The 143,071-nt window shown below is 43.9% G+C and overlaps 4 protein-coding genes across 5 annotated transcripts; 2 read left to right on the forward strand and 2 right to left on the reverse strand.

Annotated features, from left to right (window-relative positions):
- Positions 1 to 4,897: 4,897 nt before the first annotated feature.
- Positions 4,898 to 34,630, forward strand: POM121C (POM121 transmembrane nucleoporin C). The gene is made up of 13 exons (XM_036279584.1): positions 4,898 to 5,341; positions 6,278 to 6,493; positions 6,814 to 6,972; positions 8,818 to 8,898; positions 11,025 to 11,196; positions 25,348 to 25,439; positions 26,047 to 26,120; positions 26,597 to 26,721; positions 26,847 to 26,949; positions 27,187 to 27,360; positions 28,298 to 29,911; positions 32,574 to 32,696; positions 33,145 to 34,630. The coding sequence occupies exons 2-13, from the start codon at positions 6,429 to 6,431 to the stop codon at positions 33,240 to 33,242; spliced, it is 2,880 nt and encodes a 959-aa protein (XP_036135477.1). The 5' UTR covers positions 4,898 to 5,341; positions 6,278 to 6,428; the 3' UTR covers positions 33,243 to 34,630.
- A 96-nt stretch (positions 34,631 to 34,726) lies between these two features.
- Positions 34,727 to 43,503, reverse strand: NSUN5 (NOP2/Sun RNA methyltransferase 5). The gene is made up of 11 exons (XM_036279585.1): positions 43,383 to 43,503; positions 43,176 to 43,298; positions 42,507 to 42,681; positions 42,308 to 42,416; positions 37,206 to 37,344; positions 37,001 to 37,116; positions 36,496 to 36,674; positions 36,090 to 36,300; positions 35,875 to 36,015; positions 35,686 to 35,806; positions 34,727 to 35,544 (listed from the first exon to the last, which is right to left on the reverse strand). Exons 1-10 carry the CDS (start codon positions 43,473 to 43,475, stop codon positions 35,689 to 35,691), a joined length of 1,404 nt encoding a protein of 467 aa, XP_036135478.1. The 5' UTR covers positions 43,476 to 43,503; the 3' UTR covers positions 34,727 to 35,544; positions 35,686 to 35,688.
- A 13,169-nt stretch (positions 43,504 to 56,672) lies between these two features.
- TRIM50 (tripartite motif containing 50) lies at positions 56,673 to 65,078 on the reverse strand. 2 transcript variants are annotated; one of them, XM_036279862.1, is made up of 6 exons: positions 64,675 to 65,078; positions 61,044 to 61,139; positions 59,930 to 60,160; positions 59,787 to 59,806; positions 58,381 to 58,505; positions 56,673 to 57,461 (listed from the first exon to the last, which is right to left on the reverse strand). In XM_036279862.1, the coding sequence occupies exons 1-6, from the start codon at positions 65,071 to 65,073 to the stop codon at positions 56,872 to 56,874; spliced, it is 1,461 nt and encodes a 486-aa protein (XP_036135755.1). In that variant the 5' UTR covers positions 65,074 to 65,078; the 3' UTR covers positions 56,673 to 56,871. The 2 variants fall into 2 exon arrangements, with proteins under 2 accessions (XP_036135755.1, XP_036135753.1); XM_036279860.1 differs by having other exon boundaries at positions 59,787 to 59,809.
- Positions 65,079 to 70,873: 5,795 nt separating this feature from the next.
- On the forward strand, positions 70,874 to 99,207 carry FKBP6 (FKBP prolyl isomerase family member 6 (inactive)). The gene is made up of 9 exons (XM_036280483.1): positions 70,874 to 70,930; positions 71,016 to 71,133; positions 71,552 to 71,641; positions 72,825 to 73,027; positions 76,677 to 76,796; positions 80,795 to 80,989; positions 81,109 to 81,218; positions 83,027 to 83,119; positions 99,186 to 99,207. The coding sequence occupies exons 1-8, from the start codon at positions 70,874 to 70,876 to the stop codon at positions 83,115 to 83,117; spliced, it is 984 nt and encodes a 327-aa protein (XP_036136376.1). The 3' UTR covers positions 83,118 to 83,119; positions 99,186 to 99,207.
- The last annotated feature ends 43,864 nt before the right edge of the window (positions 99,208 to 143,071 follow it).

Raw genomic sequence — 143,071 nt, forward strand, 5'->3', positions numbered from 1 at the left:
CACACCGGCCAGGGCAAAAATACATGTATGACTAATTTTAATTGGCCCTCCACATACACAGATTCCTAACTGCAGGTCAAAAATACAATTGACACTTGAACAACTTGAGTTTGAACTGTACAGATCCACTTATATGCAGATTTTAAAATTTTATTTTCTACTTATCAGGCTTTAAGTTCACTGACTTTATTTTGCTATCTCCAATATGCTGTTAAGCCTATCCAGTGAATTTTTCTATTATAATTTTTTTAATGTTTGTTTCTAACTTATAATTTTCATTTCTCTGTAAGGATTCCTTATATATTCACTCATTAAAACCATGTTTTCCTGTAATTCTTTGGACATAGCTACAATCCTGGTTGGCTAAGTCTAACATTTGAATTCATTTCTATGCATTGCTCTTTTCTAGACTATGGATCTCATTTTCTTATTTGTTTGTTTGATGTCTAAATGACTTTTTATTGAATATTGTGCATTGTGAACAATAACCTGGATTCTGTTATCTCTCTATAAAGTAGATGGATTCTTAGGCAGTGTAATTACTTGCAAATGACCTTACCCTTATTTAGGCTTAGTTTTGTTTTTACAGATCAGTGGAGAGCCTAAATGGTTTCCCAAGCCCCAGTAACTCGGTAAGATCCAACCTCTAAATTATTTTCCTGTGGATCTTGTCATGGTTTGATTTTAGGTTTTATTAGGACCAACCTAGAGCAGGTCTTACTCTGCATTCTGGTCCTTAACCCAAGATGTAACCTTTCTGCTGTTTCAACTGGATGCCAAGGATGTTAAAGATGTGTTTACAAGATCGCTCTGCTTTGGCAGGGCCAGAATTTCCCTGGCTGTGCTCTTATCCCAGGACTGCTCTAACTATAGAATCTCTGTTCTAATCTCAAGCCCATATAGTACCTGCTTTCTGGTAAGCCTCAGGTGATCTCATACTGTGTATTTACAGCCTCACTGTATTATTCAGGATTCTCCAGAAAAACAGCTAATAGGATGGACACACACACCTGTATTTATTATTAATATCAGGAATTGACTCATGCAATTGTAGAGGCTGAGAAGTCCCAAGATCTGTAGTCAGCCAATGGGAAGCCAGGATAGCTGATAATGTAATTCCAGTCCAAGGCCAAAGGCATAAAAAACAGAAGAGCCAATAGTATGAGTTTCAATTCAAGTCCAAATCTGAAAGTAGTAGAAGACCAACGTCCCCAGCTCAGACAGTCAAGCAGAAAGAATTCTTACTCAGCATTTTTTATTCTATTCAGGCCTTCAACAGATTGGTAGAGACCCACCCACTATGGAAAGGGCCATCTTCTTTACTGAGTTTACTAATTCCAATGTCTTTCTCATCCAGAATCACTCTCATAGACATACCCACAAATAATGTTTAACTAAATATCTGGGCACCCCATGGCCCAGTCAAGTTGAGACATAAAATTAACCACCACATCAGCCTTCAGCCATGGATCTCAAGGGGACTCACACATAGACTTCTGGAACTCCCTGTCTGCATGGTATCCTCCTTTCCCTTGTTCTGCCCAAAGGTTTCCAGCCATTTCAGCTATCCCAAAGTCTGCTCTTGGCCTCCTCAGCCCAGTGGGACCACTCTGCTCAGCCTCTAGATCTCTGCACTACCATTAGAAAACTATCTGCAAGTAGAGGATGTCTGTGATTTGGGGGCTCATGTCATGAGTTTCCTCTCAGCAATCAGTCTTGTGCTTCCTGTAGTCCTCTGCCTAAAAGTAGTTGCCTCATAAATGCTGTATACTTTTATAGTTGTTATGGTAGGAAGAATAGTCTGGTAGCTATTAATTATGGCTGGAAAGATATGGTTTTCATTTGCTTTTATAGTATTTTATTATATGAATTATACCACTATTCATCCATTCTTGGATGAATAGATATTTGTGTGTTAGATATTTGTGTGTTTAAACAGTCACTAATATAAGTGATGCTTTAATGAGTATTTTTGTATCCAGAAATGGAATTGCAGGGTTATAAGATACATATTTCTTCAACCTTATTTGATACTGCCAAATTGTTCTCCAAATTATACTGTTCTACATACCCACAAACAAGCATATGAGTTCCATTTGTTCCACATCTTTGCCAAAATTTGATCTGTTGAACTATTAAATTTTTCTACTTATGCAAGTGAATGCAAAATTATCTTGTTACAGCAATAAACATTTCCCAGATTACTAGTGAGGTTAAACATATGTACGTATGTGTGTGTGTGTGTGTATATATATATATATACACACACACACACACATATACATGTATTATCGGCTATTTGGGTTTCCTAGTCAATAAATTGCTCACCCCCCACCCCCACAATTGTGTCATCTTTTTGTTACTGATTCTTAGAAATTCCTTATAAATTCTGGTTACTAATCCTTTTTTAGTTATGTGAATTATATTCCCCCCCTCAATCTGCCTATGTTTTCTTCCCATACAGAAGTGTTAAATGTATTTCTTTTTTTAAATCCTCATCCAAGGATATTTTTCTATTTATCTTCAAATAGAGTGAGTGGGAGGGAGAGAAGGAGGGAGGGAGAAGAGAGAAACATCAATATGAAAGAGACACGTCAACTGGTTGCTTTCTGCACGACCCCAACCAGGGCCGGGGATGAACCACATCCGAGGTACATGCCCTTGACCAGAATGGAACCAGTGACTGACTCATTAGTCCACCGGTCAATGCTCTAATGGCTGAGCCAAACCAGCCAGGGCCAGAAGTGTTCAATTTAATGTAGTCATATTTAGCTATGTTTTCCTAAATGATTTGTGCTTTTATATCCATTTCTTTGACCTCTAAACACAGGGGTGCCCCAGAGTTTAGGCCTCAAAACTATCTAACATTAATTCCCAAGTAATCTTACTTAGGCTTGTGGCATCTGTATACTTTTGGCTTTTACATCTAGCTCCTCTCAACTCCAGTAACATATGATAATTTAAAAGACCCTAGCTGAGCTAGGTATTATCTTTCTTCTTCCCTTATTATCCAAATAACTTGAATAGAAAGTCTGCGGTCACTGCCTCCATTTCCTCATCTTTGATTCACTGTTTAACCTGCTGCAGCTTGGCTTTTATCCCACTATTCCACTGATACTGATGATTTTTAATTAAGTAACACAGCCTTTTCAAAGCAGCAGCAGAATTGCCCTATCAATGTGTTGGGGAGAAGGAGAAATGCTTTTCTCACGTCTCCAAGTTGCTCCAGAGGCATTGTTATTGAGCCCTACTTTTCCAACATCTCTATTCCCCTAAACATCCTCATCTCCAGCCATACTGATCTATTTGGAGACTTTTGTATCAAAGTATTCCTTCCCATCTCTGTGCTTCTGCACAATGCTACTTCATTTGCCTTGAACCTACTTTAACCAGTTTTCTCAGCTCAAGTGGCAGCTCCCAGCCCATCTTACCCTTTATCATTCTCTTTTGTGCCTCTATTATTACCCCACACTGAATCTTAACTTTTTATTTACACATCTTTCCTACTCAACTGACGGCTTCTAGAAATCAGAGAACCTGGCCCTGGCCAGTTTGGCTCAGCGGTTAGAGCGTCGGCCTGCGGTCCGGAGAGACCCGGGTTTGGTTCCCGCTAAGGGCACGTACTTCGGTTGCAGTTTGTCCCCGGCCCTGGTTGGTCGTGCGGGTGGCAGCCACTCGATGTGTCCCTTCACGTCGATGTTTCTCTCTCTCTCTCCCTTCCTCTCTCTCCCTCCCACTCTATCTGTACAAAAAATGGAAAAATATCCTCGGGTGAGGATAAAAAAAAAAAAAAAAGAAATCAGAGAACCTGTCTTTTCTCCATTAATGTCTTTAATGTATATCAATGAATAAATAAATGAGTGAAAAGCTAAGGAAGCTGAGCTAGACCAAAGTCTGAATTGGCAGACTAAGTTAGTTTGTTTAACTGTTTTATTAAGATAAAATTCACAGATTTGTGAAGCATTCAGCATAATCTAATTCCAAAACATTTTGTTCCCCTAAAAAGAAAACTATCCCTTAGCAATCACTTTCCATTCCCTGACCCAGTACACACTCCCCAGGACTAGACAACCACTAATCTATTTTCTCACACCACCAAATTGAACATAGGTAAACCGATCACAGATCTTTAAAATCTATTCTGGACCATGTGAAATTTGGTGGATAACTGTCCCATTTTCCAACTTGTACTGCAAAACAAACTTATCTCGTAGCTCCAGGTTTGATCTGTAGTTTATCAGACTGATAGGGACTTCACTAAAACGACATCCACATTTAACAGTGGTGGTTGGTTTGGGTTTGTCTTGCTTCTTTCACTGTTTCTGTTGAAGTAAACCCTCTTAACCTGTTTATATTTCGGCAGAAAACAGGGTAACTGGACAAACCTCACAATGTCTGGTAGCAATTGTGAAAAGTGTCTGATAATATCTCTTCTGGAGAGTTTAGGGCCCCAGTAAGATACCATGAATTAAGCATTACGTGAATAGCCGCTTTCTGGAACTTTTATTTTTAACCCCATTCTTCACAGGCTCACCTCTGGAGGGGTGCTGTGCGGGTAGACCTGCAGGAGGCCTGTTGAATTCTCAGAACTCACTTTCCAGGGAAGACACGTTTTCGGAATTGGGCCGGGTCAGCTGGTTGCTAAGTAGCAGCTTTTTCCTTTGCGAATCGCGCAACAGAGTCGCATACGTAGTGATGCAACCGGCGCGCAGCAACGCGGCGCGCGGCGCGGCGCGGTGCACACTGGGATATTTAAGTCTTCTCCGCGGCGCGGAGCCGCGATGTCTCCGGCGGCTGCGGCGCCTGGAGGAGGCGAGCGGCGGCGGCCCATAGCGAGTGTCAGGGACGGTCGGGGCTGGGGCTGCGGTGGGGTGGCGCTCCTTGGTCTGTTGTTTGGCCTCGTGCTGTACCTGGTGCCGGCGGCGGCTGCGCTGGCCTGGCTGGCCGTGGGGGCTACCGCGGCCTGGTGGGGACTGAGCCGCGAGCCCCGAGGTTCGCGCACCTTCACCTCGCTAGTCCGGAACGCGCGGCGTCAGCGAACGCTGCTCGCCTCGCCTCCGGCCAAGTCTGCTGTAAACGGAAATCTCCTGGAGCCTCGGACCCTGCTGGAAGGACCCGACCCCGCCGAACTGCTCCTTGTGGGCAGTTACCAGGGCAAGCCCGGCCCCCCGCAACCTGCTGGCGTTCCGGAGGCCAGGGACCAGCGGGAGAGGCAGGGCCGTCGCCCACCCATCCGCACCACGCCACCGGCTCAGTCGGCCCATCGCGTTCACTACATTCATTCCTCTCACCCCTCTCACCCCATTCCTCTTTTCCGACCCTCCACGAGGCCTTCCCACAGGTAAGATACCCTGATCTTTCCCAGACCCTCCTCTCTATCGACTGGCTTCGAATTGAGGACTTGATTTTTAATCCCGATGTTCTTTCATTGAGTGCAAAGTGGATTCTGTGTCGTTTAACCTCTCTCAACATTTTGGTGCATGTCAACCGTCTCCTGCCCCCTCCCTTTAACCTTTGGAATGAGATGTGATGCGACAGTTGTTCCCTTCTTTCCAGTTATTAAAACTGTCTGAATTTTAGTACAGTATAGATTTAGCAGAATACTTGTTAACACTAAAACTTTGGATGAGAATATCTTTATCTTTGGAGTGTAGTCATAAAGTATTTGTATATATACATATATATGTATATGATCGATAAGAGAAATTTTATCAGTTTGAGCTCAAAGAGGTGTTTCCAGGAAACACTTATTCCATTGATAAAGTTGGATAAAGATGATCAAATTAAAGAGACTTTCACTTAGTCTTTAGTGGAGAGATAAGAGTACCCCCCCCCCAAAAAAAATGGTGAAAATAGTAGGTTCTTGATAAGTAAATTTAGTTGAGAAGATGACTATTTAGGTATTGAAAAATATTTGATTCTGGGTGTATATTACTGATGACTTACTGAAAAGATTGAAGGGTTCTTGAAAAGTTTCTCCCTGCATGTCCTAATGCACACTTTTCTTCCATTGTAGTTTTACTTGTATGGGCAAGGTTTTGAGTTTCCCTCTCAAATTGTTGAAGTCTGTTGTAGGGATGGCTGTTTAGCAGCTGCCACTTTCTGCCCTTAGATGAGATGGTATGGGAAGTTGTCTTAAAAATTCTGTGTTTCCTGTTGCTTAGAGGTTTAAGCTCTCTGGAAAATATCTGAACCCACATAGTTCTTTAGTTAGTTAAATTTTCTGACATTCTTTTAATCTTCTTTGGTTCCGTAATATGTCTCTTATTCTCCACAGGGACTGTGGGACTTTATCAAATCGGTTTTTAATAACACCTCGAAGACGATATCCAATTCAGCAGGCCCAATACTCCGTTCTGGGGGTACTTCCCACAGTGTCCTGGAATGGTTATCACAAGAAGACTGTGCTATCTCCTCATAATTCCAAAATGGTGTGCAGCCCAGTGACAGTGAGGATTGCTCCTCCTGATAGTAAATTGACTCGTTCTCCAATGTAAGTATTGTTTTTGGAATAATAGACTCCTTTTTGTGTCCACTTTATTCTTCCATGGTTGTTTCTTTGACAAGACAGCTCTAAAACAAGGACTTGTTTAAATGAGAAATCCCAAATTTCTGTTGTTGAACTGTCTCTTATTTTCTTGGTTTCATTTTTTGTTTTTGCCTTAGATTATAGCTTTAATTGCTAATGGCATTTTCTGTGAATGTATAAATTACGCTTTGCTTAATGGTAAGTTTCTGATTTTCAGTGGAGTCTATGCTATATGACATAGTAATTAAAACATCTTAGTGTTAGAATCTTATCTTTCATTGCAGACCAGAGCAGTTAATCAGCTCAACACTGTCATTACCATCAAATAATACTCCAGATCCATGCGCAAAGGAGACTGTACTGAGTGCCCTCAAAGAGAGGAAGAAAAGAACAGTGGAAGAGGAAGAACAAATATTTAGTGATGGCCAGGAAAACAAAAGAAGGTAACAGGCCCAGCAGAGTATTAAAAAGGCCTCCCACATGGACTCCTGTGATTTGAAATGCAGATTACTCCCCCAAAAGATACAGAGGCCAACTCCAGTGTGTGAGCCTTAGTAGGTCCCCTTCTTTGGCTTTCATGGAAGAGCTTAGTAGCAAGGGTTTTAACGCTGTTCGTTTCAAGTTTAGGCACAAGTTAGATAAATGTTATAATTTACCTTTTCCCTGAGTATTGGATAAGCCAACTATTAGTCATATTAGCCTCATACTTTTGATACAACTGTGTTAAATTCTGCTTTTGAGAGAGTGTTCAAAAACTTCCCCTTCCAATTTTGTATTTTTTAGTTATTTGGGTAACCACTAGTTTAAATGTTGTAATTGTGCTGAAGGGAATGCTTGGCAAAGAAAAGTGTAGGCTAGAGTATGGTAGATTTGTCAGTAATGAGAGTGAAACCAACTTCATTAATTGGTTTTTGATAACAATGAAAATGAAATGAATCTGTTTCTTGGGCATGGAAAGAAATGCCCAGCTGGTATGGCTCAGTGGATTCCCATGGACTGAGAGGTCCCAGTTCGATTCCCTTCAGGGCACATGCCCGGGTTATGGGCTTGATTCCCAGTAGAGGGCTGTGCAGGAGGCAGCTGATCAATGTTTCTCTCTCACATTGATGTTTCTCTCTGTCCCTCTCTCTAACAAAAAAAATCAAAACTTTTTTTTAAAAAAAATTGTTGAAGTCTAATTAGGATGCAGAATTGCTTGTGGCTTTCTAAGGAGTTAGTTAAGGATTCTACTCATTTTTTAATACAACAAATTAAGCAGCCACATGTGCCAGAGCCTATTCCAGGTACAGTGAACAAGACAAAGTCTTCATAGGACTTGTTGTAGGGAGAGAACCAAAAAGGAGGAAGATGTTAAAACAAGGTCTAGATTGCAGGTATTTAGAAATTTTTTTTAAAACCAGGGTGATAGAAATAAAAGACAGGTTGATATAACATGGTAATGAGAAGGAGGCTTCTTTGTATGAGGTAGTCAAGGAAGTGCTTTCTGAGGAGACAATGAATCCCACTCTTAAAAAAATATAATCGTTGTCCCTATTACCTAGACCAGATTGTTCATATCCTACAAGTTCAGGGTTTGCAATTTTTGATACATTAGATAACAAAATTAAGTAGGGAAGTATTAATCAATGTAAGTGTATTTATGTAACATAGGAAGATCGGATTATGATGACTAGAGATGTGATTTACAAGTGAGAATTTGAGCTAATGTCAGCTAGCTAAGCAGGCATGACAGGAGGCATAGGGGTGTGGAGGTGGGAGATGAAATTACTATTGTTATGGTCCCAGTAGGTTTTTCATGTTCTTTGGGATGGTAGTTTTACTTGACCCTAGTGAATCTATAACAGAATTCTGTATTATCTTACCCATAATTGGAATAAACAATGATTATGTGTACCACACATTAGACCCTTCTTGTACATGAGATGTAAAATTTTTCCCTAACAGACTTGCCGTATTAACCTGTAGATCACTATGGGTTGTGTGGATGGGTCCCACAAGTTTTTTTTATTTTTATTTGTGGATAGTAGGTTGTTAAATTTGTGATTGTAATAACACTGAATAGTTCAAAAGGTCTTGATGTAGAGTAAGTCTTCACTTAATGTTGTTGGTAGATTCTTGGACAATCTTAGAATACATTTAACTTTTGGAATCTTTGGGATTTGAAGCATCCTTTTTCTTGTCTAGCATGGAACCTGTATTCCATAGGGATTAGGTCCCAGGAATATGAGAATATACTTTAATGGGGAAAAAGTCATTTCATTTAATTGAAAGTTTTTGATTTATTACAGGCGCCATGATAGCAGTGGGAGTGGACATTCCGCATTTGAGCCCCTTTTGGCCAATGGAATCCCTGCTTCTTTTGTTCCTAAGTAAGTGAAAATCCATCTGGTTGAAATAGACACTATTTATAAAAAGGGCATTGTCAAAGTTATTGTCCTATTGATTTTCCTCTTTGCTTTTTGCATTGCTTTATTTGTTCAGGTTCAAATCTTTGAAATCAAAGAGGAACATTTGAGTAACTTGCCACAATAACTCTTATATAAAATTCCTTTTAATTTGGAGAAAATATGTTAAGAGTAAGAGGGTTTTTAAATATATTTAATAACCAACTATGTAAATAAAAAGATTACAAGGTTTGCACAATGGATAAAATGTAAAACTGAAATGTAAGATAAATGATAAGTTTCTGCATTTGAATTTAAATACATTTGAGAAAGAGCCCTGGCCGGTTTGGCTCAGCGGTTAGAGCGTCGGCCTGCGGTCTGGAGAGACCCGGGTTCGGTTCCCACTAAGGGCACGTACCTCGGTTGCAGTTTGTCCCCGGCCCTGGTTGGTCGTGCTGGTGGCAACCACTCGATGTGTTCCTTTCACATCGATGTTTCTCTCTCTCTCTGTTCCTCTCTCTCCCTCCCGCTCTACCTGAACAAAAAATGGAAAAATGTCCTCGGGTGAGGATAAAAAAAAAAATACATTTGAGAAAGAAATGGATCGTTGCCCTCGCCGGTTTGGCTCAGCAGTTAGAGCGTTGGCCCATGGACCAATGAGTTGCGGGTTCGATTCTGGTCAAGGGCACGTACCTTGGTGGCCATTTATCCCTAACCCTGGTTGGGGTCATGTGGGAGGCAGCCACTCGATGTGTCCCTTTCACATCGATGTTTCTCTCTCTTCCTCCCACTCTATCTGAACAAAAATGGAAAAATGTCCTCAGGTGAGGATAAAAAAAAGAAAGAAAGAAATGGATTGTCTGCCCGGTGTGGCTCAGTGGTTGAACGTCAGCCCATGCAGTAAGAGGTCACTGGTTCAATTCCCGGTCAGGACACATGCCCAGGTTGTGGGCCTGATCTCCAGTGGGGGTCATGCAGGAGGTGGCCAGTCGGTGTTCTCTCTCATCGATGTTTCTCTCTCTTTCTCACTTTCTCAAATCAATAAAAAAAAAAAAATGGATTGGAGGGAAAGTGGCTCAGAACTATGTATGAAAAGACTTGGGGTAACTTATATGCTTAATTTGAGCAGCAGTATAACATGGCTGCCAAAAAACCTAATGTACTCCTATTCTGTGCTGATAAAACAAAAACCAGAATGAGGCAGGTAAGAGGTAGTCCTGCTTTTCTTAGTTCTGCTCAGATTGTCCATGGAGTATTGTATTTGGTTCGTTGTGCTATACTATGAAAGAGGATATACACACACTGAAATTCATTTAGCAACTAATGTGTTAAAGGGTGATGGTGGTGGGTGAGGGGGTTTTGAAGGTCCTAAGTACTAGCCCAGAGGAGAAAAATCTCAACAGGAATAAGAAAATGAGGAAGGGAAAGATAATGGTCTCCAAAAAAACGGAAGGACTATCAAATGATAGAAAGAAAACAGCTTGCTCAGTGTGGCACCAAATAGGATCCATGGGTGAAAATTAGAGGAAATGTTTTTTTCACTCAATATAAGAATAAACAGGTCCACGTTTGACATTCATCACTCTAGGAGATAATGAGTTGTCTACATTGTAACAGAAGTTGGATGACTATTCTACAGGAAGGATGTACATAGAATTTCTATTTCATTGGGAAACTTAGAAAAAAAATGGTTAGTTCCTCTTAACTGATTTTTTTTAACAGCTTTATTGAGGGATAATTGATATGTAATAAACTGTATCTGTTTAAAGTGTACAGTTTGATAAGTTTTCACATGTATACACCTCTGAAACTATAACCACAGTCAAGATAATGAACATAACCATCACCTCCAATAAAAGTTTCCCAGTGTCCCTTAGTGATATCTCTCTCCAACCCTTTCCCCCTCCCCAGGCATTTAGTAATAATGCTTTCTGTCACTGGAGATTAGTGTGTATTTTCTAGAATATTATTTAAGTGGAATCATACATTTAATTTTCAAAATATTTTTTTTTTCCTTCTTGACTTTGTCAGATATATTTGTGACCATGGATGAAGCTTAAAAGAATGTTGTCTTCAATAGCACATCTAACTATCTTTTTCCCTTTTATTAGGCCTGGGTCTCTGAAAAGAGGTCTCAATTCCCAGAGCTCAGATGACCACTTGAATAAAAGATCCCGCACCTCTTCTATGAGCTCCATGACAAGCACGTACACAGGTGGCATTCCTAGCTCCAGCCGCAATGCCATTACCAGTTCTTACAGTTCTACTCGAGGTTTCTCTCAGGTACATTCTTCTCGTGGGTGGCATGGGAAGGTAAACCAGTATATATGTGGAAACCTAATACAAAACAGCCGTTATTGTACATAAATGGACAAAGGATGAATAATTCAATAAATGCTGTTAATTGGATTGAGAAGGTAGTCTGAGTTTGGGTTGCATTGTGTCATAAAAGAAATTTATCCTAGGTTGCGAATTTAGTGAAAGTTTGAATATAAGAAGGGGTTTAATTCTTTTTTAGAAGGAGGATGTTGTATAGCCTAGTGAATAGAGCAGGTTTTGGTCTCTAGGTTCTTTTATAATGCTACTTTTTCTCTTTTTTTCATGCTTTTGAAAAAACGATCATTTTGTCCTGTAGAATTTCCCCTATTGTGGATTTAGTTTGCATTGTTGCGGTCATTTTAACATGCTCTATCCCCTATTTTCCTTGTAAATTAGTAGTTGGATCCTGAAGCTTGGTTAAATTCAAGCTCAGTTATTTTGGCAAAATATTGTATAGGTGATGCTGTGATTTCCTATTGCATCACATCAAGAACACGTGAAGCCCAATTGCCTCCCTTTTGTGGTGTTAATGTTGATCATTGGGTTCAGGTGGTGTTTGTCTGATGCTTCCATTTTCATTTTTGTATGAGCTTTTCACCTGAAAATTTCAGCAGCCATTCATCATCTTAGTCTAGGTTCATTGTTGCAGAATGGTGATATTCTAACTCTTTATCTTTTCCTCTGCATTTATTTATTTATTTATTTATTTATTTTTTATTCTCACACGAGGACATTTTTCGACCTTTTGTTCAGATAGAGTGGGGGGGGGGGAGAGAAACATCGACGTGAAAGGGACACATCAAGTGGTTGCCACCCCCACAAGGGCCGGGGGCAAACTGCAACTGAGGTACATGCCCCTAGCAGGAACTGAACCCGGTCTCTCCGGACCGCAGGCCGGCCAGGGCTCCTCTGCATTTATTAATTGAAATTCTGTGTAGGAAAGACAGGATGATAACTACTGCCATAGCTACTCTAAAGGTGACTAGTGATGTTTTTGCTGTTGTTGATTATGAACTTCTGAATTTTTTTTTTTTTCTACATCCTCACCCGAGGACATTTGTTTCAATATTTTGTTCAGATAGAATGGGAGGGAGGGAGGGAGGGAGGGAGGGAGGGGGGGGGGAGAGAGAGAGAGAGAGAGAGAGAGAGAGAGAGAGAGAGAGAGAGAGAGAGAGAAACATCGACGTGAAAGAAACACCCGACGTGAAAGGGACACATCGAGTTGTTGCCACCCACACGACCCAACCAGGGCCGGGGACAAACTGCAACCGAGGTACGTGCCCTTAGTGGGAACCAAACCCGGGTCTCTCCAGACCACAGGCCAACGCTCTAACCACTGAGCAAAACCGGCCAGGGCTGAACTTCTGAATTTTAATAAACATTTTGTAATCCTCAATATATTGTAGTTATTCCTCTGGTGCACAAAATTTTCCAACTTTGACCAGTGGAAGCCTTTCATATTAGCTCTTGTATCCTTTTGTTTGAACCCGAGTAGTCTTTGCTTCATTGCTTTTTTGTTTTTTTAACCAAAAACAAATCCATCTTGTACATTTCCAACCCAGGTTGAAGTTGAAGTTGGCTATTCTTCAAGTAGTCTTAGTTTTAATATTTCAAATTCAGATTTAGGATTAAAGAATTATTTGGTTTAGTTTTTTTTTAATCCTCACCCAAGGATAATTTTCCATTTATCTTCAGATAGAGTGGGAGTGAGGGAGGGAGGGGTGGGGGGGAGAAAGAAGGAAGGGAGGAAGGGAGGAAGGAAAGGAAGGAAAGGAAACGAAACGAAACATCGACATGGGAGAGAGACATCGACTGGTTGCCTTCTGCACGACCTGACCAGGACCGGGGACCGAACTGCAACCAAGATATGTGTGTGCCCTTGACTGGAATCGAACCCAAGACTCTTAGGTCCACAGGTCAATGCTCTAACCATTGAGCAAACTGGCCAGGATGAGCAGCAGGTTTACTTATAGGAATTAATCCTACTCAAAGACATACAAAGACGTTGATTTTGGCATTATTTTAATACCAGAAGCTTGGAAACAATGTATATGCACCTTTTTAGGGGGCTGATTGTACTTCACAGTATTTCCATAAGTTTAAATACTATGTAACTATTAAAAAGAATAAGGCAGCCCAGCCCGTGTGGCTCAGTGGTTGAGCATCGACCCATGCACCAAGAGTTGTCTGGTTCAATTTCCGGTCAGGGCATATGCTCAGGTTATGGGCCAGATCCCCAGTGGAGAGCATGCAGGAGGCGGCCAATCGATGTTCTCTCATCAGTGTTTCTCGCTCTCTCTCCCTCTCCCTTCCTCTCTCTTTAAAATCAATAAAGAAAAAAAAATTTAAGAAAAAATAAGGCAGCTTAATATAGGCACTGATGTGAATGATCTCAAAAATATATTTTAAAAAACAAGGTGCAGAACTCTGATGATAGTGTCTTCTATCATTTTTGCTGCTGTTTCTTTAATCTTTCAGTGTGCATGGAATAATTCTGACAGATTGTTAGAAACTGGTAATAACTTACTGAGAGAGGAGGGAAACTTTTTACTATATATTCTATTTATTGAAATTTGTAACATGTTATACAAGTATTTTCCTGGTTTCAAAAAATGTTTTAGGCATAGATAACTGTTAAGTAAAAAGTAAAAATCCCCTGTCCTGGCTATTCCAGTCTTCATCCCATCTCCATGCCTATTATTAACATTCCTATTGTGTGTGCAAACACAGATAATACAGAGAATTTAAAGACTGTTTTACACAAATGGGATCATAGCATATGTGCTTTTTAGGATCTATTTAAATAATATATTATGTAAACTACATGTCATGTAATTCCTCACTTTTTTAATGGCCTTTTTTTATTAGAGTATAATGTGCAGAAAAATACCATGTACAGCTCTGTGTAACCACATCCTCATCAAGTAATCATTTTCTGCACCCAGAAGCCCCTTTCATACCTACTCCAAATCACTACTCCTTCCCTCCTTTCTTCCTGAGTATTATTAGTATTTATGTTTTTTCTGTTTTTGAACTTTATATAAAGAAAGCACAGAATATGCTTTTTTTGTGTGTTTGGCTTCTTTCACTCAATATTTTATTTGTGAGATTCATCTGTGTTGCATGTAGCAATAGGTCTTTCATTTTCATTGCTGTATACTGTTTCATTGGACATTTGGGTTTTCATTTTGGAGCTATAGTAATGCAGCTGTGGACATTATTGTAAAAGTCTTTTGGTGCACATAAATAAAGTATGTGTATGTTCAGTTTTAGTAGATGTTGAACAGTTTTTTAAAGTGATGTTTCAGTTGATACTTCTACCAGTGCAGTATGGGATTTTGTTCCTGTAGTTACACATCCTCACTAGTATTTGGTGTTGCTCTTTACTTACTCATTCTGGTGGGTGTAAAGTCATTTTTCATTGTGGTTTTAATTTTGTTTCCCTGGTTACTAATGAGATAGCGGTATGAACTGTTCTTTGGCCATTTGTACATCCTTTTTTATGAAGTGCCTGTTCAAGTTTCTTGGCTCTTTTCATTAGGTTGATTTTTTCTTATTTATATAAGTTCTTTATTTTCTAGATCCAAGCTTTCTGTGAATTATATGTGTTGCAACAAGTAAGTGTCCTATTCTGACTCACCATTTCCTTTCTTAGAGTCTTTTCACTTATGATTAGTGTATTTTATGTACTGTTTAGGACATTTTTGCCTTCCTTACAGTTGTGATATTCTCTTACGTACCTTCTAGGAGCTTTATTGTTTTTACATGATATTTATATCTATAAACTAGTTGAATTGACTTTTGTGTATATTGTAAGCTAGGTGTCAAAATTAGTGTTTTTCCCTATAAATATCCTTTTGACTTAGCAACATTTATTGAAAGGACCATCCTTTCTTGTTGCTCTGCAACACCACCTGTGTCATAATTTAAGTGTCCATATATACGTATTCATTTCTAGCTTCTGTTCTGTTCCATTGGTCTATTTTCCTACTCTGTGCCTGTTCTTCCCTCAGTCTGTGTTACACAGTCTCTAAGTTTTGATATCTAGTTAGAACAAGTCATCCAACTTTCTCATTTCTGTTCAGAATTATCTTGGATCTTGGCCCTTTGCAGTTCTATATAATTTTAGAATCAATTTCTACCAAAAATAAATACTTGCTGAGATATTGATTGGGATTGCCTTTAATCTACAAGTTATTTTGGAGAGAATTGACATTTTTACAATATTGAATCTTTTAGTTCATGAACTTGGTTTATCCTTCATTTATTCACATCATTTTTAACTTCTCTGTGTACTGGTTTTACATCTTTATTTATTTAATCCTTACCCGAGGATATATTTTTACATTTAAGTTCAGATAGAGTGGGAGGGAGAGAGGGGAGAAGAGAGGGAGAGAATCATCCATGTGAGAGAGACACATTGATTGGTTGCCACCTGCACGACTCCAACCGGGACTGGGAACGAACCACAACTGAGGTACGTGCCCTTGACCGGAACTGAACCCACAACTCATTGGTCCATGGGCCAATGCCCTAACTGGTGAGCCAAACCAGTCAGGGCTTTAGTTCTTTTTCTTGCTGGTTTTTAGTTTAATTATATTAGGTCACAGGATGATATATTCATATCAATCCTTGAAATGTTTTGAAGTTTGCTTTATGGCCCAGCACGTTTAGTTTGTGTGGTTTTTTTTTTCATGTTTAGTTTTGATAAGTGTTACAGCTTCACTTGAAAAGAAATTTTATTATGAAGTACTCAGTTGTAGTTTATTCTCCTTGAAGTTTATTCTTGTGGCTTGGTGTCTTTTGATAGTAAGTTTCAGGTGTACAATTTTATAATACATCTGTATATTCCATTGAGTGCTCACCATCCAAAGTCTAGTTCCCTTCCATGTATTTGACCCCTTTACCCTCTTCATCCTGCCCCCAGCTCCCCTTCCACTCAGGTAACCACTGTAGTCTGTGACTATGAATGTGTTTTGTTATTTTGTTGCTTTATGTTTTATATTCCAAAGAAAAGTGAAATCTTGTGGTTCTTGTCCTTTTCCATCTGATTTATTTCACTTAGCATGATACTCAAGATCTATCTAGCCCTGGCTGGATTGGATCAGCAGTTAGAGCGTCGACCTGCGGTCTGGAGAGACCCGGCTTCGGTTCCTGCTAAGGGCACGTATCTTGGTTGCAGTTTATCTCCTGCCCTGGTTGGGTCGTGCGGGAGGCAGCCACTCAGTGTATCCCTTTCACATTGATATTTCTCTCTCTCCTTCCCTCCCTCCCACTCCATCTGAACAAAAAATGGAAAAATGTCCTCAAAAAAAGATCTGTCAATATTGTCACAAATGGCAGTATTTCATCTTTTTCATGGATAAGTAGTATTTCTTTGTATATATGTAACATCTTTAGCTAATCATCAGTTGAAGGACATTAGGTTGTATCAGCAACTTGGCTATTGTGAATAACACTGCAAGGAACATATGGGTGCATGTAAGTGTTTTCAATTTTGGGGGGTAGATCTCCAGAAGAAGGATTGCTGGGTTATATGGTAGCTCTATTATTAATTTTTTGAGGAACCTCCATACTATTTTTCATAGAGTCTACACCAACTTACATTCCCACCAGCAGTGTACAGGGGTTCCCTTTTCTCCGTGTCTTCTTCAACCCTTGTTATTTTTGTCTTAATAAATAGCCATTCTGACAGGTGTGAAGTGGTTGCATTTCCCTTATAGCTAGTGAAGTTGAACATCTTTTTATCTATCTGTATATCTTGGGAAAGTGTCTGTTCAAGTCCTCTGCCCATTTTTCAAATTGGATTGTTTGTTTTTTTGTTGTTGAGTGTATGTGTTCTTTATGTATTTTGGGTATTGACCTCTTATTAGAGATAGTGTTTGCAAATATCTTCTCCCATTTGGTTGGTTGCCTTTTTGTTTTGTTGATGGTTTCTTTTGTTGTGCAGAAGCTTTTTGGTTTGATTCAGTTCCATTAATTTTTTTTTTCATGTATCAATAGATTTATTTATTTATTTTATTAATTTTTGTTACAGATGTTTCTCCTCAGTTCCATTAATTTATTTTTGCTTTTATTTAACCTGGTCAAGTTCACAGAAACCCCTCTGAGACCAAGGTCCATAAGCGTAATACCTATGTTTTCTTCTGTGTATTTTGTTTCCGGTCTTATATTCAAATCTTCAATACATTTTGAGTTAAATTTTGTGAATGGTGTCTTACACCAGTCTAGTTTTGTTCTTTTGCATGTGTCTTTCCAATTTTCCCAGCACCAGTTATTGAAGAGACTTTCCTTTCTTCATTGTATGTTTGTGTGTTTTGGGTTCCTTTGTCAAAAATAGGTTGTCCATATATGTATGGGTTTATTTCTAGGCTCTCAGTTCTATTCCATTGGTCTATGTGTCTGTTTTTCTGCTAATACCATATTGTTTTTATTATTGTAACGTAGTATAGTTTGAAGTCAGGGAGTGTGATACTTCTGGCATTTTTTTCTTTTTTTGGTCCTCAGGATTGCTTTGGCTATATGGGATCCTTTGTGGTTTCATACAAATCTGAGGATTTTTTGTCTTGTGCAAAATGCCATTGGGATTATATTAAATATAATCCCATAGAGATTGCATTAAATCTGTATATGCTTTAGGTAATACAGTCATTTACAAAGTTAATTCTTCCAATCCATGAACACAAAGTATCTTTCTATTACTTTGTGTCTTCACTTTCAACAATGTCTTGCAGTTTTTGATATATAGGTCCTTCAATTCCTTTGTTAAATTTATTCCTAGGTATTTTATTCTTTTTTTTTTTTTTGCAGTTATAAGTGGGATTGTTATCTTCATTTTTCTATTTCATTGTTAATATAGGAACACAGTAGGTTTTTGTATATTGATTTTGTATCTTGCAACTTCGCTGTATTTGTTTATTTCTGATAGTCTTTTGGTGGAATCTTTAGGGTTTTCTGTATATGGAACCCTGTCACCTGCAAATAGTGATGTTTTACTTCTTTATTCCCAACTTGAATGCTTTTTATTTCTCTCTTTCCTGATTGCTCTTTAGTACTGTGTTGAATAATAGTGGCGAGAGTGGGCATCCTTGTCTTGTTCTTGATCTTAGAGGAAAAGCTTTCAGTTATTTACCATTGAGTATACTAGCTGAAGGTTTGTTATAGATTGCTCTTATTATGTTAGGTATTTTCCTTCTGTACCCATTTTGTTGACTATTTTAATCATAAATGGATGTTGTATCCTGCCAAATAATTTTTGTGTCTATTGATTTGATCATGATTTGTTGTCGTTGTTGTTAATGGTCACTCAAGGAAATTTTTCCATTTCTTTTTAGATGGAGGGAGGGAGGGAAAGATGGAGAGAGACGGGAGAGCGAGAAAGAGAAAAAAAAGTCAATGTGAGAGAGAGACATCAGTTGGTTGCCTCCTGCACAAGCCTGACTGGGGCCGGGGATCAAACCTGCAGCCCAGGTACGTGCCCTTGACCAGAATCAAACCCACAACCCTTTGGTCTTCAGGCCAGGGCTGATCATATGATTTTTATCCTTCATTTTGTTAATGTGTGGCACATTGATTGATTTGCATATATTAAACTATCCTTGTGTCTGTGGAATGAACCCCACTTGATTGCAATGTATTTTCTTTTTTATTTATGGTTGTGTTTGATTTGCTAGTATTTTATTTAGGATTTTTGCATCTATGTTCATCAGATGTATTGGCCTGTTACTTTTTGTGTGTGTTAGCCTTACCTGGTTTTGGTATCAGGGTAATGTCGGCCTTGTCAAATGAGTTAGAAAGTATTCCCACTTCAATGTTTTGGAAGAGTTTGAGAAAAGTAGGTAATAATTTTCTTTAAATGTTTGTAGAATTTACTAGTGAAGCTGTCTGGTGTTGGACTTTTGTTTCTTGGGAGGTTTTTAATGGCTGTCTCAATTTTCTTACAGTTGATCAGTCTCTTTAGTTTTTCCAATTCTTTATGATTCAGTCTAGGAAAATTATATATTTCTAAGTAGTTGACCATTTCTTCTTGATTATCAAATTTGGTAGTGTATACCCTTTCATAGTATTCTTGTATAATCCTTTGTATTTCTGTGGTGTCTGTTTTAACTTCTCTTTCATTTCTGATTTTGTTTGAGTCTTTTTTCTTTTTTTCCTTAGGCTAGCCAAAGGTGTGTCAATTTCATTTATCTTTGTTTCATTGATTTGTTCTGTTGTCTTTTTGTTCTCTACTTCATTTAATTCTGTTTCAGTTTTTATTATTTCCTTCCATTTACTCTCTTTGGGCTTTGTTTGTTCTTCTTTTTCTAGTTATTTTAAGGTGTAATTGTAGATTGTAGATTGAGATTTTACTTATTTCTTGAGGTAGGCCTGTAATGCTATAAACTTTCCTCTTAGTATTCACTGCTTTTGGTACATCCCCAAAATTTTGATATGTGTATTGTCATTTTCATTTGTCTCTATGTATCTTTTGACTTCCTCTGTGTCTGCTTTGACACCATTGTTGTTCAGTAACATGTTGTTTAATCTTCATGTATCTGTGGTTTTCCTCTTATAGTTAATGTCCAGTTTTATATCATTGTGGTTGTCATTGTACTTGATGTGATTTCAGTCTTCTTAAATTTATTAAGACTTCTTTTGTGCCCCAACATACTGTCTGTCTTTGAGAATGTTATATGTGTACTTGAGAAGAATGTATATTTCATCATTTTGGCATGGAAAGCTCTGTAAATATTGTGTCCATTTGGTCTAATGTGCAATTTAGGACCAATATTTCCTTATTGATTTTCTGTTTGGATGATCTATCCATTGCTGTCGATGGGGTACTCAGGTTCCTTACTATAATAGTATTTTTGTCTGTTTCTCCCTTTAGGTTTATTAGTAATTGCTTTAGATATTTTAGTGCTCCCAGTTTGGGTACATAAATATTGATAAGTGTTATGTCTTCTTGATGGATTGTCCCCTTTTTCATTATAAAATGTCCATCTTTGTTTCTTGTTATCTTTTTTTTTGGTTAATCCTCACCCGAGGATATTTTTCCATTGATTTTTAGACAGAGGAAGGGAGGGAGGGAGGATGAGAGAGAGAGAAACATCAGTGTGAAAGAGACACATCGATTGGTTGATTCTCGCAACACCCCGACTGGGGCCAGTAATTGAACCTGCAACCCAGGTATGTGCCCTTGACTGGGAATTGAACCCACAGCCCTTTGGTCTGTGGGCCGACTCTCAAACTGCTAAACCAAACTGGCCAGGGCTCTTGTTACCTTTTTTTATCTTGAAATTTATATCGTCTTTCTTAATTATGGCTACACCTGCTTTTCTCTAAATGCCATTTGCTTGAAGTATCATCTTCCACCCCTTCACTTTGAGCCTACATTTGATGTAGGAGATGAGATGGATCTCCTGAAGACAACATATAGTTAGTTGGGTCTTGTTTTTTAATCCATTCCACTGCTCTGTGCCTTTGGTTGGTGAGTTCAGTTCATTTACATTTAGGGTAATTACTGATATATGAGGACTTACTATGGTCATTTTATCTTTTGTTTTCTGATTGCTCTGTATCTTCATTGTTTCTTTCCCCTTGGTTTGTCTGCTATTTTAGTTTGGTGGTTTTCTATGATTTTTTTTCTCTGTATTTTCTCTTTTGCTGCTGCTGCTGCTGCTGTTAAATGTCTTAGCTCTAGATTTTTATTTTGTGGTTACCATTAGGCTTATGTAAAAAAGTTTCAAACATACAATAGTCCTTATTCTTCTGATTGCATCTTAAATCTTCATTCACCTGTGCAAGTTCAGTCCTTTTCCCCCACCTTTATTATGTTTTTGATGTCACAAATTATTCCTCTTTATGTTGTATGTTAATTTTGAAATTGTAGAAGTTAGTCTTTTTTAAATGCTTTTTCCCCCTTTAATACCCTATTCTGAACACGAGTTAGCAGTTTCCTGCTTCTGTTTGTTTGCCTTAACTGTGGAAGATGCCCCATATTCCCTGAGGAGGTAGACATCCCTCTTCAATCATTTCAGGGTACCACTCCCATGGTAGAATGTGGCAAACAATGGGGCTCGGGCCTGTGAATTTCTGCCTCCTTGTAACCAGAAGTTGTCATCTGCTCTGTACTATCTGAGGTGTTCCAGCTGCCACAACGGGATTTTGCCCTGAGGGGTGGGGGAGGGGTGGACAGGAGGAAGAGTGTTCCTGGGCCTGTGGCTTTGCTTTCTCTGTGTTAATGGCAGCAGCCACACCCACTGTGCCCTATCTTTACGTCTGTCACTGGGTTTAGCCCCAGTGGGCACTGGCCACTCAGGCCAGAATGTTGCTTCTGCCCCCTCCAGCCCTCTGTGCTGCCATGTGAGGCCTGCTACACAACTCCTTCCCCTCTACCAAGTCAGCTGGGGCCTTGGTGAGGGTCAGACTGCATCTTTGGTTCCTGTCTCTGTCCTCCCTGCACCCTGCCCCCATCCTGCCTCCCTGCTCATTCTGTATGCCCAACTTCATATGTCTCAATGTGTGGATCTCTCAGACATGTTTGTGTATTAAGCAGGGAATCTTGTTGAATTATAGTTGTCCAACTTATAACTTCAGTGGGGGAAACTAAAAGGTATTCTCACTCTGCCATGATGCTGACATCACTGTACCTGAGGATCCATCCATTGCATTAAGTTCAGTAATTGTATATTTTTATAGTGACCATTTGTCTGCCAACATTCTTTATATTGTCATTTAAAGTCTTATAATAAATAGTTTTTTAAAGTCTTGTTTGATAATTTCAGTATTTGCATCCTGCTGTGTGTTTCTGATGTCTGCTTTTTTTCTATTTGGTTATACGTTATCTTCTTGTATATTTTTTTCTGTTTTGTTTCTCTATCAGACATTGGGGGTAGGGGGTAGAAGTGTAACTGTGACTTGAAGGTCTGAATGATGGTATCTTTCTCCAGAGAGGTTTTACTTTTGCCTCTGACAGGCAGCTAGAATAGAGGCAGATTACCTCCCTCCAGTTGGAATTAACGCTGAATTGGCTATCAGTTCTTATGAGGGCTGGGTGGGTGGGTGGCTGGGTGTGTGTGTGTGTGTGTGTGTGTGTGTGTGTGTTTCTGATTTGCCCTATATCCTAGTATGTAGCCTTTGGAATACCAACCAAAAGTCTGAGGTATTTATTAGGCCCCTCTATACTGGAAAGTCTTGAATTCCAGTTTTTGTTTTAGGCCAAAGAGACTGCCAGAAGCTTTTCTTAGCCTCTTAACAACAGCTTTTACTTTTGGAATTGGCATTCACTGTGAGGGAAAACATAGGCCCAGGTGTGGGTCTCACCTCTTGGCCTCTCTTCTTTGTCTTGTCTCTGCAATGTCTCACTGCCTTGGCAGCTCTTCATATTGCCATACCTTTATACAGATGTATTTCATATTTTCTTTAGCATTTTCTGCTTGACTTAAGCAAGAGATTTGGTCTAAAACAACATAGTCAGCTATTGCTTAAAACATGGTCAGATTTTGTTTTCAAGCACCCAGCTCCTGGGTGGATCCTGTGACCCCGTGCAAGAAAGATACTCACTAACACTAGTAGCTCTTAGGTGTTCTATTTTTTAAGTAGTTACCAATCCCCTGTTGTTGTATGATATTGGAATATATGGTAAGTTCTCAGAAGTAGATCTTAGGGGAGATTCAAGTAATATGAAAGTTCTTTATGTTGAAGCTTCTCTTTGAAAGAAATGTATGGTGAAGTAGTAAATATCTTCAGTACTTAATATAGATTTAATGCAAGTGTTAGTATAGATATATGACTTGTGTTTTTCCAGAGGAACACTAGTAAATACCTAAGTCTACAGCTACCCAAACTAGAGGTTGTAGCCTTGATATTAGAAAATCATTACAAATGTTAAGCTGTACCAGTTATAGAAAGTGAACTGTTCTCCTACCTCTTTGTGCATGGCACTGATGCCTCCATACCTCCATGTTTCTTACAAGACTTGTCATTTTCCAAAGTAGGCATTCAAAACTTGTACCCCTAGCTTGCATTTCTGACCCTGTCTTATTATTTCATTTATACCCTATATTTAAGCCAACCCAGAACATTTATTATCTTCTAATAGCGCCTATTTTTCTATTTCCTTCTGTTTCTTATTCTGTTCTCCATCCGGAATAAGTATGTTTTATCAAATTACAGGCCATCTCAAATGTCACCTTCTTCTTTTATTGATTCTTCTAACCAAACAGCATGCTCTCTTCTTGGGCTCCTTTTTAGAGACATCTTTAGAGGCTGTTAATAGTCATTTTATGTACTGTCCTATCTCTTTTCCACATAGCAAATTTCTTGATGGGAATGATCTTGCTTATCTTTGCATTTGTAAAGTATAAGGATGTAGGAACTTGTTAAATAAAAACTGAATTGCAAAGCAGAACCAAATTGACTGCTAGATACATATAGATCGACTATCTTTTTGTGATTTGCCTTGTTATGTCTTTTGCCCACTTATTATTTTCTATGTTCATTATATTTATATGGAATTGCAAGTCTTCCATTTTGACATGTTAAGGATATTAACTCCACTTAAATTGAAAATATTTGCCTTTTAGTTTGTTTATGGTTTTGTTTGGTATTTTTGTTTGTGTCCTGTCCACATAGATTTTATTTCTGGTTTATGGAAACATTAGTGTTGTTGAAAATACAAATGGAATAAAAGGTATACATATAGTAAAGTTTTCTTCCCACTTGGCAATATTTTTATGTAGTTTTTATGTAACTGTCAGTTTTCTTTCTTATGTTTCTGGCATAAAAGTCTTTTTTCTACCCCATGTTATTTAACAAATTTATTTTTTTTATAGTTCTTTTGTTACACTTTTTACATGTAATTGTTATTACTTCTGGATTATATGTGTATTTACAGTCTGTGAAGTAGAGATACATTTTTTCCCCTACGTGTTGAACCAGATTGTCTCTAACCCTGGCAAAACATTAGACTCACCTTTGGCACTTTGTTAAAAATGCAAAGTGTGTGAGGCCCAAGATTCTTTTTCCCCAAAATGACCTTTCTTATTCTTTACCTCACGGTAACATTTTTAAAAATATTATTGATTTCGGCATTTTTGTCAAGCTAATTCTGAATCTTGGGTTTCCTGATATTAGTCTTATGGAACTGTTCCACTGTTTTATCACCTGTCCTTGATTTTTAAATCCTTCTTTTCTTCTTTTGAACTTTTATTAAGCACTGTTTTCTCCCTTTTTGTGCTTGTAACTGTTACAAAGGAAGAAATCACTAGAATCTTCTCACTAGGAAAACGTGATCATTTAGTATCTTTGTAATTATGCCAAAGACTTATTTGCAGAGTGCTTGCAGAAATTAAAACAGACTATCTTTGTTATCAAGGGACTCCGCCTGGTAGCAGAGACAGATGTATGGATAATTATCATATAACAATAAGTAGCATAGGTATTATAAAAGTTATAAATTTCATGACTTTTTTTTTAATCCTCACGCAACGATACTTTTCCAGTGAAAGTGGGAGGGAGGGAGGGAGAGAAAAACATCGATGTGAGAGAGACACATTGACTGGTCACATCCTGCACAACCACAGCCAGACCCGGGGACAAACCATAACCTAGGTATGTGCCCTTGACTGGAATCGACCCTGTGACTCATTGGTCCACAGGCTGACACTCTATCCACTAAGCCAAACCGGCCAGGGTGACAGCATATTTTTTAAAATAAAATTAATAAAGTAAAACTGAAAATTTAATGAAAGCAATACTAAATTAGTTTATGGGTTTATCTTCACTAAAACAGTTTCCTAATTTACTCTGATCATTTACTTACACAGTGTAGAGTAAATGTATACACCATAGCTCTAAATCATTATTGAATGTAATGTTCTACTTTTTTAATGTATGCAAAAAGTACATTCATTCCTTCTACATTTATTAGTTAGCATCCATCACTTTTCAGACTTTTTTATCCCATAGTTAATAGCAATTGACTTACTTTTCAGGAGCCTTCACAAATAATATTTTTTAGTCACTGACAGGGAGACTTTATATGCAGTATGAATAGAACCACAAAATTATATTGAAGATTGAATGCTGAACTATCACCTACTGTCAGTCATGTTACTTTTGTTTGGCTTTTAGCTATGGAAGAGAAGTGGTCCCAGTTCATCACCCTTTTCCAGCCCAGCCTCATCCCGCTCCCAGACACCAGAGAGGCCAGCAAAGAAAATAAGGTAATCAGTGATTATTTGCTGTGTAGATTATTGATCAGGAAAGGAGCGAAATTTACTTGACTCTTAGGCTTTCTGTAACTCTTATTTGGGGAATCAAATAAATTGGTATCTAGATGGACAGTGAAGTACTCACCAGAATTGCTCTCATTTCTTACAGTTCTTTATGTACTGACTACAGGGGCCTCTGGTTCTCTTATGCTTCATGAGTGACTGGGTGTAAGAGTAGAATGGAGTGAACAGAGTTAATAATGTTAGCGGACAGAAGACTTCATGTTTTTTACTCCAGGTCTACCTACAGTCAACTAGAATGCCACTGTCTTAGGGATTAGATCTGTGCCTAGAACTCTCAGTAACATGGCAGGTTGTAAGGAAGGTTTGAAAAGAATTGTTTTAAGGGAGTGGTTTCTCCTGGGTTTCCATGAACTACCTCCCTTCATTTCTGTGAGAATTTTCTTTTGACTTCTTTTATTTTTTGTCCTGGCATACTGAGATCTCAAATCATGGTCATTCTAGACTTTGGCCAGTTGGGAGCTAGGAAGGTATAAGTTATTCAGTATTTATTGTCAGGTTGTCTTTCTAAAGTTAATTCTGTGTTTTTCTTTTACAGAGAGGAGGAACTTTCTCATCATTCTAGTCCTTCAACTCCATTAGTAACTGACAAGGAGTCCCAGGGAGAAAAGGGTAAGTTGATAAACACATAAGAGTTGCTTGTGGTGGTGGAAATGTTTATGGAGGGTGTATAAACTACTACTTATTTGAAACACATTTTCAGCTTGCTGTGTAGAGGGCCTGGTATATACAGAGACAGAAGTTCCTGTCTTTCAGGGGTTTGTAGTCTGGTAAGGGAGAAAAGTGACATAACAAATGCAGTATAACGCAGGGTAACTGTGGGATAGGGATAAGGTTAGGTTGAAGTATCTGAACAATCCAGGAGTTGTCCAGCAATTGTATGCATGCATCTGGAGTAATTCTCTCTTTATATCTTCTTGACTATTAGAAGTAATCTTGCAAACACCATCCAAGAGCCCAAACCATAGAAGATAAAATCTTTCAGAGATACACAGTGAATATTCATTGTTAAAAACCAGGTGGATAAATACACTTATCCATTTCTGGAAGAGGGGAGGAAGAAAACAAGATTGTATTTCTTTCTTTAGTTGTAGATACAACCACATGGAAGAAACAAAACTTGCAGAATTCCCCATCTACACCTGGCAGCTCTGGGCGGCGTAAACGGAAGATTCAGCTGCTACCCTCCAGGCGAGGGGACCAGCTGACCTTGGTATGGTCTTGTTCATCCACCCTTACCCACCCCAGCTTAGCTCTTCTAAGTCTTTGGAAGGCTAAATACAGGTTTCTTCCATTTTTTTTCTGATTGACTTGACTTCTCCTCTTTCCCTTGGGTAGCCTCCACCTCCCCAGCTTGGTTATTCAATTACTGCTGAGGACCTAGACTTGGAAAAGAAAGCTTCCTTACGATGGTTTAACAAGGTCTTGGAAGATAAGACTGGTAAGGAATAAAGAGCAAGGGAGGATTTGTTTTCTTTGTTTTTGTTTTGGTCTTTCTTATCTGAGAAATCCATTTGGGTCCTCAGTAGAATCTGGAGAACAGTGAATACTGAGGTTGAGGGGAAGCATTTCTAAATGAGTTATACTGAGTCATTGAGCATCCCTGTGCTCTGTGATATGTCACTGAAGAGAATTCTCAAACCAGGGAAGACAATTGAATCTTCTCTTTCTTCCTTAGATGCTGCCTCAAGCTCTGTCACTGAGAACCCACCTACCATTCAGCCTTTTACTTTTACCCTGCCTACTACTGGGACTGCTCCCTCCCCAACCTCTCTTCCAGTCCCAAGCACTAACCCACTGTTGGAGAGCTTAAAGAAGATGCAGAATTCCCCAGGCCTACCATCCTTCCCGGGTGAGTGGGAGAGCTTCCCTTCAAACATATAATGACATCATCTTTGTTGAGGTTGATGTAAAAGCATCATGCCTGTCAGTCACTGGAAATTGTAAGGATTAAACCTACTCTGGCGGACCAGAACTGAGCTGGTGCAAGCTTAAGAGCTTCAGGATTCTGTAATCAGGAAATTTTAGGGAAGGGGCTGGAACACTTAAGCTAGGAAAAGAAGCTTAGTTTTGGTAGTCAAATAGCTCTTGATTTGAAACCTAGTTCCTTAACTGCTCTGAGCCTTGCTGCCATCTGTAAAATGAGAAGAATGCTTACCTCATGAGGTATTGCTGAAATGTAAAATGTGATTATATGGTTAAGATGTCTTGTCTCATGGTTAGATCACAGACACAAGATGATATTAATTACTTTTTCCTCTAGGTTTCCAAGGATCTGTTGATTGATTCTTCCAGCCCCCTGCCTTCATGGCACTGCATATATACACATTCCTGTTATTGCACTTTATCATGCAGTGGTAGTATATGTTAGCTATCAGCCTGTCCCGGGGCTCAAAGGCAGAGACTTTCTCTTTCATAGTTATATGCTCTGCACTTAGCACATGGTAGGTAAATATAGTAAATCTTTGTTATATGAGTAAGGTATATGTAGGTTATTAACTGGACTTGAGTTCAGGTGATAGGATTTTCCTAAGTTTCCACACATTTAACCCCAATTAGGCCAAGTTTTATCCCCTTCTATTTTTCTTATGATCTCTGAAGAGTAGAAATAATGAACATTTAATTGATTTTTAAGTAATATTTTAAGGGCCAGTGGTGTAGATTTAGTCATATATATAGACTGACTGTTAAATCCCCAGCACTATGCTGGGCACAGGGAGGACACAAAAGCATTGAATATCATCATGCTTGAAGTATTTAGAATTCACTTTCTCTACTCTTCTTCCCAGATGATTCAGCTGGAGTGGCAACCACTGTGGCCCATTCGCCTCCGAAGACACCTGGCCTTTTAGGCCCTCTTGGCTCTTCACAGTCAGCACCCCTTCCAGGCACCTCCTCAGACTCCAAATCCACAGTTACTTTCTTGGGGCTGACCCCTACTTCTTCTACAATACCAGTCACTGACACCACCAAGTCACCTCTGTCGCCTCAGGCTGAGACATCTGCCACATCCCAATCCCTGTCTGCCCCATCCCCCACCCCCAAGCCAAGTCTTTTGTTTGGAATGCTGAGCACTCCACCTGCTAATCCTTCTGCCTCTGCAGCTCCTGCTGTGTCTTCAGCATCTCCCATGTTCAGACCCATTTTTGAGACCCCACCTAAAAGCGAGAATGAGGGCCCCTTGCCTTGTAGCCCTTCCAAGGTCACAACTGCAGCATCTTTTAGCTCTGCCCTCCCCACAGCTACCAGCACCTCACCCCTCACTTTCAAGCCTATTTTTGAAAACATGGGGCCACCTACATCTCTTCCCTTGTCAACTCCCTTCTTCAATCAAAAAACTACTTCAGCCACGACCACAGGCGCTCCTCTCTTCACTGGCCAGGCCAGTGCCACCTCAACAGTGGCTTCCATGACCACACCCAGCACCTCTGCAGACTCAGCTTCAAAGCCTGCCTTTGGCTTTGGTGTGAGCAATGTGACCAGCACCATGAATGGCATGACTAGCACCACCACTTCCACCGCCCAGCCTTTCCTCTTTGGGAATTCACCTTCCTCTGGTGCCAGCTTTAACCCAACCGTAGGCCCCATATTCCAGTTTGGCAAGCTCCCTGCCATGCCTTCTTCGACGACGACGACGACGACGACCACAGCTACCACCTTTGGCCAGTCCCAACCCACAACCGTGCAGACAGCCACCAGCAGCAGCAGCACCACCGGTTTTAGTGTTTTTGGCAGCACCCTTACAACCTCAACCCCGGTCACCACCAGCCAGCCTACCCTGACATTCAGTAGCACTACCACCCCAACATTCAACATTCCCTTTGGCTCAAGCACCAAGGCCCCTCTCCCATCATATTCGGGAGCCAACCCCCAGCCTTTTGGGGCCACTGATGGGCAGCAACAGGGGGCTACCAAGCCAATCCTCGTCCCCAGCTTTGGCAACTCTTTCACTTTTGGAAACTCTGCAGCCCCAGCTCCAACTGCAACTCCAGCACCAACCCCAACCCAGCCAGCCTTTGGTAGCACTGCACAGTCAGCTTTTGGTGGTTTGAAACCCACAGCATCTGCCTTTGGCACCCCTGCCAGCACCCAGCCAGCCTTTGGCAGCACTACAGCTGTTTTCTCCTTTGGTGCAGCCACCACTACTGGCTTTGGAGCTACAACCCAGACCACCAGCAGCGGGACCAGTAGCTCAGTATTTGGCAGCACAGCACCATCACCCTTCACATTTGGCGGCTCAGCAGCTCCGGCTGGCAGCGGGGGTTTTGGGATCAATGTGGCTACCCCAGGCACCAGCCCTTTTGGGGCAGGCTTGAGTCAGAACACGTTGGGTGCACCCAGCCAGAGCACACCCTTTGCCTTCAGTGTGACCAACACACCTGAGAGCAAGCCTGTGTTTGGAGGTGAGATGAGGAACTTATTTGGTCTGCTGAGCCAGGCACTGTTTTTAAAAAAGTTGGTTTTTGCCCTGGCCAGTTTGGCTCAGCGGTTAGAGCGTCGGCCTGCGGTCCTGAGAGACCCGGGTTCGGTTCCCGCTAAGGGTACGTACTTCGGTTGCATTTTGTCCCCGGCCCTGGTTGGTCGTGCGGGTGGCAGCCACTCGATGTGTCCCTTCACGTCGATGTTTCTCTCTCTCTCTCCTTCCTCTCTCTCCCTCCCACTCTATCTGTACAAAAAATGGAAAAATATCCTCGGGTGAGGATAAAAAAAAAGTTGGTTTTTTTCTTTATTAATTTTAGAGAGAGAGGAAGGAAGAGGGAGGGAGAGATAGAAACATTAATGAGAGAGAACATTGGCCTCCTTTTGCATGCCCCCCCACTGGGGATTTGGCCCACAACCTGGGCATGTGCCCTGACCAAGACTCTTGGTGCATGGGTTGACACTCAACCACTGAGCCACACAGGCTGGCATAGTCTCCACTCTGATGGAGCTTTATGTTAAGGTTGTGATGAGGCAGGTATTAAATATATAAATACAGCGATAAATGTCTTGACAAAGTATGTAATTACCTATTGTGGAGGAGCTATTTAGGTAGTCAAGGAAGGCCTTTCTGAGGAAATACATTTAAGTGAAGACTATATTTGTGACCAAAAGGGGTTGGGAGTATGGGTGTATAGGTGTGTATGAGAAAAAGCTTTGTAGGCACAAGAGATAGCTCAAAGACCTAAAGGTAGAAATAAGCCTGGTATGAACAGAGGTGCGGCTAAATATTTAAAAATGTAAATGGCCCTGGCCTGTGTAACTCAGTGGTTAGAATGTCAGCCCTTCCCCTCCCCCCCCCCACTAAAAATGAAAAAAATATCCTCAGGTAAGGATTAACAACAACAAAGTGTAAATGGTATAAAAAGAGGTTGAGAGACAGGCAGAGCTGAAGATCATCCATGACCAGGGTTAAATGTTTGGATTTTAAATACCAAGGGCAATCGTAGAATTTCAAGCAGAAGAGTGAAAAATCTTGCCACATGAATGATGAATTAGAAGTTTTCATCCAGATAACTTGTTTTCTTCATTAAATATGAGAGTGGATTAGGGTAAAAAGTGTACAAAGGAGAGCCTCTTAAAATAGTGTTTTTGGCCCTGGCCAGTTTGGCCCAGCGGTTAAAGCGTCAGCCCATGGACCGTAGAGTCCTGGTTTCCGCTAAGGGCATGTACCTCAGTTCCAGTTTGTCCCCAGCCCCAGTTGGTGGTGTGTGTGGGTGGCAACCACTTGATGTCTCTCTCACATTGATGTTTCTCTTCCTCCCTCTCTCTCCCTCTGGTTCTATCTGAAGATGAACGCAAAAAAAAAAAAAAATTAGTCTTTTTGCAGAGTGGAAAGGAACATAATGAGAAAGTGTTAATAGAACTGCCAGGCAATTTGAGGGCTGGAAAATTGTGAATTTAAAGTGAGGACAGTTAGCACAATTGTTTTCCCCCCAGCAACATTCATTTGAGGTGTAGACCAAAAATAAGTGGATAGCTGGTAAAACCCAATGTGTTTAAACTCAAGCAAGGAGCAGTGGACTTTGAGGTCTTGGTGAGATTAAGGAAATGCAAGATTACTAGAAAATGAGCTGGAAGAGTGGAGTAGTTGCAGTTAAGATTTGAGAGCTAGCTCTGGCCAGTGTGTCACAGTGGTTGGAGCGTCAACTAGGGAACCAAAAGGTCACAGGTTTTATTCCCAGCCATAGGGTATGTGCCTGGGTTATGGGTTTGATCTCTGGCCCCCGGTGGGGCGTGTGCAGAAGGCAGCCAATCAGTGTGTCTCTCTCACATTGATGTTTGTCTCTGTCCCCCTCCCCCCCACTCTAAGAAAAATCGATGGAAAAAATATCCTCAGGTGAGAAGTAACAACAACAACAAATTTGGGAGCTAGAGCAGTTCCTGGTGGTGACAAGGTGTGACCATAGGAGTGGGTGATAGAGGTTAGGTAGAGGAATAGATTGGGGTGGCAAGGTCCGGGCCTCAGGGAACCAGACAGACAAACTACATCAGGCTGAAACAAGTGCATATGAGAGAGAATGCAGCCTTCCGTGAAAGGAGTTATAGAGAAAGCAGCATCACTTCTGGGCATTAGGATTCAGTGAGGGCAAGGGAGTTTGCTGATGACTGAGTTCCACGGAGGCCCCATTGGCAGATTAGGGGACCTACAGGGTGGGTCGGAGTGGTGGAAGGCTCCAGTTTCTGGAGGAGAGGGGGCAGGTAAACAGAGAGACATAACATGATTGGTCCTGGTAGAAGAAGGGAGGTAACATGGTCAAGCTAGAAGGTGGGAGTCCACTGAATGTGAGTGCAGAGGCTCTATTACTAAGTGGTCAGAAGGCAACACTGAGGAGCTTTTTGTCTGCTGCAGGACAGTGGTTAGCAGACTGGGAGACAGGCTCACCTAGAGCACCAGGTGTTAAGACTTAATTATACTGCAATTCTTTTTGGGCAATAAACCAGAACAGTGTTCAGGGCTTAGGTGTCCTGTGGAGAGTGCCCCTACAAAGAACAGATCTCCCTGCAAGCTTCATCACTATCTGCTTTGATGTCCTCTGTTCACTGACCTAGTTTCTACAGTTCTCTGCTATCTCTTCATTCTAGGTACCTCCACACCCACCTTTGGTCAGAATACCCCTGCCCCTGGCGTGGGCACATCAGGCAGCAGCCTCTCCTTTGGGGCATCCTCAACACCCACCCAAGGCTTTGTTGGAGTTGGACCTTTCGGTAAGCTTGGAAAATCTCTCTGTTGCCACCGTGGCCTGCTTATTCCTCTCGAGAGGGAGTAGGGTGGGGTGGACTGGCAGGTTCCTGGCTTTCTGAGGCCCTCTCGGGAAGATCAAGCTCATAAGCATGAGAAAGATGTGGCCAGGCCGAGTCCAGCACAATCCAGTTTTAGAGTTGGCAGCAGAGAGCAGAGGAGCCTTTTTGGGCAGAACTTCTTAGATCACTGGAAAGCCTGGTTAAAATGCTTTCCTGGACTTCTCCCAGACTATCTGTGATTCTGGAGTTTTACATTTTCAATAAGCCCCACCCCCAAAGCAATTGATAACAGCTTGGGAACCTCTGTTCAAGCCCCCACAGTCCTTTGGCCTAACCATCTAGAGATTAGGGCACCCAAAGAAGCATTCTCAGGTAGCATCTGCCCTGATGAGATTTTGTTGAATCTTTCCAGGATCGGCGGCCCCTTCATTTTCCATTGGTGCAGGATCCAAGACCCCAGGGGCTCGACAGCGACTGCAGGCCCGAAGGCAGCACACCCGCAAGAAATAGCCTCTGTCCCTTACCTCCATCTTTCCCCCACCCCCACCCCATGCCCAAATCTGAACCTTGGCACCTGCTAGGAAGAGCCTGTAATCTATGTAGTTCCATAAAGCAAACCTACCCCAGACCTCTGGCTTCAGCCACCAGGGAGGTAATAGCAGCCCTGGGGACCATTTCCCTCTTGAGGGGAAGTAGAAGCCTCAGGCCTCTTGGTGGAGGTGGAGGCAAGATGTGGCAGGGCAGAAGCCTGATACCTTTACTTGAACAGATCTACTGGTGAGGCTGGAGAGAACTAAAGAAACATCTGTACATATTGTCTACTTATTTCCCTGACTTGTTAGTGTATAAGCTCAGTCAGGCAGCCTTCCTTCCCACCTTTTCCCCAGAAAGCCATCTTTGCTAGAGGGTAGCAGGCAGAACCCTGGCCACCTGTCTCTGGTATGCATTTGATGGGATTGGGGGAAATGGATTATTCCTAAAGCTTTACCTTGCTTGGCTTGGCTATAAAAATGGTTCTCTGGTCTCTTTAGGGGACTGTTTCTCCATTTCTTGCTGCTTTGTCCCTCAACTGGTTCCTTGCAGGATCTATTGTTTTTTAAATGATCTTGAATCAAGCTTTGCCTTGAAGACCCCAGTGGATGCTGCTCTTGCTGTTTCACTTCCTCTTGCCAAGTCTGAGTCAGTGTTTTGTCCCCAACCCAGTCTGCCAGTTTGACCCCTAAAAGCTTGGTGGCTCAAGACTGTTAGCCTGGCAGATCCAGGGGTGACCCCTCGCTCCAGGGAGGGAAACTCCTGGAGCAGACAGGATGCCCACCGCTGCTTTCAGCTGTTTCCTCTCCCACCATCCCTACTGGCCTCATTGGGCATGTCTGCCTCTCCGGGATTGTATGTTTAAAGCCTTGTCCTGTGTTATTTTGTCTGATGCTCATGTCTATTTCTCTTTGAATCGAGTTTGGAGGAAGAATTGAATTGTATGAGTGGCGGCATGTTGATAGTGCCGGACTTAACTGTTTCAAGTTTCTGGGACTTAGCTAATTGAATGTGGAAAGTAGCACCACCACTTTATGGCTACAAGTGCCAACTCCTAGATTTTCAAATGGTGTTTTGACTTTAAGGGCTGGCAGCCCAGGAGGATAGGGCCAAGGGGAAGCAAAGACCTCTTCCCTCTGCTGTTTCTCTACCTACCTACCTGACCTCACAGGCTAGATTACCCCAAGGATATGTTAGAAAACCTAAATTAATGAGCCACACTCTTAAATTCTTAGTTGTAGTCTCACCCCCCCCCCCTTCTCCCCAAATAGGGCCTCCCACCCATCTTTTCTTTGTTTCAAAACCACATACCCCCAGGCCTAAGAGCCTTGCTGCCATGCCCATCCTCTTTGGGAGAAGTATGAATGCGTGTGTCTAAATTAAAAGAAAAAATATTTAAACATTTTTTAACAAAATAAAAATTTATTTTTGTATTTAAGCTAAATTGCCTTTTAAATTCCTTCAAGCTTGGTTCATTGAGGTGGTTAAGTGTAAATGCTGTTGATTAGGAATTAGCTGTATAGTTAAGTTATGCCTGTGTGAAGAGGAGGCTCCAGTGCTGTCCCAGGCAGCTTTCCTGAGGGACTAGAGCTCCTTCTGGACACATTATGTAAAATGTAATTCTTATTTTATAAATAATGTGATGTAGATGTAACTAGTCCCCCTCACCCTTTTGTGACTGAGGTTGAATGTTTTGTGGCAGGGGAATGACTGTTCCTCCCCACCCCCAAGAAGAGCTCTGTTAATGCTTAACTGTCTGTGGAGCTGAGGAGGGAGCCTGAACCTCATGTCCCAAATTGAAGGGGTGGAATGGGGCACAGGCCTAGAAATCAAGCTTCTACCTATGCCATATGTAAGGTAGGCCCTCTTAGTTTTAGTACTCTAAGCTAGTTTACCTCAGTTCCACAGGCAGGACAGTTGGTCCAGGAACCCCCCTGAAGAGGGTGTCCTGGCATAGCCTGAGTGTGAGTGTGTGAGTGTATGTGTACATGTACGTGCACTGGACAGGAACGGGAGGCTGGGACTTTCCATTACAAATAAAGACTTAATTCCTGTGAGTCTAGTTGGAATTTTTAGTATGAATGTGAGATTTTTCTCCTTGCTTATGTCATTAAGAATTAAAAAAAAACAACTGTGACCTATTATAGACCATGTCCTGCCTTTTATTTTTGTGGGCTGTACTTCTCTCACCAGCAAGAACTTGGCTCGGGGAAGGGACCCAAAGGACAAGGAAATGCGCTCTGTCTTTCCAGCTAGAGAAACAGGATTATCAGTTTCCTTCCTATAGCAACAACAACAACAAAAAAAACAACTTTTAAGAAAAATAAAAAACTGCTGCCTGGGGCTGAGGGCCCAAGGCTAAGCTGAAGGAAGAAAAAATATCTTCCTTTCCTCCACCCAAGAAATCAAAAGCTTTGAGCACCTGCTATGAGCAAGGTAGCATGCTACTAGGAGCAGCTGCTGCTTTTCGCCGTCTCTTCTTTCTCTTTGGAACTGGGCTGGGCCTGAGTTCTGGTGCTGATGCTTCGGCCTGTGAGACTGAGCTAGAAGGAAAGTGTAAGTTAGATGTGTCCCAATCTTCCAGCATCTTCCCAGCAGGCCTCCTGCTCACCTTGGCACCTCTGCCCGTTCAAGTACAGCAATGAAGAAGCCACCAGTGAGTGTGGTCTCAGGGGAGGCCCGGAGGCAGTGTTCCGCCCCTGGAAAAGTGTTAAGGCCTCGGTGGGGCCAGGAGGGTAGGACAGGAGCTAATCTGTGGAGAAGAAATAACAGACTTCTAGGTAAAAGAGCAGTCCCCCTCCCAAGACCCTGGTGGAAACCTACTACCTGAAAGTTCCTGAGCTCTGCTGCAGGGCCTCCTGTACCACATCTTCATTCTCCTCTTGACAAAGGGAACATGTGGAGTAGACCAAGCGCTGCAAGGAGGGGAAATTGAGCGCATGGCAGAGAGCTCGCTGCTGGAACCCTGCCAGGGCACGCAAGCGTTCCTTGCTAGGTGTACCTGTGCCAGGCTCCTCGAGCTGTCTGGTCAACATACCTAGGGAAAAGAGGGCTTTAATTACAGAGTGCCTTATTTCATACTGAAATCCCCACTTTATAAATGAGAACATTTGCCTAGAGTCCCAAGATGATTTGAGTCAAAACTAAACCCAAGACCCAAACTGCTACCCCTTCCACTTTAAGCCTGCTCTGGATCTGTGGGATTCTGGGCCACGATTTCTCCCCATCTCACCAGAGCCACTACAAGAAGGATCCAGCAAAATGTACTGGACCTGACGATAACGCTGGTCTGAGGGTGAAACTGCCAGGAAGTCCTCTTCAGCTAGCTGGCAGCAAGATACTCCAGCCCGGGCCAGCAGAGTAGCCATAGAGGCCAACCGCTTGGCATCCAGGTCAAAGGCAAAGATCTTCCTATAGAAAAGGATAGAGTTGAGGTTAACTGACTTTATACAGTATCTAACAGACCACAACTCTGACATACAAACATAAATATTAACTTGGGACATGCAGAAGATAACATTCAAACAGCCCACAAGGACTAAGGAATTCATATTTCACACCTGCAACCCACTGGGAAGCTTAGCTCAGGGCTATACGGGGAACTGTCCTAGGTCCAGAAGGAAATATTTAAAGGAAAATCTTTCAGCCTTCAGACCTACTGGAAAAACAAGTTCCTTATTTCTTCTCATCAACTACAGGATCAGACCCCATTCCCTTCCTCTGACCATGGCACTCACCCTTGGTTCTTTAGAAGAGCAGCCAAGTGACTTGTCTTATTGCCCGGGGCAGCACATGCATCAATGACATGGGAACCCGGGGGTGGGGCCAGCAGCATGGCTGGGAGACAGCTAGCCTGGCAGGGCAGAGCACAGTGGCTGGGTGAACTGAGACTCTAAGCTGATTATTCCTACACATTCTTCCCTTTTCTATCCCCTTCACTACCTTGTCTTGTAAGATGAGGTGACCAGCTTGGTATAGTGGATGTTCATGCAGATCTGTTTGGGCAGGAAACACAAGCAGCTCTGGCAACAAAGGATCCAGAATAAAACACTTCCCTTTGAGGGCCCGTAGGTCCTCGAGGCTGCCAGGGAATAAGAACCACTCATTCAACATTTTCTGAATTACATGGCTGGGCATTTTACATGTTACCTGACATGTTAACTCTTCATTCATGCAACAAATGTTTAAGATTGCTATGAGGAAACAAATGGGGTGATAAGACAAAGTCTGGGTTCTCAGACCAGACTCTGGTTTCAGGACCCCACCTCAGCCATTTACTAGCAGTGGGAACATGAGCAAGTGCCTTTATCTCAGCCTGTTTGCACTTCTGGACAATCGTAGCTATGAGGATTAAATGAGTTAATACATGCAAAATACTTAGAAAAATATATGGCACAAATTAGGCACTCAATGTTAGCCATAACTGCTAAAACATAACCTCGAGGAGAGGTTACTTGGGAGAGGACTGAGTGATGAAGAGGGTGAAAGGGAGGTAAATATTGAGCTGACCTGACGGATGAGTTAGTAACAAGGAGCCGAGATGAAAACTACATTCACTACACTCTAAAGGAGCATTGTCCACTCCAGCTGACACACATAGAAACAGGCCTAGAGAATAGTGTCTCAGTTCAGAAAGTTATCAAGCAGCAGAGTTGAAATTCAAACCCATACACAGCCATTCTCTATTCTATCACCCTGGTTTCTAAGCAACATGCTCCAGGCAGAAGGGGGAACACCTAAAAAAAGGGGGGGGGAGCAAAGGCAGCCTCCCAGAGCTGTCAAAGAACAGAAGAAAGGAGTGAGTCCAGGGAAGAGGTGGGGAGGCATCAGAGGAGACAGCAGCAACCATTGTGGGAACATGGGCCTGGAGAGGAAGCAGAGGGCATAGCACAATGAAGAGCCAAGAGAGGGTTTTCAGCAAGGAAGTAACACATCAGATATGGTTTGACTTTTCCATAGCCAATCAAATTAGGATGAGTGCCTAAACTTAGGTAATGTCCAGGAGGACAAAAAGAAAGATTTGAGAAAGATGCTGAAGGCAGAGTAGTGAATGACAGGAAGGATGACTCAGTTTCTGGTTTGACCAAATGGGTGCATAATTATATCTGTTAGGTTAAAATAGGGAATGCAGAAGGTGCAAAGTTCAGGGATGCAAGGATGGTTCAAATTAATGTGATACTTCATATTAATAAAATAAAGGATAAAAATAACAGATGAAGCAAAAGGATTTGACAAAACTGAACATTTATGACAAAAACTCTAAACAAAGTTGGTATAGAAGGAACGTACTTCAATACAATAAAGGCCATAAAGGACAAGCCCACAGCTAATACAATCCTTAGTGGTGAAAAGCTAAAAGCTTTACCTCTAAGATCAGGAACAAGACAAGGCCACGTTTATTCAACAGAGTATTGGAAGTCCTAGCCAGAGTAATTAGGCAAGAAAAGAAATAAAGGTATCTAAATTGGAAAGGAAGAAGTAAAACTCACTATTTGCAATACACACACACACACACACACACGTATATGTGTGTGTATATATATACATGTAAAATCCTGAAGACTCCACCAAAAGACTAGAATTAGTAAACAAAATCAGTAAAGTTGCAGGATACAAAATTCAATATATAAAAATGTTGCATATCAATGCACTAATAATGAACTATCAGAAATTTTAAAATAAGCCCATTTACAATTGCATCAAAAAGAATAAAATACCTCAGAATGAATTTAACCAAGGAGGTGAAAGACCTGTACACTGAAAACTATATAAGATATTAATGAAAGAAACTGAAGACACAAATAAATGGAAAGATATTCCATGCTCATGGGTTGGAAAAAGATTTTTACAATGTCCATATTACCCAAAGCAATGTGCACATTCAATGCGATCCCCATCAAAATTCAAAAGGCATTTCTCACAGAACTAGAAAAAATAATCCTACAGTCTGTATAGGATCACAAAAGATCCAAATAGCCCTGGCCAGTTTTGCTCAGTGGTTAGTGCGTCGACCTGCGGTCCAGAGAGACCTGGGTTCGGTTCCCACTAAGGGCATGTACCTCAGTTGCAGTTTGTCCCCAGCCCTGGTTGGGTCGTGCGGATGGCAACCACTCGATGTGTCCCTTTCGCGTCGATGTTTCTCTCTCTTTCTCCCTCCCACCCTATCTGAACAACAACAACAAAAACACGAAAAAATGTCCTTGGGTGAGGGTAAAAAAAAAAAGACCCAAATAGCCAAAGCGATCTTCAGAAAGAACAAAGCTGGAAGCACAATGCTCCCCGATTTCACATGCTATTACAAGGCTATCGCAATCAAAACAGTATGGTATTGGCATAAAAAACAGACACATAGATCAATGAAACAGTACAGAGAACCCAGAAATAAACCCACACATACATGATCAATTTATGACAAAGGAGCCAAGACTATACAATGGGAAATATACCATTTCAATAAATGGTGTTGGGAAAACTGGACAGCCACATGCAAAAGAATGAATCTGGACTACTCCCTTATACCATATACAAAAATAAACTCAAAATAGATTCAAGACTTGAATGTAAGACCAGAAACCATATAACTCCTAGAGTAAAACATAGGTGGTAAGCTCCTTGATTGACATTAGTCTTGGTAATTTTTTGGATTTAACATCAGAAGCAAAAATAAACACGACCATATCAAATTAAAAAGCTTCTGCACAGCAAAGGAAACCATCAACAAAATGAAGAGGCAACCTACTGAATGACAGAAAATATGTGCAAATCATATATCTGATAAGGGGTTAATATCCAATTGTATAAAGAACTCATAAATCTCAATAGCAAAAAACAACAACAAACAATTCAATTAAAAAACAGGCAGAGGATAATAGACATTTCTCCAAAGAAGACATACAGATAGCTAACAGGTAGGTCAAAAGAGGCTCAACATCATTAATCATCAGGGAAATGCAAATCAAAATCACAGTAAGATATCACCTCATAACTGTTAGAATGGTTATTATAAAAAACACAAGAAATACCAAGTTTTGGCAAGGATATGGAGAAAAGGACACTTTTGTGCACTATTGGTGGGAATGTAAATCCTGTATGGGAAACAATATAGAGGTTCCTCAAAAATTTTAAAACAAAACTACCATATGATCCAGCAATTCCACTTCTGAATATTTACCTAAAGGAAAGCACTAATTTGAAAAGATATGCACCCCCATGTTCATTGCAGCATTATTTACAATGGCCAAGACGTGGAAACAACCTAAGTGCCTATCAATGGATGAATTAATAAAGAAAATGTGACACACACAGAGGAAATATTATTCAGTCATTAAAAAAACAACAACAATGAAATCTAGCGGTGTGACTTAGTGATTAAAGCATCAGCCTGCACACCAAAGGGTCAAGGGCACATACCTGGGTTGCAGTTTCGATACCCAGCCCCAGTTGGGGCAAATGCAGGAGGCAACCAGTTGATGTGTCTCTCTTATATCTCTCTCTTGCTCTCCCTCCTTGCCTTTCTCCCTTCTACTCTCTAAAAATCAATAGTAAAAATAAAATTGAAATCTTGCCATTTTCTTTCTTTCTTTTTTTAAATATGCTTTTATTGATTTCAGAGAGAGGAAGGGAGAGGGAGAGAAGAGATAGAACATTGGTGAGAGAGAAACATGGATTGGCTACCTCCTGCATGCTCCCTACTTGGGATCAAGCCTGCAATCCGGGCATGTACCCTAACTGGAAACTGAGCGTGACCTCCTGGTGCATGGGACTACACTCAACCAACTGAGCCACACTGGCCATGCTCTTTCTTTCTTTCCTTTTTCTTAAATGTAAGTTTCTATCTTGCCATTTTCGACAAGGATGGATGGACCTTAAAGGCAAAATCTGATAAAGATAAATATCATATGATTTCATTCATATGTGGAATCTTAAAACAAAAAAAACAGAGCTCACAGGTACAAAGAACATATCTGTTGTGCTGGTGGGGAAGAACAAAATGGGTGAAGGGAGTCAAAAGGTACAAATTTCCAATGAGTAAGTTATGAGGATGTAATGTACAGAGTGGTGACTATAGTTAATAATACTATACTGCATATCTGAAAGTTGCTAAGAGAATAGACCTTAGAAGTTCTCATTGCCCGGCCAATGTGGCTCAGTGGTTGAATGTCGACCCATGCACCAAGAGGCCAACGGTCTGATTCCCAGTCAGGGCACATGCCCAGGTTCTGGGCCCAATCCCCAGTGGGGGGCAAACAGGAGGTAGCCAATCGATGTTCTCTCTCATCAATGTTTCTATCTTTCTCTCCCTATCTCTTCCTCTTTCTCTAAAATCAATAAAGAAAAAAATAAACCAATAGACATAAGACAGATTAACAGGAGAAATACAAATTTAAAAAAAAAGTTCTCATCACAAGAAAAAAAAGTTTGTAACTAAGTATGATGGCGGTTGTCAACTAGACTTATTGTAGTGATCATTTTGCAATATATGCAAATATCAAATCATTTCACTGTACCCCTGAAACTAACATGTCATATGTCAATTATACCTCAATTTTTAAAAAGGAATGCTGCAAAATAATCCAATAACTTGTTCAAGCATATTTTTAGGAAGAATTACTTTTAAATCTTGAATTTTGAATAAATATGACTGAACAACAACAAAAAAGGTGCAAAGTTCAGAGGATAGATAAATTCTGTCTGACGCTGTGATTGTGGTGTTTGAAGCACTGATATGAACCTGAGGTTATGAATACAAGACAGAGGTCTAGACTGGGAGACAAGATTTATCAGGTGAGAATTAGGAGTTAGTGCTAGAGAAGAAAATGAGGGATAGCTACATTAGAAGAATGTCAATGGGTCTCCTAGAACAATCAATGTTTAAGAAGTGGAGGAAGACAGGCCTTTGAAAGGGAAGGAAAAACTTCTGTAAAAATAGGAAGAATCCCTCTGTGCAGTCACAACCACTCCACCTCTCTTTTCCCATCCATATTTCCCCAATGCCCCCAGGCACCTCCCTAGCTTATGGCAGCTGGTCAGGGTTCTATCCTCACCTGGAAGCCCGACCCTGGTAGGAGAAACCTTGTCTCTTGAAATAATCAACTGCATCATCGCAGCAGGTCTTGAGAGTGTTCACCCGCACAAACCGAGGAACCTGGGAGGCTAGGAAACAATCAGCCATCAGAGGACAGGAACATGGCCCTTTCCTTTGCGGGCCTGACGGCTATCCCCCACCCCCACAACTCAACTCACCTGGGCTAGGCCCGCTTCCCACTTCCAACAAGTCCTCATTCCGGCTCACACCCCGACGAACCTTCAGCCGGGCCAACTCAGCCTTCAGCCTTGCCTTGTGCCGGTCCAGAAGAGGCTTCCATCTGCCCCCACCCCCTCTAAAGCCTCTTCCCAGCAACAACTCATACACTAACACCTGTAGAAAGGAAAAAAAAAAACACAAAACCCTAAATATTAATGCCTTCCAGCTCCAGTGTTGGAACTGAAAAGGCTAAACAGACCACCTGTCCAGGCAGTAACAAGTAAAAGTGAGGTACCTTGTCCAAGATCACACAAAATTAATGGCAGATACAGGGTTCGAACCTGATGTCTTGCTTCCCTAGTCCTGAACGCTTTCCGTATGGCTGGGCGCCAGCAGAGCTCAAGATCTTAACCCTCCTCCTCGTCAACACCACTCTTGTTTTACCTAAAAGGTCCCTGCCATTGCTACTTTGTACTGTCGTTCTCGTTTAATCTTTTACACAAGCTTGAGATCAAAGCATTTTCATCCCACCTCAATTCCTAACTTAGCGGCGGGCTGCGCATCCTCATTTCAGAGGAGCGACTCACTCAGGTCACGCCGTGGACGGTACCCAGCTAGGACCAGGTTAGGAGGGACTCACTGCCCGACCTCGCCCACCCGCCGGTCACCTTGGCCAGGTGCGGCCGCAGCTGCTTTTCGGCGCGGAGGAGGCCGGCGCTGGCGATCACGCTGTCCAGCACGGCGGAGTAGCGTTGCGTCTCGCACACCAGCGCGTACAGCTGCTTCACGTTCTGCGCGGCCGAAGGGACACAAGCTCAGGCGTGGCCCCGGCCCAGACTAGCCCCCTACCCTGCCCCGCCCGACCCGAAGGGTACCTGGAAACTGCTAGCGTACACCAGCCCCTTGATGGAGCCCTGGCGGCTCTCAACGCCGGCCAGCACCGCCGCTGCCGCCGCGTACAGCGCCATGCACCTCGCCCGCGTGCCTTTACGGCTCTGTCGCGGCGCGCGCCCGACTTTGCGCCGCCGCCCGCCCACACTTCCGGGGTTTAAATGCACGGAGCTGCTGGACCCGGAAGCACCAACGCCCCTGGGAATCTCCCCAGGCGGTTGTCAGTTTGCACTTAGGTTAGAGTGGGGAGGCGAGGCTGGGAAGGCATTTCTCTACTTCTTGTTAGGGCTGCACGTTTTTCTTTCATTTTTTGCCGATCTGATAGGCTAACAATGGGATTTTACTGCTGTTTTATTAATTTAATATGTTATTGAGGTTGAATGTTTTATGTTTATCGGTTATTTGTATTTCTTCTGTTACAACATGTTGGTGTCTTTTGCTCACTCTTATGCTATCGTTCTCGTAGTGCCCTTTAGATAGTAACATTATATACTGTGAACGTAAAAACCATTCTAATCCATAGAGAATTTTTGTGACTTTATTTGAGCCAAACTGACAACATTTGCCGGGAAGCAAAGTCACAATGTATTGAGAAAATGCTCCAGAGAATGGCAGTTGTGTACCTTATTTTATACATTATAATCAAAAGAGGAGATATAAGTGGGTTGTATGAAATCCATCAGTGATAAATTAGGGAGACAGGAGAGTGCAAAACAGGGAACCCTCTGAGATTGGGTGAGAAGTAAAATGAGAGACACATCTTTTAAGTAAGTGGTTACAGGATAGTTAACAGTCAACAATGAACTCAGTAGCAGTGAGGGGATTTGTGGTTTCCACAGAGCAGTGCCTGTGCTTTGAGAGATCTGGAAAAAGAAAAATTACTTTGACATTCCAAAGATATGGTAAATGCAAAAAGACAACAGACAGGCTTAGTTAAAGTGAAAAATTGACTTTTGTCAGGGAAGATGCTGGCCTAGGACATGACTACCCACTACTTTTAGTTAAAAAGTTTTAATTTCAGACCATCCTTTGTGGTTATTTTAGGTCTCTGAGTGTGTAAGGCCGCCATGCAGGCCTCCCCTGAAGTTATCAGGTTTAGTATGTGGCCCCTTTTCATCCACAATACTCTTGCTTTAGATATTGTCATTTCCCCCATTGTTGCTTTTTTAATGTGGTTAATAGTTGCTTTGGACAGTGTGGTGTTTTCATTTTTTAAAAATCTTTAATGGTAATTGCCTTTGTTGTCATGTTTGGAATGACATACTCCTACAATATAGAAATCACTATGGCTTCATTTTTTTCATACATAAATCTTTAATCTGTTTAGAATTCAGTTTGGCACATGATGTGAGGAAGGGCTCTAACTTTGTTTCCAATGTTTAGCCTTTTATGTATTCATTGCAATGATTCATTTATAGGAGTGTTTCCCCAGCCTGACCCCTGGGAGAGCATGGGGTTGTGTAGTATTTGTCTCTGTGTCCCCAGCACCCATGTAATTACTGGTACTTAATGGGTTGATTGAATAAACCCATGTGTATCTCAAGCGTTCAAGTAGACAGGCCTCCATGGACCAGATAGAGCATTCCAGTCAATATAGTTTGTAAAGCTAACAGCACATTGTCAAGCATTTTGCAAGACGGTTGACTCCAGTCTACCTTAAAATTGGTGACTTATTTAAAGGTTTAACCAAGTCTTTCTGTAGCTCTAGGTTATTAATAAGTGATCTTTTGGTGAAACACCTCTTCACCCCCTCACATTGAATCACATCACCTGTTTTTTTTATTTTCTTCATAAAACCTATTACATATGTGATTGTAATTTATTCTCTGTCTCCCCAGCTTACTCTATGAGGACAACCCTGTTGTCTATCTTTACCTCCTAAACCAGTGTTTCTCACAACAAGGACCTAATAAATATATGTTGAGTGAGTGAAGGAATGAATGAATGAAGCACAAATTGATGTGGTGCTGTGCAACCAGCTGTGCTGGAGTTGACCCATTCTAAAACAATCCCCTCTCCTTCAGGTGAGTGGGTAACAGTGCCACCAATATTGATACAAGTCCATAATTTATCCAGATTTCCTAAGTTTTTACCCAATGTCTTTTTATTTTCTGTCCCAGAATCTCATCTAAGATACCACATTACATTCAATTGTCATGTCTCCTTAGGCTCCACCTGGCTGTGACAGTTTCTCAGACTTTGTTTTTGGTGACCTTGAAGGTTTGGAGGAGTCTTGGTCAGTGTTTTGTAAACTGTCCCTCTTTTGGAATTTATCTGATGTTTTTCTCATTGGATGAGGGTTATGGGTTTTGGGGAGAAAGACCACATGTAAAGTGCCATTCTTATCACCTCATATCAAGAGCACATAATATAAACATGACATCATTGTAGATGTTGACCTCGATCACCAAGCTGAGGTAGTGTTTGTCAAGTTTTTCTACTGTAAAGCTACTCTACCTTTGTTCTCCCTAGAAAAAAGTCACTATGCACAACCCACACTTATGGAGTCGTGGGGTTATGCTCCCCCCATTTTTAGGATGAACTAGCTACATAAATTATTTCGAATTCTGCACAGATTTGTCTCTTCTATTCCCTTTATTTAATTATTCTATCATTTTGTATATCAATATGGATTCATGGATATTTATTTATTTAATCCTCACCCAAGGACATCTTTGAATTTATCTTCAGATAGAGCAGGAAGGAGAGAGGGAGGAAGAGAAAGAGAGAAACATCGACATGAGAGAGACACATTGAGTGGCTGCTATCCATACAACCCCAACTGGGGCTGGGGACAAACTGCAACCAAGGTACGTGCCCTTAGCAGGAACCAAACCCAGGACTCTCTACTCCGTGGGCCGACGCTCTAACTGCTGAGCCAAACTGGCCAAGGCATGGATATTTATTTTATACTTTGGGTTCTAATCCAGTACTACTTTATTTTGTTGCTCAAATTGTTCCTTTTTTGGCCATTTGGAGTGCTTTCAGTTTGCTCCCATTTCCCTTTGACAGGCTCTTATTATTGTAGGTTTTTTGTTTGTTTTTGAGCACTACCTTGCCTTCTAGCACTACAAGATACTCAAAGCTCATCTTATGTATTTCTTTTATTTTAAATGTTGTTTTTAATAGATTTTTTTTAGAGAGAGAAACATCACTAAGCATAGATCATCTGCCTCCTACATGCTCCCTTGAGGATGGAGCCAGCAACCCAGTCATGTGCCCTGACTGAGAATCAAACCAGATACCTCGTGGTACATGGGACAATGCTCAATCCACTGAGCCAAACCAGCCGGGCCATCTTGTGTATTCTTTTTTTTTTTTTTTTTTAATTTTTTTCCTTTGTTGATTTTTCAGAGAGAGGAAGTGAGAGGGAGAGAAAGAGAGAAACATCCATGAGAGAGAACATCGATTGGCCACCTCCTGCATGCTCCCCACTGGGAATTTGGCCCACACCGTGGGCATGTGTCCTGACCAGGAATCGAACTGGCAACCTCTTGGTGCATGGGTCGACGCTCAACCACTGAGCCACAGCGGCCACACATCTTGTGTATTCTTTTTTTTTAAAAAATCTTTATTGTTGAATGTAGAATGTATTACAGATGTTCCTCATTTTTCCCCCATTGACCCCCCTCCACCCCACTCCTGCCCCCCTCCCGCCTTTTCCCACACTATTGTCTGTGTCCATTGGTTATGCATATAAGTTCTTCAGTTTATTTCTTCCCACCCCCCCCAACCCCTTTCCCTTTGAGGTTTGTCAGTCTAGCAATGAATTTGTACTTCTTAATCCCTTCAACTTTTTCACCCATTCCCCCAAGTCCCCTCCCATCTGGCAACCAACAAAATGTTCTCTGTATCTATGAGAATGTTTCTGTTCTGCCTGTTCATGTTGTTTGTAGATTCCATTGTTGATAGATATGTATTCATTGCCATTTTGTTTGTTCATATATTTTATCTTTTTCTTCAAAAAGACCCTTCAACATTTCATATAATAACGGTTTGGTGGTGATGAACTCCTTTAATTTTTTCTTGTCTGGGAAACTCTTTATATGGCCATCGATTCTAAATGACAGCTTTGCAGGATAGAGTAATCTTGGTTGTAGGTTCTTGCTTTTCATTACTCTGAATATTTCTTGCCACTCCCTCTGGCCTGCAAAGTTTCTTTTGAGAAATCAGCTGACAGCCTTATGGGAACTCCCTTGTAGGTAACTAGCTGCCTTTCTCTTGCTGCTTTTAAGATTCTCTCTTTGTCTTGAACCTTTTGCATTTTGATGATGATGATGTGTCTTGGTGTGGGCCTCTTGGGGTTTATCTTATTTGGGACTCTTTGTGCTTCCTGGACTTGTGTGTCTGTTTCCTTCACCAAGGTAGGAAAGTTTTCTGCCATTATTGTTTCAAACAGGTTTTTGACTTCTTGTTCTCGCTCTTCTCCTTCTGGCACCCCCAAGATGCGAATGTTGGCACGCTTGAAGTTGTCCCAGAGGCTCCTTACACTATCCTCATTTTTTTGGATTCTTTTTTCTTTTTGCTGTTCTGATTGGATGTTTTTTGCTTCCTTATATTCCAAATCGATGGTTTGCTTCTTGGATTTACATACTCTACTATTGACTCTGTGTAAATTATTCTTTATTTCAGTTAATGCCTTCTTCATTTCTGACTGTGCAGCCATCATTTCTGACTGGTCCTTTTTTATGCTCTTGAGGCCCTCACTAAGTTCACTGAGGTTCTCACTAAGTTCATTGAGCATCCTTATAAGCAGTATTTTGAACTCAGCATCTGTTAGGTTGCTTATCTCCATTTCGCTTAGTTCTTTTCTTGGGGTTTTGTTCTGTTCTTTCATTTGGGACCTGTTTCTTTGTCTCCTCATTTTGGCTGCCTCCCTGTGTTTGTTTCTGTGTATTACTTAATGAGTGGTATGGGGCTAGCTGAGACCAGATGCTGCTTATTCGAAAGAATTTAGGAAAACCTGAAGCAGGATCCAAGACAGGCCAATCCTAGGGTTAAGCAAGTGGCAACAGCTTGGGTGTACCTGAAAGTTGGGTGGGGCGGGGCGTGGCCTCAGGGAGTCACCAGGGCGGGGCTACCAGTGTGAGTCAGGTTGCTGGAGTCTCAGATATGGTGACTGTTTGCCGCCCCAGGGAAGGGCTCACCAAAGGAACAAAGGCCTTTGACAGCATGTTTGTCCCGGAGAAAGCCCACTCTCAGGTGCCACTCTCAGGTGCCAAACAGCTCAGTTCTTCCATGAATGTCTCTGGTGCCCTTCGAGCTGCCTCCCCTCTGAGCTTAGAGGGAGTGAGTTTGATAAGTCCGTGCCTGGGCCCTTTAAGGCCTGGGGCTCCAGCTGTGTCAGCCTCCCTGAGCCTCAATTCCTGCTGGTTTTTCCAGCCAGAAGTTATGAGGACTTCTCTTCCTGGCACTGGAACCCTGAGCGGGGCACCTGGTGTGGGACAGGGACCCCTCAGTCCTCAGGGAGGACCTTCCCAGCCGAGGTGTCCTCCTGATTTTTATCCGCCACGTGGGTGTGGGACCAGCCCATAGCGCCTCTGCCCCTCTGCCCCTCCGCCCCTCCTCCCAGTCTGGATGTGGCTGCTGCTTTGATTTCATAGTTGTAGGAGTTCCATTCAGCTTGATTTCAGGCGGTTTTGAATGATGGTTGTTCTATAGTTTAGTTGTAACTTTTTTTTTTTTTTATCCTCACCCGAGGGCATTTTTCCATTTTTTGTTCAGGTAGAGTGGGAGGGAGAGAGAGGAACAGAGAGAGAGAGAAACATCGACGTAAAAGAGACATATCGAGTGGTTGCCACCGACCAGGGCCGGGGACAAACTGCAACCGAGGTACGGGCCCTTAGCAGGAACCGAACCCGGGTCTCTCAGGACCGCAGGCCGACGCTCTAACCGCTGAACCAAACCGGCCAAGGCTGTGGTTTAGTTGTAAGTTTGATGTGGTTGTGGGAGGACGTGATACCGTTTACCTACGCCGCCATCTTGACCGAAGGTCATCTTGTGTATTCTTTTTTTTTTTTTTTTTTTTTATCCTCACCCGAGGACACTTTTCCATTTTTTTTGTTCAGGTAGAGTGGGAGGGAGAGAGAGGAACAGAGAGAGAGAGAGAAACATCGATGTGAAAGGAACACATCGAGTGGCTGCCACCCGCACAACCGACCAGGGCCGGGGACAAACTGCAACCGAGGTACGCGCCCTTAGCGGGAACCGAACCCGGGTCTCTCAGGACCGCAGGCCGACGCTCTAACCGCTGAACCAAACAGGCCAGGGCCATCTTGTGTATTCTTGATCTACTCCTAGGATCACCCATTTCTCCAAGGATCCATTGTTCCTTTTATTAGAGAATGATATTGGAAACCAAGATCTGGACATGAGGTGACCTGTTTAATTTTTTAATTGTGACAATTAGAAAATTTAAACTTGCATGTATGCCTCTTATATTTCTATTGGATAGCACTGTCCTACAGCGCTGTTTCAGCATCTTCTCTGTCCTAAAAATGCCTTCTTTTAATACCACCTTCTCTCAAACTTACGACCCACTCTCTTCTTCCCTTCACCATCAAAAAAATTTTTTAAATATGATTTTATTGACTTTTAGGGAGAGAGGAAGGGAGAAGAAGAGAAAGATAAAAACATCAATGAGAGAGAAACATCGACTGGCTGCCTCCTGCACATGCCCTACTGGGGATCGAGCCTGCAACTTGGGCATGTGCCCTGACTGGGAATTGAACCCATGACTTTTGGTCCATGGGTCAACACTCAACCACTAAGCCACACTGGCTGGGCACCATCCAAAATTTTTAAAGAAGAATAAGCAATTATTACCTTTACTTATTCATCACATGCTCTTACTTAACTCCCTGCAATATGTCTTCATCCCGCTCCACTGAGATGACTCTTCAAGGCCACCAAGAATTTACTGATATTCCTCTGGCCTTTCCTGCTGAGTCTGTGGTTTCACGGCACTGCTGTGTACACTGTCTTTATTATAAAGCTTTGCCTTCCAGGACCTCTCCTGTTGGCATACCCTCTCATTTCTCTGACCATTTCTGTTTCCTTCACAGTCTTCTCTAAGCTGCTCCTTTGGTTCTGGTATTCCATCTTCTGGCCTCTTTTCCATAATTCTGATATCTCCCCCACCCCTGGGCAGATTCACCCATCCCAACACTGTCACTACTACAGAACAAAGTTAATATACACTAATGTAGCATTGATGGCTCTTCCTGGTCCAGCCCCCACCTCCAGCTCCAGCTCCAGTTCGAGCATCCCTCTGCGGACCTAAACTCCAAAGGCGCTTCTCCTCTGCTTGCATTACACTTATTTATGCTTATATCCTAACTCCACATGAAGAATTAACTGCTTTTTCCTCTGCCTTCTCCATATTGGATGTGTATCAGTTAAGATCTTTTGGTTGCAGGTTTCTGGTTCAAGATGGTGCCATAGGAAGACCCTGAACTCACCTCCTCCCAGGAACACATCAAATTTACACTTAGAGACAGAGCAATTCCCTCTGAAGAAGAACTGAGAACTGACAACAGTGTCTGCACAACAAACAAGAGAGAGAGAGAGACCACACAGAAACAGGCCTCCCTGCTGCCTGTTCCAGCTGTAGCTTCCAGCCAAGTGACTTGCCCCTGGCCCTCAGCTTGCACTGCCCTAGCTACAGTTCCCACTGAGGTGTGGCTTGAAGCTATAGCCCCAGCAGCTTGCCTCTGGGAATCCCTACAGCTCACACCTGTTACAGCTTTGGCTCCTGGGACTACCCAAGGCCTGAGCCCACTCCAGCTACAGCTCCAGGCCCTGGTAAGCTTTGGCTCTCATACCCCCAACCCCCTAGGGACTCCCTGTGGCCCATGCACACTCCAGCTGGCCTGCCAAAGACACCTGGCACACACAATCTGCAAAGGGGAAGCTCCTACACAAGGCCACTCCTTCAAGACCGGGAGAGGTTGCTGTTTTGCCTAATTCATAGCAGCAAACAGAGAGAGCCAAAATGAGCAGACAGAAAAATTTGTTCCAAATGAAAGACCAGGACAAAACCCCAGAAAAAGAACTAAATGAAACAGAGACAAACAATCTGTCAGATAAAGAGTTTAAAACATTGATTATAAGGACGCTCAATGATCTCAGTGAGAACTTCAACAAAGAGATAGGAAACAGAAAAGAATCAACCAGAAATGAAGAATACAATAACTAAAATGAAGAATATATTATATGGAATCAATAGCAGATTAGATGAAGCAGAGGATCCAATCAGTGATTTAGAAGACAAGGTAGCAGAGAACTCCCAGTTGGAACAGCAAAAAGAAAAAAAAAATTTGAGGATTGTTTAAGGGTCCTCTGGAACAACATCAAGATAAAAAATGTTCAAATCATAGGGGTCCCAGAAGGAGAAAAGAGAGCAAAAGAGATAGAAAACCTATTTAAAGAAGTAATGGCAAAAATTCTCTCTCTCTCATACACACACACAAACACATCCCTGCACCTTCCCCCTTCCCCCAGGTGTGTTTTCCTTGCCTCTCTCTCTCCTAAGCACCAAGGGCCCTTCTTTTGCCTCTGTAACTTGTTTCCTGAGCCCATTTTTTTCTACGGCTCACTTCTTCTACCTCTGTGAGTTTCTAAATAAACTCTCTCTTACAGTCTGAGTCTTGGCTCTGAATTCTTTCTTAGCCAAAACATAAGTACCAAGGTTGCTGAACCAAGGTCCGGTCTGACTTCACTTCTCTAACACCTGGCACTGTTTCTCAGCCCACAGATGGTCCTGTATGGTGGTTAGGGTGTATGCCAGGAACTGAGACAATGTGCCTGAGAATAGAGCCAAACCAGGGATCATGAGACGGAACATGCAACACCAGGTGCGAACAAGGTATGGATTAGAGGGCCCTGTCCTGCTGCCTGCCAGCACCTCAAGCCCATCTGAATGACATTGTTGGAAGAGTTCACTGAAACCTGGCAGAAACATACCCTGAAGTAAATGAGGATTAAACTGCCTCCACTTGATACCCCAAAATTGGCTTGCTGCCCTCTGAAAAATAATTAATTTTTTAAAAAAAGTAATGGCTGGCCCAGCCAGCGTGGCTCAGTGGTTGAGCATCAACCCATGCACCAAGAGGTCGCTGGTTCAATTCCCGGTCAGGGCACATGCCCAGGTTGTGGGCCTGATCCCGGCAGGGGCCGGGGGGGGGGGGGAAATGCAGGAGGCAGCCAATCAGTTTTCTCTCTCATCGATGTTTCTTTCTCTCCCTCTCTCTTCCTCTCTTTCTAAAAATCAATAATAAAAAAAGAAGAAGTAATGGCTGGAAACTTCCCCAATCTGGCGAAGGAAACACACATCTGGGTTCAGGATGCATAGAGAGTCCCAAACAAGATGAGCTCAAAGAGGCCCACACCAAGACACATCATAATTAAAATGCCAAAAGTCAAATTAAGGATTTTTTTTTACTTCGAAACTGGAAAAAAACCAGAAACACCTAAATTTAACACTATACCAGATGGGTAACAACCATGTTAAAGAAAAATGGAAAAGAAAGAATCCCAATAACTTTTAGCTACAGTACTTTCACTCCTCAGTCTGAAGATAAAACACCAAAGAACTGCAAAGAAAACTTAAATCTGACTTAATAGGTTTATTGTTAATAGTGGTGTGGATGTAGTAATTCAGAAACAAGTTTATGTGTACTGTAGAACTGAGCAAAGGAATAAACATATGGATGTTGTTGGGAGCCAGGCTTCTCATGGTGAGAGAAAGGAGCCACAAATATAAAATGGTGAAAGGCAAGAATGATATGAAATGGCTATTTTCCCCATTCTGTCCACTGGAAGGACATGAGCAATGACACCTCAGTGGCAATGAGCACACCTAGCTTACAGATCTTGGGTTCTAATATCAATCCTCACTAAAAAGAATCAGGGGTCCTTAGCAAAATGGCCGAGTGCAAGGCTGGGGCTGGGAGAGTGAGCCTGGACCATCTTGTGCCAGAAGTAAGAGTGCGCCCCAAGAATGACGGGCACGGAAGCCAGCTTGAAGGAGCTCCCACCAGTCAAATCTAGGGCAATCTGAGCATCAAAATAATGATAGTAATGGATTATAACCCACTGAATAAAACTAGAATCCATGGACCCATATTGACATAAGTAAATAAATAAAGGAGAAGGAAAGGCCCTTACAATAATATTTTAAGTCTAATAAATGCAAAAGGAATGATTGAGTTTAAAAATCACTGTCTGGCAATTGTTATAGTAATATGATTCAAGCAAGAGCCATCAATTACTATAAGGAACAGGATGTTCACATAACTTCATATAATCTCCCCACAGGTTATTTAAAACAAAGGGGAGCCCTGGCTGGTGTGGCTCAGCTGGTTGAGTGTTGTCCTATGCACCAAGAAGTCACTTGTTCAATTCCTGGTCAGAGAACATGCCCGGGGTGCAGGCTTGATCCCCAGTGGGGAGCGTGTAGGAGGCAGCCAATCAATGTTCTCTCTCTCTCTCTCTCCCTCTCCCTTCCTCTCTCTCTAAATTCAATTAAAAAAAACATTAAAAAAATAAAACAAAGGAGAAAACAGTAACTTCACAGCAGAGAACCTTGGAGGACATGCCCAGGACGTGGTGATCAAAGTTAACATCACCAATATGGGAACAAGTCACAATCTCCCGCCTCCTGATAGGATCAATGAGAAGAACACAGAATCACTTCTGGGGTCGTCCTGCCTGAATCTAATGAAGGATAAACACCAATCAAGGGACATTCTACAAAATAACGGTCCCATCTCTTCAAAATGTCTAAGTTGAGAGGACAAAGAATGACTAAGACTGATCCAGGTGACAGAAGGCTGAAGAGGCATGACAACTGAAATGTAACAGGTGATCCTGGATTGGATCCTGGACCTGCAGTATTCTTACTGCAGAGGAAAAGTAAGACGAGTGAAATCTGAATAATGTCTGTGGGTTAGATAACAGTTTTATAAATGTTTCTTCCTGATTTTGACACATTTGCATTGTGGTTATATAAGAGGATGTTCTTGATTTTTAAAAACATTTTTTAATTTTCAAAAGAATAAAAGATCTTTTGGTTGCAAACACTAACCCTGGCTAGCCAAACATAATTTATGAAATGGGTGCGGATTGTGTCTGTCAGCGTCTGGCTGGAGGCAGAAAGGTGCATACAAAAGAGTAGTTGACATTTTATAGAGGGGCTGGTCAGAGTTAAGGAACTTCCAGGGGAAGGTGCAGTACTCAGGGCTAGCAGCAGCACTGTTCACCACCAGGCCTGAGGAACAAGGGAAGAGTAACAGGAGGGGGCCACCTGCCAGGAGTCTTAAGTAGAGGGAAGCTGCCAATCCATAGCCCAGCAGGCAAGAAACCAGGAAAATAAATATCTCAAACCCCCTCTCCTGCCCTTGGATCTCCTGCCAGTCCCTCCCATCAGCTGAGCCCAACAGGAAGCCAAAGAATTTTGCCTTCCATCAGGGCCAGCCTCCCAGGACACAGAGCAGGATGAAGAAGGGTGGAGAGTGGATATAGAAGGGTGACACTTGTCAGCCCAGTCCTGGGTTTGAAGGAATTGCTGCATAACCAAAAACCAGGTCTGAAAGCTGTCAAGCACACAGCAACCAAGGCCAAGGCCTGGCAGATTCAGCCAGCAAAGATACAAGCTCCATTTGATTCAGACAGTTTATTACTTACATAGACAGCAGAAGGAAGATTAGCCAAAGGTGGTAGCTCCACATGGTCCTGTTTGCACACACAAAAGGGATGATGTGGACATCAAAGGGCTGATGACTGCAACATGAGTTGTGGGATATGCTGTTGCAGAGAAGCCAGTTCTAGACACAGCTAAGCTGTTTTATAGTCTGCAGCTCTACTTGGAAGGAAGTGGAGCAGAAAGCCTTGTTCTTTATCAGAACCTAGGAGGTGATGTCTCTTGACAGTCTCCCATGGGGTAAGGAGGTGGGTGGACATAGCCTGGAGGTAGCACCTTACAAGCTTCCCATCCTCTCCTGTTCCTGGAGGGTCATTCAGGCAGTAAGGTCGGGGGGGGCCCCCCCCTCCGGGGAGTCACATGACCGGGGAGTCACATGACCGGGGAAATGGATGGCCAGAGTAGAAATCCAAACTAACTCGGGATGCTCCGCCTTACCCAGATGCGGCTGAGGCGACATTCCTGGTCACATCCCACCACCCTTTCCAGCCAATCAACATACGCCACACCCAAATCTCCCCAGCAGCTAGCCAGTCACCTGACGCCACCCCTAATCACCCCACCCAGGTCCCTAACATCCCTATAAATCTTCCCTGGGCGAAAACAGCAGCACGACTTCCCTGGCCTCCGCCACGTGGACCAGTGAACCTCGCCCCGGAACCCTTCGATAAAATTTTCTTGCCTGCTTTTGCAGCTCCGTTTCTTTCTTCCTCGGCCAGATACCTTACATGGAGCTCTTCCCCATGGAAGGCTCTCAGGTGGCTTCACAGACCTCTCAGTTGCACAAGGCTGGGAAGCTCTCTACAGCACCAGGTCTCAGGTGACTGGGCCCCAACCATTCTCTGTCTTCCAATTTTCAGATTCTTGGGAGAGAATTCAGCTGACCTAGCCTTAGTCTGTGGCGGACACCATCAGCTGTGGCCAGGCGCAGGCTCACCATGAACAGACATGGGCTCTGGCCACTCTCCACATGCATGGCAGCTTTCAGGGACAGGCGGCACCCCTGTCTGGTCCCTACTTGCTTCTGCTATAAAGTAGTGTCATTTCCATCTCATCTCACGGAGAGGGAAGTCAAGAGAGGTCTTTAAGGACAGAGCAGTGATGGAGTGAGTGATTGGTGTGACTCTAACCACAGGCCAATGGGCAGTGGTGGAAGTCAGCTCTGGTGCCACCAGAAGTTGGAGACCAGAGAATAAAGCAGTTCTGTACAGCAATTAATATTTAAATGATTTAAAATCATTTAAAGAGAAAGAAATAGGTAGGAGGGGGTGGGGGTAGGTGGAGGTGGGCAAAGGGTAGGGAAAAAGGTGATACCTATAAATGTATCAACATTTAAAAATATTTGATTTAAAATAATTAATTAAAATTAAAATAAAAAAAGAGAGAGAAATAATGTCAAATTTATTGTCTTTAAAGTTATTTGAAGTGCACAATGATAATGAAAAATTGTGTATGGGCATGTTTCCACCCTCAGTTGGAAGCGTAAGCAACAAGCCAGGTAGGAGGGACCAAGAAAAGCCCATGGACATCAAGGCCCATTCTACTGGTTAAGAAGCAGATTAACACCTGACAAGAGGTTAATCAACACACCCTTGGTTGATGGGAAAGGGGCTGTGGTCCTTTTCTTCTTATCACTAAATGTTTCTAGGGTCACACAGGCATGAAGACCTTCCCTAACAGTAAAGATGTAACCTCTGCTTGCTGGACCCAGCAGAACCCCTCGAGTCCCCATGCCCAGGTGGGAAGGGGCTGGGAGCAGGCCATGAGCACCCCTACAGCTTAGTAGGCTGTGGAGAGGTGAGGTGGCTGGGCCCACTGGGCAGGGGCAGCACCATGGGTAGTGAGTTGCTGCCCCTTTCATGCCAGCATGTGTCCAGGATGGGGTAGAGCTTGCCCTGGAAGTCAGCCTGGAATGTGTAGAGCGGCCGCAGGTCATCTGGACGGTCAGCATCAAAGAAGGTGAGCTCTCCCTGTTCATAATGCAAATAGACACCAATGCGGTGGGGGTGTCCGGCCACGGGCAGGGGCACCCTTGGGCAGCCAAAGGCCTCATACACCCGGCCCTCTTTCAGACCAATGAGCCACATGCCATGCTCTGGGGACTTGCTCAGCTTGCCCTTTCGACTGACTGTGCCCTTGATGACCCCTAAGCGCCAGTCGCTCTTGCTGCCCACCACCACCTCCCAGTAGTGGCGACCACAGGAGAAGCCCCGGCTGGCCAGGACACAAGTACTATAGTCGAAGCGCTCGGGCTGGCTGGCACGTCGCTGGGCCAGGAGCCCACACTGCACCACCGTGTTGCCCTTGGAGAGCTCCAGGAGGGGGTGGGCTGTGGCAGGATCCAGCTTGAGAGTCTCTGGGGCTAGGAAAGATCAGAGAAGACATGTTTTCCAGCCACACAGAAGGCAGCAGACCCTGCCCCAAGAGAGGCTGATTGGAGGCCCTGAGCTCCTCAGAAGAGGAACTGCATCTGTCTCATCTCTGTATCCTTGGGGCCTAGAAGGGACCAGGCACAGAGTAGACACCCTTAGGATGTTGGCTGAATGAATGGATGATGCCTGAAGGGTTGAAAACAAATAGCTGTGAGCCAAGGTGTTCGGTAAGGGACATGGTTGCAGGCCTGCCTAAGGCGAAGTGCTGATGGAAGGACCTGGAAGACAGCCTGTCATGTGTGCACTACAGTGAACTTTCCAGGTTTTCTGGAGACTCCATAACAACTGCAGTTGTTTTCTTTGATACCCTAGCAGCCTAACTCCCAACTGACAAACTCCCAACTGACCTCTTTGCTAGCTGCCAGCTGATCAGTTTACACCAAAAATGTGCAAACAACATTCACGGTTCAGAGATTGTGATTTTTTTCTCTCCCCCTTTTTCTATTATATAAACCCTGCTTTTGTCTTTGTTGGACGACATCCATCTATTGATGGAGCTCCCTATGTGCCAGTAATGAAGGAGTTAATTAGATGTCTTGGAGTATTTTTTGACAGAGTAACATCTACATTTACTAAGCATTAAACTAGACACACACACACACACACACACATTTATAAGCATGCAGACTAGCAAGGTAGGTGTTAATAGCTCCTCTTTACAGTTGAGGAAACAGGCTCAGAAATTATGCAATTTGCCTCGAGTAGTAGGAGATGGAGCTGAGCTTGACCCAAGCTATTTGGTGGAAGCCCGTTCCTGTGCTCTCCCCACGAGCCTATGCAAGCCTTCCTTTCAGCTCTCTGTACCTTGTACCGGCAGCCCTCAGGAATGAGGATGGATTGAGACCTCACCTGGCAGAATCTTGCGGAAGAGCCTTTTCCACACTGTCAGCTTGATGTCAGCCTGGTGGAGGCCTGGCTTGAAGGAGATGGGGCTGAATGTGCTCTCCAAAGGCCGGGCCTGCTGGAGCTCTGCTCTGGAGGCAACAGTGTGCAGCAGTGGCGGAGCCGCGTACCATGCCCCCACCCACAGGCAAGTCCCGTCAGACAATCCACAGCTCAGCAGACTGTGCACTCAAGATGCCCATCATTTCCTCCCCTCCACCCTCTCTCAGAGGACCTGCCTCCTTCCTGAAAGGGGAAGTAGTGTACATCAGTGGTCCTCAGATTGCAGGTCCTGGACCAGGAGCATCACCTGGAAGCTTGTTAGAAATGCAAACTTTCTTGGGTCCCACCCCAGACCTGCTGAATCAGAAACTGATTGCTGGGGCCCAGTGCTGGTGTGTTAATGAGACTTCCAGGTGATTCTGATGCGAGCTAACATTTCAGGACCACTTCTCTGTACTGGGTGACCCTGGTACAAAGCCAACCAGATTCTTTGTCCATTCATTTAAAACAATGCTCCCAATCAAATTGTCTCTGAAACTAAAGAAAATCTGAGGCCCTGGCCAGATAGCTCAGCTGGTCGAGTGTCATCCAGATACACCAAGATTGGGAGTTTGATTCCCAGTCAGGGCACACATAAGAATCAACCAATGAATGCATAAATAAGTGGAACAACAAATCAATGTTTTTTTCTCTCTCTCTCTCTCCCCTGCTTCCTCTCTCTCTAAAAATCAATCAATAAATAAATGTTGAAAAATAAGAAAATTTGAGAAAACAAGGAGACTCATAAACGGGGTCAGGAAGGCTCAAGAACAGCACAATTATTCACTTGTTGGGACTGGAACATGGATCCAATCCCTTCCCACAAGCCAAAGTGCAGGTGTCAGGCCCCTCATTCTGGCCATCACCCACTTCTACCTCATTTCCTGTGTCACCCTGTGTCATACTTCACAGCCCAGCAATACTGAACTTCTCATAATACTCCCAAGTCCACTTACCACTTTGTTCTTTCATGTTACTCTGCTTGCCTGGCAAACTCCTGTCCTCGCCCTTCTCAGCTACCCACCTATACACTGTCTTTGCCAATCTCCCCCCACAGTCACCACCTCCTCTGTGTTATTTCTGTAGCTTCTATTGTTCTAGGTACCCACAGTGATGTAATCACAGTTCTCTGTCTGCCTCCCACCAGTCTGCAAAACCCCTGACGGCAGGAACCTGACTTCACCTCTGTTTTCCCTGGCCCCAGTACAGAGCCAGAGGTGGGCAGTTTCTCCTGAGGCACTGGTGAAACTGAAGGGAGGAACTAGTAGAGAAGAGATGCCTGTGCCCACAGCCACCAGACCCATGCTGAGAGCTTCTTCCCAGGCTATTACCTGGAGGCCAAGGAGTGGTACTTCTGGAAGACAAGAGAGAGGTAGGTTAGGGCAAGGCAGAGGCTGTGAAAAATCCATTAGAAAAAGGAGACTGTTGAGGCCCTGGGGGCCTCAGAATGGGGGACACTCCCTTGTCCACTCACGAGGATGAACTCATGGTGATTCTCGTTACCAAACTGCTCCAGCACACTCTCAGCTTGGACCAGCCGCTCCCGTGTGCCCTGAGTCTGCTCCAGCTGCATGTCCAGGGAGGCCACGAGGCCGCGGGTGTGCCCTTCCACCCCTTCCAGGCAGCGGGCCTTCTCCTCGTCCACCAGGTGGTGCAGCTCCTGGAACTCACGGCGGATCACCCAGCTGAAGACATCGGACTCGTTCTAAGACAGGGAGGGCCTGTCACGGCAGGAGCCTCATCCAGGTGGTGATGACTGACCTCCCTGTCTCCAGAGCCTGGCAGCTGGGCCTTCCTGACCGGGCTGAGTCCTGCCCTGGTGTTCACACTGTGCCTGGCGGTCCCAAGGGGGACCATGGGAGTGGGCAAGAGTGGCAAAGTAGAGGCTGGGCCCCCAGTTCCCATTTCAAAGCAGCAGTTCCGCTTTCACCCATCTTAACTATTGTGTGCAAGTAAGATTTTGCTTCATCACTGGGTTCCACACGGAAAAAGTCCCAGTAGGCCCCAGGAGAGCAGCTTTGGAGTGAGATAGCTGGGATTCCTGTGTGACCTGAGTCCTGGCTCCACTGAGCAGGGCGATGCTGCCCCTCTCTCAAGGATGAGGGGTACTCTGGGGACACTGCTGCCACTCACAACCGCCTGCAGGGCCTGAGCTCCACACCCTCTCGGCCCCAGTGTGCCTCTCACTGAGGAAAAGCACACAGCTAAGGGGAACTTCAAGCCTCTCTATGTCTGTGCTGCAAGGTACTGAGCAGGCACAACACTGACCGTCAAGGTCGAGCAGACACAGGAGGCAAGGGGCAGGCGAGTCATGCCCACACTTCGAGCTGTTTACCTCTGGGACTTAGATTCTGGCTTATCTCCGTCCCAAGGACACAGGGAACACAAGCCAACTTAGAGACAGTCCTGACAACTGGGTTGAATTCCCCTGAGAAGATTTGCACCTTCCCCACCCTGCCCTGGAATGCTTTGAATTCTGGCTTCCTGTGGAAGGCATGGGTTCCCGTAAAGGACAAATCGGAACCGGGCTCTGTGGGGAAGGGAAGGTGGCTGGTTCCGGCGTAGGGGCAGAGGAAAGGGGCACTCACGACAATCCGGGTCCTGTTGTTCACCAGCTTGGCGATATGCTCATCCACCTTCTTCTGTTCCTGCTTCAGGTCAGAGATGAGGGCTGCAAGTTCCTCCTAGAGGCAACATGCCATGGCCCTGTGAGTGGCTGACGCTTTACCCTCTTAGCTCTGGGGGCCAGCCCTGGGCCTCCTGCTTCTAGGAAGCATCCCAATGACCACTGATACTCCCAGTGGACCCAGCACAGGCACCAGAACTCCCAGGTGCCCTTGGCCTCAAAATAGTTAAGATTATTCAAGAACATTCCACACTGATACTCGGAACTGCCAAGGAAGACGAGGAACTCCAAGTCACCCCACTCCAAAACATGCAGAGAGATGCTGAATGTTGTTACAACCACCTGGAAGTCACCACACAACATCCAAGAGAGGTGACTGCCAGTCTGAAGCCAATACCCCCTGCATGGAACACTGCCCGTAGGGTGCCAGCAAGTAAACTCTCCAGTCACCAGGAGGCCCAGAATTAGTGGGCATTTGATCAAGAGGCATTACAAAAGGGCTGTCCCCAAGTGAGGCCAGGTGCTTGTGGTGGCCCAGGTTATACCTGGTGAGTCCCCATACCCTATACAGACCTAAATCCATCCCTGGCAGGTTTGGTCCCAGCCCAGATGTAGGGGCTCTCAAGGACAAAATAAACATTTCTCTGGGCTGCTCTGGCCCCAAATATGACCTATCCTTGGGGGTCCAAGCAGGACCACCATCTGGCTGCACTACTTCACTGGGGCCCTGCGGGTTTAAGCCCATGGAGTGTACAAACTCTGGCTTCAAAAGTTCCCAAGGGAAGTCACCTGCAAGAGCCTTTCAGAAAGGGAGCTGAATAAAGAATAAATGGACAGAGTTCTTGCTCTGGATATGGAGCTCTCAAACCTCCCAGCATCCCGAGAAAGGGCATTCCAGTAGTAACCCTCGTGAGTCAGAGAGGGATGGGACTAGTCCTTTCTCAGTAACAGGACAGTGAGAGGAAACCTGACCGTGAAAATAAAGTATCTCACTATCTCAATCAGTAGGAGAAAACAGGAATGCATGACAGGGATATATATATAAACGAAACATAATTTAGTCACATCACACAGGAAAGTCTTGGGATCACAAAAACCCACATCCAAAACCAGGACTCAAGCTGGGCCCCAGCTTTTTGCTAGAAATGATGAGCAAGTTCCCAGATGTTTCCTTCTCTCCTGGTGGATGCCCTGTCTGCTAATAAAACGTGGGCTCACCCTGGCTGGTGTGGCTCCGTTTGTTGGAGTATTGTTCCATACACCGAAAGGTGGTGGGTTTAATTTCTAGTCAGGGCACATACCCAGGTTGCGGGTTCGATTTTCAGCCAGGGTACATATGGGAGGCAACCAATTGATGTCTCTCTCTCTCTCTCTCCCCCCTCCCAATAAAAAGCATATTCTTGGGTGAGGGGAAAATAAACAAAAATGTGGGCTTAATTCATTGTATTGCAATTGGGAGTCCTCCTTCCACAATCCCCTAAAACAACGCTTGCCAAGGTAATCAATTCTTATCGCTAACAGACTCCTTTGAATCCTCAGCAGATATTTCACACAAGTGATCTTGTTCTGGTTAAAATGCTCTGTTCCTCTGATTTCCAGGAGGCCATATGGAGCCAGCGTTCCTGTTCCCTCTGTTGATTCTTTCTGTCCCCTTTTCAGGATTCTCTCCCCCAAACCTTAAACCCGGGTGCTCCTTGGAGATCATCAGCATCTTCCTTTATCACTCTGCAGACTCTTATTCCCAATCTCTTATCCCTGGCCTCACTCTCCAATCTACCCCTTGTAGAGGGATGGAACTCCATCACAACTCTGCTTATAAACCTCCAGTGCCCACCCCCGCACCACCATGGTTCTCTGAATAAAACTACAAATCTCAACACGTATCACACAGGTCTTTCCATGGCCCGGCCCCTGCTTACCGCACCTGCCCCATCTGGCTGCCACCTCACTCCCTTGAGGTTAATGGAATGACTTACACATCCTCAAATGTGTGCCATGCTGTTTGCCCCTCGGTCTTTTGCACATTCAGTCTTTACACTTGGAATGCTTTTGTCCCCTTCTTTTCCTATCTAGTCCTCCATTGGTTCAAGTCTTGGCTTCTTAGTAGCCTACGTCCTCCAGGAGCCTTCCCTCACCACCTGAGACCATGCAGAATTCTCTCACTTGGCAACTATATTTAACTTTGACAGCAGCACCCAACATGCCAGACCCCCAGACTGTGAGCTCCCTCAGAGCAGGTTAAACCTCTTGCCCATTACTGTACCATGGGCACTAGCACATTGCCTAGCACAGATTAGATGCCCAGGAAATGTCTGTGGGTAGGAGGAGCTGGTGGATGCCCTGGCTGGCCCTGTGCATGTTTCCTGTTTCTCCCAGGGTTGAAGGAGCAAAGAAATGCTGCCCAGAGCACTCAGCCAGAAAACCCCTGGAACAGACCCTCTGCCTGCAAATCTCCATGTTCTTCCTTTTCCTGATCCCCTCACTTGTATTTTGTCATTCCTCACTTTTCTTGTTTGCTTTTTGGGGATTGTTGTTGTTGTTAATCCTTACCAGAGAATATCCCATATCTTTCCATTGATTTTTAGATAGAGTGGAAGGAAGGGGAGAGAGAGAGAGAGAGAGAGAGAGAGAGAAAGAGAGAGAGAGAGAGAGAAACATCATTGTGAGAGAGACACATCAACTGACTGTCTCCAGCATGTTCCTGACCAGGGCCAAGGATCTAACCCACAACCCAGGTACTGGCCTTGACCAGGAATCGAACCCATGACCCTTTGGTCTACAGGCCCACACTCTAAGGGCTGAGCCAAACCGACCAGGGTGTCATTCCCCCTTTTATGCTCCCTTCCCCTCAAATACCAGGCCATGTACACTATAATAATTCCCTTCCAAGTGTCCTTCCTGCCCTTTCTTGATGTGTTGGCAGTGGGAGAAAAACTGGCCCTGGTTTGAGTACTAGCTCTGCCACTGACAAGCTGTGTGACCTTGGGTAAGACCTCTGCCTTCTCTGAGCCTCAGTTTCCTCATTTGCAAAATACGATAACACTCTACCCTTCACAAATCTTAGATCAACATATTAACCTAAGATGGTATCATTGCTGTTATTATTATTATCATTATCATCTTAAATGATGATCTGTTAGACCTGAAGCAAAGGTCCAGGAGGGCAGGAATCTATTGATTCCACAAATACATTTTGAACATTTACTACACCAGGTCCGGCTCCAGGCACAAAAATACCCCAGGGAACAAAACAAAGTCTCTCTCTTCATACGACTGAGAGTGCAGTCCCAGGAACGTTCAAGAAACGAACAAGAGCTACGAAGATAAACAAACAGGGGAAGGGCTAGCACGTGACGCAGGGCGCTCTCCATCTCGCCTAAGCCCCAGCACCTGCTCAGAAGCCCCAGCACCTGCTCAGAACGCGCCGGAGGGTGAATGAATGCACGGAGTTCTGCTCCAGGACAGAGATGGAGAGAACTCGAGTCCTAGGACCCTTCTGTGCCGGGCGATGGCGCTAGAGAGCGCAGGGGGCTGGGTTCCATGGGCCCCCAGGGTGGGCGTGCCTCACGCCCCCCAGCAGCCTCGCTGCCCACCTTCATGCGACCGTAGACAGTGGAGACCGGCGTGACCCGGTGGTGCCGGTGGGAGCCCAGCAGGCCGCAGAGGCCGCAGATGAGCTCCTGGTCCTTCTCGCAGAAGAGGCTGAGCGGGTTCCCGTGGTGCGCGCAGATCTTAGGCTCTGGGTCCCGGGGGAGCCGCAGGGCTTCGATCACCCGCGCCAGGGAGAGGTTGGGTGAGGAGCTGCTGCCATCCACCTCCTGCCGGCACACAGGGCAACGCAGCTCGGAGTCCAGGTGGCAGGACAGCGACACCAGGCATTCTTTGCAATAGGAGTGGCCACATTGCAGCATTAGGGGCTCCTTGAAGACCTCAAGGCAGATGGGGCACTGAAGGCGGTCCTCCAGCTCGGTCATGCTCACCAGCCTCGCCATCCACAGTGTGGGCTGTAACACAGGGGCCTTCCTGAGCCGGGTCCCTCCACTCCCTCTACACACAATTCCCTGGGATGGGCCTCTGGAAACTAAAGGACCTTACAGACTCCAGTCCTGGATTCCAGTCCTGAACCTCTGTGACCTTGGACCTGTTTCCCATCTTTAAAACAAAGGGCTTAATGGAAAAAAAATGGTCACTTCGAGATATATGATTCTACCTTTTTAAAAAAAAAACACTCAGATTTGGAGGTAAACATGAAAGGAGCCATCTGCAGCGTCATTTGGAGTAACACAAACAGTGCAAGCTCCAGCCTCAGCTGGTATCCTGACCTAGAATTGGTCAGCAAAAACAAAGGTCCGTCCCACCTTCTACATAAGTGTTCAATCTGGTGAGCAACTGTTGGAATCATAGTTATAATAGAGACTCCTGAATCACCCCTTCACACATCTCCAGTAAGACCTGGCCATCTACATTTACAATACGCACTCCCCGATCACTCTAAAGCAGAGAGCTCTAGGACAGCTCTAGGTCTTAGGACAACATTGTTATGGAGAGCCCGGGACTTAGGAGAAATGTATCTTTTTTTTTTTTTTTAAATCCTCACCCGAGGACATTTTTGCATTTATCTTCTGATAGAACAGGAGGAAGGGGTGAGGGGGGGGGGGAGAGAAACATCGATGTGAGAGAGACACATCAACTGGTTGCCACCCACACAACCCCAACTGGGGCTGGGGACAAACTGCAACCAAGGTATATGCCCTTAGTGGGAACCAAACCCGGGACACCCTGGTCCGCGGGCCAACGCTCTAACTGCTGAGCAAACTGGCCAGGGCGGGGAGCTGTATCTTAATCTCCCACACCCTTCCCCTTTGGAAACTGATTGGCTCTGAGAGAGGAGAAGCACCGAGCTAGAAGTGGGCAGCAGACCCAGGAAGAGCCCCCAACGGAACAACCTGGCTTCTCAGACTCCACAGAACCTCCCACTGGGGCCTCAAACCAGAATTACTGACCTAGCTGACTTGGCCTCTTCTCCCCAGGATGGAATAGCAGGAGCAGAGACCTGAGGATTGCAGCTGGACGCCTGCTCCACCACCTAGTCACTGCCCCTTTTCTCCTCCCCTTTCCCGGCAACACCCCCATGTCCTCAAGGTCACCCAGAATCAGGTGGAAACTAGACCACATCATGGGACTGGGGAGGCAGCCTCTGCTGGGCTGGCTCTGATAACTGTAACATTCAGGTGCTTGCTTTGGCCAAGCAAGGGGAAGGGGTGGAGACAGAGAGGCTAGGTACCCATACATACCTTACAGACCCCACACGGGAACAGACTTGTGCTTCAGCACAACTGTCTAAATCTCTCTCTCTTTTTAAAATATATTTTTATTTACTTATTTAGATTTAATTGGGAGGATATCTTCTAAAAAGTACATAAATCTTAACCATACACTTAACGTACACTTTATATATACTCACTCTCAAGATCAAGATACAGAACATTTCCAGTACCTAGAAGCCTCCCTCATGCTGCCCCCTAGTCAGAACATCTAACAAGAAAAGCCACTTTCGTGCTCATATCATTGTAGATTAATGTGGCCTGGTTTTGAATTTCAAAAGAACAAAATCACATAGTATGTCCTCTTTCGTGGTAACTTCTTTATTTAATATTGCATTAAAAACTTTTTAATATGCAGACTTTCACAGGTTTAGAAGTTTAATGACATGTTATAGAGTTAATAATATACTATGTATGCTGGATATATGGTATACAGGTCATAGATACTATATATACCCCAGGGCTGTGGTGGGAAATTATTGACGGGAAAGGACAGGGTGGAGAGGCTCTCCAGCAGTGTTAAACAGAAGCTCTAGAGCTTCCCATAGCAGGGTCTGGGGAAGGGTGGCAGGCACCATTTCTGGCCTCAAAGGTGGCAAGAAGAAGCCCCTGAAGCAGCCCAAGAAGCAAACCGAGGAGATGGACGAGGAAGATAAGGCATTCAAGCAAAAGCAAAAACAAGAGCAGAAGAAACTCAAGAAACTGAAAGTAAAGGCTGTGGGGAAGGGCCCTCTGGCCACAAGTGGGATTAACAAATGGCAAAAAGCGAGCTGTTCCCTGTGCCTGGGGCAATGGTGATCCTTAATTCCATTCCTGTTCTAACATCTGGATGCCCTGTCATACCATCTGTTGCCTAGAGCTAGAATAAAGTGTTACCTAGAGCTAGAATGAAGTGTTGTCTTGGAGCCTGTGGTATATTTAAGAATTAACTTGTGTAAATAACAGTAATAATCCTGCAGTGGCTCATCTCTTTAGTTCTTCTCACTCAGCCATTTCAACTTGAGCTGTGGGGTCAGCGTAAACCCAGCCCAGATTCCTGCCAAAGTGTGTTCTTCGGTCTTTGTTCTATCCTGCATTCTGCACCCTGGAATTAAACCAACTCATTTGGAAAAGAAAGGAAAGGAGGGAGAGAGGCAGGGAGGGAGAGAGGGAGGGAGGAAAGGAGGGAGGGAGGGAGGAAGGAAGGAAGGAAGGAAGGAAGGAAGGAAGGAAGGAAGGAAGGAAGGAAGGAAAGAAGGAAGGGCGGGCTCTAGAACAGTAGACCACAACTCCCATAGGCCTAAGCACCCACGTCTGCCAGCAGGGGTGATCTCCACCCCAGTATTAAGCAAGACTAAGATCTGGTATAGGCAGGTAGAAAGCTGATTTTATTTATTAATTCAAGAAATATTTATTGAGAACATGCTATGTGTCAAGCAGTGTGCTGGGTATTATGAATATATTAAAGAACAAGACAGACAAAGTTTGTCCTTTTGGAGTTTATGATGTATGGAGGTAGGAGTGGTATAAAGTCATAAATATACAAGTTAATATAATAGTGTTAAATGCTATGCAGGAAGTAAACAGAATAGTGAGAAGGGAGAATGGGGTGACAGGTTGTGTGAGGTGCACTTGAGCAAGGGGCAGGACAGTGCACTTTGAGGAGGGATGGTTGAGCTGACACCTGAAGGATACACAGAAGCCAGCCACCTGAAAGGATTCAGGAGGATAGACCAGGCACTGGGTCAGCAAGGGAAAGGCCCTGAGGCTGGAAAGCACTAGCAAGGAGGCCTGGGTAGCTGAAGCATGGTAAGGGAGAGGAAACATCAGAAGATGAGGCCAGAGAGGTTGGCAAGGAGGGCTGTGTAGACCAGGGCAAAAGTTTGGATTTCATTTCAAGGGCAGTGGGAGCTATTGGAGGGTTTTAAGGCAAGGGAATATCACCTCGTTTATATTTTTTAAATATTCTGGCTGCTGTGTAGATAATGGATCACAATAGTGTGAGCACTTGGGTGGACGGATGAAGTCAAATGACTGATACAGAGAAGAATGACATGAACAAAATACAAGAGGAGTCCAGAGTTAGAAGCCTGAGGACATCCATGTGGAGAAACTGAGTGCCCAGCTGGTCTGCAGACTTCAGCAAATACTGGAATCACCTAGAGGGCTTGTCGAAACACAAATTTCCAGGCCCTCGCCGCAGAGTTCTGATTCAGGAGTACATGGATAGGCCCAAGTATTTGCACTTGTAACAAGCACTGATGCTGTTGGTCTGAGGACTGATTGATCTTTGAGAACCAGTGAAAAAGGCAACTGGACACAGGAACCTGGAGCTCTGGCACTTGGAAGGCTCTAGGGCCTTAGTAAGGCCCCTTTTCTCTGACTTCCCAGTGAGCTAAAGCAGCCTAACCTAGGCACTTCCGTTGCTTCTTCTATGCCCTTCCTTGTTTCACTGTCCCGAGTCTAGGCTAACCAGGTATATACCACCTGTTTATAGCACATATTTAAAACTGTGGGAATGGTTGGGATCTCTCTGGGATTGAAAAAGAGAAGGGTGCGGGGGTCCAAGGACAGCCCCCCGCTGAGGTTGCTAACTTTTAGAGGTCAGAAAGTGGAGGATGACTGAGAAGAGACAGCCAGTGAGGTAAGAGGACCACCAGGAGAGTGTGGTGACTAGGAAGCTGTGGAAGGCAGAATTCCTACCCCCAAACGATATCCATGCCCTAATTTCTAGACTCTGTGAATATGTTACCTTACATGGTGAAAGGGACTTTGAAGATGTAATCACAGTCATAGACCAGAATTATCCAGGTGGATTTGATTTAATCACATGACCCCTTACAGCACAGAACTTTCTCTGGCTGGAGTCAGAGATGCTACAGAAGAGGAAACAAGAGGATTCCAAACATGAGAAGGATTCAGCATGCTATTGCCGACTCAGCTGTTGGGGTCTATGTGCAAGGAAGGGAGAGAAGTTTCTATGGCTAAGGGTGACTCCAGGCTGACAGCCAGGTAGGACATAGGGACCTCAGACTTAGAGCTCAAAGGATCTGGATTTTCTAACAACCTGAATGAGTTTTGAAATGGATTCTTCCCCAAAGCCTCCAGTCAGGCTGATGCGCTGATTTGAGCCCAGTGAGACCGATGTCAGACTTCTAACCTACAGAACTGTGAGAGAATAAACAGGCATTGCTTTAAACAGCTTGGTTTGTGGTAATCTGTTATGACAGTGATAGAAAATGAATATAGCCCGGCTGGTATGGCTCAGTGGTTGAGCATCAACCTATGCACCAAGAGGTTGTCAGTTTGATTCCCAGTCAGGGTACATGCACAGGTTGTGGGTCCGATCCCCAGTGGGGGGCATGCAGGAGGTGGCCAATCCATGTTCTCTCTCATCGGTTTTTCTCTCTCTCTCCCTCTCCCTTTCTCTCCTTCTAAAATCAATAAAGAAAAAAAATTTTTTTAAAAGAAAACAAAAATAGATGCCAAAAGAAAAAATGTTTAAAGGTCAGAGAGGTCAACTGCATCTAATGCTGACAAGAGTCGTGATCTGAGGACAGAAGGTGTCTGATGGATTTGGCAACAGGAGCAGTCTCCCTGGCAAAGAGCAGGGAAAAGTGATTATATTGAAGTGGGTTGAACAGAAAATGGAGGGTGAGGAAGTGGAGACAGAGTAGTTGAAAAGGCCTCCATAGCAACTCTTTTGAGAAGTTTTTCTGTAAAGAGTAGCAGTGGGGCCACCTGTAGCAGGAAGGCACTATGGGACAAAAGGAAGCTCATTTCTCTTAATGTAGGAGATTTTTTTGGACACATAAGCAGAAGGAAACGATCCAATATTCGAGGCAAGACTGATGCAGGAGAGATGGGGTAGACAAGGGCCCAAGGGCCCAAGGAACAAGCAGGAGGGGATGGAATCCAGGACCATCCTCCCTTTGCATTGCAAGGGAGCAGGTGCAGCAGATATTCTGGGTTTGCTGACGTAAAATTGAGGGACATCATCACCTGGTTTTCTCAGGAACTGGGCAGTTTCACTCTAAAGCCCTGGCCTAAATTTCTCAGAAAAGCACAAGAAAAAAAATTAAAAGTGTAAATAACCCACTGCTAACTTAGACTCCAGCAGTAGGCTGTTTCTGGGGCCTTGTGTTCACCAGGGGGCGATGGCCACGTGACCCACTCAGTGCCTCCCCATCACGTGCCCCACCCCCACCATCACGTGCGGCAAGGTGTTCTGAGAGTCCCCAGCATGTGTGCGTCCTGCTCGGAGCCATGACCCGCCCCACCGTGCTCTGCGCGCCCTGTCACGTGCCCCCACCCCCGCGAGAGCCGTTGGCTGCGGTTGGGACGAAGCCTTGAGCTCCTCGCGGCCCCTGGACCGAATGCCCGGGTCAAGAGCAGACTGCGGGGTATAAAGGGGCGGCTGGGTTGCCGCCTTCGGGAATTTCCTGGAGTCGCAGGCTCGGGGAGGGCGCCCGGGCTTGTCCGCGCGGACATGGTGGGGAACCCCCGGACTCCGGGCGTCAAGCGAGGGGACGGCGCCCCCGGCCAGGTGAGGGCCCGCGCTGGCGAGGCAGGGCCGGGCACCGGGCTGGGTCAGTCTGAGGGCTCTCAAGTCTGTGTCTTGCCCCCCAAAGTCTCCGTACCAGAGGTTAAGTCAGTGGATGCAGGACATCTCCGGGGACCAGGGCGTGCTGAAGGACGTCATCCGAGAGGGCGCGGGTGAGCTGGTGACACCCGATGCTTCCGTGCTAGGTACGGCCCGCGGTCCCGGTGCCCTCTGTCCTTGAGAAGCTGGCGATGCGAGAGGACGGCGGTTTCACGACCCTTTACTTTGGGGGGAGGAGAGGCTACATTTTCAAAAATATAGCATTTTTATCAGATAGAACATGCTTTGTTGGAATTCGAATTTTTAAGGGAAAGCAAGGGAACCCCATGTCCCCTTTGCACGACGCCACTGTGAACAAGGGACACTGGAGGCCCACCAGCCAAGTTTCTGAACCTCAGAGCGGAAGGGCAGGCCTCCAAATGTTGAGCAAAGATTTCTTCCTATCACTCAGGGTGTGGGGCAGTTGAAGGACATCTAATTCTGTTGTTTTTGTGTGATAGAGACGTGATGTTGTAGAGGTGAAGGTGTTAGTCCATGTTTCTGTGTCTCTTTCCTCTGTCCTAGTGAAATACTCTGGATACCTGGAGCACATGGACAAGCCTTTTGACTCGAATTGCTTTAGGAAAACTCCTCGACTCATGAAGCTTGGAGTGGGTAAGTTCACATTATGAGCTGGGAGAGGAGTTCTTTTGGGGGAGTCAGTGAAGGTCAATGCCCTAGGACTGGAAAACTCTCCAGGGCACAGATTCTTTGAGTTGGTTTTTTTGAGGCTGGGTTTTGCTAAACCAGCTGGTCTCTCCTACATTTCCTCTCGAAACCTAGGTATTTGGGAAATGTCCTACCTGGCAAGGTTATCTTTGCAGCCTGACTTAACCACTGGGCATTGTGTTTTTGTTTGTTTGTTTGTTTGTTAAGTAAATATCTGTTGAATGCTTACTACCCACAATGCATGGTGAAAAGAGTGAATGTACCCAGATGATTAGAACATCTCAGCCAGTGTAGTGGAGGAGATTGACTCGTGCATTCAGACATCTAACCTGGTAGAATCGGATAAGTTCCTGGGAGGTATAAGCAGTGTTGCAGGAGTACTTTATGAAGGCACTGTTGATTCCAGCTAGGAAGATCAGGGAAGGTGTCATGGAAGAAGGGGCATTTGACACAAGCCCTGAAATTTGAATGAGATTTCAGTCAGGGCTGAAGCTGGGCATGGGATGAGGAGGAAGATGTTTCAGGAAGAAAGAACTGTGTGAACAAAGATGTAGAGGCTAGAATGCTGCAGAACCTAGAGAAGTTAGAGTTGGAATGGTGGTGGCAGTGGGAAACAAGGTTGAAAAGTGAGTTGGGGCCACAATGCAGAAGGCTTGAAAGATCATGTGGATGGAGGGACTTGGAAAGTATTATCCTAAGTGAAAGAAGCCAAGCAGAAAAAGACAAATACCACATGATCTCACTTATATATGGAATATAATGAACATAACAGTCTGAGGAATACAGTAGACCCAGACACATGGAAGTAGGGCACAGACTGACATCCCTCAGAAGAGGGGATGGGGGGTGGGGGGGTGGGAAGAGATAAACCACAGAACTTATATGCATGTATGCATGACCAATGGACATGGACAACTAAGCCGGGGACAGGGTGGAGGGTGGGGTGGGGTGGGGGGTGCCAACGGGGTAAAAAGGTAAAATGTCTGTAACAAAAAAAATAAATAAAAATTCATTAAAAAAAAAAAAAAAAAAAGATCATGTGGAGAGATTTGGACGTAAAGAGGGAAGAAATAGCATTGGAACAGGATACTGGGCAAGCTTCAACCAAGTTCTTTGTCCCTTCTTCCAGATATTACACTTTGGGGCATGGAGCTGGGCCTTCTGAGCATGCGGAGGGGAGAGCTGGCCAGATTTCTGTTCAAACCAACCTATGCCTATGGAACACTAGGCTGCCCGCCCTTGATCCCCCCAAACACCACTGTCCTGTTTGAGATTGAGCTACTTGACTTCCTGGATTCTGCTGAATCAGACAAGTTTTGTGCCCTGTCAGCTGTAAGTTCTGGAACACAAATGTCAGCACTTCATATAGAGAGGGTTGAGTTTGTATTTTGGGTAATTATCATGCCTTGTGGATTCTCCTCTGGTCCAGGTTCCATCCCTGAGGCTCCTGGGGTTGGTGGTGGTGGTGGATGTTCCCCCACTTCCTAGTACTGTCCATCTTAATATTGGCTCTTATATGTGGGTAACTGTGCTAGGCCAAGGTCAGGCTGTGGGTTTGTTATGGACCAGCAATTTGAGCTGATTTTTCAGTCATCGTTTGCCTACTTCTTTCTGCAAGACAGTGAACATTTTTTTTTTAATCTTTATTGTTGAATGTAGAATGTATTACAGATGTTCCTCATTTTCCCCGCATTGACCCCTCCTCCCCATTCCCGCCCCTCTCCCACACTATTGTCTGTGTCCATTGGTTATGCATACAAGTTCTTTGGTTTATTTCTTCCCACCCCCCTCAACCCCTTTCCCTTTGAGGTTTGTCAGTCTAGCAATGAATTTGTACTTCTTAATCCCTTCACCTTTTTCACCCATTCCCCCAAGTCCCCTCCCATCTGGCAACCAATAAAATGTTCTCTGTATCTATGAGAATGTTTCTGTTCTGCCTGTTCATTTTGTTTGTAGATTCCATTGTTGATAGATATGTATTCATTGCCATTTTGTTTGTTCATATATTTTATCTTTTTCTTCAAAAAGACCCTTCATCATTTCATATAACAACAGTTTGGTGGTGATGAACTCCTTTAACTTTTTCTTGTCTGGGAAACTCTTTATATGGCCATCGATTCTAAATGACAACTTTGCAGGATAGAGTAATCTTGGTTGTAGGTTCTTGCTTTTCATTACTCTGAATATTTCTTGCCACTCCCTTCTGGCCTGCAAAGTTTCTTTTGAGAAATCAGCTGACAGCTTTATGGGAACTCCCTTGTAGGTAACTAACTGCCTTTGTCTTGCTGCTTTTAAGATTCTCTTTGGCCCTGGCCAGTTTGGCTCAGCGGTTGGAGCGTCGGCCTGCGGTACAGAGAGACCTGGGTTCAGTTCCCGCTAGGGGCACGTACCTCGGTTGCAGTTTGTCCCTGGCCGTGGTTGGTCGTGTGGGTGGCAGCCACTCGGTGTGTCCCTTCACGTCGATGTTTCTCTCTCTTTCTCCTCCTCTCTCTCCCTCCCGCTCTATCTGAACAAAAAATGGAAAAATATCCTCTGGTGAGGATTAAAAAAAAAAAAAAAAAGATTCTCTTTGTCTTGAACCTTTTGCATTTTGATGATGATGTGTCTTGGTGTGGGCCTCTTGGGGTTCATCTTATTTGGGACTCTCTGTGCTTCCTGGACTTGTATGTCTGTTTCCTTCACCAAGTTAGGAAAGTTTTCTGCCATTATTGTTTCAAACAGGTTTTCGATTTCTTGTTCTCGCTCTTCTCCTTCTGGCACCCCCAAGATGTGAATGTTGGCACGCTTGAAGCTGTCCCAGAGGCTCCTTACACTATCCTGATTTTTTTTGGAATTTTTTCTCTTTTTGCTGTTCTGATTGGGCATTTTTTGCTTCCTTATATTCTATATCGATGGTTTGCTTCTTGGATTTACGTATTCTACTATTGAATCTGTATAAATTATTCTTTATTTCAGTTACTGCCTCCTTCATTTCTGACTGTGCAGCCATCATTTCTGACTGGTCCTTTTTTATGCTCTTGAGGCCCTCACTAAGTTCACTGAGGTTCTCACTGAGTTCATTGAGCATCCTTATAAGCAGTATTTTGAACTCAGCATCTGTTAGGTTGCTTATCTCCATTTCACTTAGTTCTTTTCTTGGGGTTTTGTTCTGTTCTTTCATTTGGGACCTGTTTCTTTGTCTCCTCATTTTGGCTGCCTCCCTGTGTTTGTTTCTGTATATTACTTAATGAGCGGTATGGGGCTAGCTGAGACCAGATGCTGCTTGTTTGAAAGAATTTAGGAAAAACCTGAAGCAGGATCCAAGACAGGCCAATCCTGTGGTTAAGCAAGTGGCAACAGCTTGGGTGGGCCTGAAAGTTGGGTGGGGCGTGGCCTCAGGGAGTCAGCAGGGCGGGGCTACCAGTGTGAGCCAGGTTGCTGGAGCCCCAGATATGGCTTCTGTCTGCCGCCCCAGGGAAGGGCTCACCAAAGGAACAAAGTCCTCTGACAGCATGTTTGTCCCGGAGAAAGCCCCCTGTCCAGCCCTCGCTCCAGTGCCAAACAGCTCAGTTCTTCCCTGTATGTCTCTGGTGCCCCTTGAGCTGCCTCCCCTCCAAGCTTAGAGGGAGAGAGTCTGATAAGTTCGTGCACGGGCCCTTTAAGGAGCTGGCTGGGGCTCCAGCCACGTCAGCTTCCCTGAGCCTCAGTTCCTGCTGGTTTTTCCAGCCAGAAGTTATGGGGATTTTTCCTGGCATTGGAACCCTGAGCGGGGCACCTGGTGTGAGACAGGGACCCCTCAGTCCTCAGGGAGGACCTTCCCAGCTGAGGTGTCCTCCTGATTTTTATCCGCTATGTGGGTGTGGGGCCAGCCCTTCTGACTTCCCCCCTCCTACCAGTCTGGATGCAGCTGCTGCTTTAATTTCAGAGTTGTAGGACTTTCATTCAGCTTGATTTCAGGCAGTTTTGAATGATGGTTGTTCTGTAGTTTAGTTGTAACTTTAATGTGGTTGTGGGAGGACACGATACCCGTTTACCTATCCCGCCATCTTGACCGGAAGTCAAGACAGTGAACATTTGCTTCTTAACCTTAAGTTTGGTTTCCAGCAAGTCAAACATTGGTAGCTCATCAGTAGGGTGACCATATAAATTGTTGTGCAACCCAGGATACTTGAGAGTGAAAGGGACTATTCACTGAATAGGATACTAGGACATCAGGTGTAAACTGGGATAATCCCAGGCAAAGTGGGATATATGGCCTCTATTCTCATAATTTTAGTGTTATCATTTCTTTGTTGCCTCTGCTTAACCTTTACTCTAGAGATAGGGCTTCTAATCTCATTAGTAGTCATATGCACACTTTGTCATTCTATCTCACACTGACCGTATATGTGACCTTAGATGTCCACCCTAGGTTTACATCTGTGTCTGATGTCTCCCCAGCTAAACTGTCAGGACCTCAAGTGAGGGATCTGACTTTTTTTCATCTTTACAAAAAACAGAGGTTCTTGCAGATGCCTGGGTCCCACCTCTGGTATACTGTATTAGATTAGTGGGGTCAGGGGACAGGGTATCTCTTTTTAAAAAGAGGCTCAATGAGTGGTTTTGATATGTATCCAAGGTAGCATATGGTGGCCATAAAGACCAGTGGGGCCCTGAGCAAACCAAGACCTGTCAAATAAATCATCTTGATTTCTGTGCTTGACAAGTTCCATCAGTTTGTAATTCCATGAAAACTGCTGCTTTAGGGAGCATCTCTGGGAGGACTATAAAAGTAGATTTCCTTTTGGCTCTAGCTGTAAAGTGAGGGCAGTGATAACACCGAACTGCTGTGACTTCTTTTGGGATTCACAGAGATGAGCTCAGTAGAGGCACCTCCCCCAATGCTTGACACATACGGCAGTAAACAAAAGTTCCTAATCTGGAGAAACATGGAACAGGTGTAATTACATCCACATCATGACGTTCAGTTTTCTCACTGGGCATCTTTGTCTTTGGTCCTCAGGAACAACAAGATCAATTTCCACTTCAGAAGGTCCTAAAAGTGGCAGCTACTGAACGGGAGTTTGGCAACTACCTTTTCCGCCAAAATCGTTTCTATGATGCCAAAGTGAGATATAAACGGGTAAGAATGCTTAAGAAGTATGTGTAGACCCTGAAAAACTCCTTGTTTAAAAGATATAGACCTTGTCTCTTCTACTTTTTATATGCAGTCATTAAGAAAAATCTCATTAAACCTCTTCATGCCAGATAGCTGGGAGAAGGGGACAAGGTATTTGGGGGGAGCATGGTGTTCTCCTGGTACTGGAGCTGATTACATGGGGTGTTCAGCTTGTGAAAATTCATTGAGCTGTACACTTATTTTCTGTACTTACCTCTGTGTATGTATGTATGTATGAATGTATTTAAGTAAAAAGATTTTTTTTAATTCTCATCTTAGTATTAGGTCCTCTACCAACTGATTTTTTCACCTCCCTCTCTATTAAGTTTGCCGTCTTCATTTCCTGTCTGATGGTAGAGATTCATCTAACTCTCTGAGAAGACTCCCTTCTCACCAAGCTTTTGATGGTGATTTGGCTTCTTGTGTAGGTTATGCTGACAGGAAGTCACTGTGCTTTGTAACTCATTCAGTAAATATGATGAGTACTTTCTGTGTGCCAGACTTTGTCCCTTATGTTCTAGACACAAACAGGACAGTTTAGGGGTAGTCTGATTTTATATCTCATTTGCATACTAAGCCTAAATCATTCCAAATGTGTTCTTAACTGGAAGCAACAGAATCCTGAAACACTGTTCTTTAAGTAAACTAGATACTTAATTATTCCTCACATAAAAAGGGAGGTGGCCCTGGTGGTTAGAGTGCTGGCCTGCGGACCAGAGTCCCAGGTTTGGTTCCCGCTAAGGGCACATACCTCGGTTGAGGTTTGTCCCCAGCCTCAGTTGGGGTTGTGCGGGTGGCAACCTTGCGATGTGTCTCTCTCACATCGATGTTTCTCTCTCTCTCCCGCTTTGTCTGAAGATAAATGCAAAAATGTCCTCAAGTGAGGATAAAAAAAAAAAAAAAAAAAAGGAGGCTGTCCAAGGCTATATAGCAGTTCCACAAAGCCACCAGGAATCTTGGTTCCTTCTGTCTTTCTACTCAGTTACTCTTAAATGTGTCCTTGTTTTGTACCCCTAAGAAGATAATTCAACTTGTAGCATCACATGATTATCTGGACAGAAAGAAGAGAGGAGAGGAGTCTGGTGTGTTTATTACTTCCCTTTATATTTCATTGGCCATTTAAATGGACACCCTGAGATGTATAGGTAGGAAGCTGGGGAATGCACTTTTTAAACAATGTTTTTACTGATTTTTTTTTTTTTTTTTTTTGAGAGAGAGCAGGAGGGAGAGAGAGATAGAAACATCCATGTGAGAGAGAAACATTGACTGCCTCCTGCATGCCTCTTACTGGGGATCGAACCCACAACCCAGGTATGTGCCCTGACCAGGAATTTAATCAGGCGACCTCTTAGTCCATGGGATGATGCTCAATCCACTGAGCCATACCGGCAGGGCAGAAATATACTTTTTAGATTAGTACATTGCTGCTTTGAATGGAATGGAAATAGGGGAAGAGGGAGGGGAATAGATACTGGGTAAGCAGCTAATAGTATCTGTCACATTCGTCTTATATGAATGTGCTTCAGAGAGAGAAAGAGGAAAGCATGTATGTATGTGCCTGTCTTTTGGAATGCTGACAAAATCAGGTTCTTAAACTTGGATAGTATAGATTTTGGCTCATAGTTAGGCTGAATCATGGATACTATTTGTAAAGTTTCTTGAGAGCCTGCTCACTTGAAAAAATTTTTCTCATAAAAAACAGACTACCCCTTCCATCACTTATTTCCTAGGACTGATCCCCTGAGGCAGTCATTTTTTAATTATATCTGCATTTCTGTGATATTCTGCATTTATAAATGACATGACTTTAGTTGCTCTTTTTGACATTTTTATTTTTCATTACAGAAGATGAGGCTTTAGTTCTCACTTCTGCTTTCTCAGTATTGTCATAATTTTTAAAAAGTCAGTATTCAGTCTTATGTTATGAAGGTTATATAATATTATACCTGCTGAGCCCAGCTCTTCACTATGCTTACTTGTGCAGCAGCCCCCTTCTGCCCCTTGAATTGCCTCTTTTTTTGCCTGGTTTTCTTTGTACCTATCACTGTTTCTTCCTAAATGTTCGCATAGCAGTAGAACGAAAGCCTCTGTTGACACTACTTTCCATGTGATCATGCCTCTCACCGTCCAGCAGTTCCAGATATGCTCAGGATGTCCCCACTGGTTTCTTAGTTAAAACATCAAAAGAACAGATAATCAAAGAATAAATAAATTGGACTTCAAAATTAAAAACTTTTGTACTTCAAAGGACACTATCAAAAAAGTGAATGAAGAAAATGAAGAAGAGGCTATCTTATCAAGAAAATCAGTATAATCACCAGTTACTGGTTTAAGCTGACAACATATAATGGTTTACTGCTTATTGGCCATTTGTATATCCTCTTTGGAGCAATGTCTATTCAATCCTATGCCTGTTTTTTAACCAGGTTGTCTTTTTTTTTTTTTTATCCTCACCTGAGGATATTTTTCCATTTTTGTACAGATAGAGTGGGAGGGAGAGAGAGGAAGGGAGAGAGAGAGAGAAACATCGACGTGAAGGGACACATCGAGTGGCTGCCACCCGCACGACCAACCAGCGCCGGGGACAAACTGCAACCGAAGTACGTGCCCTTAGCGGGAACCGAACCCGGGTCTCTCCAGACCGCAGGTCGACGCTCTAACCGCTGAGCCAAACTGGCCAGGGCTACCAGGTTGTCTTTTTATTGTTGAGTTGTAAAAGTTCTTTATATATTTTGGATACTAAACCTTTATCAAATATAATTTGCAGATATTTTCTCCCAGTCTGTGGGTTAATTTCACTCTTGATCTTTTTGGGAATGTACAACTGTCTTTTTATTAAAAAATACAAAATAAATTACTTGTAGGCATAGATAATGTCAGTAGTAAACCATTATATGTTGTCAGCTTAAACCAGTAACTGGTGATTGTAATGATTTTCTTAAACATCAGCCTTCCTCTTTTTCATTTTCTTTATTCATTTATTTCAGTGTCCTTTGTAGCACAAAAGTTTTTAATTTTGATGAAGTCTAATTTATTTATTCTTTGGTTATTTGTTCTTTTGGTGTTGTATCTGAGAAACCATTGTCTAAGGTTACAAAGATTTACATCTGTGTTTTCTTAGAGTCTTACAGTTCAGTTCTTTAATTTAGCTCTATGATCCATTTTGAGTTAATTTTTGTACATGGTGTGAGGTAGATTTTTTTTTTAGATTGTACTTTTTTTTTTTACATGTTGATATCTAGTCGTCCTAGCACCATTTATTGAGAAGGCTACTCTTTTTCCATTGAATGGTGTTGCACCTTTGTTGAATATCAGTTGACTTTAGATGTATAGGTTTGTCTGTGGACTTTCAGTCTACACTATCATTACTAATCCATAGATCTAGATGTCTGTCCTTGTGCTGTACCACACTGGCTTGGTTACTATAGCCTGGTAATACGTTTTTAAATTAGAAAGTGTGTCTACCAACTTTTCTTTTTAATATTGTTTTGCTATTCGGGGTCCCTCAAATTTTCAAATCAGCTTGATCATTTCTGCAAAAATAAAGGCTGTTGAAAATTTGGTATGGTTGCATTAAATCTGTACAGCAATTTGGAAATATTGCCATCTTACATTAAATTTTCTGATCCATGAACATGAGATGTCTTTCCATTTATTTAAGTCTTCTTTCATTTCTTCCAACAATGTTTTATAGTTTTTATTGTACAAGTCTTGCACTTTAAATGTATTACTACTTATTTTATTCTTTTTGATGATACTGTAAGTGGAATTTTCTTAATTTCATTTTTGGATTGTTTATGGCTAGAGTATAGAAATATAGCTAATTCATATGTTGATCTGATATCCTGAAACTTAGCTGAACTAATTTTTTAGCTCAAAGGGTTTTTGTGTGTGTGGATTTTCAGGGTTTTCTGTATATAAGAGTGTCACTCCTCTTGACTACCTGTCTTTCCTCTCCATAGGCCTTGTTGCTTCTTCGCAGGCGATCAGCACCCCCTGAAGAGCAGCACCTGGTGGAGGCCGCCAAGCTTCTTGTTCTTCTTAACCTCTCCTTTACATACCTGAAGCTGGAGCAACCCACCAGGGCCCTGCACTATGGAGAGCAGGCTCTGATCATTGACCAAAAGAATGCCAAAGCCCTCTTCCGGTGTGGACAGGTGAGTTGGAGGGCAGAGACTTGGAACAAACGCCTAAGAAAAGGTGGCAGTAGTGTTCAACTTGGGCACTGCAAAAATGTTCTTTCCTAAGTGTGCTTTTAAATTCTGTCCTTTGACAGGCCTGTCTCCTCATGACTGAGTATCAGAAGGCCAGGGATTTTCTAGTCCGAGCCCAGAAGGAACAGCCCTTCAATCATGACATCAATAATGAACTGAAGAAACTGGCCAGGTGAGACCTGTGTTTGCACTCCAGCTAACAGAGAAAGACATACGTGATGCATCTACAGTTCTGATCTCTCTACCGGGGTATGTTGTCCAGCACATGTTATGAGGCAGCGCCCCCTAGAGCTATATTTTTAAATGACTTGTTCTTCAGATACTCTTTCTACTTATCAACAGAGAACCATGGTTCTCAACTGACCGTAGAAAGGTGCCTTACAGACCCTGGTTTGATCTGAAATTGATCTTTCAGGTCTGATTCATACCCATAGAGTGACTTTCTTGTTATCCAAGTTATATATATACACCAGTCTTCCAGGAATGTAACTTTATTTTATTTTTAAAATGTATTTATTTTAATCTTCTCCCAAGGATATGGTTTTATTGATTTTTAGAGAGAGGAAGGAAGAGAGAGAAACATTGATGTAAAAGAGAAACATCAACCATATGTGCCCCAACTGGATATCAACCCCGTTACCTTTTGGTGTATAGATGATGTTCCAACCAACTGAGCCACCTGACCAGGGCCAGTAATGTAACTTTTTATAATTATAGAAATTTCATGTTTATTGTAGAAAACCAAAAATATCAACATGTAAATAGAAATTACCCAATGCCAGTACTGGAAAGTATTATCCTAAGTGAAATAAGCCAAGCAGAAAAAGACAAACACCGCATGATCTCACTTATATACGGAATATAATGAACATAACAGTCTGAGGAATACGGTAGACCCAGAAACATGGAAGTAGGGCACAGACTGACATCCCTCAGAAGAGGGGGTGAGGGGGTGAGCTAAACCACAGAACTTATATGCATGAATGCATGACCAATGGACATGGACAACAAAGCCGGGGACGGGGCGGGGGTGGGGTGGGGAGGGGGATGCCAATGGGGTAAAAAGGAGAAACATCTGTAACAAAAATTTTAAAAAATTAAAAAAAAAAAAGAAAGCACCCATATTCCATCATCTCATAATATATCCACTGTTTTTCAGATGGGTTTTTTTGTTGTTGTTTTTCTGCATTGATGAATTTCTCTAGTCCTATTAACATTAAACATTTAATCCAAATTGCATAGTTAAAGCTTTCTTGACATTAAAAAAGTCTGAGGGCCCTGGCCGGTTTGGCTCAGCGGTTAGAGTGTTGGCCTGCGGTCCGGAGAGACCCGGGTTCGGTTCCCGCTAAGGGCATGTACCTAGGTTGCAGTTTGTCCCCGGCCCTGGTTGGGTTGTGCGGGTGACAGCCACTCGATGTGTCCCTTTCACGTCGATGTTTCTCTCTCTCTCTCTCTCTCCCTCCCACTCTATCTGAACAAAAAATGGAGAAATGTCCATGGGTGAGAATAAAAAAAAAAAAGTCTGAGGTATGTGCACCTCTTATATTTGGATCCAACTGTTGCATTTTGGGCCTTTTAGAACTGTCCAGCAATTTAATTTTCTTTCTGATATTTATAAGTATCCTGTCAGGTTAAATGTAGAAATTTTGGAATCTAACCATTTCTTAGCAAGAAAATTTCAAAATAAGTTAGTAGCTATTGAGTGTGAGGTATCACTTGGCAAGACTCCACCTGGCAGCTTCACTGATGGTGCTGCCATCTTTTCAGAAATGGACTTTTTGTCCAAGGGCTTCCTTGATAGCTCTTGGGAACCTCCACTGTGTCTCTGGTCTCTCCAGCATTGCTTCCACCTCCTCCTGATTCAGTTTAAAGCCCACTGAATTTTCAGTGTTTCTGGACCTGAGTGGAGAATTCCAGCCACCAGATGTCACCTCTTACAAAGACAGACCTTCTCTAACTACTGTGTATTTCTCCTTACAGCTATTACAGAGACTACACAGATAAAGAGAAAGAAATGTGCCATCGAATGTTCGCTTTTTGTGATAATGGCCCTACAGTAGGAGAAAAGTAAAGGTAATCAAATGACTAAAGCATAAAAGACTTCAGGATTTTGTACAGCATATATAAAAATGTGGTGGTTCTCCTCGGCCCACCATTGGATAGTGGCTCTCTACAGTTGAGAATGGCTGAGAGGAAGAGTAGAAAAATTCCTACTGAGAGGCTAGTGACACAGATCTAGTGCAGGATGCATACACTGTGGACCTTCTCATAGAGAAGATTGGAAAGTCCATCCAGAGCTGGGCGGTGAATCTATAGGTTTATCAAGTCTTAGGCTTTAAAATAAAAAGAATTTTTTTCATATTTTATGTTAACCTCTCCCTCACAGTAGCTTGGAACATGAAACTGTGATAGTCGCCCTGGCCAGTTTGGCTCAGCGGTTAGAGCGTCGGCCTGCGGTCCGGAGAGACCCGGGTTCGGTTCCTGCTAAGGGCACGTACTTCAGTTGCAGTTTGTCCCCGGCCCTGGTTGGTCGTGCGGGTGGCAGCCACTCGATGTGTCCCTTCACATCGATGTTTCTCTCTCTCTCTCCCTTCCTCTCTCTCCCTCCCAGTCTATCTGTACAAAAAATGGAAAAATATCCTCGGGTGAGGATTAAAAAAAAAAAAAAGAAACTGTGATAGTCATTAATGTGATAGTTTATCTGAGTTTTAAAATGAGCAGTAATGCTTCTCTTATCTGATTTTTCTTGAAGGCCTCCAACTTCACTTTATAACTAACACGTCATTAAAGAAGACTAAATTCAAATGTCCAGGGGTAGGGATGGGCAGTGACTCTCATGTTCTGCTTACTATTAGAATTGGAGATTTGAAGATTTTAGAACCAACAGGGAGCAGAAGTTAACATTCCTACCACAGCATATACTTTGTGGTTTAGCAAGCACAGGGTTAAGGTTTCCCATGAGTACATGAGATAACCCTCTAGTCTGGTTTACTATTACTTAAGAAAATTAATGGAAACAAAATCACCTGCCTTAAACACCTGCTTAGCTGGGTAGATAACTCTGCTCTCTTGAGAGAAGTTAAACAAGGGACAACAAGAAAACAGCTGCCCAACGGGCTCCTGGTGATAAATCTCTCCTTTGTTGCTACCTACATCCCTCTACAAAAGAGGCTTGAGAGGAGAAGGCAGTGAAAAGACCTATTCATCCCAGACTTTTTCACAGGTGAGCTACAAACTACTGCTGTCTGCCCTGTCAGAAGCAACCTGTCAGTATCAGAAGTAAATGTTGCCTTCATCACTGACCCTGACCCTGTGACCCTGGCCTCAATGTCTTTTGGGGACATTGACTGAGATTTGAGCCAGAGGACGTCTCTTATTTGGCTGCTGTTAATGTCCAGTACAAATGGAGCCCTGGTGGCTTTTTGCCAGACATTTTAGACTGTGACCTGGTATATCCTGCCATTTAATGAATGTCCAGTTCTTCCAGGGTCCGTGCTAGAAACAGATCTTGGAAAACCCAGCAGGGCAACAATTCCCTTTCCATCATCTTTACCTCTCAGCTTTGTCAGTCTGTCAGATATTTTGGAGTCTAATGATTTTTAGATGTGGTTTCCCACGTATTTTTAATCTTGAGTGTTTGACTTATCACCAGTAGTGACTGTTTTGGGGTCTAAATGGGCCATGATTACCATACTCCGGTGCTGCTGCAATTGTTACATATCTTGGCTTTTGTGTCATTGGTGTTCTCTCTGTTCCCCTTCTCGTCTGTTGTACTTGTGCTGAGTTAGTCACTTAAAATGTCCAGGTTTTTCCCTGGCCAGTTTGGCTCAGTAGTTAGAGCACCGGCCTGCGGACCAGAGAGTCCTGGGTTCGGTTCCTGCTAAGGGCATGTACCTAAAAAAAAAAAAAAAAAAAGTCCAGGTTTTTAGATTCTTTTGACAATCTAATTTTGACTAAGTAGGACCATTTAAAATTTGTTCTCAGATGTTAGATATTCCTGACTTGTATCCATCTTGTCTCCTAAGATGTTAGACACTTTGGTGGGATGAGTGTTCTAAGCCTCTGACTGTAGTAGACTGAATTTTTTTAGATCAAAGGCCATATCTTTTTCATCTTTGTATTTTCTAGCATCTGGAACCATGCCTGGCATATGATTAGCGCTCAGTAAATGTTGGTTGGATCAAGTGTAAAATAGCGGAAATGCCAGACCAGTCTCTGTGAAACCATACCCTCCAGGCTGGCTCTTGTATTGCTGTCAGGACTGTTGTTTAGTGCCAGGGACAGAAGCCCATCTTTATCTAGCATCAGCTAAAAAAGAGTTGTACAGAAGGGATCCTGGTGTAGCTCACCAAGTCAAAGGAGGAGTTAAACAACCAGTACTCAGGCAGGTACCTGCAGTTCTGAGGGCCTCAGTGTCTCCATCTCACCACTGCTTTGTTCTCTTCCACTATAAGGAGTGCCTAGGCATTCATTTGCATAGCCTTTCTATTTGAGGGAGGGCTCTTCCTTATCCCACACCTTCCTCCTCTTCCTGTACCAACCATAGCACCCATTTGAAAAATCCTAAGGGAGGACTCCAGCCTGGTTTGGGGGGTGTTGAGTCCCTTGAGTGGCATCCCTTCGTAGCACCACGTTAGGAACTAGAGGAGCAATGATTGTTCGAAGAAGGCTGCTGTTTGAACAGCAAGGGGATGGAGACAATGGGCAAAGGGGAAGAGGCCCACCAAAGGGTATTTAGCTATTGCAGCCACTCACTGTTCTGCAGAGTTGTGCCCTTTTAATATTGCTGTGACAGTGCATTGGCCAATTTGCAGTGAATTAGGAATCTCTTGCAGCTCCTCTGGCTGGGAGCTCAGTGGTAGAAAGCAAATACATCCATAGTTCTGCCACACAGTCTTTTCCCTTAGTTTGAATTTTCATAGGGCGTGACAAAAACACACACCTCTGGGTGGAAGTATTCTTGGGGATAATCTAAAAAGTCAAGATGGAAGTTGATGTTTTCACTCATACATCAGAAGACTAAAGATTTATAGCAAATCCCAAGCTAATATTTGAAACTGCTTTCCCCATGGTTTGCATGCAATGGAAGCAGTATTCCTGTGTTTATATATACTACATTCAAACTTTCATAAACAGATGTTTTCTATTTTTTCCCTTTTCTTCAGGTAGAGTGGGAAGGAGGGAGAGAGAAAAATCGATGTGAGGGAGACACATCAACTGTTTGCCTCCTGCATGACCCCTACTAGGGTGGGGATGAACTGCAACCAAGGTATGTGCTCTTGACCGGAATTGAACCCACGACTCATTGATCCACGGGCCAATGCTCCAACCGCTGAGCCAATCTAGCCAGGGCCATAAATGGATATTTTCTAACTACCTACTTGGTTAAGACCTCACATATCTCCATCCACAGTAGTAGTGATTTTACCAGGGGTACCGAAGAGCTTTTATAACAGATGCCATCATAGCTGGAAACATTTGGAATAGTGTTAGAACATTTTTCTTAATTCTGTTTCTGTACCTTTCATTGTCATCTTTGTTTAGAGTCTGAGTTATGTCCTTCCTATCCCAGCATGCTAGTATCTGAGGCCCTTGCCATACTTCGTGTCTGGAAAAGAGATGTATGAAGTGAGTGCTATTGCTATTCTCAACTATTTAAATGATTAACATACAATAGGTGAGTTTATTTTATGGTCTCCAAAGAGAATGACCAGTAAGTGGACATAATAGGAAGACAAAACTTGGCTTGATATGAAAGATTTACTAATTGTCCTACCATAAGTGACATTAAGCTTTTCCAACATGGGGAGCACACAGAAAAGTGCCACTTTTTTTTTTAAATCCTCGCCCGAGGATATTTTCCCATTTATCTTCAGATAGAGTAGGAGGGAGGGAGAGAGAGAGAAACATTGATGCAAGAGAGAGACACCAATCGGTTGCCCCCTGCATGGTCCCAACCAGGGCTGGGGACCAAACTGCAATTGAGGCACGTTCCCCTGACCAGAATCGAACCTGCGACTCTTTGGTCCCTGAACTGATGCTCCAACTGCTGAGCCAAACCAGCCAGGGCAAAAAGTGCCACTTTTGACTGCTTTTTTAAATTTATTTTTTATTAATTAATTTTTGTTACAGATGTTTCTCCTTTCCCCTCCACTGATTCCCCCCCCCCCCCCGCCCTGTCCCCAGCTTTGCTGTCCATGTCCATTGTTCATGCATACATGCATATAAGTTCCATGGTTTATCTCTCCCCCACCACCCCCTCTTCTGGGGATTGTCAGTCTGTACCCCACTTCCACGTCTCTGGGACTACCCCATTCCTCAGACTGCTGTGTTCATTATATTCCACAAGTAAGTGAGACCATATGATACTTGTCTTTTTCTGTTTGGCTTGTTTCACTTAGGATGATACTTTCCAGGTCCCTCCACATAGTGTTAAAGGATAAGAGATCTTTCTTTCTTACAGCTGTGTAGTACTCCATTGTGTATATGTTTGACTGCTTTTTGAGAATGGCTTTGTAGGGAGCACCTCAGGCCTAGCTTTTTTTACTCCCATGCCAAATTTTTTTACTGTGTCTCTCAGGAGTGTGGGTCATCTTGGGAGCTGGTGAATTCCCTGTTAGGGTCTGTCTGAGCAGAGCTAGAGGGCCCCTTGGAGATGGAAAAGAGACCTGTGAAATTAGATGGCCGTTCTGAGCCTTCCAATTCTAACGTTTTACCATCAGGCACTTGCAAACTTCCATCCTTAAAGCACTTCTAGTAGAGGTAGAATACGAAGTCCTGCACTCAGCATCAGAAAACTCACACAAGGACAGGAAGTGGGAGAGACCTGGTTTGGATCAAGAGCAAAGATGTTGTGGCAACTGCTGGTTCAGAATGTACCAAACATTAGGCATGGCTGCCAAAGAAAATAGCATTCTGAACGAGTGAAGAGGGTCCCATGGCACCATCATCAACAGCCTCCCTTCATTACTCACCCCTTCCCCAAGTACCTCTTGAGAGCTGATGGTTTTCAGGCATTCCAGCAGGAGCTCTGTGGCATGGGAAAGTGCAGTCCTGCTCCTGTGGTGCTGGTCTGTAGAGACGGTGTTCTAGTATGGGGGACAGGACAATCATTTGAATCACAGAGTACACAGGAAGAGTGCCATGAGGGGAAGCATCCTGATCAGAGAGAAGCTTCGCTGAGGCAGTCCTGAAGCTTTGAAGGGAAGCACTGTGCACATTAAGGGAAGAGGTGAGGGAGGGAGGTACAGAAAGTAGTGGTGAATGGAGAAAACAAGGAATCCAGTGCAGAGGTCAGTTGTGGACCAGGTATCATCCTGGCATTTCAGTCTTTTGGGGAGTGAGGCTGTGTTCTATAGGCGCCAGAGGAGGGGAAAGATGTGATCAGAGTGGAGATGATATGACAGTTCATATAAGAAGGGGCTAAAGGGACATGGTGGAGGGCACATTGAAGGCGCCAAGTCTGGGCTGTAGAAGATATTTGAGAAGTGATGGCAGCCTGGAGGTAAATGTACCAGCACAAATGGAAAGAAGACAGGAACATGAGGCCTCCCATCTAGAATGGATGGGAGGGAGCTTTCAGTGAAAAGAATTCTAGTGGCGCCTTCGCCGGTGGTTTTCAGTGGTTAGAGCACCAGTCCATGGACCAAAGAGTTGTGGGTTTGATTCCTGGTCAAGGGCACATACCTAGGTTGCAGGTTCAATCCCCAGTCCCGGTTGGGGCATGTGTGGGAGACAACCAATCGATGTGTCTCTCTTACATCAATATCAGTGTTTCTCCTTAGCTTATTGAGGATGAACGTAATTCCAGAGGGTGTACAAGGTGACCTATGGGCTGTGGGCAATGATGGAAGGAATTGAAGCTATTTATTCTGGAGAAGAGAAGCTTTACGTGGTGTGTGTTAGCCATGTGCTAATGGAAAGAAGTGGCCTGGAGTGGAGAGTATGCAGAATTAGGAGTTAGAGTTGATCACAATGAACTAGGAGTGATAGGGAAATTTTCTGGAGGAGAATGCAGAGTTTTTGGTAAGTTCACAAAGCTAATTGGTAGGCTTGGATAGACAGAAGGGACTTACCCACATGGTCATTTTACCTAGGAAGCGTTTTAATGATTTTACTCTTGGTTTGTCATATTTTACTTTCTTCTAGATTATTTTAATAGCATTGCTCAACATTTATTCATTTTATTTTAATGTATTTTTTATTTTTTATCAAAATATTTATTGAACATATATGCTAGGCATTCTTTTACATGTTTTATGTGGATTGCTTTTAATATAACATAGATATTATCTCCATTTTGTAGATGATGAATTAGAGATGAAGAAGCTACATAACTTGCCAAGGTTACAAAGCCAGCAAGCGATAGTGCCAGGGATTCCAACCCTGGCAATCTGGCCCAGAGCAACCAAATTGAGAAAACAGTCAATACAAAAGGGTTCACCAGAACAAACTAATTTTAGCTTCTGCTTCTTCTGGAGATTCTTCCATATAGCTAAATATCTTATATACCATATAGCTAAATATTCTATTTGTGTTGCCATTTCTTGATTTTTATCAATTTTGGACATATATCTGTTGACTTCTGCTGTGATATGATACAGTATCATCTCTTTCCTCCCTTTATAATTCTAGTACTTTTAGACCTTCTGTTAGATTATTATAATGAAAACTTACACTCATATTGATGTGTTGTTTTTTTTATTTCATAAGCCAAAGACAGTATTTTATATACTCCACTTTGTATAATGGGAGTATTACTAACTGAAAAGCTAGTGCTTTGCTTTTTAAAAAATTTTAAACTTGTATTTTTCCTTCAATTTCTAATTTATCTTTCCCCCTTGACCTGTTTGCCTTCATTCCTTTTAAAACTCTGGGTACTATATAGTCTGATTCTTTCTTCTCAGGGAGCTTTCTTTTGGAAATCTCCACATTTGTGTAACAGTCTGCACAGATCATCCTGTATACCTGATGCACAGCTGCCATTGCGGGACTTCTTTGATCTCTGGGTTGGAGTCATTGTTTCCTGGATCCCTTTTCTTAGTTTACTTTCTTGTTCTGATATTTTTGAGTAATATCTAAAAATTGGATATATAAGAGAAAATTTCCAGCTCCTTATATGTCTAATTCACACTTAGAGTAAGAGTATCTAAGAACCTTCTCCCTGCTTAGAACCTATCCCTCAGTTAAAAACTCCCTCCTCCAATAGAAACTGTCCTCTTGTTAGGACCTTAGAAGAGCTTCACCCCTTAGAAGAGCTTCACCCCACTCCGAACTTGCCTCCCCTTTGGAACCCTTGCCTCACAGCTTCTCCTCTCAGACTGTCGCCTGCTAAGACTTTTCACCTCCCCTGCTCACACCCCAGCTCCCTCTCCAGAGCTCCTCTCTCCCGTCTACACTTCTGTCCCTTTAGTGCTATTTATCATCATCAACTCCAGATGCTAGTTAGAAGTCTAAGAATAGACTGTTTCTTGGATGGTCACTTCTAAGAAATCTGTTTTTCTTTTTCTTTCTGTCTGGAATCTTTTACTATACCTTTATTCTTGATTCATCTAAAATTTCACAGTAACTTGTCAAGGTACCCCCAGATGCTCAAGTCCTTTAGATAAGTACCTCAGTTCTGGAAGCTCAAGTTCTTAAGAGCTAAGAAATTCTTCTGTAATATTTTTTAATGACACTTCCCTCCCTTTCCCCCCCCTGTCCTCTTATTCTGAGACCTCCTATTGGTTGGATATTGGACCTCCTACAGGGATCTTTTATATTCTTTATGTCTCTCTAAAATTTTCTCTCCCCCCACCCCTGGAAATGTACTTCATTTCTTTTTCTTAATCCTCACACGACATTTTTCCAGTTTTGTTCAGATAGAGTAGGAGGGGGAGAGATGGAGAGAGGGAGAGAAAGAGAAACATCGATGTGAGAGAGACACATCAATTGGTTGCCTCCCGCATGACCCCGACCAGGGCTGGGGATGAACTGCAACCAAGGTACGTGCCCTTGACCGGAATTGAATCCACGACTCATCAGTCTGTGGGCTGACGCTCTAACCACGGAGACAAACCGGCCAGGGCTCTACTTCATTGTTTAGCTCTTCCATTGGCTTTTTTCATCTTAGCAAGTATTTGAATCCATGAGCTGTTTTTAGAATACCCTTTTCCATAATTTCCCCTTGCCCCTTTTTGTATAATAAAAATATCTCAAACTTACACAAGTAGAGGATAGTATAACCACCCATGCATTCAATATTTAGGTTTAACAATTTTCAACATAAAGCCAGTGTTTTCCATCTATGACCCCATGCATTTCCTCCCCAACCCCCAGCACTGCTAGATTAATTTGAAGCAAATCCTAGTAATTATATAATTTTATCCACAAGTATTTCCCCATGTATCTCTAAAAGATAAGTACCATTCTTGCAAATTTTCACTTCCTAATATGTGTATTTTTCAGCTTATTTGCTTTGACCTTTCTCTCTTCCATATTGCAGATTTTCCACAAGTGGTTGGTGTTTCTTGGTTTTCTATTCACATTTAAGAATGAAACTGCTCGCCCTGGCCGGTTTGGCTCAGCGGTTAGAGCGTCAGCCTGCGGTCCAGAGAGACCCAGATTTGGTTCCCGCTAAGGGCACGTATCTCGTTTGCAGTTTGTCCCCGGCCCTGGTTGGTCATGTGGGTGACAACCACTCGATGTGTTCCTTTCACGTGGATGTTTCTCTCTCTCTCTCTCCCTTCCACTCTATCGGAACAAAAAATGGAAAAATGTCCTCGGGTGAGGATAAAAAAAAAAAAAAAAAAAGAATGAAACTACTTGCCTGGACAGTGTGGCTCAGTGGATTGAGCGTCGTCCCATAGACTGTGAGAGGTCCAGTTTGATTCCTGGTCACGGAGCTCGATCCCCAGTTGGGGGTGTGTGGGAGGCAGCAGAGAAACATCTGTTTCTCTCTCACATCAGTGTTTCTATCTCTCTCTCCCATCCTCTGTCTCTCTCTAAGAAATCAATAAAAACTTATTTTTTAAAAATGGAGTTGTCTTTTCTCAAGGGTAACTGGGCCTGGCAGGCATCTTGTTGTCAGATAAAGGCCATGTCATTTTCCAGGCAAACTTTTAGACACAGTCTCTTGATCTAGATATCTGTGAAATGCCTTTTCTCCCAGCTCGGGAGGTGTCATTGAAGTCATCCCTTTGTTGTGTGACTATAAATAACTGCACTTAGGTTGGCACTTTTTCATTATACTCTTTACTGGGAAAGCATTTCCCCTGGTAGAGTTTCTTTGGCCCCTTCACCTCTCTCTTCATCTTCATTTGGTAGCTGTAATGAGCCCCATACCTGCTTTCTACTAAGGTTTACGTTAGTGGATTCTGTGTTCTTTGTGGATGAGTTATCAGTGAGGGGCACTTAATTAAATTTCAGGAGATAAATAGGTTCCTTTTTCTAAACTTCAAAATCAATCAGTGTTTATTGAAGTACCTTTACCAGCGATTACAGTGTTGGAAGATGGGAAATTTGGCTTCCTAGTCTTAGCTCTCTAGCTGTGACTTTAGCCAAGTCATTTAACCACTCTGGACTTCTGTTTCATCATCTGTAGGATGAAGTGATCAGATCTTTAAGGTTGCTGTTTACTTCCTTAGGTTCCATCAGGTGTTCACTTAGTCTGTTTTTATTTCTTGTACTCATAATTAGGTACATAAGCCCCACCTCCCAGCATATGTAACCTAGACAGTTTAGGTAAGTAGGGAAAGGGGAAATGGTAAAGGAACTGAGTCCAAGCAATGAGCAGTTAACACCAAGTGAGTGTCTCAGTGCCTTGAGACACATAAGAGAGACAATAAGGAGTCTTAGCCTGGTTTTTCTGACTAGCCTCTATATGGTTCTGCCAGAGAAGTCACAGACCCAGGATGAAACTGAAATGGACTGTGATGAGCCTAAGAATTTTAAGAACTTGAAGAAGGGTTTTCAAATCTGTTAGACAAAGGGAGCAAGTTAGCTGTGAGCAAAAATTCTCTCTAGCACAGAGGACAAGGGTATGTTCACAAGGACGTGATCTGCTCTGTTATTGTGACAGCATCTATGGAGTCATTGTCACAGTCCAAACAGAAAAGGCTTGAGAGACAGATGTAGATCTTTGCTTTGTAATTCTTTTTGACATCCTAATATGTTGTAGGGTTTGATTTACATATTGAATTAATAGGCATGAATATAAGTAAACCCCTCTGTGCTAGTTTCCTATTGCTGCTATAATAAATGGCCTGGAGAGGCTGCTTGCATTCCCTGGCTAGCGGCCCCTTCCTCCATCTTTAAGGCCTGTGGATAGCATCTTCAAATTACCCCCTGCTCTCCCTCCAATACCTCTTTCTCTGAATTCCTCTCTCCCCTCTGCTTCTGACATCATGTTTCCTTCCCTTTCTTTAATTTGCCTGCCTTTCTCTTGTAAGGATCCTTCTGAGTGCATTAGATCCACCTAAATAATATAGGTTATCGCCCCTCAAGATCATTAATTTAATCACAAAGTCCCTTTTGCCATGTATGCCAACATAGTCACAGGTACCAGGTATTAAAACATAGATATCTTTGTGGTGGGTATTATTCTATCATACCTTCTTATATATCAACATCTATGGGTACTAAAATATCTTTAATTAAAGAGAACTCAGAACCATACATTTTAAATGTTCTCCACTTAATCCTTTCTACCCAAAATAAGATAATTATAATAGCCATCTTTGACATATTTCCTCTGTTGTAGTAATTCCTTCTGGTGGCTGGAGATATATTTGGGTATAAGGGGAAACGATGGAACCAGGAGATTATCATTTCCAGTAGATGGCCTGAACGCAGATGTGGGGTGAGTGGAAAGGAGGGGGAAAGTTCAGGGACTACTTCAGATGGTAGAATAATGTAATTTGGTGTTGGGATGGGGAAAAGAATCAAGAACGAGCCCCAGATTTCCAGATTTGATAACTGGGTCCATGGAGATATTTCCAACTGAAAGATTTGAGACGGGTATTTTTAGTTTGGGGCTTGAGGAACTTGAGGTGCCTGTAGGACATCTAAGTGGAGGTGACTAGCAGACAGATATGAGTCTGAGGGTCAGAGAAGAGGCCTGTCTGGAGAGTATGTAGCAGCATCAGTATATGCTGGACAGTAACATCGAGGAATGTGAATGAAGTCGTCCAGGAGGAGGTGTAGAAAGAGAGAGACAGGGGGCCAAGGATGGACCCTGGGAACACTAACATGGAACGGAAAGAAGAGGTCAGGAACCAAGAGAGTGAGTCACCATGAAAACTAGGAAAGTGGAACGGGGAGTTTAATTGGGAGTCCATGGTGGATTTCAGGGATCCATGAACTCCTGAATGGTTGTGTATATATACAGATTCCATGGCTGCCATCAACTTCCCAAGTGGGATCTCTGACACTAGAAAAGGTAAAGAACCTCTAGGGGGTTGAGTTCAAAGAGTAACCAGCAGTGTTGAATACAGCTGCACCAAGGATTTGAAAGATAAGGACTGAATAGTATTCACTGGACTTGCCAATGTGCAGCTAGCTCATGGTGACCTGTGGCAACAGTGGAGTAGTGGGAACAAAGACAAGACTGCCTCGGGTGAGTAGTAAGCAGAAAGTGACAAAGTAGGGAGTATAAGCCAATGCTGCTGGAATCAGCCTCGTCAGATTCTCCTGGAGGGCTTGTTGGAGCACAGCTTTCAGGGCCTCTCCCCAGAGGTTCAGATTCAGCAGGTTGGATGGGGGAGCCCAAGAAGTTGTATTTCTAATAAACTCTCAGGTGGTGTAGACATAGCTGGTCTGTGGACCACAATAATGTAGGCTACTTTATCAAGATGTTTTCATGAGAAGAGGCATGGTTGAATGTAACTAGAAATATATTAAATAATGTAAACCTTGTTTTGAAATAAGAGTGGCAGGTGGGTGGCGCTTTTGACCCCTCTTTGACCATATATCCTGCCCCCTGGACTGTGGCACTGTGGCCACTGACAGAGGAAGTGCAGCAGGGCTTTCCTGTGAGTCCTGCCCACCCCCTAGTAGGGGTGGAGGCCTGGAGTGCTCTCTCGTTCACTTTCAGCTTAGAAAGGGGTGGTTTCAGGGGACCACTTGAGAGCTTGATGTGTGTTCCCAGTAGGTAGGGATCACCACTGCGTGACGCTTGACTCATGTCAACAGTGAGAAGAGGTAGAGGGATGTAGCCAAAGGAGGGACAGGTTGCAGAGAGGCTGAGTCAGTGTGGAGCAGGCCACCAGAGGACCAGGGCCTCGCTGGAGAGAGGCAGGTGAAGGGAGGGACTCAGTCAGCTTTGAACAGTGGCCTGGCAGGAGCGAGAGGGACAGGATAGAGGACCAGATCCAACAGGGGACACAAGTTGACTAGTGGGGTGGCCAGAACATCACGTCATAGAGTGAGAATGGACTAGGGCTCCTTGTAGAATTCTTCTCCCTGAGTTGGAATTATGTGAGATACTCAGACTAGGTTCTTTCAATTGAATGATGCATTTTGAGCAAGGGAACCAGTTAAATGCTTCAGGGAGGGTCTGGGAATCTTTGCCTTTATATACAATTTTTGTGCATTTTCTGGGATTGGAAGAGGGATCCATAGCTTTCATCAGTTTTTCAGAAGGGGTCTATGATCATAAAGGATTAAGACGCACTGTTCCTGGAACAGGTCTGAGAGTTCTCCCTGGTTCATGGTAGGCCTGGAGGAAAGTGCTGCAGGATGGGGCTGTGAGACAGGATGGGGCTATGAGACAGGCTGGGGCTGGTACACGACGCCGTGGGAACTCTGCTTACCCTGCCCTGATTCTCAGTTCTTTGTCCTCGAATTTCCAGCATAAACATCCTGGGCACTGCTGCCTCCGGCTCATGGTTCCAGGATTACATCACTTCTGTGTCTTCTCTGTTACATTTTCACACTCTTCTTTGATTACTGCTCATTATTGTGGACACTGATCATATCATTGCTTGCGTTTCTATTTCACATTGACTGTGCCTTTTCCCCAGGCCTGGGGTTTGCTCTCATTGGAAGCAACTTGTTTAGTATTAATATATTCAGCTGGCATATGCCCTGTTAGACCTTTGTCTGTATTCCCTGCCTAAGTCTGACTGCTTTTGTCTTTGTAGGTCTCCGGGCTTATCTTTCCTTGAGCCATGAATACATGACAGCTTTTTTCCTCTGACTTTGCACTTCAATGTGCTAAGATAACTAGATTTTCAAAATGAAGTGTAAACTTTTCTACTTTGATACATTTTCACTTATACTAATGTGTTACTTTTTATTAGTTTCAATTTGAAAATTCAACTGAACCTCATAAAATTCCAGTGTCTGATCTTGGAGGTTATCTCTGCCCATCTGCCTTCCCGGGAACATGTTCAAGCTGAATGAATATTGATTACAGGGTTTATTTCTAAAGTCATTTCATGGGACATAGACTAGATTGAAACAGTTTTTCTTTTCTCGCTTGGCTATTATTAAATTTGTAATATGGGCCTTTTAAACCTATTTAAAGGTAGAAAGAATAGCATGACAATCTGCTCTTGTACTCACTACCCATCTTTGACAGTTACCAGCATTCTGCCGTTCTGTTTCCTCAAGCCTTCCATGGAATTTTTTGTAAATATTTTTATATATATATATATATATTATCCTCACCCGAGGACATTTTTCCATTTTTTGTACAGATAGAGTGGGAGGGAGAGGGAGGAAGAGAGAGAGAGGGAAACATCGATGTGAAAGGGACACATCGAGTGGCTGCCACCCACACGACCAACCAGGGCCGGGGACAAACTGCAACCGAGGTACATGCCCTTAGCGGGAACCGAACCCGGGTCTCTCCGGACCGCAGGCGGACGCTCTAACCGCTGAGCCAAACTGGCCAGGGCTGTCAATATTTATATTTAAACTATAAAATACTACATGCAAAGTTTTAAAAAAATATTAAAATGCTACAAGCTTATAGTTTTAACAAGGTAAAAGCAAACACTCCCAGTCCCCAAGTCTACTTCCTGATGTTGATGTTTCATGTGTCCTTCCTGAAGGGTTTTATGGTGAACATTTGAGAATGTGGGTGTATATATAATCTTCCCCATAAATAAAATTATACATTTTATACTATAATATGTTTTTTAATGCATTTGGGATATTTTCTAAGTCAGTACACAAAGAACTACTTTATTAATTTTCTTTTTCTGTTTATTGATTTTAGAGAGAGAGGAAGGGAGGACAGGGAGATAGAAACATCAATGAGAGAGAACATCGATTGGCCAACTCCTGCATGTCTCCCTCTGAGGATCAGGCCCACGACCTGGGCATGAGCCATGATCAGGAATCAAATCAACGACCTCTTGGTGCATGGGTCAATGCTCAATCACTGAGCCACACCAGCCGGGCGAACTACTTTATTTTATTTTTTACATTGTTCAGATAGCGTGGGAGGGAGAGAGAGAGAGAAACATTGACGTGAAAGGGACACATCGAGTGGTTGCCACCTGCACGACCAACCAGGGCCGGGGACAAACTGCAACCGAGGTACATGCCCTTAGCGGGAAACAAACCCGAGTCTCTCTGGACCACAGGCCGACGCTCTAACCACTGACCCAAACCGGCCAGGGCTTTATTTTATTTTTTTATTCCTCACCCAAGAATACTTTTTATTTATTATCTGATAGAGTAGGACAGAGGGACGGAGAAAGAGAGAGAGACCGAGAGAAACATCGATGTGATAGAGCCACATTGACTGGTTGCCTCCCGCGCAACCCTTACCAGGGCCAGGGACGAACCACAACCAATGTATAGGCCCTTGACCGGAATCGCACCTGCAACTCATTGGTCTGCAGACTGATGCTCTAACCACTGAGAAAAACCGGCCAGGGCCAAACTACTATATTTTAAAAAAATGATTGAGTAGCATTTCATCCTAGTAGGGCATCATAATATGTATTCTTTTTTTTTTTTTTTTTCCATTTTTTGTACAGATAGAGTGGGAGGGAGAGAGAGAGGAAGGGAGAGAGAGAGAGAAACATCGACGTGAGGGGACACATCGAGTGGCTGCCACCCGCACGACCAACCAGGGCCGGGGACAAACCGCAACCGAAGTACGTGCCCTTAGCGGGAACCGAACCCGGGTCTGTCCGGACCGCAGGCCGACGCTCTAACCGCTGAGCCAAACTGGCCAGGGCATAATATGTATTCTTAATAGTGATTAATAGATAGGAAGTAATATAGTTATTGCCACACTGGAGTTTTCTGTGATATTTATTTAAATGTCATATCACTGGATGAGGTATTGCTAAGTTGCTCTCTCAAGTGGTTATACCAGTTTATGTCTCCTTTGTTAGTGTCAGAGATGTCTTTCCATGCTTTGTCATCATTGTACTGTTAGGCTTTTTAGTCTTTGTTTGGTGCATATGAAATGGAATCTCATTATTAGAAATAGCATGTTCCTGATCAGTCATCTTTTCACACATTTACAGAGTCAGCTGTCCTTTCTGTAAATTGCCTATTTGTTTCTCTGTAACAAACGCCTTTCTGAATTTTTTAGTTTTTTGATAGTTATGTCAGTTGCCTCCCTGGATATTCTAGATACCTGGTCATCATATACACATGGTGTCCACTTAACATCTCTTAATTTATTCAGAGCCCATCTAATCACGTGGACTGGCACTTCCAGATAGTGTTAAATAGTGGTGATGACTGAGTACCCGTACCTTTCATAACTGTAATGGAACTGCCACCATTATACTGTTAAGCATGATGCTGCCTGCTGCCTTTTGTTGAGATATATTCTTTTTATCATGTTAAGGAAATGTTTTTTTACTAAAAGCTTTTATCAAGAGTGATTGTTATTAGATGCCTTCCTGTCACAAAGATAAGTTTTTTTTTAACCCTTAACCCATTATTATGGTTTATAATATTGAATCTTTGATGTGCAGGAATAGAAGTAGTGTGCACCTTTAATTGGTTGCTTTGGGAGAGCTGCAGAGTTCCTCTTACACAATAGAACAGTTCCTTCCCTAAGGAAATGCATTGATGGCACATTTTGTCATCAAAAACCACTAAACTGAGTAGGAGAATCTGAGGCAAAAGGGAACTAAATTTGTTTTTCATCATAAGTTAACAAGAATTTTTTTTTTTTTTCCCTCAGGCTGCTTGATGTCTGAGAGGGGGAAGTTTGGGGGGAGTTTTGGACAGGGGAAGAAAGCAAAGGAGGAGACCCCAAGAGCTCCTTGAAGGAGGCAGAAGGGCCAGGGCACCAGGACCATGCCGATGGGAGGAGCTCCCAGCTATTTGCATTTTTCCTTCTTAAGTGACAATGTCATTTCTTTCTAGTGCTTTTATAGTTTATTTTTTATGTTTAGATTTTTAAGCTATTAGCAGTTTATCTACACTTAATTTGAAGTAGGGATTGAACTTTTATTTAAATGTCTAAATAGTTGTACTAAAATCTTCCGTTTACTGACTAAACATACATAATGCCCTGAACAAAGGGTCAAAATCTGTATAGAATAAATTCATTCATTCTTCATTTTAATGATAGCATGAGTATTGCATGTTTGTGTAACAAAAGGTTGGCATGAGTAGTGGAATAATTGAATCCCATTAGTAGTAGCATGATAATTCTACACCAGAGTTCCCATGGGCCTCCCTCTCCCTTTACTGACTCTGTGGCTTGAGCTTTTTATTGGTTCACCAGTGGGTCCTGGGCCTGAACACTGCAAATCCTGTTGGAACTCAAGCTGGACAACAGTTTCAAGGGATCAAAAGGAATGTCAAATTGGTCTTGGCCCCAAGGCTGGACATTTCTCAGTATGATTACATCAGAGATCATCATGAGATTACTGCCAGCACATTGTTTCTCCACAAGTTTGCTTGAGGTTAGACAGGATGGTGTTTCTGTCCTCATGCATCTGAGGTAGGCCCCTTGGCTAAGGTGACTAAGCGACTCCATTTCTCCATAATAGGTTGATTACCCCTAGAAGTAATGGAACTTTGCCTAAGGCTATGGTTGACCTACGTAACAGGATGTATCTTTCATAAACTCACCCTGACGATTTCTCAGTAACAGGAACTGAAAATCATGAACCCAGTGACTAATGCTTATCTTGGCTTCTGTAATAACTGCTTTTGCAACCACTATTGTACCAGTTCCCTGAGCAGGAGCCAAAAGGGAATGTAGCTTCTGTCTCTAAAAGCTGAGTAGCAAGAACAATTGGGGCTGCTGATTTGGGAGACTTATGCTCCTGCAGCCCGCCAGTGAATAAAAAGCTCCTCTCATTTACAATTCGGTTGTGCGTCTCAGATTGTCTCACTGGCTCGTCATAACACATCCTGTGTGGTCGTGCCTTTACCCCCTCCTCTTTTAGATACCCAACAGAGTACAGCAAATGCTTTCCACTTTAGTGGCTGGGTATCCCTCATTCTAGTTAGGTGTATGAAGGAACTGTCTCCTGGAGCCCACGGATGGCCTCTCTAGTGTGAAGGTCTTAGACTAGTTGGAATTATGTGGCAGCTTGGGTTTGTAGATGAATGAATGGGAAATGAGATGCTGCAAAATGAAAAGTGAGGTGCCAGTTTCCAAAAGCCTGGCCCAGGAAGCTGGCATAGCATCATGACTTAGTGTACTGGGCAGAGCAATCTAGGAACCTTCCCAGATTTGAAAGAGGCTGCTTTTGCTGTTGCTGTTCATATGCCCCTACAATCACTTTCTCACAAAGCAGCCAGAAGAATCTTGTTTTAAAAAGTCATTTCTCTGTTCAGAACCTCCAGTGGCTTCCATTACACTCCAAGTAAAACCTAAAGTCCTTTTTGATGCTCTGTGGCCCTGTGTGTCTTGACCCCTTGCAGTCGCTCCAAAGTCCTTTCCTACCTTTCTTCCTGGTGTTCACTCCACCTCAGCCACACTGGCTTCCTGGATGTTTCTCTCACACTCCGATTTTGTTCCTGACTCTTGGTCTTTGCCTTAGTAGTTCTACAGCCTGGGAAGCTTTTCTGATTTTTCAGAGTTCCATCTATTCAAAGGCCTCCTCCTCAGAGTGGTCTTTCTGGTTGCTCTATGTGAAACAGAAACCTATGTCATTTTCTGTCCCCATAGCTAACTTATTTTTCTTCATTGTGTGTGTGTGTGTCTAATATATATATATATTAGAGAGAAAGGAAGAGAGAGAGAGAAACACTGATATGAGAGACACACATTGAGTGGTTGCCACCCCCATGACCCCAACCAGGGCCGGGGACAAACTGCAACCGAGGTACACGCCCTTAGTGGGAACCAAACCCAGGACTCTCTGGTCTGCGGTCCAACACTCTAACCGCTGAGCCAAACCGGCCAGGGCACATGTATATTTTTTGTATTCATCTTTTTATCCCACTAAAAAGAGTTCCATAAGGGTGGTGATTTTGAGATTTGTAAGTTGAATTTCACTAGTACCACAGTATTTATAAGCCAAAAACGAAGTGCTCTTCACACTAGGTTTAAATAAGAAGCATGACACCCTGGCCGGTTTGGCTCAGCAGTTAGCATGTCGGTCCATGGACCGAAGTCGCAGGTTCAATTCTGGTCAAGGGCATGTACCTCAGTTGCAGTATGGTCCCTGGCCCTGGTCAGGGTTGTGTGGGAGACAGACGATATTTTTCTTTTTCTCTCTCTCTCTACCCCTTTCTCCGCCCCCTCCTTACCTCCCTTTCACCCTCTCACTCCATCTGAATATAAATGGAAAAATATCCTCAGGTGAGGATTTAAAAAAAAGAGAAGCATGATGGACAACTTGAAGAGGAAGCACTGACCTCCTCACTCCTGCCCTGCATTGTGCCCACCTGCTGCTGCCCAAGGGGTGGGAAGAGGGGAATGTCACAGGGCACATTTCTCTGGATGAAGGAAGTATTCTTACTTAGACCCCCAGCCCCCAGGATGGCCCAGACAGGTGCTCACACCAGTACATCAGCGCTGGGAAGGCTCATCCAGACAGTGCCCTTTGTGTACCAGCATTTTACATGGCTCTCGGGCCAGCCCTGGGCTCCAGGGGAATTGGAGAGGAGGGTTGGTGGGCAGGCAATAACTGCAGAACTATCAACAGGTTGTTAGGTCGTTACAATAGCTTTCATCGTGTATCCCCCTTCATGATGGAAGTACATATGCACATTTTATAAATGAAAAAACAAAGGATGTGTGACTCACCCAGGATCACAGAATAGGAAATAGTGGGGCCTAGGAGACTCAGGTCTTCTGGTTCTAAATAAACTATGGCGTTGTCTCTCTACCATCAACATGGGTGCGTTATCTGTCGGTGTGGTCCGGTGCCACTTGTATGTGGAGCTGCCCATGAAAGGTTTGTCTGGGCCTCTCAGCTGGTTACATCCTGAGTGGCTTGTGTGGCCCCAGTGTTTGTTACAGGTGTTTGTAGTAGCCTGTTGAAAAGCAGCTGCTTACGTTTGGCTCTTTGGGGGTGTTTTCCACATCCTTAAATGGTTAAGGAAATCAATGAATAAAGTTTTACTGCACTCAGAAATTAGTCACTTATTTTGGGGCCTGATCTGAAAAATGAAGAAGTTGAATTGGATGATTAGGGTACTTTCTCTTCTGACTTTCTGCAACTGTGTCCTGTGATCCTGATTTGAAATTTCAAAGCCACCATATGAATTGGTAACCATTTCCCAGAACCCATCCAGGAGGGGCTGTCCAGTGATGGCTGAATCTGTCCCCTGATTCCCATCTAGTGTTTTCACTGCAAACCCAGGACTGGCTTTGGCTCCCTCTAGCACGTGGCTGGGACCCCGAACAGCACCTTCAGTTTGCAATGGCTCTGCTTCGGGTGACTGTGCTCTTAACTGCTGTGCTTGATTCCTAGATTCTTCAGCTAACTACAAGCAAGAGAAGTGAGGCTGCTGGAGTTCTCTATCAGTATTGGGGTGGGGTGGGGTGTTTTTTTGAAAAGAAAGAACTCCCAGGGCACCCTGTGTCACAGTGGCCTGCTTGGAAGAAAGGCTGGAATTCCACAGCCCTGGGCGCTGCCTCATCTCTGACGCCGCTGAACCGTGTTTTCACAGGTGCTGTTTTCTGCTTCATATTTTCATACACACAGTACATAGTAGGGAAAGTGTCGCTACTGACAAGTAGAAAATGCTATTTTTTAAGGCAGTTTCTGGGGGGTGGGGGGTTGTGTGTTTTTTTAATGGAATTAGTTCTTGGCTTTTCTCCCAGTCCCAACCCCCCTTCCAGCTGCTAATGTCCCTGGGTAAATACAAATAGAGATTGCTGTGTGTATTTTATAGGGTTCTCTGTTTTGAAGAGGGAGAATTATGTTACAAATGTTTTCGTTGTAAATAAATAAAACACTTCCTTGTCCTTGCAAGATCTAGTATAAATTTAATTGTGTGAATTCAACTAAGCTTGTAAAGTCAGTAGGTGGGGTGAGGGACAGCCATTTGTTAAGACCAGTTGGATCAGCGAGAGGGGTTATTGGGTTTGTTTTCTAGAGCCAGAGCAATTCTTTTCTATTTACCTAATAATAAAATGCTGTGCATTTGGATAGGGGTTCCCTTGAAACCAGGTCCTTTCTGTGGGGAGCTGTTTCAAGACAGTTAATTGGAAACCTTGGAGCCAGTCAGTCCTCCTGCATTTGTGCACCCCAGGGCTTCCTAGACACCTCTCATGGCTGGGGCCTGACTCCCTGGCAGGGCAGCCTCTGTGCCTCTCCTGGGCTGCTCGCCCTCCTCCTGGGCTGGCCCCCACGCCCTGTCACTTGGCTCTGATTCTGCCCCTGCCGTCCACCCACAGCTGTGCGTTCCCATCTGCAGATACACTGCCCAGTCTTCCCCACAACACCCACACTGCCCTCGGATCCTTTCATCAGCCCTATATGCTTCCTCTTTACCCTCCTGACCCTCGTCTTCCCTTCGTGGCCAGCGTTCTTCAAGCGTGCTGTCTACGCTGGCTGTCTCCACTCTCTCACCGCCAGGCGCTTCCAGCCTGGGCCTCTAACCAGCGGGCATTTCTGTCTCTGCTATACTCCCCGAATTTCTAACCTCCGCAGTCTTGGATTTCCTCCTACCCCCTGGGCCACCATTTGGTTTCAACTCTTCTCATTGCTACCCCTCCTCTCACCCTTCAAAAAACACTTCAGCTGTGGCTGGTTTGGCTCAGCGGTTAGAGCATTAGCCCTCAGACCGATGAGTCGTGGGTTCAATTCCGGGGCATGTACCTCGGTTGTGATTTGTCCCCGGCCCTGGTTGGGGTCGTGCAGGAGGCAGCCACTCGATGTGTCCCTTTCCCGTTGATGTTTCTCGCTCTCCTTCTCACTCTATCTGAACAAAAATGAAAAAATGTCCTCCAGTGAGGATTAAAAAACAAAAACCAACACTTCAGAGCATTTCATATGTAATTTAGACAGACAATGGCTGCGGTTTAGACAAGTGACCCAACCACACTGGGCTTTGCTGGAAGGCCGGGTGTATTCTCTGACTGGGGAGGCACCTGGCCTATGCCCCACCTTTCAGCACCTCACTTTCTGACAGGATCTGCTTAACAGAAGCCAAGTCCTTTTAGAGCTGGCTGGGCCCTGCCTCTCTGCCTGGGGAAGTAGGGTGAGGGTGGTGCTGTCCCGGAGCAGGGTACAGAGAGGCCTGCCCAGTTAACTCCTGCCTTTCCTGGTGATTCCTTCAACCTGGATGGCTGGGATGATAGCCTCAGAAGAATGGTTTTCTTTAGAGGCTATGAGAACCTTGCTGATGATTCCCAGACGTGCCCCTTCAGGCCTCATGACCACAGCTTGAGTTCACCTGGGGTCAGATGTCCCTCGGTTCCTCCAGAACCATCTTCTTACCCCACACTCTATCTAGTCAGCTCTGCCAAGCCCTATTCCAACAACCGGCAAGGCTGTTCACCCAACTGCTGTCTCTCTCTTTCCTCTTTAGCCTCTTTGGCCGTACAGCCGAACCAGTCTAAGAGTCAGCCCCGCCGTCCTTCTGTGGCACTCTGGTGTCCACCTCATAGCCTGCACTGACCTCCTCTGCCTCGGTTCTTGCCCTTGGACTCACTCCCCAGCCCGCCTCCACCAGCGGTGCGAGCCGACCCATCGAGGCCCACCCTCTGTGTGGCTCTTCCCAGGCTCTGTCTTGGAAAAGAGTTGCTGATAGAACTTTAGCAGAGGAATGTCATGAGATTGGTGTTTCTGGAGGATTACTCTGGGGTAAAAAATTTGGGGAAAGCAGTTTGAAAGTAATAAAAGTTTAAGAATATACACTCTTCGCCCCAGCAATCCCACTTGTAGGACTCTGTCCTTCCAAACCATTTACACTTGTGAGCTAGAAGCGTTGCACCACTCTTGATGACATGGCCCTGGAGACAACCGTGAGCACTTCACAGGGGAATGGTGAGGGCAATCACAGTACCCTGGGGACACTCGGTGGCTTTTACAGTCTAAGATAGAAACTGGAGGATACACGGAATCTGGATACATTGACGGCTGTACATAGAGAAAGGACTGGAGAATGGGCTCTAGACCTAACAGTGGCCACTTCTGGCCAGAGCAGCATGGAGATAAAGGAGGCTTCCATGTTATGTTCTGAGGGCTTCTGGAGGACATTCAAGATGTATCTGTGTGTTATTGGTGCAATTTAAAATTTAGAAAGAAAGGTAACTGGCTGCAGTGTAAACCGTGGAGGATGAATTGGAGGAGCAAGACGGAGCTGGCCTGCAGGAATGTGGTGGGCAGTGTGGATGAGGAACACTTCGAGGGAAGACCAGCTGGCTACCCCTAAACCCAGCACATGTGTGTCTGAGTGACAGTGGTATCTTCTGCTTTTGCCACGGAGACACGTGGCCCTGGAGAACAAGGAAACCAGCTTGTCTGTTGATCTCAAAAAAGAATTTCAGAAAGGGCTCCCCACTCAGGTGAGCAGCATGTAGCAATTAAGGTGGCCTTCAGGTGGCACTGACCTCATCTAGCCACATCACAGTTTGTTCTCTGAAAACCACTTTTTGCCCTATGTAGGTTTGCAGGTTTACTCCCCCTTTTCCACCTCCTTTGTCTCCATGCTGCTCTCACCAGAAGTGGCCACTGTTAGGTTTGGAGCCCATTCTTCCAGTCCTTTCTCACATATTCAGATTATCCCCAGGTTCTATATTACACTTTGTTTGTTGTTGTTGTTCAGATAGAGTGGGAGGACGAGGGAGAGAGAGAAACATCGATGTGAAAGGGACACATCGAGTGGCTGCCACCCACACAACCCAACCAGGGCCTGGGACAAACTGCAACCAAGGTACATGCCCTTAGCGGGAACCGAACCTGGGTCTCTCTGGACCGCAGGCCGATGCTCTAACCTCTGAGCCAAACCAGCCAGGGCTATATTACAGTTTAAAAGCCACCAAGTGTCTCCAGGGTAGCTGCACTGCAGAGAATAGAGTTAATTGTGCTCTTCAGTCACGACATATTGTCACCACAAATCTGGGCAAAGCCCTCTTATTTTATTTACTTATTTTTTTGTATCACCATATCCTCTCCCGTAGGCAACCATGTTAATGTGTTTCATGTATGTCTTTGACTTGGATGCATTTTTGCAAAATTTGTGCCATGAGGTGTTATGAAGCCAGCCTCCCCATGGCATCTTGGGCAGTGTGGTGTCAGGGAAATGTCAGCTGCCATCTCTGGGGCTGACCTGGGCCCTCACAGCATTTCTTCAGTTCACTCTTCTGACAACTCAGTGAGGCGAGTGGCAGCACCTGCACATACCAAGGGAGGGAAAAGTGGGTTTCGATGGGTTAAGAAACACACAGAGCCACCCAGCCCTTCGTTGTCAGAGCCGGAGCTGGTTTGGATGGGGCCTCTGGCTCTCCAGAGTGCTTCGTCATCCTCACCACACAGCCTGGTGCTCAGCCCCTCCCCTGGGAGCTTTGTTTTTCTTACTCCAACCCTCCTCTCCCTGGAATCCACCAGCTGCACGGACACCTTGCCATCTCCTTTGATAGAAGGTGGTTGGGCCCAGGGGAGGAAGAATTGCCACAGGTCATGCAATTAGAGCTGAGTCCGGACCCGGTTAGAAGTTGGAACATGGTCCTGTCCATAAGTGGTCAATGGCCTCACCCCTCTCTCTCCACCTACGGCCGGTTGCTGTCATCTGACAGAATATTTTAGCTTTTCCCTCCCCACAAAGGCCAGAAGGCCCTGGCTGACTTTTGCAGAGCAAACTGAGCAATAGGTGGCGACATAACCCACTTTTTACTTTCCCAGCAAGCCAGGTGGCCCCAGAGAAACTAGGGCTCACCTGTGTGCCCTGGCAAGTGACCTGGGCTTGTGGGCTCTCTTCTTCTGCCCAATTGCTCAACATGCTCACTCAGTAAAGACTGATCTGTGCTGAGACTCAGCGCTAAGAGTTGGGTCCTTGTACTCAAAGAGTAGGAACAGGCAGCAAGTATAGTCAGTCATAAGCACAAAGCTGGGAAGGGCTGGAAAGACTTTGCAGGGAGTTGAAACAATGGAGCCTAAAGGATCTACTCCAGGCAGAGAGAGCGGAGGGAGCAGAGGCCTGGAGCACAGCCCTGCCTGTGCATTTGAGAAAAGGTAAGTCTTTTCAGTGGAGGGTATGTGGGCATATGGGACCAGGTTCCAGAAGGCTGTGTCAGGCTGAGGAATCAGACCCTGCTGTCAGCCTTTGAGTGTCCTGAAACTTCCCCCTCGAGACTCCTGCTCTCAGGCTCAAAAGCCAGCTGGCTGCAAAGAAAGGCTGCACTCTTCCCTTGGCTCTGTCTACCTTGACCTCTCTCATTGCTTTGGTCAACTCAGTCATGACAGTGACAATAATGGGGAGCAGTCAGACTTAATCTAAAGCACAGGTTAAGCAAAACACCTGTGTGTTTGTACACACGCACACTCATGTTTTGGCCTAGAAGGCAAATATTCTAGAAGGAGACAGAAATGTTCGCAGATAGCAATACGATATAAATATTGTAATAAACCAAGAAATGTTTTGTTTTTTTTTTGCTCTGACCAGTTTGGCTCAGTGGTTAAAGCATTGGCCCATGGACCAAAGGATCCCAGGTTCGATTCCCAGTCAAGGACATGTACCTGAATTGCAGGTTTGATCCCCAGCTCAGTCTGGATCATGCAGGAAGCAACCGGTCTATGTGTCTCTCACATAGGTGTTTCTCTCCCTCCCTCCCTTCCTCTCTTCCACTCCATCTAAAAAATCAATGGGAAAATATCCTTGGATGAGGATTAACACCAACAAAACTTTTTTAAAAAATTAATGTGATCATCTCTTTTTTTATTTTGTTAATCTGCACCTGAGGATATTTTTTTCCATTGATTTTTTTTTTTAAGAGAGAGTTGTAAGGAGGGAGGGAAAGGAAGAGAGAGAGAAAGAGAAGAAAACAAACATATATGGTCCTTGCCCTGGGTGGGAGAAAAGATGTCTGCCACTATGTAAGATGATTTGAAGGGGCAGGTCAGGGAAGGCTTCCTGGAGGAAGTGCCATTAGAAAGGAACACATCAATGTGAGAGAGGCACATTGATTGGTTGCCTCCCACATGACCCTGACTGGAGCCAGAGATTGAATCTGCAACCCAGGTATGTGCCCTTGACTGGGCCCTTGATTGGGCATCAAACCTGGGACCCTTCAGTCCAAGGGCCAATGCTTTAACTGCTGAGCCAAACCAGCCAGGGCCTAGATGTGATCGTCTTAATCACAATCCTTTAAATTAAAAGTGCAGGTGGGGGAAGTCAGTCAAATATTTATTTCCCCCCATCCTGCTCCCTTTTCCCAGCTCCCTCCTGCTGAGCTTGGCCTCATCCCTCAGATCAAGATAGAAAGGCCCTGCTAGGGAGGAGAAAAGTTCAGACCCAGAAAATTCCCCATCCAAAAAGGGAAAAGACCTTCATGGGTGCTTTTTGAGAAATCCTAGGAAACAAGACCACCACCAGGAGACAGACTCCAGACAAATGGCTATTTTGGAAAAGAGGCCACATGGCCCAGAAAGAGCCCCAAACTCACTCCTGCCAAGAGACTGGGCATCCCTGCAGTGACCTGACCACGAGGTGTGCCAGGAGGAGTGGTCCACTTGGTGATCGGTGTCACTGTTCTTGAAAAGTAGGCTTGCCAAGCTCATTTGTGTTGGTTTGGGATGGGTTGGTTGGGTTGGGTTGGTTTGTATTGGAAGGACTACTACATAGCGCATGAAACCCTCACACTACATTGTGCCCCAATACCCTCAGTACAGGGAAAATGAGAGCCACGTCCCTCAAGCTGCAGCTGCTCCTGTCCCCCTGCCCAGGCCCCTGGGCAGTTCTCCCTCTTCCCACTCAGCCTCATCCCATCAGTCACCACTGCTGAGGGTTTTGCCTCCTCCATGTCCCTTGTATCGCTCTCCCACCTCAACTCTTATCTCTCTTCCCTGCCTGGATCAGACACTAAGGACTTCTCACCTTGATCACCGCCACACCTTCCCAGCCAGCCTCCCCAGTCGCAGCCAGGCTCCATCAGCCCCTCTCCGACAACTTATCCTGTCTTGCCCTGGCTTCTATAGTTCCCAGTAGCCTTTGAGATAAAGTTCAAACTCCCTAATTTAGCACAGAAGGTCTGGCCCCCCTCCAGCCACACTCTGCCAGGCTCCCTACCTTCCAGCCATACTGAGCCACTTGTGGTTCCTAAATATTCACACCATCCCGCACCTCTGTCCTCCTTGGTGCTTTCTCAAGCTGCATTTCCACTTCTTCTCCAAGCTTTGCTCAAGAAAGGCTCCTGAGTGGAAGCCCCCAACGCTCACAAGCCTAAAGTGGCAGGACTGGGAGTCAAAACACATGTCACACCCTGGCCAGTGTGGCTCAGTTGGTTGAGCAAAGTTGCTGGTTCGATTCCTGGTCAGGGCACAGACCCAGGTTTCGGGTTTGATCCCTGGTCTAGGTGGGTACAGTAGGCAACCGATCGATGTTTCTCCCTCACTTTGATGTTTCTCTCTCTTTCCCCTCCCTTCCTCTCTCTCTAAAAAAAATCAATAAAAACATTTTTTTTTTAAGTGTAAAAAAACATGTATCCCCAGCTGACTATCGGCTGCCCCAACCATGGAAAAGGAGCCACTTAGCACAAGAGTGAAATCTCTGTCTCCAATCCAGCAAACAGAATCACAGAAGCTTTCCTCTTTTCTTGGTATTAAAATATTTTTCCTCATGTTTTTAAAAACCATTTTAATTTCTCTATATAAAAACCACACATATAAGGTAGTTAAAAATACATGGATAAACTGGAGAGAGAAAAACACCTTAAGCCCACATTCTCCAGGCAGCCTTTCCTGAGCACCCTGCCATCGCTGCCTCTAGGGCCTGGTTCCCATCACCCCACAGTAATTGCATGGTCTGGCCTGACCTCCCCAAGGCTGCCAGGTCCTTGAGGGCAGGGACAATATTTCACCTGACTTTGGTTCTTTATTCCCCAGCACAGCCAGAGAGACAGGGGCCATTTGCTGAAGGAATACATGGATCTCATTTATGAGCTATGTCCACACATCTCATGAAATCCCATGGACAAATCAGATAACACAGCATTAGTGGCTTAGAATGAGTCCTGCATTTATCTGCTGTGCCAGGGAAATCTGGTTCAAGGACCTTTGATGAAAAAGAAAATGACAAACCCAGGGTGACTATGAGCTCAATATGAGATGTGGGGTGCAGTGACTGCTAAAAAGGGCAGGGATAGTGCTCCTGGGGGCAGGCTGGGGGACAACATCCATCAAGGCAGGTGAGGCCTGAGGTTTATGCCAGCTCACAGGACCCCAGGCAGGTGTGCAGGCTGCAGATCTGAGAACAGTCACTGACCCATAGTGAGACCGAGGGCAGTGGACAAAATGGTGCTCTGTGCCTCACTTTTCTGCCTTAACGATGAGGCTACATCGCTCCGTGCTGGTTGTGAAAGCCAAATCCGATCCTCAGGGTCAGGAGAGCCCTAGAGGCCGCACCTAGTTTGCTGGAAATGCAGTGAGGGCTTCAAACCTAGTTGTGAATAGTTGGAAAACGTGGAGTTGACTGGGGGTCTGAAGATCACTGTGATGTCAGCTGTCCCTTCTAGTCCCACTGCCCCAGGTACCTTCACACTGTGCTTCTCTGCTAGTGCTGTGCCCCTCCACCCCCACTTCTCATGCACCCCTGTGCCCAGCCCCACCAGGGCCTTCCCTCCCCTAGGCATTGGAAGGCCCACTTTCCCCACCACACTTGGCATTTGGAATGTAAAGCAGACACCGAGGTGGGCTGGCCCCTGTGTGGGCACAGCCAATAGCTACCAGCCATCAATAGCACAGTGTCCCCCAGCACACAAAGAGCCTTACTCAGGCTCCGTGGAATGGATGTGAAAATCACCAAGGTGCGTTTCCAACCTCAGAATTACTCAGCAGGCCTTTCCTGCGTCACTGATTCCTTTTATGATTCCATGAGGAGGCCCTTCCTAACCTCACCCTTGATTCTCAGGCCTCCACTTCCCTCCCAAGCACTCCCCCCGCACTCCCCCCCCCCCCCAACACACACTCCTCTCTCTAGTCCCAGTGACCTGGCCTTCTCCACCACAGAGAAAATAAAGGCCACTGGGCATGAAGTAAGCCCCCTTTCCCCCTCACCACTACCTCTTCTGTATCTACCCTGGGTCCTCGAGGGTAGAAATGCCCACCCCTTGCCACTTTCCTGGCTCCACCAGGCTCATCAGCCATCCTCTGTTTGTGACATAGGTTTCTTCCCTTCTGCCTGCAAACGTGGCCCAGTTTCTGCTTCCTAACAGAACATTCCTCAAACCCTGCCTAATCCTTTCCCCCAGAGCCAGACCCCTTTATTTTAATCTGTTTATTTAATTCTAGAAAATGGAATCCATTTAATCAGTCCTTGTCCCTTACCCTATTCCTTGTTTCTTCTTACTGTTGGCAGTTTCCTAGTTATCCTTTCAGGATAGTTAACAATTTTTACAAAAAGATATCTTCATATATTCTTCCTCCTTTAAAAAACAAAAAGAGAGAGAGACATAATTCACATACCGTAAATTTCACTCTTTTAAGGTATACAATCCAGTGGGGATTTTTTCAGCCTGTTCACAAAGTTGCACAACCATCACCCTAACTGATTTGAGAATATTTTGATCACCCTCCCCCCAAAAATGCTTAATCCATTAGCAGTCACTCCCCACTCTTCTCTCCCCTCAGGCTCTGACAACCACTAATCTACTTTCTCTCTCTATGGATTTGCATATTCTGGATATTTCATATAAATGGAATTACACAATATTTGTTTTTTTGTGCCTGACTTCTTTCACTTAGCATAATGTTCATCCACGTAGTAGCATACCAGTGTTTCACTCTTTTTAATGGCTAAGTAATATCCCATTGTATGGAGACCACCTTTTGTTTATTCATTTACCAGTTGATAGACATTTGGTTTGTTTCCACTTTTTGGCTATTATGGATAATGCTACTATGAACATTCATGTATATTTTTGTTTGAACAATTGTTCTCAATTTTTGGGGTTATATACCCAGGAATGGAATTGCTGGGTCGTATGATAATTTCATGTGCAACTTTTTTAAGAACTACCATACTGTTTTCTTTTTCTTTCTTTCTTTTTATTGATTTTAGAGAGAGGAAGGGAAAGAGAGAGAGAGAGAAACATCGATCAGTTTCTTTCTGTATACATCCTTATCAGGCATCAAACCCACAACCTGGGTATGTACCCTGACCAGGAATTGAACCTGCCACCCTTCGGTGTACGGACAACACTCCAACCAACTGAAACACACCAGCCAGGGCTGCCATATTGTTTCCACAGCAGCTTTAACCATTTTACATTCCCATAAGCCATGGATGAGTATTCTGATTTTTCCACATCCTCACTAACATCTTTTTCTTTTTTTAATTATAACCATCCTAGTGCATGTAAAATCGTATCTCATTGTGGTTTTGATTTGCATTTCCCTAATGACAATTGAAATGAAGCATCTTTTCCATCTTTTCATGTGCTTATTGGCCATTTGTATATATTTTTAAATTTTTTTTCTTCTTTATTAATTTTAGGGAGAGAGAGGGGGGAGAGAGAGAGAAACATCGATGAGAGAGAACAACGATTGGTCACCTACTGCACACCCCCCACTGGGGATTGGGCCCACAACCTGGGCATGTGCCTTGGCAGGGAATCGAATTGGCGACCTCTTGGTGCATGGGTCAACACTCAACCACTGAGCCACACTGGCCAGGCTGTATATTTTATTTTATTTTTTATCTTCACCCAAGGACATTTTTGCACTTATCTTCAGATAGAGCGGGAGGGAGAGAGGGAGGAAGAGAGAGAAACATCATGTGAGAGAGAGACATTGACTGGTTGCCGCCCACAGGACCCCAACCAGAGCCAGGGACAAACTGCAACCGAGGTACATGCCCTTAGCGGGAACCAAACCCGAGACTCTCTGGTCCGCGGGCTGATACTCTAACTGCTGAGCAAAACTGGCCAGGGCTGTATATTTTCTTTTTTAAAATGTCTATTTAGATCCTTTGACCATTCTTTTTTTTTTTTTATCCTCACCCGAGGATATTTTTCCATTTTTTGTACAGATAGAGTGGGAGGGAGAGAGAGACAGAAACATCGCCGTGAAGGGACACATCGAGTGGCTGCCACCCGCACGACACTCCAACCAGGGCCGGGGACAAATTGCAACCGAAGTACATGCCCTTAGCGGGAACTGAACCCGGGTCTCTCCAGACCGCAGGCCGATGCTCTAACTGCTGAGCCAAACCGGCCAGGGCCCTTTGACCATTTTTTTTTTTTTTTTATCCTCACCCGAGGACACTTTCCCATTCTTTGTTCAGATAGAGCAGGAGGGAGAGAGAGAGAGAGAGAGAGAGAGAAACATCGATGTGAAAGGGACACATCGAGTGGCTGCCACCCGCGCGACCAACCAGGGCCAGGGACAAACTGCAACCGAGGTACGTGCCCTTAGTGGGAACCGAACCCGGGTCTCTCCGGACCGCAGGCTGACGCTCTAACCGCTGAGCCAAACCGGCCAGGGCCCTTTGACCATTCTTAAAATTAGGTCATTGTCTTTTAATTGTGGAGTTATAAGAATTCTTTATATACTCTGGAACTAGTTCCATATCAGATTTGTGATTTATAAAAAATTTCTCCCATTCTGTAGAGTGCCTTTTCACTTTCTGGATGTTGTCCTTTGAAGCACAAAAGTGTTCATTTATTTATTTATTATTAATTAATTAATATATTTTTACAGATGTTTCTCCCCCCTCCCCCCGCAGACATCCTCCTCCCTATCCCCCACCCCCGCCGCCCGCATTGTTGTCTATGTCCATTGGTTACACATACATGCATGTTAGTTATTTGATTTATCTCATCCCTCCCTCCACCCCCCTCCTATGAGGTTTGTCAGTCTGAACCATAGTCCTTTCTATGTCTCTGGGTCTGTTTCGTTCATCAGCTTTTTTTGTTCATTATATTCCACAAAAAAGTGAAATCATGTGGTATTTGTCTTTCTCTGACTGGCTTATTTTGCTTAGCGTAATGCTCTCTAGGTCCCTCCATGTCGCCTCAAAGGGTAAGAGCTCTCTCTTTCTTTCAGCCGCATAGAGTTCCATTGTGTATATGTACCACAGCTTCCTTATCCACTCATCTATTGATGGACACTTGGGCTGTTTCCAGATCTTAGCAATTGTAAATACGAAGCACAAAAGTTTTGATGCACTCAAAAAGTATGCATCTTTTTGTTGCTTATACTATCGGTGTTATATGTAAGAAACCATTGCCAAATCCAAGGTCATGAAGACTTACCCCTGTTTTCTTTTAAGAATTGTTAGCTTTAGCTCTTATATTTAGGTAGTTGGTCGTTTTGAGTTAATGTTTGTATATAGTACGTATGAAGTAAGAGTCCAACTACATTCTTTTGCATGTGGGTATCTAGTTTTCCAACACCATTTGTAGAACAATACAAGATCCATTGAATGGTCTTAGCACTTCTGTCAAAAATCAGTTGACCATAGGTGTATGGATTTATTTCTGGACTCTCAATTCTATTTCACTAATCTATATGTCTATCCTATGCCACTCCCATACAGTCTTGATTCCTGTAGCCTTGTACATAGTAAGTCTTGTAATCAGGAATCTCCAACTTTGTTCTTTTTTTTTTTTAACTAATCTAGGTTCTTTGCCTTTTTTTTTTTTTTGTTAATCCTCACCCGAGGATATATTTTTCATTGATTCTTTTAGAGAGAGTGGAAGGGAGAGAGGGAGGGGAGGAGAAAGACACATCAAGTAGTTGCCTCCCACACACAACCTGACCAGGGCTGGGGATCGAACCTGCAACCCAGATACCGGCCCTTGACCAGGAATTGAAGCTGCAACCCTTTGGTACACAGGCCAACACTCTAACTACTGAGCAACACCAGCCAGAGTGGTTCCTAGAATTTTTTCATAAGAGTTTTAGGATTAGCTTGTCAATTTCTGCCAAAACAGTAGAATATATATATTTTAAAATATGCTTTAATTGATTTTTTTTTTTTTTTTTAGAGAGAGAAGAAGGGAGAGAGAGAGATACAAACATCAGTGAGAGAGAGAAACATCTGTTGGCTGCCTCCTGCATGCCCCCTACTAGGGATCAAGCCTGCAACCCAGGCATGTGCCCTGACCTGGAATCGAACCAGGACCTCTCAGTCCATGGGACTATGCTCAGTCCACTGAGCCACACCAGCCGGGCAGTAGAAAATATTAAGTCTTCTAATTCATGAATATTAACATTTTTCTATTTGGATCTTCTTTAATTTATTTCAGTGATGTATAGTTTTCAGTGTATCTTGCTCCTTTTTGTTAAGTTCACATTTGCCAGGCTTTTAGCTGAGGTGTCTGCACTTGCTTTCTCAGCTTCACCTCCATCAGTTGTCTCTGGGCCCATTACTATCATTACTCTATGGATACAACTCTGACCTAGGTCTTCAGTGACCCCTTAGTTGACTGTTCCGTGAGCACCTTACTTCTGGAAAGAAGTCTTCTTCACATGGACCTCTGAGATTATTGGCCACTTATGAACATTTCTTAAAATTCCTTCTTGTAGCCTTGGCTGGTTTGGCTCAGCGGTTAGAGAGTTGGCCAAAGACAAGGAGTCATAGGTGCAATTCCGGTCAAGGGCACGTACCTCAGTTGCGGTTTGTCCCTGGCCCTGGTCGGGCTTGTGTGGGAGGCAACCAGTGGATGTGTCTCTCTCACATTGATGTTTCTTTCTCTCTCTCCTGCCCTCCCACTTTATCTGAAGATAAATAGAAAAATGTCTTCGGGTGAGGATTAATACAAAAGAAATTCATTCTTGTGTGGCTTTCACAAACCATTCTCCTTGTTCTGTCTGTACCCTTCACTGACCCTACTCCTCTTTCTCTCCTCCTCCTCTTCTCCCTCTCCCTCACCTTCCCCATGTCCCTTAATCATTGGGTTTCTGTTCTTGATCATCTTCTCTTCCACATGAATGAGTTCACCTTTGGTAAACTCCCAAAGCCTCAGCCTCCATCTTTACCTCAGAGCCTCCAAACCCCCCTCCTCCAGCCCCACCCTCTCTGGACCTTCAGTGCTGTACCCCCAGGGGCCTGAGACCACCTCTCCCTGGTCTTTCCTCAGTAACCTGGGCCTCTTCTCATGTTCCTGAGGTTGGTTAGTGATAACACCCAGCCAGTAGCAATCCTGGGGGTCACTGTGCTTGACTCTCCTCTTTTGCCCTCACTTCCCAAATCTCATCAGTTGTCACATCCTTTTGCTTTTGCACCTTAAATACTCAAAAGAGAGATCTAAAGTGGCGTAGGGCCTGACTGCATAGGGAGCAAGATGGGCATGCAGGTACCCAGCCCACAGCGCCCTAGGCACAAGTGCTGCAGGCTCAGAGGAGGGGCAGAGGGAAGCGGGCATGCACTGAGCTGGCAAAGACTGAGGTCAGCAGAGAGCAGGAGGGAAGGCCAGAGCCACACTGCACCATGGAGACACCTGAGTGTGGGGTGAAGGAGCAGTCAGTCCTGGTCAAGCTGGGAGTGAGGGCGCAGGAGGGCAGAGGGAGTATGACTGAGTGTGGTTGGAACTGTAGCTGGGATCTGAGATGATTTGGCATCCACTTCCCTGATGCCTTAATGACCTCGGATACGACACTTACACAGAAGCCTGTTTCCTTATCTGACACCTTGGGTTGTAGGGGGGATCACCTGCGATCATGGTTGTAAAAGTCCTTTGTAAGGCCCTGGCTGGTTTGGCTCAGCGGTTAGAGTGCCAGCCCGCGGACCAGAGAGTCTTGGGTTTGGCTCCTCCTAAGGGCACGTACCTTGGTTGCAGTTTGTCCCAGGCCCTGGTTGGGGTTGTGTGGGTGGCAGCCAGTCTATGTGTCTCTCTCACATCGATGTTTCTCTCTCTTCCTCCTTCTCTCCCTCCCACTCTATCTGAAGATAAATGCAAAAATGTCCTCGGGTGAGGATAAAAAAAAAGTCCTTTGTAAGTGGTAAAGTGCTGGATGAGCCTAAGGCAGTCCCAGGCCAGAAAGGGAAGCGGGCTGCACACTGAAAACCACGACCACCACAGACTCAGGCTCTATTTTACAGGTGTGGTGAGGATATTAGGTGGGACTCTTTCAATTCCAACAGACAGAAACCCAACTTGAACTGACCCAAACCAAAAGAGAATGGATTGTCTCTTGTCATGAGTGATCCAGAGGTGGCTCTGTCTGCACCACAGCTGGATCCTGGGAACCCAGGAATATTTCCCTGTCTCTATCTCTCTGGGTTTTCTTTCCCTCTTGCCCCTCAGCCACTGCATCTCTTACCTCTGCTTCCCTCTTGGGTCCAGGGAACTCCCTCAGCCTCACCCCTCCAGGTACCAAGACCCAGAGCTTCACTGTGGGCTTTCACACAGAAAGCTTTGATTGGCTTAGGGTGGGTCACTGCGCATCCCTGAACCAACTGGGAAGGTGGATATAGCCTAATTGGCCAACCAGGTTAGTGCCCTCCTCTGCATTGGGGTGGGAGCAGAGTGATGAGGAAGAATTGGCAAGGAAGGACCCTCAGAGGCCAGGCTCTGGACGACATAACCTTTCCCACTGCAAAAAAGGAGTCTTAGGACTGGACATAGAGTGATTTAACCTCCTATGAGGTGGTGGGAGGCGAGGCCTTGGAAAGGGATGAGGAGGGCAGATCTGGGCGGTGACCAGGAGTGCATGTCTCATAGAGAAAGGCCAGCCACCCTGCAGTTCCCAAGCTATCCTTACCTGTCCACCGCCTCCTTCCTCAGCTCCACCTGAGTTCTGAGAAGTAGGGAAGAACGACTTGACTGCGCATTTTACAGGTGTGGTTGAACGGCTTTACCAACATTAATGCAAGTTAGAGTCTCCAGGTGACAAACCACTAGGCTGCCCATTCTTCAAGGGGGATTTCCATAAGGAGCCAGCACTGGGTCCAGGGCAGGTGGCAGACATGAATGGGCCCTTTTTTGGCCCAACAACACCTTTGGGGTGTGAGAGAGGCTCACTCTGGGTGAGGGGCGGCAGGCAGGGCACAGACCCTACTGGGGCTTCCTGCCTGGCAGGGGCCTCTAAGAAGACCCAGGCAAGCTTCGTGCAGGAGGCTGCCTTGAGCACCCGCGATGTTCTGGGGGTTGGGATGAGCATGAGCATCCCGGGAGCGGAGGACAGTCCCAGTGAAGGGTGGCAGGCAGGGGTATGGACAGACGCGGGAGACTGGAAACTGGGCCCCACCTGGGGGCTCTGGGCACGCGGGTGAAGCTCGGCATGGAAGTCACGCGCCCCCGGGCGCTATTCCCGCCGCTCCGGGTCCCACCGCCGCCCGGCGATTTGGATTTGGGCGCGTCAGCAGAGCGGAAACGGGCGCGGCGCCAGCCCCGGCGGGGACGCGGCCTGGCAGCGCAGCGGCGGCTCCGCAGCTTCTGTTCCGCCCGCGTTTGTGTTGGCAGCTGCCTGCGGCGCGCGGCCGGGCGCGATGAAAGGGCCTTCTGTCTGCGCCCCAGCAGCCCCGCTCGGCTTTCATTCTTAATATAATCTTCACTTCATTTTTAACCAAGCAGAGGTTCTCTTGGAATTTTCCCCCTTCTTCCAAAAATACATGTGCGTGTGTGTGTTTGCAAAAGGCCCTTCACGGTGAAGGTCGGGATTGTCCCGGGGAAGGGAAGTGCGAAACCCGAGGCGGATTCAGAGCGAGACAGAAATGCCTTCTTCCTCTGCAGGGGCCTCCCCGGGGGTCCCCGCCTCTGCTGAGGTGTCCCCCATCCCAGCCCCTCGATGAATGGCAATGTTTGAAAGTCGAAGTCAGTGGGGCGGGGGTGGGGTACTTTCTCAAGAGGCCCCTGACCAGAACTGGTCAAAAAACAGTCATTAGGTGTGGCCAGCCAGGGCTGTCCTCCCAGAAATGGATGGGAAGGGAGACGGGGACCCCTGAGTCCCACGTTCTGCTTGGAGAAATCATATTCTGTATGCCTGTGTGAGGGCTTAAAACAGCCTGTAACAGTGTCTAGAAACCTGTCACCAGCCAGCCAGCTATTAACCTGGCTGGGCAGAGGGGTGTTACACCAAATGTAATTTCCCCGATTATACCAAAGAAGGCCATTTGGAGAGACCCCCACCTCAAGCATCACATGGCCAGGGCTCTGCATACCTGTTCCCAGGCCCTGGGAGTTAGGTGTGATTATCTACACAGAAGGGAAAAGGAAGGCTCAGAGAAGCTAAGTAACTTGCCCCAAGTCACAGAGCATGAAGGTGCTGGGGCTGGAATTGAGGAAGCAGGTGGCAGGAAGCCTGAGTTCTCCCTTCTGCCTCAGTGGTTTCCAATTGTGTTCTACAGAGCTTCTGCCTGCTTTGAAGGCCCTGACAATTTATGATTCCTGCTCTAAACACATAGGAAAGTTAGTTTAAAACAACGACAACAAAACACAACAAACAAACAAAAGGAAATCTCCAAGAGCCAGAAATGAAGGGAGTGCTGAGAATAAGTTGCCCACGGCTGCCCTAAGTGGTGGAAGGGGACACACGGTGAAGGCACAGGCAGGAAATGGGAGCAGGTTGTCATCCAAAGAAGGTGAGGCCTTGGATCTACCCAAAGTGAGAATTGAAACAGAGACCCTCAGCTAAAGCTGGGACTACACCCTCAGTGAAATAATGTACAAGGAAAAAAGAAGAAAAAAAAGACCTATAGCCATAGAAAGACAAGAAGGAAATTTTTCTCAATTCAGCTAGTAAAATTTTTTTAAATTCCTTTGAGAATTTGTTACTATGAGCCAGTGCTCACACAAATTTTATTTTATTTTATTTATTTTATTTTATTTTTATCCTCACCCGAGGACATTTTTTTGATATTCTGTTCAGATAGAGTAGGAGGGAGAGAGAGAGAGAGAGAGAGAAATATCGACATGAAAGGGACACATCGAGTGGTCGCCACCCACACGACCCAACCAGGGCCAGGGACAAACTGCAACCGAGGTACGTGCCCTTAGCAGGAACCGAACCCGGGTCTCTCTAGACCGCAAGCCAACGCTCTAACCGCTGAGCCAAACTGGCCAGGGCTCACACAAATTTTAGATTCCAGCCCGGTCAGTGTCACTCAGTGGTTGAGTGTTGATCCATGTACAAAGAGGTCCCCGGTTGGATTCCTGGTCAGGGCCCAGGCCCAGGTTGTAGGCCAAATCCCCAGTGGGGGGCATGCAGGAGGCGGCCCATTGATGTTCTCTCTCATTGATGTTTCTATCTCCCTCTCCTTCTCCCTTCCTCTCTCTAAAATCAATAAAGAGAAAAAAAATTTTTTTTTTGAAGTCCAAATAAGAGCTGTTTATTAGCCAGCTGGCGTCTGATTCCAAACACCCTGTGACAGAGTCTTCAGAATCAGCCAAAAAAATTTTTTTTTATCCTTACCCGAGGACATTCCTCCATCTTTTGTTCAGATAGAGTGGAAGGGAGAGAGAGGAAGAGAGAGAGAGAGAGAAACGCTGACGTGAAAGGAATACATTGAGTGGCTGCCTCCCGCACGATCCAACCAGGGCTGGGGACAAATCACAACCGAGGCACGTGCCCTTAGCGGGAACCAAACCCAGGTCTCTCTGGACCGCAGGTCAACGCTCTAACTGCTGAGCCAAACCAACAAAGGCAAAAAAAAATTTTTTTATTTATTTTTAAAACTTATCTTTATTGTTGAATGTATTACAGATGTTTCTCATTTTTCCTCTATTGACCCCCTCCTCCCCATTCCCGCCCCCCTCCTGCCTTTCCCCACACTGTTGTCTGTGTCCATTGGTTATGCATATATACATATAAGTTCTTTGGTTTATTTCTTCCCACCCCTCCACCCCCCTTCCCTTTGAGGTTTGTCAGTCTAACAACCAATGTGTAGTTCTTAATCCCTTCACTTTTTCACCCATTCCCCCAACCCCCCTCCCATCTGGCAACCAACAAAATGTTCTCTATATCTATGAGAATGTTTCTGTTCTGCTTGTTCATTTTGTTTGTAGATTCAATTGTCGATAAATATGTATTCATTGCCATTTTGTTTGTTCATGTTTTTTATCTTTTTCTTCAAGAAGACCCTTCAACATTTCGTATAATAATGGTTTGGTGGTGATGAACTCCTTTAGCTTTTCCTTGACTAGGAAACACTTTATATGGCCATCGATTCTAAATGATAGCTTTGCAGGATAGAGTAATCTTGGTTGTAGGTTCTTGCTTTTTATCACTCTGAATATTTCTTGCCACTCCCTTCTGGCCTGCAAAGTTTCTTTTGAGAAGTCAGCTGACAGTCTTATGGGAACTCCCTTGTAGGTAACTAACTGCTTTTCTCTTGCTGCTTCTAAGATTCTCTCTTTGTCTTGAACCTTTTGCATTTTGATGATGATGTGTCTTGGTGTGGGCCTCTTGGGGTTCATCTTGTTTAGGATTCTCTGTGCTTCCTAGACTTGTATGTCTGTTTCCTACACCAAGTTAGGGAAGTTTTTTGTCATTATTGCTTCAAATAGGTTTTTTATTTCTTGTTCTCTCTCTTCTCCTTCTGGCACCCCCAAGATGCGAATGTTGGCACGCTTGCAGTTGTTCCAGAGGCTCCTTACATTATCCTCATTTTTTTGTATTCTTTTTTCTTTTTGCTGTTCTGATTGGGTGTTTTTTGCTTCCTTATATTCCAAATCAATGGTCTGCTTCTTAACTTTACCTACTCTACTACTGAATCTGTGTAAATTATTCTTTATATCAGTTAGTGCCTCCTTCATTTCTTACTAGTTCTTTTTTATGCTCTTGAGGCCCTCACTAAGTTCACCGAGGTTCTCACTAAGTCTATTGAACATCCTTATGAGCCAGTGGTTCTCAACACTGCTACCCTTTAATACAGTTCCTCATGTTGTATGTGGGCATATCTGCATGTGGGCAGACTCGCCTGGAGATAGATAGAGGAGCAGTGTCTCAGTTCCTAGGACCATTGGAAATATGTGTTTTCCAATGGTCTTAGGTGACCCCTGTGAAAGCGTCGTTCGGCCCCCAAAGAGGTCACAACCCACAGGTTGAGAACTGCTGTATAAGCAATGTTTTGAACTCAACCTCTGTTAGGTTGCTTACCTCCATTTCGCTTAGTTCTTTTCCTGGAGTTTTGTTCTGTTCTTTCATTTGGGACCTGTTTCTTTGTCTCCTCATTTTGGCTGCCTCCCTGTGTTTGTTTCTGTGTATTACTTAATGAGCGGTATGGGGCTAGCTGAGACCACATGCTGCTTATTTGAAAGAATTTAGGAAAAACCTGAAGCAGGATCCTAGACAGGCCAATCCTATGATAAAGCAACTGGCAACAGCTTGGGTGGGCCTGAAAGTTGGGTGGGGCGGGGCCTTGGGGAGTCACCAGGGCGGGGCTACCAGTGTGAGCCAGGTTGCTGGTGTCCCAGATATGGCGGCTGTCTGCCGCCCCCGGGAAGGGCTCACCAAAGGAACAAAGGCCTCTGACAGCACGTCTGTCCAAGAGAAAGCTGCTCCTCCAGGCCTCACTCTAATGCCAAACAACTCAGTTCTTCCCCATATGACTGCTTCCTTTCAAGTTGCCTCCCTATGCTGGAGCCTGGAGGGTGCGAGTCTGAGTAAGTCCGTGTGGGGCCCTCTAAGAGGAGCTGCCTGGGGCTCCAGCTGCCTCAGCCTCCCTGAGCCTCAGTTCCCGCTGGTTTTTCCAGCCAGAAGTTATGGGGATTCTCTTCCTGGCACTGGAACCCTGAGCTGGGTGCCTGGTGTGGGGCGGGGACTCCTCAGTCCTCAGGGAGGACCTTCTTAGCAGAGGTGTCCTCCTGATTTTTATCTGCCACACGTGGGTGTGGGACCAGCCTGTTGCACGTCTGCCCCTCCTACCAGTCTCAATGTGGCTGCTTATTTAAGTTGTAGGACTTCCATTCAGCTCGGTGTCAGGCGGTTTTGAATGATGGCTGTTCTGTTGTTTAGTTGTAACTTTGATGTGGTTGTGGGAGGACACGATACAGCATTTACCTATGCCGCCATCTTGACTGGAAGTCCCCCTTTTTAAAAAAATTTTATATTCCAACTGTCTCTGCCCTGTAGACCTAAAACCGAGAGATTAACATTGGTCCCAGGCTTAGTAATATCTGTGAAGTACCCAACAGAAACAAACTCAAGACCTGCTCTTAAGGAACAGGTTCTCTACTGAGGCCACATAGGACTCCCATAGACAAAGCCCTGCTGAAGATAAGTTGATAGTACACAGAAGAAAACTCAACCATGATCAAAAGTTTGGAGACACACGAATAGCAAGATTATACAACCCAAAACAACCTGGTAGAGTCTATACATAAGTATGTTCAAAATGATAATAGGAAAGAGTAAAAAAACATAAGAGAAAAATAACACTATGACAAAAAGAATAGGCAGATGAGAGAAGAATCAAATAGAACTTCTCGTAATGAATAATACAGTCATTTAAATAAAAAATTCAGTAGATGGCCCTGGCCAGTTTTGCTCAGTGGTTAGAGCGTCAGCCCACGGACCAGAGAGTCCCGGGTTCGGTTCTCTCTAAGGGCACGTACCTTGGTTGCAGTTTGTCCCTGGCCCCGGTTGGGGTTGTGTGGGTGGCAACCACTCGATGTGTCTCTCTCACATCAATGTTTCCTCTCTCTCTTCCTCCCTCTCTCCCTCTTGCTCTATCTGAAGATAAATGCAAAAGTGTCCTCAGGTAAGGATAAAAAAAAAAAAAAAATTCAGTAGATGGCTAAAGAGCAAATTAGTGAACTATATAGTATCCCCATAGAGAAACACAGAGTTCAATAAAAATAACCATGACAGAGAATATTATAGATTGCTTGCAAAAATGATCAAAATTATTCCACTCTGATCCCAGTTTATTTTCTAAACCACTATCATGCACAGGCCACAAAGACAGAAATATAATAAATGTCACTTTCTTAATTTTATAAAATTGAATTTTCCTCCATGAGATTTTACAGCTATACCTTCTACCATCAAGAAAGTGGAGTCTCGCCCTGGCCGGTTTGGCTCAGCGGTTAGAGCATCAGCCTGCGGTCTGGAGAGACCCGGGTTCGGTTCCCGCTAGGGGCACGTACTTCGGTTGCAGTTTGTCCCCGGCCCTGGTTGGTCGTGCGGGTGGCAGCCACTCGATGTGTCCCTTTCACATCGATGTTTCTCTCTCTCTCTCTCTCTCTTCCTCTCTCTCCCTCCCACTCTATCTGTACAAAAAATGGAAAAATGTCCTCGGGTGAGGATTAAAAAAAAAAAGAAAGTGGAGTCTTCCTCCTCCACCCCTTTCACCTAGGTTGCCTTTGCAACTTCTTTTAACCAGTAAAATGTGACATAAGTAATGTTGGTTCTGAGCTTTGATCTCAAGAGACCTTGGGTACTTCGATTCACTCTCTTAAAACCCTTGGTGCTGGCAGATGAGAGTCTATGTGGAACAAAGAAGTGCTGACCCACCCGAGGCCATTCTAGACCAGCCAGTCCCTAGCTGACCACAGGTGCATGAGCAAGCTCAGCCAAGACCAGAACCACCCAAATGAGCCCAGGCCAAATTGGTGATACACAGAATCATGAGATAAATAAGTGATTGTCATTTTAAGTTAGTACATTTTGGGATTATTTGTTATACTGTAAAAGCTTATTGATACAGTAGGAGAAAGAGACATGAATAGAATGAGAAGGTCCAACATATATCTTAAAGGAGTTCTGTGGCAAAGAGAATAGGCAGATGGGGGAGAGGATATATTCAAAGAGATCATGTCCATAAAATTCCAGTTTTTGTGAAAAAAATATAAATCCTCAGTTTCAAAAAGCACTGGGCCCTGGCCAGTTTGGCTCAGCGGTTAGAGCATCAGCCTGCAGACCAAAGAGTCACAGGTTTGATTCCAGTCAAGGGCATGTATCTCAGTTGGGATTGTGCAGGAGGCAACCAATAGATGTGTCTCTCTCACATGGATGTCTCTCTCTCTCTCTCCCCCTCTCCCTCTCTCCTTCCCTCCCACTCTATCTGAAAATCAATGGGAAAATATCCTCTGGTGAGGATTTAAAAAAAGATCTTTATGGGGTTTGGCAGTTTGCAGTGATATATATAGGTGTAGATGTATTTATCATATATGGAACCACTGGTGTTTGTTTTTTTTAAAGAAAAAAATAGCTGGAAATTTTCCAAATTTGGCAAAAGATATAAGCCTACAAATTCAATAAGCTCAATGAACCTTAAACAGGATAAACACAAAGAAAGTTACACCCAGGCATTTTCTAATTAAACTCTTGAAAACAAAGGACAAAAAAAAAATCATGCAAGAAGCCAGAGGGAAAACATACATTATTAGAAAACAACAATTCAAATAACTGAATTTCTCATTAAATACCATTAGGGGCCAGTAGGAAGTGAAACAAGATTTTTAAAGTGTGAAAGAAAAGAACTATCAACCTATAATTCTATTTCTAGTGATAATATCCTTCAGGAATTCAGGCGAAATGAAGACATTCTCAAATGAAGGAAAACCGGAAGAACTTGTTCCCAGCATACCGACTTGAAAAGAAATACTAAAGGAAGTTTTTCAGACAGAAGGAAGCTTGGAAAATCAGGATTTAAAGAAAAGCACAGAAATGGTAAACATATGGGCAAATGTAATAGACTATTGTTCTTCTCTTGAGTTTTAAAAACTGTGTTTGATGGTTGAAATAAAAAAGTATAATGTTTTTTGGTGAGATTTTCAATGTATGTCAATGTAATATATGACAATCACAACATAATGGGAAAGAGTAAAGGGTTCTATATTGTGGTTTCTATATTCCACCTGAAGTGGTAAAATATTGATTCTAAGTAGACTTGAAAAATTAAATATGTATATTGTGCTCCGTAGGGCAACCACTAAAAGAATCTATACAAAAAGATATAGTCAAAGCACAATAGATAAGTTAAAATAAAATACTAAAAAGCATTCAAATAACCTAAAAGAACACAGGAAAAGGAAAATAGGGAAATGAGAAAAAATAGAAAATTAATAAAAGATAGACCTAAATCCAAATGGATCAATAATGACATTAAATGTAGATAAAAATGTGAATTAAGACAGATTGTCAGAAAGGATGAAAACAAGAACAAAACAAGGCCTAGTTATATGCTGTCCACAAGAAACTTACTTCAAATATAATGGTATAAATAAGTTAAAAGCAGAATAATGAAAAAGATGCACCATGCAGAAAACATTACAAAGGAAGTTGGAGTGGATATATTAGCATAAGACAAAGTGTACTTCACAGCAAAGAAAATTATAAGGGACAAAGTTAATTTACCAAGAAAACATATCACTTCTAAATGTGCATGTACCTAAAACCAGAGCTTCAAAACACATGGAGCAAAAACTGATAAAAATGAAAGGAGAAATAGACAAATTCACAATTGTAATTAGAGACTATAGCTTTTTCCTCTCAGTAACTAATAGTACTAGTTGACAGAAAATCAGAAAGGCCATTGAAGAACTGAACAATACTATCAACCAATCAATGTCATGTCTAACTGACATTTGTAAAACACTACCCAACAATGGCAGAATACACATTCTTTTGAAGTGCCCATGGGACATTCACCAGCATAGACTATATTCAGGGTCATAAAACAAACCTTTACAAATATGAAAGAAGTTAAACCATACAAAGTATGACCATAGCCCTGGCCAGTTTTGCTCAGTGGTTAGAGCGTCGGCATGTGGTCCAGAGAGACCTGGGTTCGGTTCCCGCTAAGGGCATGTATCTCAGTTGCAGTTGATCCCCAGCCCTGGGGGGGTCGTGCGGGTGGCAGCCACTTGATGTGTTCCTTTCATGTCGATGTTTCTCTCTCTCTCTTCCTCTCTCTCTCTCTCTCTTGCTCTATCTGAATTTAAAAAAATGGAAAAATGTCCTCAGGTGAGGATAAAAATAAATAAATAAAACACAAAACATTAAAACACACACACACACACAATATGACCATAGTGGACTTAAACTAGACATCATGAGCAAAATGATAACACGAAAACATTAGAACACTTGGAAATGAAACCACATACTTCTAAATAAATAATCCATGGGTCTGAACATCCCTAATTCATACTATGAGGCCAGCATTACCCTGATATCAAAGCCAGACAAACACAGGAAAAGAAAACTACAAACTGATATCCCTTATGAACATAGATGAAAAAATTCTCAACAAAATATTAGCAAACTGGCCCTGGCCGGTTGGTTCAGCAGTAGAGCATCGGCCCATGGACCAATGAGTCGCAGGTTTGATTCCAGTCAAGGGTACGTACCTTGGTTGCAGTTCATCCTGGGCCCTGGTCAGGTCGTGTGGGAGGCAACCAGTTGATGTGGCTCTATCACATCAATGTTACTCTCTGTCTCGCTCTCTCCCTTCCTTCCTCCCACTCTATCTGATGATAAGTAGAAAAAAAGTATCCTCAGGTGAGGAATATATATATATATATATGTATATATGTATACACACACACACACACACACACACATATATATGTATTAGCATAATGAATCAACAGCATATTAAAAAGATGATACACTATGACCAAGTGGGATTTATCCCAGAAATGGAAGTGTAGTTCAACAAACAAAACTTAGTTAAAATTAACTCAAAATGTAGGAGCTAAAATGTTAATACTCTTATAAGAAAACAAAGGGGTAATGAACTTGGACTTGGCAATAGTATCTTAGAAATGACACCAAAAGCATGAGCAACATAAGAAAAAATATATAAATCAGACTTCATTAAATTAAAAACTTTTGTGTTTCAAATAATACCACCAAGAAAATGAAAAAATAACTGATAGAATAGGAGAAAATAATTGCAAATCATATCTCTGATAAAGGACTAGTATACAGAATATATAAAGAACTCTCTAAAAACTCAACAACCAAAAGATTCACAACCCAATTGAAAATGGGCAAAGGATCTAAAAAGACATTTCTCCCAAGAAGATATACAAATAGACAATAAGCACATGAAAAGAGGCTCAACATTATTAGGGAAATGCAAATCAAAACCACAATGTGATACCACTTTACACCCACAGGTATGGCTATCATTTAAAAAGAAAAGAAGCCCTGGCCGGTTTGGCTCAGCGGTTAGAGCATCGGCCTGCGGTCCCGAGAGACCCGGGTTCGGTTCCCGCTAAGGGCATGTACCTCGGTTGCAGTTTGTCCCCGGCCCTGGTTGGTCGTGCGGGTGGCAGCCACTTGATGTGTCCCTTCACATCGATGTTTCTCTCTCTCTTCCTCTCTCCCCCTCCCACTCTACCTGAACAAAAAATAGAAAAATGTCCTCAGGTGAGGATAAAAAAAAAAAAAAAAATTAAAAAGAAAAGAAAATAACAAATGTTTGCAAGAATGTGGAGAAATTGGACCTTCATACATGGCTGATGGGAATGTAAAATGGTGCAGCCTCTGTGGAAACAGTTAAACACAGAGTTGCCATGAAGACCCAGCAATTCCACTCTTAGGTGTATCACTAAGAGAACTGAAAACGTATGTTTACACAAGAACATATAATGAATATTCACAGCAATATTATTTACAATAGCCAAAAATTAGAGGCAAAAATGATGCCTGAAAAAATAGAAAGGCTCAAAGACCTATAATCATGAAATAAGTTGAACTGATAGTTTCACATCTTCAAAAATAAAACACTAGGTTTAGGTGGCTTTTTAGGTGAGTTCTTTCAGATATTCAAGGAACATAAATACAAATCATGAACAAAATATTCTGGAGAAGAGAAAAATAGGAAATGCTTACTGGCACATTTTAGAAGACTGATATAGTATTAAATCCAACACTAAACAAAAACAGTACATTATAAATCAATCTCTCTTAATAGCATAGAATATGTCACAAATGCAAAAATCCTAAGCAAAATTAGCATATTAAATCCAGCAATTAAAAAATAGGACGTTACTGCTTGGCCAGTGTGGCTCAGTGGTTTGAGCATCGTCCCATGGACTGAGAGGTCCCAGTTTGATTCTGGGTCAGGGCACATGGCCAGGTTGTGGACTCCATCCCCAATAGGGGGCGCACAGGAGGCAGCCCATCAATGTTTCTCACATCCATGTTTCTATCTCTCTCTAAATAAAAAAAAAATCAATAAAAACATATTTTTAAAAAATTGCTCTGGCCGGTTTGGATCAGCGGTTAGAGCATGGGCCTGCGGACCAAGGAGTCCCGGGTTCAATTCCAGCCAAGGGCATGTACCTAGGTTGCAGTTAGTCCCCGGCCCCAGTTGGGGTTGTGCAGGTGGCAACTAATCAATGTCTCACATAGATGTTTCTCTCTCTCTCCATCCCCTCCCCTCCCTCCTTCCCACTCTGAAGATAAATGTAAAAATATCCTCTGGTGAGGATTAAATAAATAAATAGAACATTATGAAATAAATAGGACATTATAAGCAATTTGAGAGTTATACCAGGTATACAAAGATTGTTCAATATTAGAACACTCTAGGCAGTGCCCGCAGTGTCCCCAGATCTGTCTCTTGCTCCAGCAGTGTTTGGACAGAACAGACCCAGGACCCTCCAGCCTCCAACCACCTTCTTCCAGCCTCCAACTACCCTCCAACCTCTTTTCCAGTCACCACCTTCAGAACCACCTCAGTCATCCTCAGCCTCCGAGACCAGCCAACTGTTTTCTGACCTTAACTCCTTATTGCCGAACAACCATGAGCTCCCACATTCTTCAGAAATATTCCACTGAGGTGGAGGCTGCAGTCAACTGCCTGCCAACCTGCATCTGCGCCTCCTGCATCTACCTGTCTCTGGGCTTCTATTTCCACCACGACGGTGCGATGCGGCTCTGGACCGCCTGGGCCCCTTCTGCGAGCTGGCGGAGAAGCATGAGGGCCAGAGCATCTCTCAAAGCTGCAAAACCAGCTTGGTGACGGAGTTCTCTTTCAGGATGTGCTGAAGCCTTCCCAAGACGAGTGGGGCAAAACTCAGGATGCATGGGAGCCACCATGACCTCGGAGAAGAACCTGAACCAAGCCCTTTTGGATCTGCGTGCCCTGGGTTCTACCCACACAGACCCTCATCTCTGAAACTTCCTGGGGAACCACTTCCTGGATGAGCAGGTGGCCGGCCCCCAGGCTGGGCTGGGCCAGTGAGTCTTCGAAAGGCTCACCCTCAAGCATGAGTAGGAGCCTTTGGAGCCCAGGGGGCTCTGAGGGGTCCCTCTGCATTCCCTGGTGTCTGGCTTTCACCAGTTCTGGCTTTCAGTGGTTCCTGAAACCACTAGACATTCTTTTGACCGTCCTGGAGCCCTCTCCCATGCATTGGACCAAATAGAAACAATAAAGCTTTTTGCAGCAAAAAAAAAAAAAAGGGAAAGGAAAGAAAAATCTATTAATATAATTCACCATCTTACCCGATTAAAGGAGAAAATCCATATGATCTTCTCAATAAATGAAGAAAAAGCAACTAATAAAAATAACATTTATGTTGTGGGGGTTTTTTGAACTCTCAGTAAACTACAAACACAAGGGCATTTCTTTAATCTGAGCCTGCTTTATTATTCCTCTAAATCTGCTCATCCCTTCTTCTTTGGTAATAGAGTTTTTAGCTGGGCACCTGCACCACCAGCATAAGGACTAACGTCCCCAGCCTCACTTGCAGGCGTGGTGGGGGCCTCTGCTGCAACGGGAAACAGGGCAAATTTTCAGAGGCTTCCTCACCAAACAGCTGGTGTGCATCCTTGGCTTCTGTTTTTTTTTATCCTCATCCGAGGACATTTTTCCTTTTTTTTTTGTTCAGGTAGAGTGGGAGGGAGAGAGAGGAACAGAGAGAGAGAGAAACATCGATGTGAAAGGAACACATCGAGTGGCTGCCACCCGCACGACCCAACCAGGGCCGGGGACAAACTGCAACCGAGGTACGTGCCCTTAGCGGGAACCGAACCCGGGTCTCTCAGGACCGCAGGCCGACGCTCTAACCGCTGAGCCAAACCGGCCAGGGCTTGGCTTCTGTTTTAACCCTTCCTTCATCTTGTGTAGAAGTCAGAGGCTGTCTTGGACCATCCTCATGGCCAAGGGCAGTGGAGCAGTGAGCTGGAAAAAGCTTGCGTCTGTGAGGACTCCTAGAAGAGATGTCATACCAGATCCTGGTTGTCTACACATCCGAACTGTTTTATCAAAGAGAAATAAATGTTTATCTTGTTTAAGTCAATGCTATTTGGGGATCTTCAGTTACTTACAGCTGAAATGAATCCCAAATGAACAAAGCTGAGAAAGGATGTCTACCAAAAGCCTCGAGTAATTGTTATACTTGATAGTTAAATATTAGAAACATTCCCTGAAATCAGAAAATCCATTCCAGTCAAGAATGATACAAAGACATCCACTCCCACAGCCTCTATTCTGGATTGTACTAAAATTCCTGACCATTGCAGTAAGATAATAAAAATAAACGTGATAGCCCTGGCCGGTTTGGCTCAGCGGTTAGAGCGTCGGCCTGCGGTCCTGAGAGACCCAGGTTCGGTTCCCGCTAAGGGCACGTGCCTCAGTTGCAGTTTGTCCCCAGCCCTGGTCGGTTGTGCGGGTGGCAGCCACTCGATGTGTTCCTTTCACGTCGATGTTTCTCTCTCTCTCTCTGTTCCTCTCTCTCCCTCCCACTCTACCTGAACAAAAGATGGAAAAGTGTCCTCGGGTGAGGATTAAAAATAAATAAATAAAATAAAATAAACGTGATATTCTTCAGAATGAAGGGGAATCATATGGTTTTCCTACCTATGACCCAACCATTTCAATTCCAGGAAAATACCCAAACTCTTGCATACATATATAAGGAGACATATACAAGAGTGTTCAATACATCCTTGTTCTTTATGAAAATGTGGAGTCAACCTAAGCTTCCCTCAATGAGCCAATGGTTAAAGAAATCAAATGTTACATTAGAGTTAAAATGACAGACTAGAGCTCCACATTCACATAAATAGATCTAAAACACAGTGTTGGTGTTTTAAGAAGTGTCTTTTTCTTTTAGAGATACATATTGCAGTTTTTACAGATGAAATTGCACGTTATCTGTTTTGCTTTAAAGTAATTTCAGAGGAGTGAGAGGAAGTGGGAAGGGATTTTAATGAAGCACGTGAAGCCATAACTGGTCATTGAGCTGGGATATGGATACATGGGGGTGCATTATATTATTCTGTTCTTTTGTATACATTTGGGAGGGAACATAGCATGAAAAGAAAGAAAGCTGAATAATGATATATTCAAAGTTATAGAGTGTTTACATAATTTAAAAGCACACAAAACTCTATATTGCATAGTGATACATATATATGTGTGGTAAAAAAAATTTCACTGGAGTGATAAACATGAACTTCAGGAGAGAGAAAAATGTGATGGGAGATTTAAGCAAAGAATTTCAACTGGTTTTGTTATATTTTATTTCTTTAAAGAAAAATCGAAAGCACATAACGCAAAATGTGCAGATTTAACAAAGATGGATTGTGCGAGCTGTTGGTTATATAATTTATTTTCTGAATCCTTCTCTGAATGCTTGACACATTTGTTTAAAAAATAACATTTTTGGCTATTTACAGAAGATCAAAAGGCATACTCAAATGTATTTTATACCAAATGTTTACACAAAGCAAAACTTATGACTAAAGTTAATTCAATGATTGTTATTATTATAAGTAAATAAATTTGACACTATAAACAGTACACTAATAAAATAATGTTTCTATCTGTTCTGTGTTTTGAGAATCTCATACAAAAATCTTATAAAAGTCTTACTAGGAATTTCATTATCAAATAGCTCATTGAGATATAATTCACAAAACATATAATTTAAAGTATTTTATTCAATAGTTTTTAGTATGTTCAGATATACAATCATCACTACAGTCAACTTTAGAACATTTTCAAAACCTAAAAAAAACACCCACAACAGCCTTGTAACCCTTAACGATCATGCCCCTATCCCCCATCTCTCCTAGATTTAAGCAAAAATTAATCTACTTTGTGTTTTGTATAAATTTGTCTATACTGGACATTTTATATAATGGTATCATACAATATGTGGCTTTTTGTGACTGACTTCTTTCAATCAGCATAATACTTTCAAGGTTTATCTATGTTGTAGCATGTATCAGTACTTCTTTCCTTTTTGTGGCTGCATGATATTCTATTGTATGGAACTAACAAATTCTGTTTATACTTTTATCACTTGATGGACATTTGGCTTGTTTGTGTATAGAAGTACTTCTGTGGACATATGTTTCAATTTGTCTTGGATATATACCTAAGAATGGAATAGGTTCATATGGTAACTGAATGTTTAAGGGTTTAAAGAGCTTCCAGCCCTGGCTGGTTTGGCTCAGTGATTAGAGTGTCGGCCCACGGACCAATGAGTTCGATTCTGGTCAAGGGCACGTACCTTGGTTGTGGTTTGTCCCTGGCCCTGGTGGGTCATGAGGTTGGCAACCAGTCGATGTGGCTTTATCACATCGATGTTTCTCTTTGCCTCTCTCTCTCTCCCTCCCTCCCTCCAACTCTATCTGATAATAAGTAGAAAAATATCCTCAGGTGAGGAATAAAAAAATAAATAAAAATAAAAAATAAAGAGCTTCCAGGTTGGTTTTCCAAAGTGACTGTACCATTTTATATTCCCTCCAACAGTATATAAGGGTTCTGATTTCTTGACATCCTAGTTAACCCATGTTACTATCTGATTTGTTTATAATAGCCACTGTGGTGGTGTGAGGTGGTAGTTAGTTGTGTTTTTTGCTTTGTTTTGTTTTGTTTTTTTATCCTCACCCAAGGACATTTTTACATTTTTTGTTCAGATAGAGTGGGAGGGAGGGAGGGAGGGAGAGAGAGAGAGAGAGAGAGAAACATCGACATGAAAGGGACACATCGAGTGGCTGCCACCTGCACGACCAGCCAGGGCCGAGGACAAACTGCAAATGAGGTATGCGCCCTTAGCGGGAACCGAACCCCAGGTCTCTCTGGACCGCAGGCCGATGCTCTAACCAATGAGCCAAACCGGCCAGGGCATTAGTTGTGTTTTTAATATGCATTTTCCTGATGGCTAATGATGTTGACCATATTTTCATGTCTTTATTGGCCATTTATATAGCTTTCAAGAGTTGTCTGTTTATATATTTTGCCCATTTTTAAATTGGGTTATTTATCTCTTTATTATTGCAAGAGTTCTTTATATATTCTTGATCAACTCCCTTTTCAGATATATGATTTGCAGAAAATTTCTCCCATTCTGTAGATTGTCCTTTCAATTTTTGATAATGACCTCTGAAACACAAATTCTTAAAATGTAGAAGTACAATTTTTTCTTTTGTTGTTCATGCTTTGGGTGTCATATCTAACAAACTATTGCCTAATCAAGGTCATGAAAATCTATCCCTATGTTTTCTTTAAAGAGTTTTATAGTTTTTGTTCTCATATTTAGCTCTCAGATCTTTGAATCATTTTGAGTTAATTTTTGTACATAGTGTGAGGTGAGGATCCAACTTCAATCTTTTATATATGGCTCTCCAATAGTCTCAACACCATTTGTTAAAATATTATTATTTTTCTATTGGATGTTTTTGGCATCCTTGTCAAAAATTAGTTATCCAGACCAGCTGGTGTGGCTCAGTGGTTGAGCATTGACCCATGTACCAGGAGGTCACCAGTTCTATTCCCGGTCAGGGTACATGCCCAGGTTGTGGGCCAAATCCCCAGTGGGGGACATGCAGGAGGTGGCCAATCGATGTTCTCTCTCATCAATGTTTCCATCTCTCTCTCCCTCTCCATTCCTCTCTCTCTAAAAATCAATAAAGAAAAAAAATTAGTTGTCCATTGACACATGGGTTCATTTCTGGACTCTCAAGTCTATTCTACTGATCTATATGTCTACCTTTGATTACTTTGCTCTATAATAAGTTTCATAATCAGGAAGCATGAGTTTTTCAACTTTGTTCTTTTTGAAGATTGTTTTGGCTATTATGGGTCCTTTTTATTTCCTTATATCTTAGGATCAACTTTGCTCCCACCCATTCTATTTTTACTATTATTGGCAAAAATATTGAATTTTTATATTTCATAGTCCTAATAATACTTTATGTATATTATTTTATACTATTGCTTTTTAAATTAGTTAAGAGAAGCCCTGGCCAGTTTGGCTCAGTGGTTAGAGCATCAGCCTGCAGACCGAAGGGTCTTGGGTTCAATTCCCAGTCAAGGGCACATACCTGGGATGCAGGTTTGAGCCCTGGCTCTAGTGGGGACCATGTGGGAGGCAACCAATTGATGTGTCTCTCTCACATCGATGTTTCTCTCTCTCTCCCACTCTATCTAAAAGTCAATGGAAAAATATTCTTGGGTGAGGATTAACAACAACAAAAGAATTAGTTAAGAGAAGAAAGACGCATTCACACTGTAATAATTTCATTATTACCTTTACTGGTATTCTTTGTTTTGTAATGTAATTTACTGTCACTTGTTTTAGGGTCACTTGCTTTCAGCCTTAATAACTTCTTTTAGTACTTCTTATAAGGCAGGTCTGCTAGTACCAGATTATCTTAGTTTTTGTTTATTTGGGAATGTATTTTGCCTTGATTTGTGAAAGATAGTTTTGCTGAATATAAACTTCTTGGTTGACTTTTTTTTTTTTCTTTGAGCATTTTGAATATGTTACCCCAGCACCTTCTGGCCCATATCATTTCTGATGACAAGTCAACTGTTAATCTTTTTTAAAATTATCTTTATTGTTGAGAATATTACAGATGTCCCCACCCTTTTTTATCCACATTCTCCCTCTCCACCCAGCTCCCGCCCCACCCCATTTTCTTCACCACCCTATTGTCTGTGTTCATGGGTAATGCATATATGCATGTAAGTTCTTTGTTAATCTCTGCCCGCCTCCCCTCCTCACACCCCTTTCCTCTGAGATTCGTCGGTCTGTTCCATGTTTCCATGTCTCTAGTTCTATTTTATTCATAAGTTTGTTTTGTTCATTAGATTCCACAAATAAGTGAGATCATGTAATATTTGTCTTTCTCTGACCGGCTTATTTTGCTTAGCATAATAGTCTCCAGGTCCCTCCACACTGTCTCAAAGAGTAATATATCCCTCTTTTTCACAGCTGCATAGTATTCCATTGTGTAAATGTACTACAACTTTTTTATCTTATTGAGGTTTCCTTGTAAGTGATGAGCTGTTTTTCTCTTGCTGTTTTCAAGATTTTTTTCTTATCTTTAGCTCTCAGCAGTTATACAGTCAAATCTCGGTTTTTTAATGTTTCCCACCTCGAACAATTTGCTTCTCAACCCGACAATTCTTTCTTGCTGATACCTGTATGATCAGTCACTAATCTCTAAGGTGACAAACAAAGGAAAGAATGCACGATATGAGTCAGTTTACCACTAAACTTCATATTGTTAACATCTCAGGAAATGGTGCTGTGAATATTTTTGTGTATTTTTGCTTTTGCTGCTGCTTATTATTATTAAATTTTCATTTTTATGTACATTTCATTTGCTTTGTTAATTTTTTATTTACATTTCATGTCTTTTTAAAGTGTTTATTTATAGATTAAATAGTACATTAGACATATACTGTATATAAGAAAGTCCAAAACAGGGAATCTTTGGGGGGTCTGGAACAGATTAATTCAATTTACATTATTTCTAATGGGGAAAAAATGATTCCATTTTCTAACAGCCTTCCAGAACAAATTAAATTCAAGAACCGAGAGTCCACGTACTATGGTGTGTCTCATTGTGGATCTTTTTGTATTATCCTAGTTGGAATCTTTGAGCTTCCTAAATGTGTAGATTACTGTTTTTCAATAAATTTGTGAACATTTTAGCCACTATTTCTTCAAATATAGTCTCTGCTCCTTTCTCTGTCCTCTCCTTCTGGTACTCCCATTACATATATGTTGGTGGGTTTAATGATGGCCCACATTTCTCTGAGGTTCTATTTATTTTTCTTCATTCTTTGTTTATCTTTATTCTTCAGACTGTATAATCTCTATCAATGTATCTTCAAGTTTACTAATTCTATCCTCTATCAACTCAAATCTACTGCTATGCCTTTCTAGTGAATTTTTCAGTTTAGTTGTACTTTTCAACTCTAAAATTTCCATTTGATTCTTTTTATAATTTCTCTTTATTGATATTCCTTATTTGATGCCACTTTGTCATCATACCTTCCTTTACTTCTTTTATTATGGTTTCCTTTAGTTCTTTGAACATATTATAATGGCTACTTTGAAGGCTTTGTCTGTTAAATCTAACCTCTGGTCATTCTTATAGGCAATGTCTGTTACTTGCCCCCCCCCCCCCCCAATGTATGAGTCATACTTTCCTGTTTCTTTGCATATCTCATGTTTTTTTGTTGTTGGAAATTGGCCATTTTAGATCATATATTTAGATCAACAACTCAGTATGGTCCCCTGGAGCTTGTTATTACTATTTGTTTGGTTATTTGTTTAGTTACTGAATGGATTATTTAGTGAATTTTATTCCACTCTCTCCCCTTCTCAATGTGTAGCCTCTAATATTGTTCCTCAGGATATGCCTATAGTCACCCTGGAATGACAGTGGTTTTTGTCAGGGTTCTCTTTAATTACCTCTTTTTCTGACCACACCTATCTGTTAAGTTCCACTAGTTAATGGCTAACTTCTCTCTTGTTTTCAACAATGCCCTATGGCATAAATTGCTCCAAAGTGATCCAATAGAATTTGGGCTCATTTAGCCCTGGCCATTTTGGCTCAGCAGTTAGAGTATCAGCCCATGGACTGAAAAGTCCCAGGTTCAATTCTGGCTGAAGACACATACCTCAGGTACAGTTTGGTCCCTGTCAGGACCACCATGCAGGAGGCAAGTAGTTGATGTGTTTCTCTCACATCAATGTTTCTCTCTCTCTCTCTCTCTCTCTCTCCTTCTCACTCTATATGAAGATAAATGGAAAAAATATCCTCAGGCGAGGATTTAAAGGAAAAAATGTGGGCTCATTTAAAGAGAGAGTTTCCAAGTTTGTGTTTGAGATCTAGTCTGACCCCACAAGGGTTTCTTTCTTTTCTTTTTTTAATATTTTTTTTTTCTTAGAGAGATAGGAAGGGAGCAGAGAGAGAGAAGCATCAATGTAAGAGAGAGACGTCCATCTCCTGCCTCCTGTATACCCCCTACTGTGGATCAAGCCCACAATCCTGGCATGTTCCCTGACAAGGAATGGAACCAGGACCTCTCAGTCCATGGGACAACGCTCAATCCACTGAGCCACACTGGCTGACCAGAAGGGTTTCTTTCGGTTGTCTTTTTCCCTGGCTCTCTCTGACATACTAGCAAGCCTATATTTTGGCCTATATCTCCAGTGAATCTACAGATCTCCCCCCAACTGCCTTTCACCACCACCTCTATTGTTTTCGAGAGCACCTCTAGGCTTAAACTTTTCCACACTCTATTGCAAATGAAGTCAGTTTCTTTGAGAAGGGATTGGGAGCTCTCTATTCTACAGTCTGCCTCTTCCTCTGGGAAGAATCTCTGTCAAGACTCTGGAGATGGGGATACAGACAATGGTAGGCTTTTCTAAAAATGACATCCCTACTTTAGGAACTGGGTGCTGGGGTTGGGGGGAGGCAGTGGCCTCAGGTCTTCTTGGCTTGCCTCTGCCAGGACAGAACCTCTGCCTTAAAAGCCAGGGCAAAGCGATCAGGACCCAAATATTCTCAGTGGTGCCATGCCCATGGTAGAGTGGTGGCTGGACAGAAGAAGAGAGTCCTCGCCTCTCCCTGACACTTGTCTAGAGCAATGTCTCAATAACAGATAGCATGGAGCAGGCTGAGAAATGCTGATGTTCTGCCCCTTCTTGGATCATAGTCTTTGATTGGGAGCTAGAGGGAAAGGGACCTCTGTGTTCTGGGCTGCCCCAGTCCGGAGTGGGATTTCCATCTTGCTAAGCTGCAGGTAGGGGAAGATCTTGTTCAAATACCACAGACTCTCACTGTTCTTACCAGGTTTTAGTAGAGTTTCTTTTTTTTTTCCGAGGACGTTTTTTTCCATTTTTTGTTCAGATAGAGTGGGAGGGAGAGGGAGGAAGAGAGAGAGAGGGAGAGAGAGAGAGAGAGAGAGAGAGAGAGAGAGAGAGAGAGAGAGAGAGAAATATCAACATGAAAGGGACACATCAAGTGGCCGCCACCTGTACAACCAACCAGGGCCGGGGACAAACTGCAACCGGGGTACGTGCCCTTAGCGGGAACCGAACTCGGGTCTCTCTGGACCGCAGGCCAACGCTCTAGCCGCTGAGCCAAACCGGCCAGGGCTTAGTAGAGTCTCTTGAATAAATGTTTCTCCGTTTGTTATAAGCCTTTAGGACCATTTCCAAAGGGTGCCCGAGTGCTGTGATGAGCAAAGTCCTCCTCCCACCGCCAGTGGGTAAGCAGTATGAGGGAGAAATATTCGTTTGCTGTTTTAAGCCACTGAGAGTCAGGAGTTTTTGTTAGCACAGCAAATCTAGCTTAGTGGTTCTCAAATGTGAGCATGCGTTAGTCACCCAGAAGGCTTGCTAAAATACAGAGTGCTAAGCTTTACTCCAGAGTTTCTGATTCAGCAGATCTGAGTTGGTGCCAGAAAACGAACATTCTCATAAGTTCCCAGGTAAAGGTGATGCTGCTGATCCTGGAACCACACTTGGAGAGCCGCTGCTCCCGCCGTCCTTTCTGACGTTTGAGGATAAATAATAGTACGATAATATTTACATCATTAAAGAGCAGTAAAGATTATTACACTAACATCTGCAATGCATTAGAATGCTGTCTGGCACACAGACAGCCTTAGTAGTATTATTAATATATCCCAAGATTTTCTTAATATAAAAATGTTCTCAGGTGTTTAAATTTTAATATTACTTGGCCTTTTACTGAAATAGCCCAGATGACTAGATTTTCCAGCATTTTCAGCTGTCTCTTTTTATTACTTCTTGATCCACTTATAGCTCAGACCAATTGCTGGGGAAAGAGAGTCGTCAGACAGGACTGTTAACTGGACACCACAGTCTTACCCGCCTCCCCATCGGCCACTGCCCCAGAGCTGAAGGCAGCGCCGCTGCTCTGTGCTGACTGCTTGGGCTTTGTGGTTGCCAGTCCCGTTCCCATCAGGGGTTCTCCTTTTTGGTGAACTGTCAGCACCCAGTGCAAGATGCCAAAGGGGTGCTAACGAGAAGGGAGAAGATGGTAAATAAATGGCAGATTTCTTCCCTGAAAAATTAAATTAAACCAAGTCAGGGGGAAGGAGGTGTCCATGTTTTCTTCTGCTTCTTCCATGTCCTTCTTCCAACTGCATAGGAATCAGGAGGTTATCACTTGTTCAGGAGGCTGGGGTCCAAGAGGAAACGGAGTAAAAGGCAAGGGTGTGCCCTTTGAACTCGTAAGAGGGAAAGAATGCTGGGGTTGCCATAGGATAAATTATGATACTCTAGACTTTGATGCTAATATCTCATCTTAATCTTCCCAATGTTCCCTGGGAAGTCCTTGGGTCATGCAGTAGTTCGCTACAGTAGTTGGCTACAGTGCCAGTAGCCAACTCATTTAATACTACCAACAGCAAAGCAGGTACCATTATACCTTCACTTTACAGAGGGGGGAATTGAAGCACAGAGAGGTTAGGTATTTTGTCCAAGGTCACACAGCTTGTTAACAGTCAGAGCCAGGCCTTGGCCGGTTTGGCTCAGCAGTTGGAGCATCAGCCGGCAGACCAAAGAGTTGCGGGTTCAATTCCAGTCAGGGGCACGTACCTCGGTTGCGGTTTGGTCCCCGGCCTTAGTCGGGGTCGTGCGGGAGGTAACCAGTCGATGTGTCTCTCTCATATCAATGTTTCCATCTCTCTCTCTCTTCCACTCTATCTGAAGATAAATGGAAAAATATTCTCAGGTGAGTGTTTAAAAAAAAAGTCAGAGCCAGGATTGGAATCTAGATGGTTCTAGAGTCTCTGCTCTTAACCCTGCCACTGTGGCACTATGATATTCCCTGGAAGGTAAGTGCCATGCAGACAAGGAGCCGGCCTGTCTTGCCCCCCCCCTCCCCCCGCAGTACCTGCAGCCCTGGAAGAGTGCCTTACCCATAGGAGATATTCCATGAAATTTGTAGAATGAAGGAAAGAATTCCCGATTTGGAGCCAGTAGGGAGAGACTGCTGGCGGATATGTGCGCATCAAGTATTGGTTGCACAAAGGAGGCTTAGAGAGTAACTCCTCTGGGGTCCCCCAGGGCATGATGTGGCCAGAACCACTGCCCCAGTCTCATTAGATGAATTAAGTGCCTGCAGGTTCTGCCAGAGTGAGAGCCTTTCCCCTCGGCACCAGGGTACACGAGGATCTGCCCAGGAAGAAGGGCCAGGCTCCAGGGAGGGTGGGGACAGGGTAACCTGCCACCCCTGGTCTGATCGAGGCCAATGCTCATATCCTAGACATCGCGAGAGAGACACTGAAAGCAGCTCTGTGACAATACTGAGCTTGGACACAAGAAAGAATCTGGGGTTTTCCACTATGACCTAGATAGACCATGGATTGTAGTCAGAGAGACCCAGGTTCAAACCCCAGCTCCTGCATCCTTGAGTATAAGAACAGGGACACCACCTGCTGGGAAAGTTGATCATGCAGACTGATGACGACGCTGGTGAATGGTGCAAGCACACCCTCCCCCTGTGACTCCTGCGATACCTAACCCAGGGCCTCATCCCCAGGAAGGCTGCCTCCTCCGCCCCCAGCCAGGAGTGGATTTCCCAGAGAAAGGCTGGGACATTGGTAGAGTGTACTCATGCCTCAAATAGGTCACTTTCCAACCGGTCACTTTTTCCCACTGTGGCTGACCCAGAGACAGCTGGAAAACTGGCTTGCCCGAGGAGGAGGAGAGATGCAATGGAGGGCATCGGGGAAAGGGCCTTGACCTGTTCTGCCTCCCCCTCCCAGGGCTCCAGTCTTGTGGGGGGTACCTCAGAGTGGGGAGGCCTGGGCTGTGGGCCTTGGAACTACAGGGGGCTTGCTTAAAATGCAGTTCTGCCCGCCCCCCTGAGAGGCCAGGCCCTAGAATCTCCATTGTAAGGAGTTCCCCAAATTACTCTGATGCAGGCCTCAGACTGCACTTTGGGATGCACTGACTGAGGGGTCCCCCCCAGCACCAACCCTGGCTCAGGGTCTTCCTATGTTCCTCCTTCTCATTCCATCCTGGTTTCACCTGGTGTCAGATAACAGGAGGCCTAATGGTGCAGCAAGATGCTTATTTTGGGTTTTCTGCTTCAGATCCCCCATCCGTAACCCTCATTCCTCACCCACTGCTCAGCTCTGACTCTTACCCGACTTGACTTGGCGGAGGATTTGTACCATCCCCTCTGCGGCTGGTACATCCCCGGTAACTCTGTTTGGGGAGCACACCCCTCTGTAGAGCTGAGGGGCAGGCAGCAAGCCTGGTGCCTGGTGGGGAGCAGGAGGTGGAAACTTAGTCCCGATGGTCAAAAGACGTCTGACCAGGGGGCAGGGCCTGGGGGGTGGAGGGTTGGCTGGGTG

Source organism: Molossus molossus, unplaced genomic scaffold (genome assembly GCF_014108415.1).
Source record: "Molossus molossus isolate mMolMol1 unplaced genomic scaffold, mMolMol1.p scaffold_m16_p_3, whole genome shotgun sequence".
In the NCBI taxonomy this organism is placed as follows: Eukaryota; Metazoa; Chordata; class Mammalia; order Chiroptera; family Molossidae; genus Molossus; species Molossus molossus.

Bases quoted from the DNA above. Each gene is read 5' to 3' on its own strand.
- FKBP6 (XM_036280483.1), top strand. From the start codon at position 70,874: ATGGTGGGGAACCCCCGGACTCCGGGCGTCAAGCGAGGGGACGGCGCC. The intron at 70,931-71,015 runs GTGAGGGCCCGC...TGCCCCCCAAAG, and splicing joins GGGACGGCGCCCCCGGCCAG to TCTCCGTACCAGAGGTTAAG. The intron at 80,990-81,108 runs GTGAGTTGGAGG...GTCCTTTGACAG, and splicing joins CCCTCTTCCGGTGTGGACAG to GCCTGTCTCCTCATGACTGA.
- POM121C (XM_036279584.1), top strand. From the start codon at position 6,429: ATGGTGTGCAGCCCAGTGACAGTGAGGATTGCTCCTCCTGATAGTAAA. The intron at 8,899-11,024 runs GTAAGTGAAAAT...CCCTTTTATTAG, and splicing joins CCTGCTTCTTTTGTTCCTAA to GCCTGGGTCTCTGAAAAGAG. The intron at 32,697-33,144 runs GTAAGCTTGGAA...GAATCTTTCCAG, and splicing joins TGTTGGAGTTGGACCTTTCG to GATCGGCGGCCCCTTCATTT.
- TRIM50 (XM_036279860.1), bottom strand. From the start codon at position 65,073: ATGGCGAGGCTGGTGAGCATGACCGAGCTGGAGGACCGCCTTCAGTGC. The intron at 59,810-59,929 runs GTGAGTGGACAA...CTTGTCTTCCAG, and splicing joins ATCACCATGAGTTCATCCTC to AAGTACCACTCCTTGGCCTC. The intron at 57,462-58,380 runs GTGAGGTCTCAA...GATCTTTCCTAG, and splicing joins CTTCCGCAAGATTCTGCCAG to CCCCAGAGACTCTCAAGCTG.
- NSUN5 (XM_036279585.1), bottom strand. From the start codon at position 43,475: ATGGCGCTGTACGCGGCGGCAGCGGCGGTGCTGGCCGGCGTTGAGAGC. The intron at 37,345-42,307 runs GTGAGGATAGAA...ATTCCCTGGCAG, and splicing joins TACCAGGGTCGGGCTTCCAG to CCTCGAGGACCTACGGGCCC. The intron at 36,016-36,089 runs GTAGTAGGTTTC...TCTTCTCCACAG, and splicing joins CAGAGCTCAGGAACTTTCAG to ATTAGCTCCTGTCCTACCCT.